At 39.9% G+C, this 144,179-nt stretch overlaps 1 protein-coding gene across 2 annotated transcripts; it reads right to left on the bottom strand.

Moving 5' to 3' along the window:
• Nucleotides 1-29,807: 29,807 nt before the first annotated feature.
• IGDCC3 (immunoglobulin superfamily DCC subclass member 3) lies at nt 29,808-139,550 on the bottom strand. Of its 2 annotated transcripts, none has more exons than XM_063448782.1 (14): nt 139,264-139,550; nt 95,256-95,561; nt 77,762-77,906; nt 75,309-75,439; nt 72,939-73,076; nt 56,627-56,785; nt 51,523-51,688; nt 47,677-47,927; nt 39,403-39,567; nt 38,950-39,138; nt 35,201-35,305; nt 34,239-34,377; nt 32,379-32,586; nt 29,808-30,356 (listed from the first exon to the last, which is right to left on the bottom strand). In XM_063448782.1, exons 1-14 carry the CDS (start codon nt 139,325-139,327, stop codon nt 30,225-30,227), a joined length of 2,298 nt encoding a protein of 765 aa, XP_063304852.1. In that variant the 5' UTR covers nt 139,328-139,550; the 3' UTR covers nt 29,808-30,224. The 2 variants fall into 2 exon arrangements, with proteins under 2 accessions (XP_063304852.1, XP_063304853.1); XM_063448783.1 differs by having other exon boundaries at nt 34,251-34,377.
• Between the last annotated feature and the right edge of the window lie 4,629 nt (nt 139,551-144,179).

Below are 144,179 nucleotides of genomic sequence, written 5' to 3'. Positions count from 1 at the left end.
ATCTGGGTGTCTGTAGTGGTCCTTTAAGTGTGTGTGCATCTGTATGCACTGGCGTACATACCGCGGTCGCAGGGTTCGCAGCCCTGCAACCCCTGCGACCAGGTGCCCGCCGCAATGTGTTGCGGCCCCAGTCCGCCAGAGTAAGCGCGGGGGGTTGGGGGGGCCCACGGATCAATTTTCACACCGGGGCCCCATGGGTCATGTGTACGCCACTGGATATGGACACAGGTCTTCAGGAAGTGAAAGGCCTTTATTCACGTACCGATCGGGTCTCAGATGAACTCCTGTTCCAAAAATATATGAGAGACAAATACATTGTTCACAGGACTTTTGTTAACAGCATATCCCCTCCCATACAGTATAACCCCTCCTATATTCCTCAGACGAATCAGCACACAGGATATTCAGGATCACCTCATATGGGCAGACCACATGGCTTGTTGAAGACAAAGGCATTTTCTATCCACTTCCACACATGCTCAGTATACTGATGATGACTCATCCAACTGTTTGTAACCAGATACTAATTAACATATGCCATGTGGAGATTTTGGCCAACTAAATTTGGACCATACTGGATTCCCATCACACTGGTGGAATGAGACACATATGTAGGGAGCTGGTGGAATGAGACACATATGTAGGGAGCTGGTGGAATGAGACACATTTGAGGGAGCTGGTGGAAAGAGACACATTTGAGGGAGCTGGTGGAATGAGACACATTTGAGGGACTGGGGGAATGAGATACATTTGAGGGAGCTGGTGGAATTAAACGCATTGGGGTGCTGGAAGAATGAGACACATTGGGGGCTGGGGGAATGAGTAACATGGGGGGTGAGAGGAATAAGACACATGGAAGGGCTGGGGGTAGACACAAATAGACATAGAAAGGCTTGGTGAGAAAGAGTAAACGTATTGGAGGGAAAAGACACACAGAGGGGCTGGGAAGAAGAGAAAGGCACACAAAAGGGGCTGGGGAGAGAACGAAACAGAGGGACTAGGAGGTACAAAACACACAGAGAGGAAGGGGCAAAAGAAACAGACATGGGAAGGGGTAAGAAACAGACATAGACACCCAGAGGGGCTTGGGGGGAGAATGAGACATGGTGCTGTGGAAAGAGGTAATACACAGAGGGGCTAGATGTAAACCCCTTAAGGACCGGACTGTTTTTGCGATGTTGTACATTTGCGACCAGGCATCTTTTTACACTTTTGTGGTGTTTGTGTTTAGCTGTAATTTTCCGCTCTCTCATTTACTGTTACCATACAAATTATATATTGGTTTTTTCAGGACAAACGGGGCTTTCTTTACATACCATTATTTATATAATCTCATGTAATTTAATTTTTAAAAAATTAAAAAATATGATGAAAAATTGAAAAAAATACATGTTTTTTTACTTTTATGTGAAAAATCTTTTACTCATCTACAAAAGCGAATGAAAAAAACTGCTAAATAGATTCAAAATTTTGTCCTGAGTTTAACCCCTTATGACCGGAGGGTGTACTATTACGTCCTTTTAAAAGCGGCTCTAAACGCCGCAGGGCGTAATAGTACGCCCTCCGGTTTTTTGTAACTTACCTGGTCGCCGGCGATCGCGGTTGGGGGGACTCCCAGGGAGCCCCCTGCGGCACTTCCGCCCTCCAGGAGCCCTCCCAGCCATGTGAGAGTGAGGTCCTTGCAAGGACCTCACAATCACATGGCTGGGTCACCTGCCTGCTGCATTGCCAGCAGGGGGACCAACTGTAATGACAGTTGGTCCCCCTGCTGGCTGAAAATCAAATAAAAAAATGTTAAAACAGTGTAAAAATAAATAAATCATATACTTAGATCATATATATATATATATTAAATATATATGATTTAAGTATATATATACACATATACATACACACACATACACCGTCTAGGTGTATTTTAATATTAATATATATATAATTATATATATATATTAATATCAAATTACACGTAGACTGATACTGATTAAATATATATATATATAATTATTGTTATATATATATTTATAAATAATATAAAAAAATAAATATGTAAATACGTAAAAAAATAAAATAAAAAAATTATTAAAAATAAAATATTAAAAAATATATAGATGTGTTTTATTTCGTTCTAACTGTATTGGGATATTAATATATATATATTTATATCAAAATACACTTATAACGAAATAATATATATATCTATATACATAAATATATACGTATATATCACTATATATATACCTATATATAAATAAAAATATAAAAAAAAATTATATATATATATATACACGTATATATACACATATGTATATATATATACATATATTAATTCTACACATATATTTATGTAATAATTTTACATAATTAGGTATCCTAATTAATTACAATTAGCGGGACCTGCCTGACAACCCATGCCGAAAGTAAAGGGAATTTAATTTGCTAGCACTATATTTAACCCTATAACTTTCCAAGACACCATAAAACCTGTACATGGGGGGTATTGTTTTACTCGGGAGACTTCGCTGAACACAAATATTAGTGTTTCAAACCAGTAAAATGTATTACAACGATGATATCGCCAGTAAAAGTGACGTTTTTTGCATTTTTCACGCACAAACAGCACTTACACGGACGATATTATTGCTGCAATACTTTTTACTGTTTTGAAACACAAATATTTGTGTTCAGCAAAGTCTCCCGAGTACAACAGTACCCCTCATGTACAGGTTTTATGGTGTTTTCAAAAATTACAGCGTCAAATATAAGGCTTGTGTTTCATTTTTTTCACTTTCAAATTCGCCAGATTGCTTACGTTGCCTTTATGACCCTATGGTAGCCCAAGAATGAAAATTACCCCTATGATGGCATACTATTTGCAATAGTAGACAACCCAAGGTATTGCAAATGGGGTATGTCCAGTCTTTTTTAGTAGCCACTTAGTCACAAACACTGGCCAAAATTGGCGTTTTTTGCATTTTTCACACACAAACAAATACTAACGCTAACTTTGGCCAGTGTTTGTGACCAAATGGCTACTAAAAAAGACTGGACATACCCCATTTGCAATACCTTGGGTCGTTTACTATTGCAAATGGTATGCCATTATGGATGTAAATTTATTTCCTGGGCTACTATACAGTCTCAAAGGCAACGTAATCAATCTGGCGAATTTCAATTTCAAATGTAACGCGCTATATTTGACCCTGTAACTTCCCAAAACACCATAAAACTTGTACATAGGGGGTACTGTTTTACACGTGAGACTTTGCTGAATACAAATATGTGTATTTTATTGCAGTAAAAGCAAACAGTATTATGACATTGACAGTTAAAATGTCACGTAGAACTAAAAAAATGAAAAAAAATCTTATTTTCTCCCATTTTTTTCATATTAAATTATGTTTAATAGCTAAATATTTGATATTAAATGAAAGCCCTGTTTCCCCTGAATAAAATGATATATAATAAGGGGGGGTGCATTTAATATGAAAGAGGTGAATTACGGTTGGACAGACATATAGCGCAAATGCCAGGTTTTGTTTACATTTTGTTTCGTTCACAACTTGTACATTTGGCTGCGGTGTTAAGGGGTTAAAAATACCCAGTGTTTACATGCTTTTTGCTATTTTTTTGCATGTTATAGGGCTATAAGTACAAGTAGGATATTGCGGTTTCAAAACATACATTTTTAAAATGTATCAATAGTGACATTGTAACACTATTATCTGTCATAAATCGCTGAATAACACCCCACATGTACATATTTTTTTTAAAGTAGACAACCCAGGGTATTCAATATGGGGTATGTCCAGACTTTTTTAGTAGCCACTTAGTCGCAAACACTGGCCAAAGTTAGCGTTCATATTTGTTTGTGTGTGAAAAAAGTAAAAAACTAAATTGAACGCTAATTTTGGCCAGTGTTTGTGACTAAGTGGCTACTAAAAAAGACTGGACATACCCCATTTGCAATACCTTGGGTTGTCTTCTTTCGCAAATGGTATGCCATCATGGGGGTAATTCTCATTCCTGGGCTACCATACGCTCTCAAAGGCAACCTAACCAACCTGGCCATTTTCAATGTAAAAATATTTGACCCATATATTTTTTAAAGATTCTTTATTTTTCGTTTTCAAGGTACAAGAAAACAGTTGTACAGAAGGAAGAAAAAACAATTGGGTTAGTGGGAGGGTAATAACATAGTGGTAATGTAACAGTTTGGTTAGGTTGGGTTGTGGCATCATAGCGAATGGGGTTGTTTCTTTTGGTAATGCCTTCTGTTTGCGGGCCGTATTTGGTGGAGGTCTTGTGGCTCTGTTAGGTGTTGTGAGCGTGGTAGGTTGGGCCTTCCTCCAGGTGGGTGGGTCAGGTTGGGGTGTTGTGCCCCATGTCAGGTATGCGGACGGCTTGGCTAGTTTGTTAGTTTATGGTCGTGGCATAGTTGGCGGGTTTTGTGTGCCAGTGGGGAGGGGGGGGGTATGAGGTGGTTTGGTGCTGTTAATTGTTTATAGTGGGTGTGGTGGATTGGGGGATGAGGTTTTCGGGGGGGGGGGGGTTCTTGCTGTCCACCCAGGGTCTCCCCCGGGTCCCGGTTGGGTGATTTGGGTGGGTGGTGGGGTTCGTGTTGGTTATCTTAACGGTGTTTGCTGATCAATGGAGAGAGTGTGAATTGTAATGGTTTTTACCATGGTGGGGCGGTGGGGTTCTCGAGCCATGGGTCCCAGATTTTGTGGAAGGATTTCGGGGTATCATGTATTTGTGCTGTTAGTTTGTCCATGTCTATGTTGTCCATTATTTTATGGAGTATTTGGTTGTGGGTAGGTACGTGTGGGGTGGACCATGTTTCCGCTATTGCTCTGCGGGTGGCTAAGGCTATTCTAGCTATTAATTTGTTTTCGTTGCGGGTGAAGGCGTCGATGGGTTTAGAGAGCAAGAGCGCCCATGGGTCCAGGGGTACAGGTCTGCAGAGGAGTTTGGTTAGGAGGTTTGTGATGGACGTCCATAGGGGGATGAGCTTGGGGCAGGTCCACCAGCAGTGGAGGAAGGTGCCTGTGTCTCCGCATAGTTTCCAGCAGAGGTTTGAGGGCGATCGTTTCATGGCCCTCAGGCGGTGGGGTGTGAGGTACCACCTGAAGAGCATTTTATAAGCCTGCTCCTTGTGGGTGACGCAAATTGAAATGGATTTGGTGGTCGCCCATATGTCAGCCCAATCTGTGGGTTCCTCTGGGGTGACCCATATATTTGACCCTGTAACTTTCAAAAACGCTATAAAACCTGTACATGGGGGGTACTGTTATACTCAGGAGACTTTGCTGAACACAAATATTAGTGTTTCAAAACTGGAAAATGTATCACAACAATTATATCATCAGTAAATGTGCTGTTTGTGTGTGAAAAATGCAAAAAAAGTCACTTTCACTGACAATATCATCGCTGTGATATGTTTTACTGTTTTGAATCACTAATATTTGTGTTCAGCAAAGTCTCCCGAGTAAAACAGTACCCTCCATGTACAGGTTTTAGGGTGTCATAGAACGTTACAGGGTAAAATACAGTGCTAGCAAATTAAATTCTCTGGACTTTCGGCCTGGGTTGGCAGGCAGGTCCCTTAAATTGCAATCAATAAAATAACTTAATTATGTAAAAATATTACATAAATACGCACGTAGAATTTAAATATATATACATATTTATATATTTGAAGTCTACGTGTATATTTATATAATTATTTATGTAATTTTGTATATGGACATATGAATAGTTCGTATTCTTTTTATTTATTTATATATACATAGATATATATACAATTTCATTCTAAGTGTATTTTGATATAAATATATATATATATATTAATATCAAAATACAGTTAGAATAACATTTCGTATAGATATATCATTTTTTTTTAAAAAAATATTATTTTTACATGTTTAATTTAATATAAATTACTTATTATTTGTATTTTATAATAATATATATATACTATATATAGTTATTATATATATTATATATATACGTGTAATTTAATTATAAGTGTATTTTTATATTAATATATGTACATATTAATATAAAAATACACTTAGCATGACATTATATATATGATATATAGACATATATTATATAGGTATAATATATGTCTATATATCATATATATATACACATATATAATAATAATTTTTTTTATTAACATTAACTTTATTTTATTTTTAGGATTTTACACTGGCAGGGAGACTGCCTGTCAGCACAGACAGTCCCCCTGCAGGCAGACGCATGGACACCTATTGTGACCATGTGGTCGCCCTGTTGGGTGATCACATGGCCACAGGGGTCCTAATCCGCCATGGGGAGACTGTCTGGGCTGCAGGCAGTCTCCCCACAACGGGAGCACCGCCGATCGCCGCCGGGGGAACGACGGCGATCGGGTAAGTACATTTTAAATTTAGGACGGTTCAGGACCGTCGTCGGTCTGCAAGGGAAAAATGCCGATGACGGTCCTGAACCGTCTAGCGTCCTCAAGGGGTTAAAGAGACATAGAGTGGATGGGAAAGGGGAGAAAGATTACACAAAAGGAGGTAAGAAATTCAGCAGTGAAATGCATCTTCGCCCATGTACCAAACATTTTTGCACCTGCCCTGACCACATCTGAGGACACCAGGGAAATGCCCCTTGTCAGCATAGTCAGCATAGCATGAGCACCTGCACTGTGAAAAGCATCCTCAGGTCAGGGGCCTAATGGACCACAGAGTTTGCATTTATGTTGTAATAGGAGTGGGAGGTGCTTTATGTAGGTGTTGGCGGCTCCAGGTTGGCTGATTGGGGACACAACAAAAATGCTTTTAATGTGTGTGCCGTTTTTATTTGTGTGCTTACTTATAGCTATCCTTTTGGATAATTATAGACTCATTTATGTAATTTAGTGTATCATTTAATTCTGTTTTGTATATTTAATATTTTCATCTTGTTATTATAGGTACATTGATATACTCGTTTTTCCCATATTTTGCTCTTATATGATATGGCCGACAAGGATTTTATGCCTTGTGGATTCATAATGTACCTTCCAACACACCCACCAGATGTGCACTCCCGATACGTCACATCCTATGATGTAAATTGAGGGGCGGGTCTATATACAAACTGATGCACAGCAACTGAACACGCAGCCTAGCCCAGGAAATATGGTAACTATCTACACAGCATCAACGTCCAGCTTGAGACTACACACCCCTTAAAGGGACACTATAGTCACCAGAACAACTACAGCTTATTGAATTTGTTCTGGTGAGTAGAATCATTACTTTCAGGCTTTTTGCTGTAAACACTGCCTTTTCAGAGAAAAGGCAGTGTTTATATTACAACCTAGTGATAACTTCACTGGCCACTCCTTAGATGGCTGTTAGAGATCCTTCCTGGGTCATGACTGCCTAAAATGCATCCAAACTTTGTCTCCAGTCTCCAGTGTCTCCAGTCTCTACCCTCTGCATGCAGACACTGAACTTTCCTCATAGAGATTCATTGATTCAATTCATCTCTATGATGAGATGCTGATTGGCCAAGGCTGTGTTTGAATTGTGCTGGCTCTGCCCCGATCTGCCTCTTTGTCAGTCTCAGCCAATCCTATGGGGAATCATTGTGATTGGATCAGGCTACCACTTCTGCTGATGTCATACCACAAACAACTTGCATTAACGAATTCCCCCAAATATATATGTATATATATATATATATATATATATATATATACACATATACATATACAAGAAAAAGGGACGTACCGTGGGGATGGCCAGACTGACAAGTGATTTTTGCACCTCTTGGCTTGCGATCCCAGCGACCCCCAGGCTGCATGCGGCTCCATAAGGGAACCGCACGCACTGTACCCTAGGAGGGGGAGCGCCTCTTCCTCCCGCTCTGCGTAGAAGCGCCGGGTGTCATGTGACTACCCAGTGCTCAATGTGACTCACTACGCCCGCCACCGCCAGAGAATGAGAGGCCCCCTCCCCTGCTATGTAAGGTAAAATGGCAGGGAGGGGACCAACAGTGTGTAGGGGGGAGAGCAGAGCTGGCGTTACCATTACCTCAGGCGTCAGCTCTGTGAGAAATAAAGCCAGGAGAGGGAGGGAGGGGGTATTATGAATTGAAGGGATAGAAGGGATTATGAATGAAAGGGGTATGGGGAGGATTTTGAATGAAAGGGCTTGGGGGGGGATTATGAATGAAAGGGGTATAGGGAGGATTTTGAATGAAAGGGGTATGGGAGGATTATGAATAGAAGGAGTAGAGGTGGATTATGAATGGAAAGGGTAGAGGGGGTAAGGATTGTGAAAGGAAGGGGTAGGGGGGATTGTAAATGGAAGGGGTAGAGGGGGGATTATGAATGGAAGGGGTAGATAGGGGGATTATGAATGGAATGGTAGAAGGCGGAATTATGAATGGAAGGGGTAGGGGGGGAAGATTGTGAATGGAAGGGGCAGAGGGTGGATTATGAATGGAAGGGGCAGAGGGGGGTTATGAATGGAAGGGGTAGAAGGGGGGATTATAAATGGAAGGAGTAGAGGTGGGATTGTGAATGGAAGGGGTGGAGGTGGGGATTCTGAAGTGTATAGATCATTCCCCTGCAATTTCACTGCTCAATTCACTGTCATTTAGGAGTTAAATCAGTTTGTTTCTGTTTATGCAGCCCTAGCCACACCTCCCTGATTGACAGAGCCTGCATGAAAAAAAAAGGGTAAATCCGGCCCTGTCTGTCACACACTCTGACACGCCATACAGTGAGTGCCGCTGAAGCCTACTAGCATTGGCTCAATGTCCGGAGATTACTCTCATTATGTGCGTCTACTACACTTTATGTGGACTGGACACCAAACACAAGCGGTGAGAAAGAGCTAAATTTGGGGACTACACCCCCTTTTTCTCAGACTGTTGATAGGTATGGCAAAATGAATCACTGTAACTCCATCATAACAATATTTCATCAAATACATCTTAATTTATTTGCTTCATCAAAGGGGCAAGATGTTCTTTCAGCAATACACGGAAATTGACAATATTAGTCCAAATCAATGGTTCTCTTCCTAAAACATGTTTTGTTGTTTTTTTAAATCTTTCTCTGAGGGTATGGTAGACAACGAGGCTAGCATAGCATTTAAAGGGTGCTGTGTGTGGGAGGGGAGCTTTGTATGAATGGATAGAGAGGGAGGCCTGGTACATCTGCGTCCAGTTAAACATTAATAAGAGGAGACATGAAAGACTTTGATGCTGAACTCTGACATCCCACATGAAATGCCTCTAATCTTGTAAAGACCCAGAGGTTGCATAAGTCAAAAGGCAGCTGTGTCAGAGAAACACCATTCCCAGTTTGCCAGCGTAATGTTTACCCAGAGCATTAACCAATTCAGCATCCCATGCCAGCATATAGAAAAGCAATGTTCACGGCTTTGCACAGGGCCAACTCATTGCTTCTTTTTTATTTAGGGATACTTTTAATATGCATAATTAAAGGGAAACCTTGGGATAAAAAATCCCATGGTTTATTTTTTTTTTTTAATTCTTTATTTTTTGTGTGCAAGAGTTCACAGGTATGCCGTGGTGCCACAATAGCAGTCACGTGCGCTTTTTCAACATACATTACACATATGGCACATAGAAGGTCTGCACATTTTTATATAATGATAATGATAAGGTAGTTAAGCATGTGGTGCTCCCACTATATTCCCCGCTAGTATATTCAGTTTAAGCTATTGTAGCATAAGAGCAGGTTTAGCTTATTTAGCTTATAATTACGATTTGTTTCACAAGAGATTGTATGATACATGGTTAAAGATATACAGGCTGTAGTCATCTGAGTGTGTGATTTCTAGTGTGTCGTTGGGGAAGGTTGTTTAACTCTGGCTTGGTCTGCCTCGGGCGCCATTCTGGAGTGTATGGAGGTCTGTGGGGTTGGTTGCCTTCGCTACCCTGGACGGGTCTGTATAGTGACTAATGGTTGCGGCTTGTGTGCGTTGTAGTTATCTGCAGTAGTGTGTGTCTGCCGTTGGTAGTGACTTGTGTCACATGTATGTGTTGATTTTGCCTACTGATTGTGCTGGTTTGCTGCTATGTATGTCCTAGTGTGTATGTGTCTGCGGGTACCGTCATTTGCAGCGTGTGCAGGGCTGGGACAGTGTTTTAATGTCCATCTTGAGTCCAGGAACAACGTCCATCATGAGCTGGGTCTTAGTCTCGGTAGTAGGCGCCTAGGGCCGCAGAGGACCTGGCAGCAAAGTCCATTTGCGCTTTTCTCAGGGCGGTGGGCACTTCTGGGGGTCTGTTTCTGCCGCTTGTGATGTGGGTGCTTCCTTTGAAAGCCGCTGTCCTCCCCATGTACGGGTAACTGTGCATCTCGATGCGGGGTGTCCCCCTGTGTTGCCGGGTCTGCTGTTTCCCATAATGCAGATTCTGGGCAGCTGCAGTCTGGGAGGGCTCCTGTGGCAAGGTGACGTGGTTGCGCTGGTTCCCCTCGTTTCCCGCCCTTTGCTTTGCAGTTTGCGAGTACTTGCCGGTGTTTGTAGCCGTTTGTGGTAATTTGCTGACCCGTCGTGAGGGCTTGTGTCGTCTACCAACCGGCCCTTTCGCATGGCGGGCCCTGCAGTACCTGGTGGGTCTTTTTTCTCGTGTCCGCGTGGTTGCGGGCTGTCCGCCATTTTGGATTGCCTGTGGGCTGTGCTTTGTGGCCCGGCGTGCATTTGAGCACGGCAAATAGCATTGGTGGTCGCCCGTGGGGACCGGGATAACCCCCACCGGTCCAAAGGGGGGGGGGGGTCGCAGGACGCCGTTCGGAGACCTTGGGGGAGCGGCCGCCTCCCCCCAGCTCAAGCTCGTGTAGGCCCCAGGCCTTGGTCGGGTTACTCCGGTGCCATACCGTGGCATGATTGGCATCACTGTGTGTGTGTCCATCTTGTGGGCAGTTTGGTTGCAGTTTTGGGTCGATGGCTGCTTGTGGCACTGAGTTGGCTCCGATTCTCTGTCCCAGATCCTGGAGCTCAGACAAAACATGTCTGATCTGTTCAGCAGTCAGGCTCCGCCCCCCCATCCCATGTTTTTTAACACAAGATAATGCATTAAAATAATTGAACTTCATGTAGTTATTCTGGTGAGTATAGTATGTTCCTGCAGCCTTTTTGCAGTAAAACACTGTCTTTTCAGAGAAAAGGCAGTGTTTACATTACAGCCTGGGGATATCTCTACTGGCCACTCCTCAGATAGCTACTAGAGGTGCTTCCTGGGGCAGTGCTGCACAGTGTACAGTACTGACATGCAGTGTCTCCACGATGTGCATTGATTCAATACATCTATTAGGAGATGCTGATTGGTGCAGTGTGGCGTATTACTAAGCATGTGGAATAGCCGCCCAATGCTTTCCTACAGGGAAGCATTGGATTGACTGAGATCATCAAGCTTGATGATCTCAGCCACGAAGTTAGGGCCAGGTAGAACCAGCCCTGGCGAGGGAAAAAAGGTGAGATTAAACACCTGTTTATTAAGATGGATGGGAGGGCAGGGACCTAACTTGTTACTGTAACACTAAAGTGTCAGGAATATGTTTATGTTTCTTTAGTGTTCCTTTAAGAAAAAAACAAAAAACAATAAATAAAAAAGTTACAAAGTTACCTGCAAGGTTCCCCTAAGTGCACTGTTTAGTTGGTCGACCAGCAGTAATGGGATACATTTATCATCAAAATCTGTTTAACACAACATTTCGAATGAGTGGAAGAGGAACTTTTCTATTAATGGATGGAGCAATACAGTGGCTGCTTTCAGTTTGGACATAGCCTGGTTCACTACTGGACATGTAGATATGCTGCTCTCAGTAGAGTCATAGTTTGTGTATAGTATGATCAACAGCTCAGCCCTTTCTATTAGATGGAAAGAGAGTTCAGCCCAAGTTGTGAATTCAGCATCTGTTTGGACAAACTTAAAGGATCACTATAGTGTCAGGAAAACAAAGCGGTTTTCCTGACACTATAGTGCCTTGAGGGTGCCCCCACCGTCAGGGTCCCCCTCCCGTGGCGCTGAAGGGATTAAAACCCCTTCAGCAGTTTACCTTAATCCAGCGCCGGGCTCCCTCAGCGCTGGTGACCTCTCCTCCCCGTCCAACGTCAGTGGAGCTGTATGCGCATGCGCAGTAAGTGCCGCGCGCGCATTCAAGGTGTCCATAGGAAAGCATTTCTCAATGCTTTCCTATGGATGCTCTGCGCGATGGAGGAGAAACTCGCCTCCAGCGTCGCAGATGCGCCTCTAGTGGCTGTCCGGAAGACAGCCACTAGAGGCTGGATTACCCCAAATGGAAACATAGCAGTTTCTCTAAAACTGTTATGTTTACATGTGAAGGGTTAAAACCTGAGGGACCTGGCACCCAGACCACTTCATTGAGCTAAAGTGGTCTGGGTGACTATAGTGTCCCTTTAACACAGGAAATCTGCCTGACTGGCAGCTGTACGGGTAGGCTTAGAGTTTTTTTTTTATAAATTGACACTCAGAATTCTCATGATGCTAAGCTTGCCTTTGGTGTACAGAAGCCAGCAAATGCTTTAAAGTGAAGTGGTCATGGTGCCTGGAATGTGTATGTGAAGCATGTCACTTTGAGAGATTAACCCCTTAGCTGCCAGAGGTGTAACTCCACCTCTGACAGCATCATTAGTCAGGTGGCTACTTTAAATTCTATGCAAAATTGGCGTCTCTCTCTCTCCGCCTCAGGAAAAGGGCTTAGCTGTTATCCTCACCTCAGTCCGGCCTCCCTGACCTTCTTCCCTCTCTGACAAAGAGAAGTGACGTCAACCAATGAGCACCGGGCTGCAGGGGAAACTTTTTTTCGTTTTTTTGGGGTTGGTGTAACCCTTTCGAAATAAACTATCATCGTTCTAGCATAGGTATGGTCACGTTTTACTAAACTTTACATTTACATTGGAGTAATTACTTAAATGACATTCTACAGGACCTTATCTTCAAGTTGATTAGTTCCTAGTAACCTCCTCCAGCTTTGCTCACCTAAAAAACTATTTATTGTGTAAAGGAAGCCTTCTATTCTCTGATCATAAATATGCTTTGTTAATTTTTTTACACATGATAATAAAGTGCTACACAGACAGACTCAAGTTATTTGACCGCTGCTGAAGTACAACACATTTCATCAACCAATAAATAGCATTGATAACCTATGTCTTGCAGTCTATTAACAGCTAGAGAGCTACAGTGATCGGCATTTAAGATTAAACATTACATTACATTAAAAAGAACACAGAACATTAGAGGATCTTTATGGACAACTCCACCTTAGCAGAGCTTAGAGGGTCAAAGGTGATTTGACTTGTCCTGAAGGGCTGCAGAGATTCACCAGCCGAATGCTGCTTTTTTAACTTTAAAAAAAAAAAAAAATCATTTTCATTTTGTAAAGGTAATATAGGTGAACATACAATAAGTAACAGTAAATTGGTTTACAATGTAAGCATAGGTAAGGAGTTATACAAATAAATCAGGTCATAACCGCACATTGCAGGACTGTTGTGCGCAGCATGCCTGCGTCACTGCGGGGTGTCAGTGAACCATGTTACTGTAGGTGAAAGATTAGGATCCAGTGTGGTTTAATCCAATTTGTGGTTAAATCCAGTGTGGTTTAATATAACAGTGACTGAGTCACACCACACAAAAACAAAAGTTTTAGACTTTAGAAAAACTGATTTTTCTAAAATTAGAATATGTGTAAAGGAGTCATTATCAGACTGGAGCAATTTAAATGGAGTTTAAGAGAAATGGGATTATTTAAAAGTTGCACTACTGAAGGCAACAGAAAATTGCATTAGGCTTGTCAGTAAAAGCAAAAAATTCAAGAAACCACTGTGGTACTCCGCAGATGTGGCCAAAATAGTAAAAAACAAAAAGTTAGCATTTAGTAATTATAAAAAAAAACAGAGTGAGGAAGACAGAATGATCTATAAGATTAGGCAGAAAGAGGCTAAGCAAGTTATAAGAGCTTCCAAATCACACACAGAAGAGAAAATAGCACAGTCAGTAAAAAAGGGGGACAAAACTTTTTTTAGATACATAAATGAGAAGAGAAAAGTAAAACAAGGATTAGTTAGATTAAAAACAAAAGAAGGAAGGTATGTAGAAGAGGATAAAGGTCTAGCTGACTGCCTCAATGAATATTTTTGTTCGGTATTTACAGATAAAAATAAAGGAAAGGGACCTCAGTTAAGAAAAAGGATAAATGAGTCATTTATTACACGTGAGTTTACAGAGGAAGAGGTTCTATTTCAACTCTCAAAAGTAAAGACAAATAAGTCAATGGGACCTGATGGAATACACCCAAAGCTATTAAAAGAGCTTAGTGGTGTACTAGCAAAACCATTAACAGATTTATTTAACCAATCATTGATAACAGGAGTAGTCCCAGAAGATTGGAAGTTGGCGAATGTTGTGCCCATTCACAAGAAAGGTAATAGAGAGGAGTCGGGCAACTATAGGCCAGTAAGCCTTACTTCAGTAGTGGGGAAAGTGATGGAAACCATGTTAAAGGATAGGATTGTTGAACATCTAAAAACATATGGATTTCAAGATCAGAGACAACATGGGTTTACTTCAGGGAGATCATGCCAAACTAATCTTATTGATTTTTTTGATTGGGTAACTAAAATTATAGATGAGGGTGGTGCAGTAGACATTACTTACCTAGATTTCAGTAAGGCTTTTGACACAGTTGCACATAGAAGGCTTATCAATAAACTGCAATATTTTTTTGTTGTCAATCTTTCTTTTATTGAGGCAGGAGTTAAATGGGGTACAGAATAGAGAATAGGGGATGCACGGTATTTGTACAGGATGGGATCACTTTAACACAATAGTACATCTCCTACGAATGGCAGCCTCATTTTATATTAAGCAAGCTTTCCAAAAAGTTAATAACACGTATAAAGTAGCAGTTATGAAGGTAGCTTTGCAAAGACATACGGTAAATCTTATAACGTGTGTAACTTACATGTTTAGTCATCAAGGTATTTATAGGGCAAACTACGAGTTAATTAGATGGGTGCTCAAAACAGTGGCTAGATGCGTTCCTAATCACGCAGAGTAATAGAGTGGGCACCAGCGTATATAAATGGATATATGACCACCTAGCCTGCCGGATTTCCTTGCCAGCTTGGTGTCAGCCTGGATGCAGTAGCAATCCGAAATATTTACCCCCATTAATGTGTCTATAGTAGTAAGTCAGAGATATAATTTATACAATTATGGCGGCAAGACACTTAAAAATGCCACCTGGTGGTTGCATGGTCTAAATATATATCTTAGAGATTACGTGACTGGCACAGCTAATGCCCCTATGAAATATGGAAATAACTAGTAAGGCTTAAGTGCAGTACTTGGTAATACAAAACATGAGGATATTCATATCACGTAGGAAGGTTGCTTGGGTAACATTGCACCAGGTTGTAAGTGTCCGTCAGCTTGTGGTCTGGCCTTTTATGTCTGGGTCTTGGTTTCATTCAGCCAATCTCTGTCAGCATTATGGTTGATGTTGGTCGGAGGGGTAATCGGTTGTTCAGCAGCGGAGGTGTCAGGTGGGTCAACGTGGAGGAGAATGGAGTGCGGCGCGAAGCTTCTACACAGCTCCAGGCTTTAGATTGGGCCCACACCTCGTGTCCACATACTCGGGTACCTCTCAGGGCCGGGTCTTTCCCATTGTGGGCGCTGTGGAGGGCCCTGATGGTTCTCCACCGCCGGCGGCGGGCGACCCTCCTGCGGTGTGGTCGGTGTTTTGGAGTGAGTCTCCTGTTGGGCCCCTGCCTAGGAGGGCATTCCGCCAGCAAGTGTAAGGCGGCTGTGCCCGGGATCTGCCCTCTCCGTTTCGCGGCCTCCAGCTGCCCCACTGCCTCATGTCGGTTGGGGGATCGTTGAGCCCTCCGCTGCTCCAGTTTCTCCCAAAGACTTTGCAACAGAGCATCCAGGCGTTCTTGAAGAGGCTGAGGGGACGCAGGATTGGCGTTAAGGTTTGTGGTCGCCATTTTGTGGTACTCAGCTTGCTGGTTCAGAACCTGCTGTGGGGTGTCGTCAGCGTTTGCGGCGTTTGTGGGCCGACAATACATGCTAGTGGGGACCGGGATAACCCCTGCCGGTCCTGGGGGAGGGGGAAGGTCCGATACTGCGGGTGCTACATGGATTGGTGAGCTGGGATAGCGGCCGTCTCTCGCCAGCCCTGTGAGATGTAGGCCTCGGTCCTTCGGTCCAGCATCACAGCGGGCATTTAGGCATGCAAGGTGTCCCCCGGTACCCCTTCCTTTGTGTAGCAAGGCAGGGTGAACTGGGGTGCAGGATCTGTTGATTTCCCGCTGATTTTCGCCGAAAACCGGGTTCAGGCTCCGGAACTCACAGTAAGCGTGTCTGTTCAGCTCCCCGGTCAGGCTCCGCCCCCAATAAACTGCAATATTTAAGTTTGGATTCCAATATTGTTGAATGGGTAAGGCAGTGGCTGAGTGACAGGCAACAGAGGTTTGTAGTCAATGGAGTATATTCGAAGCTTGGGCTTGTCACCAGTGGGGTACCTCAGGGATCTGTACTTGGACCCATTCTCTTTAATATTTTTATTAGTGATATTGCAGAAGGTCTTGATGGTAAGGTATGTATTTTTGCTGATGATACTAATATGTAACAGGGTTGATGTTCCAGGAGGGATAAGCCAAATGGCTAATGATTTAGGTAAACTAGAAAAATGGTCAGAGTTGTGGCAACTGACATTTAATGTGGATAAGTGCAAGATAATGCATCTTGGACGTAAAAACCCAAGTGCAGAGTACAGAATATTTGATAGAGTTCTAACCTCAACATCTGAGGAAAGGGATTTAGGGGTGATTATTTCTGATGACTTAAAGGTAGGCAGACAATGTAATAGAGCAGCAGGAAATGCTAGCAGAATGCTTGGTTGTATAGGGAGAGGCATTAGCAGTAGAAAGAGGGAAGTGCTCATGCCATTGTACAGAACACTGGTGAGACCTCACTTGGAGTATTGTACGCAGTACTGGAGACCGTATCTTCAGAAGGATATTGATACCTTAGAGAGTTAGAGAGAGTTCAGAGAAGGGCTACTAAACTGGTTCATGGATTGCAGGATAAAACTTACCAGGAAAGGTTAAAGGATCTTAACATGTATAGCTTGGAGGAAAGACGAGACAGGGGGGATATGATAGAAACATTTAAATACATAAAGGGAATCAACACAGTAAAGGAGGAGACTATATTTAAAAGAAGAAAAACTACCACAACAAGAGGACATAGTCTTAAATTAGAGGGACAAAGGTTTAAAAATAATATCAGGAAGTATTACTTTACTGAGAGAGTAGTGGATGCATGGTATAGCCTTTCAGCTGAAGTGGTAGAGGTTAACACAGTAAAGGAGTTTAAGCATGCGTGGGATAGGCATAAGGCTATCCTAACTATAAGATAAGGCCAAGGACTAATGAAAGTATTTAGAAAATTGGGCAGACTAGATGGGCCGAATGGTTCTTATCTGCCGTCACATTCTATGTTTCTATGTTTCTATATGTTTAAGGTTGCTACTGTAACTTAGATACCCTCATTTATGTCTGATGTTCCATGGCCTTTGCGAGTGGTCAGCCCTGACTGAAAGCTAACTCAATACATACAAATACTTGGATGTGAAATATTTCCATTAAGGGTTCTCAGTGTGATTTGGGGTGATTTGGGTGCAGGAGAATGATAGCGGGGCCACCTTCATCTATAAAGCTAAAACATTATGATAAAAGTAAATGGTGACTATAGTCAGCACAACAACAGTAGCTTAATGAATCAGTTTTGGTGTGTAGATCATGCCTCTGAAGTTGAAAATAAAACCCCTTTATTTACTCACCCGATTCTGCCTCAAATGTCCCTTGTCGCTGGGTTGATGCTCTGCCTCCTCCGCCATCCGACAGAGGGACCTAATGCGCATGCACCTCGAGTGCATTAGGACCTCCCCATAGGAAAGCATTCAATGCTTTCTTATTAGGATTCCTCTGATGCTGAATGTCCTCATGCAGAGCGTGAAGACGTCCAACGTCAGTTAGTCGCTTAGCAAGCAGGAAGCACCTCTAGTGGCTTTCTGGTAGACAGCCACTAGAGGCTGACTTAGTGCTGCTATTTAAACATTTAAATCCGCTATTTGTCTGCACTAGAAAGGAAAGAATGATAAAACATCCCCTTAACACAACCCACACTTAATTATAATAATATGTATATTACTATTTTGTAATGCTGCCACCACCAAAACAATGTATAAATGGAGTGCCTTGGTCCCCCAAGTAAATTAGAATAAAACCCACCACATACAATTAAGCACAGCATCTGTGCAATTTCAAAACAAATTAGTCTCTTTAGGTAATGTGAAGGACTACTTACTGCCTGGCCCAAAAAAAAGTTGCCACCTGGATTTAACTAAGCAAATACGTGAGAGCCTCCTATTGGATAGTTACTGCATGGGCGATTATCTTTCAGCTGGCAACAAGTTATTTAATCCCAACTGATGCAATGAGTAGCCTATCATTTCTTACACACCATGTCGAAAGACACAACCCGTGGTCGTGAAAAAGATGTATGTTAGTCTGTTTGAGAAGGGTCAAATCATTATCATGCATTAAGCAGAGAAAACATCTAAGGAGATTGCAGAGACTACTAAAATTGGGTTAAAATCTGTCCAACACATTACTAAAAACTGGAAGGATAGTAGGGAACCACAAGTGATGGGCACATCAGGGAAAGAAGAGAGGCAGATGAAGTGATGCTCCCATCATGCCTAGTGCCCACTGTACAAGCCATAGGGGGCATTGCTATGATCTGGGGTTGCTGCAGTTGGTCAGGTCTAGGTTCAGCAATTTTATGTGCCCAAAGAATGAGGCCAGTTGACTACCTAAATATATGGATTTCTTCCCTGATGGCACAGGCATATTCCAAGATGACAATGCCAGGATTCATCAGGCTCAAATTGTTAAAGAGTGGTTCAGGGAGCATGAAACATAATTTTCACACATGGATTGGCCACCACAGAGTCCAGACTTTAACCCCATTGAGTATCTTTGGGATGTGCTAGAGAAGGCTTTGGTCAGTGGTCCGACTCTTCCATTATCCATACAAGATCTTGGTGAAAAATTAATGCAACACTGGACGGAAATAAATCTTGTGACATTGCAGAAGCTTATCGAAACAATGCCACAGCGAATGCGTGCCATAATCAAAGCTAAAGTCAGTCCAACTAAATATTACAGTGTGTGGTGGCAACTTTTTTTTGGCCAGGCTGTGTATTATTCAGGTCTTTTCCCTGACAGTAACGTGAGTCTTTACAAGATAAAGGCAGAACTTAATAAAGGAATATTTATTATGAACCAAGACGTCAGATGACAAACAAATTATTTACACCAGCAACAGATAAAAATAAAAAGGAGAAATAACAGAAGTCCTAAATACTCACTTATATTCTAAAAACAACAGTCTTCTGCCCATGGGATCTCCGGCAAGGAAAGATGGCGACTTACACAAAATTAGATCTTGGCCCCTAGTAAGTACACTAAACATTTGCCCATGATTAGATTTATACCTCCTGTATTCATCTCAGGTTTCCAAGCTGGCCCAGAGGTGATATAGGTAGAGTGGAAGGCATAGCTATATAAACAATACTTGACCTACCCCTTGTGTTTCAGACCGACATCAATCCAAATAGAAACTCTTGATTTTATTTACTCTTTTGTGCTTGCCACAGAACTTAAAATTCCCTTTATGACTTTGTTGTAATTTTTCCATTCCATACATGTCACGTTCTTACATATGACCTAATACAATGGACTTCACAATTCGTCCCAAATGGCTTAAAGGATCACTATAGGGTCAGGAACACAAACATGTATTCCTGACCCTATAATGTTAAAACCACCATCTAGTCCCCCTGGGTCCCTCATGCCTCCATAGATATTGCAAAGTCTTAATGTATTCAAGCCAGAAGCTGTAGCTCTGCATGCTGTTTGCCTCAAAAAAAACCAAGCTGTCTGCTGACATCATCAGACGTGGTAGCCTGATCCAATCACAGTGCTTCCCCATAGGATTGGCTGAGACTGACAAAGAGGCAGATCGGGGCAGAGCCAGCATGATTCAAACACAGCCCTGGCATCTCCTCATAGAGATGAATTGAATCAATGAATCTTTATGAGGAAAGTTCGGTGTCTGCATGCAGAGCAGGGCTCGAGTCCTGCAGGAACGCGTGGGAACGGCGTTCCTGCACTTTTTTTTACAGCGGGAACGCCGTTCCCGTTGCTCCTGCAGGAGCCCCCGTGATCCCCATGTTATGGGGTCCAGTGGGGCTAAAGCCCGGCGCGCGGCTGTGGTGGCTGATACACGCGGCGAGGGAGCTGCTGGTCTGTCTCCTCTGCTCCCTCGCGCGCTGTCTACGGAAGCCGGAATATGACGTCATATTCCGGCTCCCGGCATTAATAGACAGCCCGCGAGGGAGCAGAGGAGACAGACCAGCAGCTGCCTCGTCGCGTGTATCAGCCACCACAGCCGCGCGCCGGGCTTTAGCCCCACTGGACCCCAGGGACAAGTCCACGCCAGCTCTCCAGGTAGGGAGGCTGGGTGGACATTTAAGCATTTTGTAAAAATGTATGTTTGTGAGTGTGAGTCTGGGAGTGTATGTGTGTGTTTATGTGTGTGTGTCTGTTAGTGTGTTTGTTTGTCTGTGAGTGTGTGTGTGTCTGAAAGTGTGTGTTTGTGTGTATGTGTCTTTGTCTGTGAGTGTATGTATCTTTGTTTGTGAGTGTGTGTCTGGGAGTGTGTGTGTGTGGCTGTTAGTGTGTTTGTGAGTGTGAGTGTGTGTATGTGTCTTTGTCTGTGAGTGTATGTATCTTTCTCTGGGAGTGTGTGTGTCTGTGAGTATGAGCTTATGTGTGTGTGTGGCTGTTAGTGTGTTTGTCTGTGAGTGTGTGTGTGTCTGGAAGTGTGTGTTTGTGTGTATGTGTCTTTGTCTGTGAGTGTGTGTGTCTGGAAGTGTGTGTGTCTTGAAGTGTTTGTCTGTGAGTGTCTGGAAGTGTGTGTGTGTGTGTATGTGTCTTTGTCTGTGAGTGTATGTATCTTTGTCTGTGAGTGTTTGTTTTTCTGTGAGTGTGTTTGTCTGTGTGTCTGTGAGTGTGTATTTGTCTGTGAGTGTATTTGTGTGTGAGCCTGTCAGAGTGTGTGCGCATGAATGTCATCAGTATGTGTGTGTGCGTGCGTGCGCGCGTGCGTGCGTCTATCCATACAAGTGTATCTTTGGGGAGGATCTCGGGTGAGTTCCCACACTTTTCCACCCAGGACTTGACCCCTGATGCAGAGGGAGGAGATACTGAATGTTTGGATGCATTTTAGGCAGCCAGGACCCAGGAAGGATCTCTAACAACCATCTGAGGAGTGGCCAGTGACGTTATCCCTAGGCTGTAATGTAAACACTGCATTTTCTCTGAAAAGACAGTGTTTACAGCGAAAAGCCTGAAGGTTCTACTCTTTTTCTACTCACCAGAACAAATTCAATAAGCTGCAGTTGTTCTTGTGAGTATAGTGTCCCTTTAATCTGTGCTAGCCATATTTATAGTCTTTTTGTGTACTTCCCCATTATAAATATGCACAAAATGAGGCCAGATTATTTTTCTGTGGGTAATTATTAATGTTTCTTTTGGATATGACACTGGAAAACAATGGTTCTCTCGAATGATCATTAGCATATAAAAAATAACCCACTATCTAAGGCATTATGGTAAATTATAGATTTAGTTTACATTGAACTAGACTCAGAGGCAACTCATGTGTAATATTTCACACCTCGCAGAGGGGCTCTGTAGTCAGAGCTTCAAAACAGTTGTAAACCTTCTGACACCTATTACATCTTATATAATTTAAATTAACCACTTCTGACATCTATCCTCTACAATCAAATTGGCCATACCACTTCTTACAAAGTACACAATTCATGTATACACTAAACAAATCATATTAAAAAGCAATATTATATAGTGCAACAATGATTTCGGCACCTTGGCATGACAGGGGATCTATCTGCTAAACAGCTCACTAATCTGGTAAACTTCAAAAATTGTAGGGATCAAGCCATATAAGGCCCACGGGCCTTAGGTTGCTGATCCCTGCTTCAACTAAAAATAAAACAGGGGCAGATTCTTAGTTACACAAAAAAGCCGTAATCATTATGGAGCTTGGTGTAATGAAATCTTGTGTTTTACCAGTGCTCTATAAAGTTACATTCTACTCCTTATTATCATTTTATTATAGATATATTGTATCATCCAAATACACTATTTCAATATATCAGTAAACTGAGTTTTCACATGAATTATTAAGAAGAAAGGTTGGTTTAATAGTATAAAATCCAGAACAAGCAGTTAGGAGAAGGTGCTACATCTGAGGATTCTTTCCACTTCACACATTGGCCATTGCCATCAGCAATAGTTGCCTCTTAAATCCCTGTACAATATTAATGCACCATAAAAGCACATATGAAAACATTGCAGGTCTCATTTATTTGTCATCGGTTGAGCAGTGTGTTTGTATATTACAGGTTGTAGTTTCTGATTTATTTGATCTGTTTTTCATGATATGTGCAAGACAAGCCAGACCAACTTCATCTTATAGAATACAAATCAATATATATAATTTTCTTGAAACATATTGATTAGACATTTGGAAATGGAAGACACTAGATTACAGAAAGGTAGTGGATCCCTCTTATTTTGTCTTCTAGCAGATAAAATTATCATCAAGTTTGTTAGTATAAAAATATTGCATACCATTTATGAAACATGAGATGCATACTCGCCTTCAAGACTTCTCGAGGGCTGCTCCATTCCTGTGGAACTCTGTTCTCTCCTCCGTTAGATTCTCACCCAGTCTCCATTCCTTCAAAAAATCATTAAAAACCCACTTCTTCATAAAAGCGTATCAATTAAACTGTTAATAGCTCCCAACTGATTCCTCTCTTGCAACTGTCACTAGTCTAATAATATCCTTACCTTTTGTGTCATTTTACCCCACTCCCTCTAGCATGTAAGCTCATTGAGCAGGGCCCTCAACCCCTCTGTTCCTGTGTGTCCAACTTGTCTGGTTACAACTACATGTTTGTTTGTCCACCCACTGTAAAGCGCTGCAGAATTTGTTGGCGCTAAATAAATAATAACATAATAAAAATAATAATACTATATACACATACATATAGGATATAACAGTGGTTTTGTGTTTGGGATGATGATAGTATTTCTGGAAATTCAGCTTCTTAAAATGCCAACAGGTAACGTTCTATGTTTGTGAGGGCATAACATCTATGTATAGTAACTAGAGTCTCACCAAGCATATATATATATATTATACAGGACATTCTAGATAGTTATTTAAGACTGCATAGAACCCATGTAATCTGCACACAATTATCAACGTATCTTCTCACCCCCCACTCCCCCTCAGCATGCAGTTATGAAGACTGACCTGTAAATGTTGTTTAAAGGTCAAAATAGCTGAAATGGAAAAAGTCTCTAATACAGTCATGCTTCCATTTCATCTATTTTGGGCTAACATTTTAAATTTACTTGAATTCCGGAAAATTATCAATTTAGCAAATAACACTGCTAGTTTCTAAAGCAGTATTTTTTTTTACATTGATTCGTTTTTAGGTATTTTTCTTAACAGGTTCTGCTGTACTATACAGTATTAAGGGGTTATAAAGCAAGGAACATCAGGGAACATTATAATAAATAGAAAGAATTCTAAGAGCCTAATTTGACAGAGTACATTCTCCTCCAAGCGACGTTTAGTTACACACTTGTTAATATTTTCACACCAATAAGACCACACATCAGATTTGTAGAACTAGATCTATTTTTATTTTCAATTACATGTAGCCACAGGCTAAAATCTAAGCAGGATACTGTACAAGCTGTATATATTTTATTAACAGGTCAAAAGAGGTTTTGAATACCCAGACAGACATTAACACTTCCACCACCCAAAAGGCAATAACATACCTCAGAGGGAAGGTTGAATTATATAGTACTAAGTCACCAGAACATTCACCTGTGACGTGTGTTTATTAAATTCCCTTTAGTAATAGAGCTGGGGAAAGCAACACACGGCTAATCGATTTTTAATGAACTACAAATCCCATGATGATTTGCTGTCAAAGGCTGCTACAGATACATGGCATATGTAGTTAAAAAACAGATCAGGAGTTGCATATTACCAACTCCTGAGACAGAAGAACAGAGGCATCCCCAGGGATGGGATAAGATGCCTTTCAAGTGCTTTGGTGTTGTGATTACACCACATTGGTCTCTTTCAAAAATTGACATGTTTTATGTTTGTTTCCTCTCAGAAAATGAATTCTATTTGTGTATTTTGCATTATATTTTGGTAAAAGATCACACGTTCTGTACATTGTTTTTTCCCATGATTCTCAATAATTATTCTTGTTTTGTAAATAAAAAGTGCAAAGGCTTAATGGCAAGATGGCTGCCTCTGCACTGCTTCATAACAATATACAATGTTGCTGTGGCATGCAAAAAAAAAGTGTATACAATACACACTATAACCAACTATCTCTGTGACAATCAACAACATTTTTATCACATAGAAATAAGTGGCACCTTCAGAAGGTCATAAAAAATTAGAAAATAATGTTTACCCAGGATATTTTTACATGTTGACTTCCACCTTCTAGAGGCCTTACTACATACATATATAAAATGTTGAGTTGTACAATAGAAATTGTAGTATATTAATAGGAAAAGCACTACAGGTTGTCAATCTCTAGTATGAATTGATTCCAAACTGTTCAGTATAAACACACACACACACACGGCCTTTTTTGAAGCATACATTTCATGCACGGAATAATGGCATTTAAATCAGTTGAACTAGGTCTTATGTTTGTCAAACCTGCCTCCACATAGGTTTACTGTTGCTAATAAATCACAAGCGTAGGTAACAGAGCATTACACGGTAAGAAAAGTTAATACTGAACATTCTTCTTGCGACAGACGCGTGTACAGTTTGGAGGCATCCGCAGGTAGTCGTGTGTGACTTCATTAAATCTTTCTTTAAAAGAAGGGACATTTTAAATACATTCATACCTATTCAACTGTAGAGCAAGCAACTGAGAGGAACAATGGCTGAAGGAGCTTAAAGTGAACCTGTTATGAAAATGTTCACTTACCTAAAATCGCTCCCATACACATTAAATACACCATCTATCAGAAAGATAGATTTACTCACTTTCCTCCACTCCAGTGCCATTTCATGGGTGTTACTCTTTGAAAACTAAAACAGGGTGTTTTCAAAAAGTTAGAATTGTTGCAAATTCAAAGTGAATTTCAAATTTAGAGACCCAAATAGCTGGAACACCCACCTCCGGGACATCCTCTGCCTGATCTCTTCTTTGATTTGCCTTACTTGGGATGCATTCCAAAAAAGGGCAAATCTTGTCAGTGATGTCTGTTTGCCAGCATTGAACAGGAGTGACACCACTTAATTCCATTCCTATACTCCCTAGCCAGAGCTAGAAGTGCTGACTAGAGAGTTTCCATAGCAACCGCCAGCGCATGCACTGTGGTTGCTATGGGTGGAAAGAATAGGGACCTCCTGTGGAAGGTCAGCTGGGAGAAAAAACTATATTTAAATAGGTTATTCTCCTAATCTATATATTTACTAGCAAAACTGCTAGCACAATGAATAGATAGAATCATATCCTCAATTTAATGAGCGCAGGTTGTTTGGGGCATGACAGGTCCCTTTAGAGGGCCTTTCATTAAATAAATGTTAATAAAATAAATTACTATTTTTTAATGTTGGAGTGTTCCTTTATGTTGATTTATAGTTGACTGTACTGAAAAGATACAGTTCAAACACATATTAAATGCCTACCCATGTGCTGAGATTTGAGTGCACGAACGGACGCACGCACTCACACACACTTTGGTGTTGTTTTGCAATGTCCTAAGCTACACACTCAAATTAAAAATGATAAATAATGACAATAATGATTTTCCAGATTTCTCAGGCCACTAAAATGTTTTTTGATGATTAGATGTAACTTCAGAAATGTATTCTGAATAGGCTTATGCAATTGACTAGAGATAGTACATCCTATATCAACCTATTATAAGTAAGGTGTTCTTTGTACAGAACTATTTTACTATTCACTTAAATGTAGAATGCATTCTTGCATTTGACAGGTACAAAACAGGTTGTTGTTTTTTTTTGTGCTATGTATGCAGTGGTATTTGTTGTTGTCTTTTTCTGAAGGTCCCCTATCCATTAGCTTATTTTTGGCTTCAATATGCTTTTCAAATGCTCACAATCTGTTAGAAAATCTTTTTAAAATTATTTCTTTACAAAAATTTCCATAAACTTTTATGATGCCTTCTGTAGATAAATCATTTGAAGTATTTTTGTTCTAACATATTGTGGTCATTTAAAAAGAATTTAATCAAGGCCTATATATAAAAAGGTATATGTAAAAAGGTATTTTGTGTACCTTTATATTTATCATAGAATTGCATTTACTCCTGTACAGCACACGAGATTGGTAATATCTGCACATTTTGCACTGCTTTACAAACACAAGATTACTATCCAAAATATCAGCACAAATATAAAAGAGTACTACTAGATCTACTCACCACTAGGGTCACTGCACTTGTTGCACTATAACATAGCCGATCAGCTTTATTGGTAAATGTATTTTCCCATGTTCTTTTTTTTTTTTTCGATGAGATTCTGCAAACGTTGCACTTTTTATGCAAAGTGGGGTACTGTTTTAGCTGGGCCTATAACTATTCTAAATGTTCCATTATGGTCCACACTAACAAGAACACAAGTTGCCAGGATGTAATCTTCTGTCCAAGTCACCTAACCCACCTAAATCACTACTACAGCAAATCAACCGTAGTTATAGGAAAGGCATCTATGCCATACGATGCAGCAATCTCCAACTAGCTTCCACCAGAGCATCATTGACCACACGGAACATTCCCCGTCTACTGAAAGATAAGCAGTAAGTGGCAGGTAGAATACACAGTGGATAGCGGTAAGTAGCCCACTGTAAACTCATTCTGTTAATGTACTGATGACTCAAGTATTTCCAGATACCATGCCCGTAATATAACACAGCAGATCATTTATGATCTGAGATGTTCTCGATTGCAGTCTTTTTTTCTGTTAGAAATCGCACCCTAGCACCAGTGAGAGAATAGCAGATAAAATAACTCCAGTATTTTTCTCTTCCATATCAAAAGAGAAATATATCAGTCACTATACACATTAACAAAGCTAAATTAGAAATATCCACATTAAAATAAAAAAAAGTAAACAAAAAATGAGGTAGCTGTTTGTGTACAAAGTTTGGAAGTGCATCAAAATGGACTTTAACATAACAAATTAGGGAATGAAAAAAAACTTGCATAAAATATATATTAATTGTGAATAGCCAAATAATGAGGAATCAGGTCATTGCAATCTGTCTTTATCAATTGCACATGTCTTGCATTTACCTCAAGAAGTATAGATAAGGAATATGATGTAAAGGTGTCAATCGATCACATTGTAAGATAACATCAAATCTCAATGTACTATTATTTTAGGATAATTGCTCAATCTCAGACACTCAATAAATTAGTCTCACAGAATTGCACAGAGCAAAGTGATATAATCTGACATTATATAAGTGATGGATATATCCCATTCGCTGGTAACTGTGATAAAAATACAACCTTGATTTATAGACAAAATTAAGTTAATGTAGATTCTATTTTTGTAAGTCGGTATATGAGTCCCGGCTCTATTCACAGCAACTAGTCAATCAGTGCTTAAGTTTTACTAGATCAACAAAAAATTAAATATGGACATTATTTTTAATTATTATTAATTTCTTATACTATACAGGCAAATTCCAGGCATCTTCAAAACCAGATAACTAAAATTAGATAATTGTGTTTAAAAATCCAAACTGTGTTTTTAGGCACATAATGCTGCAGATGTCCATCACACTGTAAATGTATTAATGTGATAAATATTAATTATTGATTCACTGGCAGTGAACTGTAGTGAGTTAAAAAATTGAGTTGGAAAAATTGACAATTCATCTTTTTTTTTCAACTTGATTATTTAGTCTATGTTTTTGTTATTAGGTCCTCAAATTATACCAATTCACTGTTTTCAAATGAAATCCTATTGTGTCTGGTTCATAGGTAGGATGGAGGCAAGACATGGATGGGAATGGGTAAGACTAATGCTTAGCCACACGGAATTACACTATATATCCTCTGCCTATAAAACAAATGGTGCTTTAGGCAACAGCCTAATGGACTTTGGAGAGAGCCAGCCATTGTCAAGCATGATCAAGCTATGTGCTGATTCTGTGCATTCTTTACAATGATAATACACATGTCAAGGGCAGAACTAGAATGGGTGCAGTGCACCAAGGCCTGTGGTCTTTAAGCGGCAGACAATATTAGAGTAACTGTACTTCCCCTACTATTCCCCTGTGATTTGTGCCGGAGAGAGATAAGTGTGTCCCTTCCACTGGCTTGGATAGCTATATCTCTGCCCCCTCCCTCATATTATAAGCCCTGTATTACAGGGTTCATTAACTCACGGATGGGGAATGGGGGAACCAATGTCCTCCTTTTAGTTTATGAATGTGTTATAGATACCACATGGTAACATGTTTGAGCAGACCAATACTTAGTTCATCATGTTGAGAGTTCTAGAATTTAGATTGGGGAATAATAAATGTAAAAGATAAGTGCACCCAAATCACTGGCACTAAAAAACGAAATAACAATTAAATAAAAATGTCCATAATCATTTTACTTTTTCTTTGTTTTTTAAACCATTTCTGCTATGGTATTTTTCCATGTTGACAGCCCTCACTGTGCATGCAAGCTGTCCATTCAGAATGCCTAAAAGCAGAGTGTGGACCTACAGGACATTTCTATGGCCCGATCCTCCCTGAGAACATCATACACTTTATACGTCACATGCTATAATGTCATATGCTATATGACACATTTGGGTTTATAATAGGGTACCTGCCCACCCCTATTATAAGATAATTTTGGACTAGAAGCATTTTTACAGGATGGGATGTTCTGTTTTTTTTTTTTAATGGAGTGGTTATTTTATAAGCATAGCTACTTATATGTGAGCAGATACATAACAGTACATTCATATTGTGTCCCACAAAATCTAGAAGAAAAAAACAAGACATCAAGTTGGTTATTTTTGAAGAGCAATTACTATCTTGGGAACACTGCATTGGTGTCTATTGCAATTGTTCCACTTTTTGATTTCTGTGGTCCTTACAAATAAGCTTCATTATTTCTAGGTGATCTACAATGGTAGGGAGGGCACATTTAAAGTGATTCGTATTTCAGTTTATATGAGGGCGTGAATGATTTGGTGAGTTCATTTTAAAATCATATTTTTGAATCCTTATTCCTCATTAGATGGCTGATTACACACACACATCTTGTTTGCTAAGCCTCCAGCTGTCTCCTTAATAAACACAGGAAAATCTACTGCATATAGCAAATGTTCACAAAGAGGGGGTTCCGTATAGGTCACATATAGAGAAGTCAGGTCAAGGAAAGAGATCATACAAAAAAAAATAACACCGACAAACAAACATTCATCCTGGTGTAGGTAGGTTGGAGGATGACTCAATATGGACTCCTTGTTACAGATTATTTCATTTTATCAACATTAAAACAACAAAAAAATATATATATATTGTTCCACCAAGTTAGGAGAGCAGCAGACTTTTCTGGGACATCCCAGGGGTCTTAACAATCACAAAAATGAAAAACAAATTACCGGTAGATGGATTACCATGTAAAATAAGTGAATTCCCCTATACATATTTATAGCCCTGCAGCCAAAGAGCTTAAAGCAAGTGATATCCATGCAGTTGTCAAAAGTATGGCTGCCAACACTCTCCCAAGAATAGTAGTCTTTAAGTGCCAAGTTCTCACGTACAAAAAAGAAAAAAAGTACAAAATCTATCAAAAGTATGCCAATGAACCACAGAGTTTAAAAAAATTGAGACCTGAGATTATTTAAAATGCTTCTCCAGTAAGGACTGGGATAAGCAGCAAGTATTATATGTCCTATAACAATAAAGGAAGAGGCTAGTCGCTGGTTGTGGGTGGGAGGTTAGTGTTGGGTTGTCCAGGAGGGTCTTCTTCAGCAAAGCTGATCTCATCAGGTGTAATGGTGGAAACCAGTGTCTCATCCAAAGAGTGAGCAGGAACTGCATGACACTGAGAGAAAAGAAAAAGTATTAGGGTACATTTTACACTTACAAAAATCCTTGCCACAAATATTGTATAAAATAGATCCTATGACTTTTTAAATAGTAAAATGCAAGGTGGGCTCACCAAATATTTTATGGGACACTTCCATGATCTAAGGAACAAATCCACAAGTTCCAAACTTAGAGCAAAGTAGAAACAACATTTCGGCCCACAACAGGGCCTTTGTCAAACCCTTGACGAAGGCTCTATTGTGCGCCAAAACGTTGCTTCTACTTTGCTCCAATAAATCTGCCCACTGGATTGAACATGAGTGCCTGGATCATCATTACTTTTTTGCAAAACTAGATTTGGCACAGTCCCATTGTTTCTTCTTGCTTCACAGGGGGGCAACTATATTAAAAAACCTTAAAGCTGAGGCCAAGAGACAGGTCTACAAAATGCCCTAACTGTATTCAATCAGTACAACTGCTTGCATATATGAATAAATAAATAATAGCACCTATCAGTAATTAAATAGTGATTACCGTATTTTTCGCTCCATAAGACGCACTTTTTTTCCCCTCAAAAGTGAGGGGAAATGTCTGTGCGTCTTATGGAGCGAATATGAAGCTTTACTTACCTGTCTTGCAGCGTTGGCCGGCAGCACAGGGCGCACCGCGGTAGTGGAACTTGAATTTCATGTTCCGGTTTCCGGCGGGACTGAAAGGAAGTGTGCACAAGCTGAGTGCGCACTTCCTTTCAGTCCTGCCGGAAACCGGAACATGAAATTCAAGTTCCACTACCGCGGTGCGCCCTGTGCTGCCGGCCAACGCTGCAAGACAGGTAAGTAATTATGGGACAAGGGGAGGACAGTATGGGAGAGAAGAATATGGGGAGGGGGGGGATGAAGTCTATGGGGAGGGGGGGGATGAAGTCTATGGGGAGGGGGGGGGGATGAAGTCTATGGGGGGGAGGGGAAAGGGGGGATGAAGTCTATGGGGGGGGAGGGGATGAAGTCTATGGGGAGGGTGGGGATGAAGTCTATGGGGAGGGGGGGATGAAGTATATGGGGAGGGGGGGATGAAGTCTATGGGGAGGGGGTGGATGAAGTCTATGGGGAGGGGGTGGATGAAGTCTATGGGGAGGGGGGGATGAAGTCTATGGGGAGGGGGGGGATGAAGTCTATGGGGAGGGGGGGGATGAAGTCTATGGGGAGGGGGGGGATGAAGTCTATGGGGAGGGGGGGGATGAAGTCTATGGGGAGTGGGGGGATGAAGTCTATGGGGAGGGGGTGGATGAAGTCTATGGGGAGGGGGTGGATGAAGTCTATGGGGGGGGGGTGGATGAAGTCTATGGGGAGGGGGTGGATGAAGTCTATGGGGAGGGGGTGGATGAAGTCTATGGGGAGGGGGTGGATGAAGTCTATGGGGAGGGGGTGGATGAAGTCTATGGGGAGGGGGTGGATGAAGACTATGGGGAGAGGGTGGATGAAGACTATGGGGAGAGGGTGGATGAAGACTATGGGGAGGGGGTGGGTGAAGACTATGGGGAGGGGGTGGGTGAAGTCTATGGGGAGGGGGTGGGTGAAGACTATGGGAGAGAGGAGAAGACTATGGGAGGGGGGGACACTATGGGACAGGGGAGAAAACAAATATTCTGTACAAACTGTCCCATAGTAAGAAACACTATGGGACAGTTTGTTCAGAATATTTTTTTTCTGGGTTTCTTCCTCTAAAAACTAGGTGCGTCTTATGGTGAGGTGCGTCTTATGGAGCGAAAAATACGGTAACTGAGAACAATATGTGATATGGATCCCAGTTTAATTCTTGTACATTATGGAGCTGTTCGTTTAGCACTCTTACCTGGTGACAACCGAATATAAATTTCATGAATAAAAATATATGATTGCAATCACACAGATCTTTATATCATAGTACATAACCATCACAAATTAATCTATTATTTTCACTAGAATCTAGGTATAAGAGCAAGAGTGAGTAAACATCACATTTATAAAATTTAGCATGAATTAAAAGGAAGAATTCTTACCAGAACTACTCCATCTTGTTGTGGTAGAGGATGATGGAACAGTTGTTCCATTTCATTGAGGTCACTCACTTTTCCTTTTGTTCCTGGTAACTGCCCATCCCTCAGTGTGACAACATTGCGAGTCACTCTATCAGAACCTCTTACCGCAGACCCACTGGGTTCTTGTGCAGCAGATTGTTCATTCTGACCTTTCTTACACTTCATAAGTCTGTGAAGAAAAAGAAAGACAATCAGTTTGTCTGACAGTCTACCACAACATATATGACCATGATCCACAACATATGATCCCTTCCCATATTGTTTAGTGCAAACCATAGCATGAACTTACTAAAGTATGTAACATTTTAATGGCTCATTAGTAAAAAAACATACTGATGTTTTCAAATTACACAACATTATTTAGTCTTTTCTTCTTAATATGGGTGGTTTGCTCTTTATCTTTGGTAAAGTTAGCATCCTATTGACTTCCCAAGTTTATTTTGTTCTCTGACAGCCTTCTATTTTTCCTTACACATCTTTGTTATTCTATTGCCAGACAAGAAAAGGTGTGTTTGGTTTACCATCTAGTTCAAGCATGTGAAACTCGCGGCCCGCGGGTCGCATACGGCCCACAATGGACATCTTTGCGGCCCGGCGAGACGCGAGTACATTCTTGGTGTTATAGCAGAGTAGGCACCTGCTTTCCCCACATTGCAGGTGCCTACTCTGCTAAAACTTACCCGGTCGGTTAGGAGGGCCAGCGGGGGAGCTCAGTGTTCCTGCTCCTCAATGCTCCCTCGTGTGCGCCGTCTGTGGTGAAGCTGGGTGCCGGAATATGACGTCATATTTCAGCACCCGGCATCACTAAACCACGCAAGGGAGCAGTGAGGAGCAAATAGAAGATCCCCACTGGATCCCAGGGAGAGGCCCCACATCGGCTCCCAAAGGTAGGGAGCAATAATGATGTGTGTGCAAGAATGTGTGTGTCTGTCAGTGTGTGTGTATGTATGTCTGTCAGTATGTGTGTCAGTGAGTATGTGTTTTTGTCAGTAAGTGTGTCTGTGTGTGTCTGTCTGTTTGTGTCTGTGAGTGAATGTGTTTGTCTGTGAGTGTGTCTGTCAGTGAGTGTGTGTGTGTCTGTCAGTGAGTGTCTGTGTGTCTGTCTGTGAGTGTCTGTCTGCAAGTGAGTGTGTGTGTGTGTGTCTGTCAGTGAGTGTATGTGTGTGTGTCTGTCAGTGTGTGTGTGTCACTGAGTGTGTGTTGGTCAGTGTTGCATTGGCTGCGACTGAACAGTGGACTACCTGGAGGTGCATGGAGGCATGCAACGCCACGTCACATTCCAACGTGGCGTCGACGTGCTCCACCTTCACAGGGTTTCAAGAAATAGCGGAAGGATCAGATTTGGCACAGGGTGCGGACGGCGCCATTTGGGGTATCCCAGAGGCCGGACTCCGGAGTCGCATACTGGCAGTGGCAATGTGAATGGAGTCTGCTTGTTGGCTAGAGGGGGGTACTGGTATTTAGTATATGGGGGAGGACTGGGATTTAGTAGAGGGGGTGCTGTAGTTTAGTAGAGGGGGGGAACTTGGATTTAGTAGAGGGGGGAGCTGTGGTTTAGTAGAGGGGGATGCTGGGGTTTTATTTATACTGTACTTTTCAAAATAAACTTAAGTTTCTATGAAAATTTAAGGAGTTTTTTTATAGCGGCCCACATAAACTTAAACCTTGTTTATGTGGCCTGTGCTAGACTTTGAGTTTGGCATGCTTGATCTAGGTATTTCCTGTGAATTCATATTTTATTTCTTATTGTACAGACTAATACCTATTCTTTGACTTGTCCTCTGGGTCAATATAGTGATTCCTCCCACCCCTCCTTCCTACCTCCCACGGTACCCAAATATGAGAAAGAGCACGCAGAAGATGATGCAGGTCACTCCAATGTGTATCCCGATGATGATGCCGGTGGTGGAGGATTTAGATCTCTGGTCATCATGCACACAATTACAGGATGTGTTCAGCACTGTGGAGAGCAACAATACACTCCTTTTAGTCTCCCTGTAATTTACTCTGGCACTGAATTTGTCTTCACTTCATTTCCCTGACAGAGCATAGGAGCCCATTATAGCAATAGATAAACTTGATAAAAAAATAAATAAAAATTATTTAATTTCTAAAGTGTCAATACATTCCGCAACACTGTACTGTTTGAAAGCATGTATGGGGATATAGTAAATCTATATTAAATTGTAATCTTATGTTCAATATTTATCAACAAATTAGCAGCTACCAATGATCCATTAACAGTCAGTCCTGCCATTCCGATACTATTCAGCCTCACAGTAACCGTCATTGCATCAATGAATGGTGGTTTGTGTTAGCATTCTAACCTGAATGGTTCCTGTTTATTTAGAATTTTGGTTTGATTCTGTGCTTCCTTTTCTCCATTGATCTTAGCTGATTTCTATCTAATCTGCATGCAGGTTTCTTCATTAACCTCCCTATAGACATCCCACTAAGCTCTGGTATGATGCTTCTGTTCTGTGTTTCCTATTATTATTGAACCCTGGTTGAATTCCTGTGTATTGGGTGAACCCAGCTACATGACAGTAACATTTTATCAATTAGACAAGTTGCTTGCTTTTTATTTATTTTTACCTGTGGATCTCCGTGATTAACGGATTTGCTTTTGGCTTCTATATTTATATTGCATCATTTTATATCAAGTGTCTAAGTGTTGTATATAACGGACCCATTTTACATAGCGCACAACATGGAGATACACAGATGCTTTAATTGCCCCAATAGACTCATTAATAATGTTTTTCTTTCCTATATTCACTCACCTGCCTGGGTAAATGCCTCTTTCAGGGATACAAAGCGAACTGTGGAATTTCCATCCCCATGCTGATTAAATGCTAAGAGCTTCACTTCATAATCCACTGAGGGGTCTAGGCACAGGAAAAACACACTTCATTTTTACCAGATACATTATTTTTTATGTTATTAAGAATTCAAAAGCCATGACTTGTGGAATATCAGGGCCAACCATGGACTCACCATCACTTGAAAGAAATCTCAATGCCCCACACACACACACATATATATATATATATAAACCTCATTAACTATTGAATTGAAAGGGTTAACCCCATAATGGCCGCAAACATTTACTGATTGTTGTTAATAACAGCTTATGGCAGAAAATACTGGAAGCAATCCCTACTTTGGATAGTTTCTCCAACTGTATTATACTTGCATCAATTTTGCAATCCAGCTTTCATTTCATCACAACACACTGTTTAGAGAATAAACACTTTGTGGCTGTAAGAGTCTGAATTCAAATGCATCCATCCATCCATCCATGTATGTATCCATCCATGCATCCATCCATCTATCCAAGTATTCATCCATCCATGTATCCATCCATTCATTCATATTCTTGCTAAATTAATGCAATGTGTTGTTGTCCAGAACACAGATCATGCACGGTTATAGCTTAAGTGACCATGAGTACTTCTGATATCGCATGCACCCTAGGACTTAGTTAAGCCCAGTGATTTAACCCTATAATTCAACGAGAGAAAGATGACCAAATTACAGTCCAGATTTGCAATGCTTTAGTTCAACCCTTCGGTTTGGACAAGGGGAAAACCTGTTAGCTCCCAATCTATAAGTCTATCCGCACTTCTGCCAGCACAGTATATAGATTGTGTTTGACCGCCTGTCAACTGAGTGAAACTGGATTTAGGGTGACAGGTTCATTTGACTAATTACCCTCTTGAACCTGCTGTTCTTTTCTATTAGTGCTTGATTAAACCTTCTGGTGTCATTGAGAAATTCACATATACGGTTATGGTAATTTAGCCATTGCTGTACATGGCTGCAGCTGTACAGAAGTGGTCGTGTTTTATTAGATACTACAAGGTTTCCGAGGCTTTCTGTTTTCAGGTGGAATGATAGTTAAAGCTATGTACAAGACAATTCCATTGTATTAATGTGTGTAGATTGGGAGAATCTGTATTTGCACAGTTTAATCATATATAATCACTTTAGTTGTCATGAATTATTTGACCACTGTTTGTTAGCATTGATTATAAATCATAATAATATGTCTGCAACTTTAAATTCTCAAATATTTTATCTCACTGCATATCATTATATATTATATCATTATATATACTGTGAAGATCTTAGTACATACCATAGCTCTAAAGTGTGAAGCAGCAGTATATATTTACTGTATTATTGTGACATTTTGTAGTATACCATTAAAATGATTTTCTATCACATACATTAAAAGCATGATCCCAAATCTGTATCCCCTGAGTCATGGTATTAAATTGCTGTGTTACATGATGAAAAAAAAACAGAAGTTCATCAAGTTCAACCTGCCAAAAGTCTTGCATTTATCTTTGTTGATCAAGAGGCATGCAGAATGACATAGAAAAAAAACATTGCTTCTACTTCTGTTTTAATCTACAGGGGAAACATTCGCTTATTCCAAGACCTATCATTTTCCCCATAATATTTGAAGTATTATTTTTATTGCTAAAGTCCTACCTATAAGTATGGCTGGAGGTGCAGCGTGAGCCATGTAAATATTGCAAACATTACATACCCACATTGTATAAGCAGCTACACCGTAGTTGGAACAAGGAGTAAACTGTCAGAGTATTTACTGAAGTGAGAACTCAAAGTGAATTTAGAATTTAAGGCCAGAATGACCAAACTGAATGCATAGCTGAATTAGGAAATGTTTCCGATTTGGCTATTTTGACTTTAAATTTAAAATGTAATTTGAATTCATCTTAAATTCTCACTAAGTGAATGATCCTCTCTATGTCATGTTTGTTCATGGCAGCTCTTTTAGGCTTATTCAGAATTCATTTCAAAGTGAATTTCATATTTTTGGCTAAATGAGCCATTGAAAAGTTTTCCAATTCAGCTATTGCCTTATTTCGGCCTCTACTTCAAGTCTTCACCTTTTGGAGAAACCAGTTTTACAAATCTAAGCAAGGTCATGCAGAACTGCGCTCACTGACTGAGAGTGACAAATTAGATTCTCCTACAGGAGAAGACTGAAAGAAGGGTGGATGTGACATAAGTTGTCAAACTATACTAAACGTTTGACTATTTATAGTTGGTTGGCACATGAGCACTTCTGGCACCATAACAACTACACCAAGCTGTAGAGGATACGGTACTAGGGATATTCTGTAAATTTTACATTCACTTTGACAAAATATCCAGTTATTCACTATAGTGTGACTTATCAATAATTCACATACTATACATAAGTCAGGTATGGGAACTCTGCATTTTTTACAGGGCTTTTAGTTCTACAAACCCTTCTTCTGCATACACCAGACAGTATTCTGTTGCCTTGGTATTTGCGATTATGTGCTGTAGTATTTCCCCATTTTTGGAGGGAAATCATAATATTATAAATGACTATTATCTCATTTGTTCTTCCTACTGACTATTGATTTTCAACTCTTGTTGCCAGCTTCAGACCTTAGACTGACTCTTTTTTACATGTACAAATTATTGGCACCTTGGTCAAATATATCTATAGGTTCCGTTAGCTGTTTTGTGGCTTCATGCAGTAACATCACTTTTACACCACCATATGGTCTTGACTGAGACTAACTCCAAGTACCTGTTTAAACTAGAACATAATGCTGAGTTTTTAAACATGGTATGCTATGGTTAATATTCACACTTCACACAATATGTCATCAAATCATTCACTCAAAACCAAGTACTTGTGCTAAACTTCACTTAAAACCATCTATCAAAACTTGCCTTTTCATAAAACGGATTACTCACAATAAGCTTCAGACACAGGCCATTATTTACATAACAACTCACAAAAACTCACAAAAAAATTCACGTAAATATGCACAATTTCACCAACAACCTCATGCGAGTAACACACGTTATCTTTACAGTTTCACACACAATTACGATTATTTACACACAGCTTTGCACAACGACCAGTCTTCCCTAAAAACATCCACAAATAGCTGCACGCAATGACCAGTATTCATATACAATGTTCAGCGTTAAATTAAAAGGTGGTTATGGTTTTAAAGAAACCCTTCCACCAGGACAAGCAAAGATTGTGCCATAATACTTATTTTATCCACCTCAGAATGATAAAAAGTAGAGTTAACCTACTCCGGAATTAAACCTGTTGAACCTGATGGAAATATACTCTATGCAGGCATTTCAGATACCAGACATCAAGATATGAAATTATGTTCTCTGATACAAGGTAACTGTCCTCCACAACTTCAAATGTATGGCTTAAACAACAAGCCTTTTTTTTTAAATAAATTAAGCACTAAATGATAAAACACAAGCTGTCATAGACATTCATTTTTTTAATCGGGTTACAAAGAAATCAGTAGTTATATTTGGGATGGCCAACAGGTCCATACAACACTTAACGCTGCTCGTCTTTCCATGGACTCAGGGTTTAAATGTATTCGGTAAAAAAACTATTCCAAACTACAAGTACCTTTATATTTCCTGAGATTTGCAACATTAGTACCTGTTTGAAGAGACTAATAATAAACATACTTCTTACCAAGTCTGCAGATGTTATAAGAGGTGATGTTGCTAGGCAGAAGCATGGGCCCAGTGTAGTCTGGTAGGGGCACTCTGCGGTAGTACAACTTGAAACCCTCGTTCTGTCCTAGTTTGATTGATGGCTCCCATGCAGCTTGGATGGCTGTGCTGTTCAGAACCTTGATGTATAATGTTGGTACTGCTGGAACTGCAAAAGGAAAATCCAAAACATTATTATCATCATCATCACAAGTACTATGAGGCCTGTAGGATAGCATCAATCACATAATCACAATCCAGGAACCTATAAATTGCAGAAACACTCATACAAAGTTATTTGGAGAACTCTGTAAACTGATGTTAGTAGTGCCAGTAACATGTTGGGGATATTGCCTGTTATAAAAATGGGGTAGGTCTCTCTAAAGGAAATGAATGATGCTCATTTATCACCGGAGTTCCTTTTCTCTCTTACCTTCTACCAGAGTACTCTGCACTACAGTTTCTGACGGTTTGCTCGCACCCTGAGACGAGTACGCTTTAATGTAGAAACTGTACATGGTGGAGGGTTCAAGGTCAGTCACGACCTGCTTTAAAGTGTCCTTGCTCACAGCCTCCTGAAATTCCATTTGTAAAGGGTCTGGAAACAAATAAACAAGGGAGATGACTGACATATACATGTACAAATAAAGGGGGTTAAAAATAAATAACTAGATAAACTTTTAGTTTTTTTCAGGAAATCAAAAAGGCCACAAATTCAGCGTATGTTGGTCAATAGGTGCAGTAGGGCAAGTTTGTGTTGCAAAAAAAAAACTCTTCGTGTAGTAACGATAACTACAATGACGTGTGTGTATCAGAAAGAAAATGTTGTGTCAGCCATTATTCAATCTGCAGTTTTTCCTTGTCCCTTTAATGATGGTTGGAGATGCTACAATGAGGCCAAGCAACCAATTGTGAAAAGATTTTGGGGTATTTTTAAAAAAGTGTCCCATTCTCTGGAAATAGCCCTCTCACATGTTTAGCCTGTTCTAAAAGATTTTGTGACGTTGCCTAATGGCTTTGCATGGAGCCATCAGACCCTGTATACCCAAAGGCAGGCCTGTCTTCTAGGGAGGTCAAACAGCATTAGGAGGTGGAGTCAGACCCCTTTAAAGGAACACTTTAGCATTAGGAATACATTTCTACAGTACACTAGTCGCCATTTAGCTGACTGGGTCCCCCGCTTCCATTGTTGAAAAGCTCCTTCGCAGTGCTGATCTGCAGCTCCGCCTCCTTGGCTGAAATTATTGAGGTTGATGATCTCAGCCAATCCATTGGTTTTCCATAGGAAAGCACTGGGAGGCTAGTGCGCATGTGCGGCCAAAAACTGCACTGCTTATCAGATGACACTATTTCACAAAAGCCACTAGAGGCAAGCTAACCTTGCAATGAAAGCATTGCTGCTCTGGCAGCTGCAGGGTTAAAGCCAGGGGGACATGGCACAAAGTCACTGAGATTAAAGGAACACCATAGGGTCAGGAACACAAATATGTATTCATTACCCTTTAGTTTTAATACCACCATCTAGCCCCCCAATCCTCATTGCATCCCTAAATATAGTAAAATCTTACTTGTATTCCAGTCTCTAGATGCTGCCTCTGCCCCTAATCTGCCTGCTTACAGCTGACATCATCAGAAGTGATTCTGTGAGCCAATCACAATGCTTTCCCAAAGGATTGGTTGGGACTGTCAAGGAGGCAGACCGTGGGGCAGAGCCAGCACAAGTCAAAAACAGCTCTGGCCAATCAGCATCTTCTCATAGAGATGAATTGAATCAATGAATCTCTATGGGTAATGTTCAGTACCTCCATGCAGAAGGTGGAGACACAGAATGGCAGTACTGCACAGTGTGCAGATCTGCCCCAAGAAGCACCTCTAGTAGCCTTCTGAGAAGTGGCCAGTAGAGGTATCCCTAGGCTGTAATATAAACACTGCATTTTCTCTGGAAAGACAGTGTTTACAGCAAAAATCCAGAAGGGAATGATTTTACTCGCCAGAACAATTACAATAAGATGTAGTTCTTCTGGTGACTATAGTGTCCCTTTAAGTGGTCTGTGTGCCTAGAGTGCCTTTAAAATGATTGTTGTTTCCCAAATCCAATTATTTATTCTTTTATGGCGTTGAACAGGGTATGACTTTTCAGTGGGTCAAATATCAATAGGTCAGAGGCAAATTCCTTGAGTTGAGTCTAGTGCCCCAACATCTTTAAACTTCACCAGTCTCCACCTCACATATTTCATATGGATATAGCGGAGCTGGTCAGTTGACTTGCTTTGTGAATAAAACCCTCCAATGTATGTATTATAATAGCAAAAATAAAATCCATTCATAATCTAGGTTATTGCAAAGCGTGTTTATGAATGAATACCTTTTACAGGGAGTGCAGAATTATTAAGCAACTGAGTATTTTGACCGCATCATCCTCTTTATGCATGTTGTCTTACTCCAAGCTGTTTAGGCTCGAAAGCCTACTACCAATTAAGCATATTAGGTGATGTGCATCTCTGTAATGAGAAGGGATGTGGTCTAATGACATCAACACCCTATATCAGGTGTGCATAATTATTAGGCAACTTCCTTTCCTTTGGCAAAATGGGTCAAAAGAAGGACTTGACAGGCTCAGAAAAGTCAAAAATAGTGAGATATCTTGCAGAGGGATGCAGCACTCTTAAAATTGCAAAGCTTCTGAAGCGTGATCATCGAACAATCAAGCGTTTCATTCAAAATAGTCAACAGGGTCGCAAGAAGCGTGTGGAAAAACCAAGGTGCAAAATAACTGCCCATGAACTGAGAAAAGTCAAGCGTGCAGCTGCCAAGATGCCACTTGCCACCAGTTTGCCCAAAAGCACAAGGTGTGCAATACTCAGAGACATGGCCAAGGTAAGAAAGGCTGAAAGACGACCACCACTGAACAAGACACACAAGCTGAAACGTCAAGACTGGGCCAAGAAATATCTCAAGACTGATTTTTCTAAGGTTTTATGGACTGATGAAATGAGAGTGAGTCTTGATGGGCCAGATGGATGGGCCCGTGGCTGGATTGGTAAAGGGCATAGAGCTCCAGTCCGACTCAGACGCCAGCAAGGTGGAGGTGGAGTACTGCTTTGGGCTGGTATCATCAAAGATGAGCTTGTGGGGCCTTTTCGGGTTGAGGATGGAGTCAAGCTCAACTCCCAGTCCTACTGCCAGTTTCTGGAAGACACCTTCTTCAAGCAGTGGTACAGGAAGAATTCTGCATCCTTCAAGAAAAACATGATTTTCATGCAGGACAATGCTCCATCACACGCGTCCAAGTACTCCACAGCCTGGCTGGCAAGAAAGGGTATAAAAGAAGAAAATCTAATGACATGGCCTCCTTGTTAACCTGAACTGAACCCCATTGAGAACCTGTGGTCCATCATCAAATGTGGGATTTACAAGGAGGGAAAACAGTACACCTCTCTGAATAGTGTCTGGGAGGCTGTGGTTGCTGCTGCACGCAATGTTGATGGTGAACAGATCAAAACACTGACAGAATCCATGGATGGCAGGCTTTTGAGTGTCCTTGCAAAGAAAGGTGGCTATATTGGTCACTGATTTGTTTTTGTTTTGTTTTTGAATGTCAGAAATGTATATTTGTGAATGTTGAGATGTTATATTGGTTTCACTGGTAAAAATAAATAATTGAAATGGGTATATATTTGTTTTTTGTTAAGTTGCCTAATGATTATGCACAGTAATAGTCACCTGCACACACAGATATCCCCCTAAAATAGCTACAACTAAAAACAAACTAAAAACTACTTCCAAAAATATTCAGCTTTGATATTAATGAGTTTTTTGGGTTCATTGAGAACATGGTTGTTGTTCAATAATAAAATTAATCCTCAAAAATACAACTTGCCTAATAATTCTGCACTCCCTGTATATCAGTAACAAGGAAAATCAGTCTCAATTATCAAGTTGTTAATTTATTATCTTCAGTAAAACTGTTAATGTGTAATTAAGGTTTTCTACCTTCATTTAGGGTTATTTCATACCCAAACAGAGGGCTAAAATTCCACACACAATAAGCCAAAATGCATAAATTGCTTTATTGGGCAACAAAGCCGTAAAACATTTTTCTTTACTAAATCCTTACTAATGTTTCAAGGAGATCAAAGGGAAACACATGTCAGAGAACTTTATTAACACACTAAATGCCAAGAGCATGTTTTATTGGTAAGTAAAATACCCCCCTCCCTGCCCCCTACCCCCCTTCCCACATAACATAACACAATAAAAATAAAATTGCTTTATTAACTCCAAAGTACTGACAAAACCAAAGCTACTATAGATTCCTCTAGCACAGCCTGACATGTATGAAATTTAAAATTTTATTTTAGTAAAACCCTGCTCCTTCCCCTCAAATGTCTCCTTTTGTGCAAGGGAATATCTGAGCTGCAGACATGTGGCTAGCCCCTTGCACAGTTTGATTTGCTCCTCACCCCCTCATGCATGTGAGTAGGATTGTCACAGACCTTCAGCAAATATGGTGGGTGCAGTATGGGGAGCATGTCTATATTAGAGACTTCTGATGAACGCCAACTTATTATTGATGACTTGCTTTTTACACATCATTTTCAGTGATAAAAACACAGATATCAAATAACTATGAAACAGCTCCTGTAGTTAGCTCTTTTATGTATTAAGATAATTCCAGGAAAGTATGAATGAGAGTAATTGTTTATAAACGTATGACAAGTTAATCTCAGTTTCAGCAATTTTGTGGGGCAAAGGAACAAGCGATTGTGCATCTCCAACTCCCTACATAGCTGAGTAGTTGTTTTCTGTAATTAAAGTGATAGTTGTTGTCCTGCTAACCCAAGATACATCTCAGCGTTCTAGCAGTTTCTGTGCAGTTTTCCTGTAATTAATTAAATATCTTACCAAATTTTATGGAACACTAATCAGAAATCTTACAGCACACTGTGACCACTGAAGCTAGTGGACCAAGGAGTTTATTATAAATTAGTAGAAGAATAAAGATTGGAGTGTCCAGTCACACAATAAATTATGGGTTAATGTCACGCCTCATATTTGGGAAGCTGCTTAATGCAGATTGCCCCAATTTCTATGGTGATTAGTTCAATTACATGTAAATTAGCTACATAAATATGTATTATCTTGAAAGATGATCAGTATGCAAGGTCTGGACTTGCATACGATCTTTCCAGGCCTTAGTGATTACTGATGTCTTATACTAAATCTAATCCCGTATAGTGAAAAGCTAATCCTATATGTGATAAATATAAAAAAAAATTATGTGTTGTACAGGAAAGATTGTGACTTCTATTTGACAATGAAAACTTGCTAAACATATACATATTTTGAATAACATATATTTTTTTTACTCTCAAAGCTTTCATAAATCATTGATAAAATGCCTGAACGATTCATCTAGCTGGTCTGTTGTTTTTTTCTGTTTGTATGTTTTATTTTATTTTATTTAACTTTTTTGGTTTTATTTTAAATTGCTTAAGGGACACTGTAGGCACCCAGACCACTTCAGCTCATTGAAGTGGTCTGGGTGCAGTGTCCCTTATGTACTTAGTGCCGCAATGTTAAACATGCATTGCAGCTTTATGTCTACACACATTGGGTGTCTACCAGACAGCCACTAGAGGGCTTCCTGAATCGAAACGGACCTTTAGTCCGGTATCTGACGCTGGACGTCCTCATGCTTTGCATGAGGGCATCCAGTGTTGGATTTTTCATCATAGGAAAGCATTGATTCAGTGGTTTTCTATGGGGAGATCTAATGCACGCGCAGCATTTGCCGCACATGCACATTAGCACCCGCTCGTCCCAGGTTGTCGGAGGGGGCGGAGCTTTAGACCAGTGCCGAGGGCCATCATCGCTGTATGCGCAGCATTTGCCGCACATACGCATTAGCACCCGCTCGTTCCAGGTTGTCGGACAGGGCGGAGCTTTAGACCAGTGCCGAGGGCCATCATCGCTGGGAAAAGGTGAGTAAATAAAGGGTTTTTAACCCTTCATTTACCAGTGATGGGGGGGTGGGGGTGGTGCACATGGAGGGGGAAGGCAGAGGGAGCTATGGTGCCAGAAATACAGTATTGTATTCCTGACACTTATAGTATCCCTTTAACACCCACAGGTTATTTGGGAAATGTAAAACATCTCATTTCAGCTTTATGGAAGGGCTGGGGCATTGGTAAGTGATCATTACATCCTTTTTATTTCCAAGGATTAATATTTTCTTTCATTATTTGTGCATTAAAGGGACAATATAGTCACCAGAACAACTACAGCTTATTGAATTTGTTCTGGTGAGTAGAATCATTACCTTCAGGCTTTTTGCTGTAAACACTGTCTTTTCAGAGAAAATGCAGTGTTTACATTACCGCTTAGTGAAATCTTCACTGGCCACTCCTCAGAGAGCTGTTAGAGATCCTTCCTGGGTCATGGCTGCCTGAAATGCATCCAAACATTCAGTATCTCCTCCCTCTGCATATAGACACTGAACTTTCCTCATAGAGATTCATTGATTCAATTCAGCTCTATGAGGAAATGCTGATTGGCCAGGGTTGTGAATGAATCATGCTGGCTCTGCCCCTGATCTGCCTCCTTGTCAGTCTCAGCCAATCCTATGGGGAAACATTGTGATTGGATCAGGCTACCACTTCTGAGGATGTCAGCAGACTGCTTGTTTTTCTGAGGCAGACAGGACAGAGCCAGCAGTTTCAGGCTTGAATACAGTAAGATTTTTACTATATTTATGAAGGCATGAGGGGCCCAGGGGGATTAGATGGTGGTTTTAACACTATAGGGTCAGGAATACATGTTCTTTAACACAGCTATTTTCTAAGCTCGTTTTTTGCAATTAAAATGTGGAGAAAATATTTGTGATATTTCAGGGCAATTCAGTGACAACATTTCAGAGGCAATTACAATTTGCCAAAAAAAATATTTTCCAAAATTCACTATAAGGGTTATTTACTAAACTCTAAATTTCCATAAATTAAATCCGACTCAAAAACCTTGGGCAAATCTAAACTCCAATGCAACCATAGTCACAACTTGGCTATTTTTGCCTTAATTCTGCCATTCAGATTTAGTATCTCAATTTTTAGTATATCAACATTTGCATAAGCTGTGCAAATGATTAATATGTCTTGTTAAACTCTTAAAATGATTTAATACTCAGAAAAATATTTTATATATTTTGAAAAAATCATTTTAAAAGTTTATCTAAAAAGATGAAATTATTTGAAAAGCGTGTTCTAAAATATTGAGGCCTTAATCTGTGAAAATGCGCTCTGAATCGGAATCCCATCTGAACGACAACTTTTCCTTAGACCTCTGAATAACTAGTGAAATTATCAGGAGTGCATTTACTAATAATGCATGAGCTATTTACCAAATAACAATTGTCAGTAGTTAAAAGAATAAATAAAAACAACAATATTTTTAAACAAAAAATAAAAATAACCATATTTTTTTATACTGTACAATTGGGGCAGCACATCATCTTGTACCATGAAGTGTCCATTATAATTTTAGGGACAAGGCAGCCTTGGCATAATATTCAAAGCACAGGGAGGGGGTTGGATGGCACATTCATGCTGAATGACTGGGAATACCCAACCATTGTAATTGAAGGGTGTGTGGGGTTTTGCATATTATTCATGCTGGGAAATGAGCACTTCCCCTGCATACTATAGGGAGGGGGAGTTCACCCTATTATTTCCGCTTTAGGAGACAGCATTCTCTGGCATGAAATATTCATGCCACAGACTCCCTACTTGTGTATAAAAGGCCCATTGGAGTTCCATAATTATATATTAACCTATCGCCAGATGTGCATGTGTTAGGGAAATAGGGGACTATTGAATATATCCTCCCGTTAGACATAAAGAGTTATATTAATACTTTTTTATCCCCTTATCAAAGACTAGGGGATGAAGAAGCGAGCTATATTATTAAACCCTTTAACCATCTCACCATCTCAGATGAATACTTACGCCCTCATCCAACAGCCGGCAGAGCTTAAAAAAATGACTCTGTAAGATTTAACTACCAATAGATGTTTCATATCCATCAATTAAAGTATTTTTAAAAAAATTGTAAATTTCATACATATAAAAGAAGGTCTAAAATAAATAGAATTTTTTCATGTGACTGATCTTACGGAGTGGCCCAGGGGCAAGCTATATACTGCAGAGACTACCTATTCTTTTGGAATTAAATTGGAGCCATTTCCACATCTTGAAACATACAAATTACATTTTTAAATATAACTTAAAAAAAAAACAACAACAATATTTAATTGTTTATTTTTAAATTAACTATTGTTTCGTATTTTTACCCTTTTTGTCATGCAGTTACAAGATGGTCTTGTTCACAAAGTTACAGCAATTAAGATTATGAATAGCAAGGATAACTGATCTAGCTCTCGTTATTTAATTAATACTTCATTACGTTTGGTTAACTTCTGTTGGGAAGCTATACAACTTTACCAACATCTTGGAAGACTGCAGGTTACCTAAATCTGTACTAGCTTGCTGTAGTTAACAGAGGGTGCTACTTAATTATATTCAACTGCAAATATTCCCAAATTAGATTCATCAGCTACTTTCTCACATTAGTGATCAAGTTTAGATGCCTAGTATTTAAAACACCCAGCAGGTTTCAATCCTCCATTTAGCTACAATTCATTTAAGCACAGTACCTGATGTGATTTTCTTGACGTGTATCACATATCCTATAATCTCCTGCGTATTCTCCAAAGGCTCGCTCCAGGATAATTGGATGGAAGTGGATGACACAGTAGTGGCTACAACATCCTGCGGTGGCCCTGGCAGGCCTACTGACCACAGCACAGAGAGGCGCGCACTGGCCTGGCTCGATCCGGCACTGTTTTGAGCTACACACTGGTATATTGCCTCATCTTCTTGAGAGATTACAGAGACGATTAGAGTGCTGAGGAGAACAAATGGAATACTTTGAAAACATAGTAATTACATATTTGAGCTTCACTGATCGTTTGACATTTTTCTTTTTTTTTTACATTTATAAAATACTTCATGTCACCTTTAAAGATAATCAGAGCACGATTTATGTTAATTATATAATGCAATACTGTTATCCATTTTAGGCTAATACTGTCCAGATTAATTAGTGGTAGTGATAAATAATTAGTGGTGAGCAGGTTTGTGATGGGAGAGTATACATGTATAGCAATGCTATGTGTATGCAAAGTGTTATTCTACATATCATAGATGTCTAAGAATCGTACTTATAATCTGTTGCTCCATTGTATTATCCTTAATCCTAAATATATTTGACATATTTCCTCTGTGTGCAGATTGTATCATTCCCACCGCACAATGGCCTTTCTTCATTAAATGTACATTAACTACTTACATGCCAGAGTTATCAATGCACAAGACCCTGTACACCATCTGCATGTGGGCAGAAATCAAGATTTGTCTGATAAATATTTTCTGTTCATCTGTATATCTATGTTGGTCATTACTTATATTAACAAATTTACTGCCAGAAATATATGGTTGTACAAAAACGTTTTCCTTGATGTTCCATCTAGTAGCCAAAGGGTTAACAATTTAAAAGTTGAAGTCAGAATCCCTTCTGGTTTGAGGCCCCTTTCTATTGAAATGGGAGACTTTAATTACCATGGTGGTGGTGGTGGGGGGGAATCAATATAGCACGGTACCATAGTTACTGGTCACCATGGTGACATCTCCTAGATACCTTTACCGCCTCCCTTCTGCCGAGATTATCCCCATCTCTCAGTCTGGATGTGACCCCTTAAATTCGCACTTCTTAGGAAGTCACATACTAGATTTAGGACTGGGGAGACATTGTTTAATAATATGAGCCCCATATAAAGTAAAATATTAGGAATGAACAGAACACGGGACAAGGATTCTTAGGTAGGTACAGATTTAGCCCCTTTGCTGTAGGTGATGTACCAGGACTTTCATGATATTATGGGATATTATATGACTAGCTGCGTATCATGAAGGGGTTAAGCCCATAATAAGGCCAGACTGAGCAGAAGAAGAGAAGTTTTCGTGGTGCATTGAGAAGATTATATAATAATGTTGTTTAGCAGTATTTCCATTTCATAATGATGCCATTTTCTGATTCAGTTGGCCAATTTTCATGGTAGTTTGATAAACATTTGTGGGTGGAATAATGTGAAATCTAGATTGAAATTGAAAGATCAATTCACTGAGAAAAAGCATGTTTTTTTTTTTTTTTTTAAATGAATATACCCATTGTAAGTTTACCGCTGGTACTGTCACACCTATGGTGTCATTTAGTGACAGGTTTGGATCCCACTTAGGGATTTATATTTTCTTTTTTATGGAACTGTTTACAGATGGCAGGAGGTTTTGCACTACATTCAAATTTCTCCTTAGTTTTACTTTCTCCCCCATCTCACGGACGGATTATTGTGCCCTGTATTCCCGTTATATTATTTTGTAATGTAATTTGTTAATACAATATTAATAAGTTATGTTATAAAATTCAAGTGACTTAAGTTGGCATGTTAATAAATGTATTACAGATTAAAACTACAAAAGGAATGCAAAACAAACACAAAATGCAGATAAAATATAGTGTGTGTATTTTTTACCAAACGCCCTCAAATCTCACCATTGTTTGTGAACCATGTCTGCAAAAGGTTTTTGCTCATATTTTAAGCTTTTCATATGTCCTTACTGCATTTTTGCTGTTTTTAAACTGCATATCTGAAGGAATGCAGGATGAAGTCGGAAATGCAATGAATGTTTGTGCTTATTTGCATGTCAAGCTGGGATCTCTGGGATATTTGTGGAAGCATGATTTCTCACGTCTCTGTGCCCAAGGGGGACTTTCCAAAGTATAACTTGAGATACGCAGGTGATTTTTATTTGTTCAGGACGGCACAATCAGGGTTATTTGCTACAGCGTGAATTTTCGGGAATTTAAATTTCAGACCAAAATACATGAGCTGAAAACAAAGCCGTCCTGGAGAATTTTTATGGTTGAGTTATTGTGACCTTATTTTTCAATGAAGTCATACTTTAGTGAATAGCTCTGTAAATGTATTCAGTCTGTTATGTTTTGTACTGTGTACATGTAATTAATTTCTTTTTTCTGTGTCTTTTTCCAGTTGATTGGAATAATTATTTTACGTATATTTTTGGGGTTAAAGGCTCGTCACATTAATATACGTCTATATTAATGAAAAGTAGTAATACGCAATCTGACTTCCGGTTTCTTACGGTTTATTCTTAGCTACTGATATATAATAAAACAACAAAGGATGTTACATGATCATGGATGTTCAACAGCAGATGGTAATTGCTGGACCTCTGAAGGGAGAGTTACATCTTTACATAGCTGTACAGGAAGAAGAGCCGAGAGAGACAGCTTGTGTCCCTTTGTTCAGTTACTATATAGATGTGACCATACTGATGTCAGACTATAACTCTAGCCATATAAGGACAAGACCCCCAATCCGCATTCCAGAGTTCTCAGACAAGTTAAGCCTTGTGAATTATTGATACCATTTGTTACTTATGTCAATCCAGTCACCCATACATAATCAATAGAAACATAGAATAATCTATATTCTACAGTACAATTATTCTTTCTGTTGGTCAGCTTATGAAAGCACAATGGAGGTCTGAAATAGTCGTGGTATGTAGACAATTAAGTCTTGACAATTTTATTTTATGTTAATAGCTGCAATATTTTGCAAGACTTTCTATAAGGCAACTCAAATGCAGAATTGTGTACACACACTACTTGGCCCTTCAGTGTTTTTCTTTTGGCTTTCCTTTCTTTATTTAATCTGTATCTTAATGATTACACCCTCCCCCCACCACCTGCCTTTATTTATATTTATTATATATTCTTCCTAGTACCAGATCTAAATATCTGGGGGCCATCATTTTGTTCTCTTATGCCAGTTATGTCTGTTTTCCTTCTATGGGATTGATTTTACTGGTGGATTGTGGGTAAATATGAATAGCAGTCTGAAACAGAACCTTGCTTTGACAAACTGTCAAATGTGTAAAGACTGCTAAACACAAAGAATAGTAATAGCTTTTCTTTATGTATTTTTTTTTTTTTTTTTTTTAAACTTGAGCGCTCAGAAAAAAAAAAAAAAGAGTCAGACTTGGGGACTTTTTACATCAGCACACCCAAGACCCAACTGACATCACCTCCGGCACATTGTCTGGTTCATGTAGCATCTTTCTATTGGGCTCCTTTGAGTTCTATGATGGACAATACCAATTGTTCACATGTGGGGTACAGTAATTTTTAGGGCTGTGCTCCCTGGAAGTCATTACCAGTTCTTGTAACATGCTATATATACTTATTAAGCACGTTTTACATGTAACCCACAGTTTGAGTCGTTTCCAGAAGGAAGTTTTAGCTAAATTGAACAGCTTTATATGTAATGCACGCCTGAACAGTGAATCCGGCATTGAAACCGGTACGTCATTACTGCAATATCTCAATTATATCACTGTGTCACTGGCTATAGTCTTCTCACCTGTTGTTGTTTCTCAACTTTATATGCCCACTAGGCTCCAGTTTCATTCCATTCTTTAACCAAGTGATTTGAGGAGGTGGTTCACCCTGTGCCATACATGTAAAGATTGCTGTGCTGCCTATAGGCCTGGATATGGACTGAGGATGTTGAACAAATTCAGCAGGAGCTGTGCAGAGAGACAATGTAGAATTAGAATTTAGAAAAACATGGAGACAGAAATGGAAAAAAAAATTGAACAATTACATAGCAGGTTTGTAGGACTTACAGATTAAATCAAGCCTACAGAACATGCCTCGGAATTGTTTTTAGAATAGAATAACAGTGTATTCCAATGTGACTGCAGATAAGAACAATTAGGCCTATATAGTCTGCACATTCTAAACACTTCTTTCTTCATCCTTCATTATGTCTTCCCCTTCGGATGGCAACATATGTATTACTAGTTCCTTCAACCTACTAGTCCCTATTGGCAATACTAAACGTTCTAAAGGAGTATTTGTTAGTTATTTTTACATATTTATGAAATGAGATGAGAGTTACATATTGCTTGAGAAATATTGATCTTTCCAGTTTTCTCTGCATTTGCTGTGTCAGAAACCGGCAGGTGCTGGATTCATAGGGCGTCTTTGTTAAGCTGGCAAGAAGCACTTCATGTAGTCATTCTGCTGCTTCTTGCAAGGTTCACTCTTACCAGCTGCCTATTTGAAAACAGAACCTCAGCAGACACTAATCAAGACTTCGTACTCTAAAGAACCTTGTGCAAACCTTTTTAATAAGACACCTAGTGAATTTATGTATGTAATCACACATTCCATATATAGACACAAATTGAATTGGACGTTCTTTTTGGGATATTTTATTCTTTTTTATTTGTATTTGACTATTTCTGTTAAGGGTGGTAATTTTAATTTTTAGTCGTAAAATTGCTCTCCGTGATATGGACCTCAAAACGGCTGAATCCAGTAAAAGTGCAAACAGCAGTAAAAAGAAATGCTAAAAAGGTCAGGTAAAAAACATAAAGGAGAGGGAAAATTTAAGAATAGCAAAGATGAGGAATCGATAGCTACAGTTGCAACCCAAAGGTACATTTTCTGCCACGTCTTGTCAGCTCTCTATTACTAAATGCAATTATTGCTGTAAAAAAAAACAGAGTTTAACAAAATCGAATAGCCTTTACTTAGCCTTTACTTAGGATCTGAATCATGTACAAGGATGGTATTAAAATGAAACTGTCACCACTTACGTGACACTCTGCTTCCCCACTGTGATCTCTTACAGAGGTAGGTGTTACATGCCTGTAATACCTACCTCTGGTCCGCCCGAGCTCCTTCTCAGTTCTTCACTGAATTGCCCTGCATGACGTTGACATACTGGCTTCGTTGCCAACAAAACTGCAATCACGATGTATAGATGGAATGAGAGGCTCTTTTTGAAGAGTATAAGTAAAAATAGCACGGCGGTTTCACTTTAAAACCAAAATATAATGGGCAAAACAGCAGAACACCTCTTTGGAACAGAACAATTTATTCATGAATTTCAGGAGAGTACTGTCAATGTACATAACATATGCCTGCATGCATATTCCATGTTTTATAAATATATCTTTTTTTGTATCACTTTTGTTAGTGATGGCCATCTTGCCTGCAAGGCCGTCTGACCATTATGAAACTGAAGATGAGTAAATATTTCTGTGCTAACTAGACTCTAATAATAGACTGGCAAATGCCATGCTGGCTAGTAGTACTGACAAGTGGTGACTGAGTACAGAGTGTTGATCTATATGTACATCAAGTAAAATAGTTGTGAAGAGAGCCATTCTACTGTGTGTTGATATTATGTATGGATATAAATGTGTTTCTACCACAAATAATTAAACAAGATCCATTTTAGTGGCAATAGATCACATTGTATTCCTTCATCATATCTTGCTTGTTTTATCCAGCAGTATTTTGAGTCATACTTTGTGTTTCTTATGAAGTCTTTCAAAGTACTAGCTTTCTGGTTTGTTTCTCTTGCCATATGTTCCCTGAATGATACTAGTCAGTAATAAATCAAGGTCAGGGCACACACCGGCACATGGAATCCAAGTGTGCATGAGAGTGCTCCAAAAGTACTCTCAATTACAACAAACAAACAGGTAGAGACCCCAAGGGACAATCACGCCCCTCCTGTTTGTGTCAAGGGAGCACACTGCAGTGCGAGGGAGGGAGACACATTGAGCCCTATTAAACACTAAATAATAGTAATTTGGGTTTTAAGAAATGTAGACTAACAAATAAAGGCGATAGCAAGTAATTTTATACGGCAGTGTGAAGAGCAATTTAAACAGCAAGGTAAAAAGACATTATGTTACTCATATCAATACCTCGCAAAGGGTTGTGACACGCTGTGGTCTCATTGCTTTGTAAAGCCCTAAAGTAAAACTCTGTAATACATCTTTAAAAAACCACTGCAAACAATAGTTGGGCTGGGCCCATTTCTGTCAGCACCCACAGCCCCCTATCCCAGCATGCACTGCTCCTGAGTCAGGGTATGTCATGATACTCACACATGACTCGCTTGTTAAATGGGGATATTCTCTATACAATGTGTCAGGGGCGGGTGTCAGGGAATGATGGTGAGAGGGGAGATCATAGGGGGCGGGTGCAGATTCAATGCACAGATTTCTCCCTTTGTGTGCGTCTCTCTCTTGCTTTCTTTCAAGGAAGGAGGTGCTGCTGGGAAAATTCCGAGACATTCAATAAAACGAGTGAGGAGGACAATATTATTAACACGTTCGCTGCAATAGGGACCAGCGACATATCAATCCGTTCAATAATGGCATAATGTGGCGAGGAGCTATTTAATGTATTTTACTGAGGAAAAAAAATCTATTTTGTTATCAAATACGTATATGATTTTGTAATTTCTAAGCATTAGCATTCCAAGCATGCAGCATTTATATAGCGCCAACATTTTCTGCACCACTTTAGGAGTATGGAATAGAGATATTTGACAAGGATCTGACATAAAAGATAATACTGACAGAGACAAGAGGTGACGAAGACCTTACAATCTAGGAATGTAAGTTCTACACAGAGATGATACTACTCGAGTATTCTTTCTGAACATAAAAACACAAGAGGAGTAGGAAAGTCTTCTTTGTACCTTTTGGAACCTGCATTTTAAATAGCCTGCAATTTTTCCTGTAATACTACAATACAGTATAATAAACAAAGCCAGCATAGTAAATAGCTCAGCTGAGAGAGCCACCTGCCTGCACTTTGAAAACACCCTCCCCACTGCGTCATGGCACACATTTAAAATATTGCTGTTGCTGTTGTTGTAGCCGCACACTAATGTTGGTGCATTCATAAAAATTGAGTAAATAAATGAGGGTGATGGAAATACAACCCTGCTAAGAGGGAGACTAGGGAAAAAAACAAAAAAACTTCTAATGGGGGGATGATTTAATGATGTAAAACATTTCTTGAATCACAATTTTTTTTTTTGGAGGGGGGGGAGGGGGGTGCGCACAAATAGGCCAATAGGAAAACCTTACCAACACAACTAGTAAAACTGATGTTGCTGAGAAGCAGAAAGGAATGATGAGTTGTGCCATTCTTTTTAATGTATTTCTTCAATAAAATTAAGTTTTACTCATGGAATATGGCTAATGTTGCTTAATGTGCAGCTGTGAATTTGGAACATTGTGTTGCTAAGTAATCCCCATAAGAATGTGTATGAATTTTACAGTAATACATTGTAATTAGTTTGTCATCCAAATTATACCATGCAGTAGGGGACCCTCCATTTCGCATGTGAGAGAATGAAATCATTCCTGGAAGAAAGTGAAAAGCGGTCCGGCGCTAATAACAAAAAAACAACATCAAACTAAATTGACCTCAGTCTGATATGCTTATGGCATAGGTCATCTTTGTAATGGCACAAGTGAGCAAAAACATTTGAGACTGTTATCAGCTCAGGGTTATCAGCAACACCTTGCTGACGAGGCCCAAACAAGGCCAAAATGATCATGCAAAGAGGACTTGCTGGCATTTCAGTTATGAACTACCCTTGTGGGTAGGATCAGTCTGATATGCAAATTGTATAGGTTCTCTTTGTAATGGCCCAAGTGAGCAATAACATTTTTGAGACCTAAGTGGGGAATAAATCAAGGGCAAGCTACTGAGTTTTTCTAACCTTTTGCCCATTCCCAGATGTCTCATATTCTCTGTGCTGCAATGCATTTGCTTAGGCTCTCCTTACGCTAAAAGGGTAATCCAAGCACGAACCCTATGCTCATGATATAATGATATATACCAGTGTCAAAATTCCGTCTGGATAAAATCAGGTAAAAATTCCATCTGGATAAAATCAGAAATTTCGCCACTGGTATATATCATTATTGCACCTGAGGAAGACCAAGAGAGTGGTCGAAAAGCGTTGTGCCTGTTCAGCTTTTATTTCCAATAAAGTATTTTACTTATATTTTATTTTGGTTCCTGATTTTATCCAGATGGAATTTTGACATCTGTTCCTGGGGGACCATCTTTAATACAGAATCGCTTTTGGAGTATTCTACATGCCATTACAGTAGAGAGCCGACTTATATGGCTCTCTAAAGTGTGAGTGCTCCAAGTTACTTCTTTATTATACACTGGTTTTATGCATATTGCCCTATGATAGTTGTTTATATTACAGATCATATCATCATTTATCCATTGTGTGTGCAAAACCTCCTCTTCTTTTATCCAATTGTATAGATGTAAGTGTTTTAAGGGTGACTAAAACACTGGTTTGGTTTTAAGACGCACTGGGATCTATTTATTTTTAAATTGTATATTGTTTAGCGCCACATACCCATTTTTTGTGTGTTTGTACAATTCTCTGTTATTGTTGGATGGTAGTATTTACAAATAGGAGCTAGATGGTGAAATGGGAAATAGTGTAAAGAAAGAACGCAATGAGATAAAATGTGATCTATATCATTTAGGTGAAATGCATAGGGTTGTGATAGAGGACGATATAGGCACAGCTGCAAGATGTTAAATTTATTGACTACATTTTTTGTTACTTTATTAGCTTGGCAAACTGATACAAGATACAGATATTCATTCCTCACCCTGAACCACCAGTCGTCCTTGTGCAGTCCGACGCACTCTAGTTCCAGGCTTGTTGGCAGCACAAACATAGACCCCAGAGTGGTGCACAGTCAAGTCTGAAATCATAAGATTCCCTGTCCCAAGAACCTGGATCCCCTCCACACCGATTGGACGGCCATCTGCAAGAGAACCAAATGCATATGTGTTAAACATAATAAAACATAAAAGCTTCTCCTAGTACCCAAAACACAAAACAGTAGACTTATTAAATGTATCACATGATAATGACAAACTGATTTACACAGAAACCAAAAAGAATAAATAAATCTTCTTACACATCAGATAGATTATAAAATATAATCTTTATCACGTTAAAACAAATACTTTTTTTTACACTCACAAACAATAGTCACATCATAAGTCAGTATAGCTTATGGCTAAACAAAAAGTTGCATGTTTATAGATACTTGTCAGAAATGCAAAAAACCTAGCAATGGAATAACAATATAATCATATAAAAACAGCATAACAATAAGCTTCTTGCTTTATGTTATTTTTTTCCTGACTCAATAAAATAGCAACAACTCTAGATTGTAAGCAGAGTCCACATGAACCTATTGTTCCTGTAACATTTTGTTATTGTCTCCTTTGTTGTTAAATGTCCCCTTTTATAATATTGTAAAGCGCTGTGGAATAAGTTGGCGCTATATAAATGCCAATAATAATAATAATAATAACAATAATCTCATTATAACATTAAAGAGACACTAAAGTCACCAGAACAACTACAGTTTAATGTAGTTGTTCTGGTGAGTATAGTCAGTCCCTACAGGCTTTAACCCCTTAAGGACACATGACATGAGAGACATGTCATGATTCCCTTTTATTCCAGAAGTTTGGTCCTTAAGGGGTTAAGCAGCAAGCACTGTATTTTTAGAGGAAAGGCAGTGTGTACATTACAGCCTAGGGATACCTCAACTGGCCACTCCTCAGATGGCTACTAGAGGTGCTTCCTGGGGAAGTGCTGCACACTGTGCAGCACTGACATTTGATGTCTCCACCCTCTTCATGGAGACACTGAACTTTCCTCATAGAGATGCATTGATTTCAATGCATCTCTATGAGGAGATGCTGCCCTAGCCAGCCTCCTTGGCTATCCTATGGGAAAGCATTGTGATTGGCTGAGATCATCACTTCTGACGTTAGCCAAGGAAGCAGGGGCAGAGTCAGCACCATCACCAGCAAACTGGAATAAACATAACATTTTAAGTAAAATAAGCTTTTAGTTCTGGGCCATGTACTCTCAGATCCATTCCTCTCCTGGTTTCTCATTAAACCATGTCGATTGTCCAATTAAATGCTTCTCCTAGAAAAGCATTGTTGGTCCTAGTGTGCATTTGTGGTGAGTGTCTACCCACTAACCATTTTATTCTGATAGAGAAGCATTAATACAAATGCTTCTATTTCAGAAACATTAAAACATCACTGTAGGGTCAGGAACACAAACATGTATATGCAAATAGGATAGGGGACAATCTGCTAAATACAAATAAAACAAAACAACATAGCGTATAACTGTGTGGAGACTGGCACTGTTATGTATTCATAATTGGTCACTCACAAATTTGTGGAGATAAAACAGCCTTGAGTGATATATTTTTCTTTCAGTGTCCAGAGTGTTGTCCCTCCTCACAATTTCATCAATCCATAGATGTATATATCTCAAGAAAGGGAAAATATATACAAAAAATGTAGTGCACTTCCAGAGTATGAATAAAAAAGGTATTTAATAACTTACATTCAAGTTTAAAACAAACAGCATGTCACCATAAAGCGTCCTACGCGTTTCGTCCTTAGCTTGGACTTCCTCAGGGACTTGGTGTCAATAAAGTGCAGTAAAATACAATAGCAGCAATAAATATATCCCTCCCACAGTCCTTTTATACATCCCCATTCAGTGTTGAAGTTCTTTCAGCTGGTGTTCGATTTTCATTTTCGCGGCATGGGGCCGGATGACGTCATCGCGTACGTTGCGTGCGTTCCACTTGCGTTTCACGGAACCGGATGACGTCATCGCGTGCATTGCGTGCGTTCCACTTTGCGTTTCACAGACCCGGAAGTGGGTCGTGATCGTTGGTCACTCGTTCTATTACACTGACTCAAAGTATATACAAGTGGGTGGACAAAACGGGGAGGGGGAAAGGGAAACAGTTAAAAAAGAGTTCTCTGGAAGGCACTATCTTTACAAGGTAGATGTGAAGTAAAAAACGAAGAAAATATATATTTACATTACAATCTGAGTTTATAAATCTCTTAGTATGTAACCCATTTTCACAAATGCAGAATGCAAATCTATATAAAGACATATGTTTTTTTTCCTTGTTTTACATCTATGTACAATTTATATAACTCATACCAAAAAATATATATTTTTTGTATACCTAAGACTATATACAGGAATCTTTAACTAGACATCTCATACAATTACAGTGTAATATACATTATACATATGATGTACAGATGATACTGTAGTTGGTGAAACCCATTTTCATTGCACCTTTGTCTCATTCTTCTTATAGGGAAGAGGTATATATATCTCTAAATCGAAAGAATGTTAAGTATATTAGAAAAAATACAAATACAAAAAGAGAAGTCCTGCGCTAAAGCAGCATGGACTACAACACACATCAGCCCCAATATGTAGTAAAAACCAAAGAAAAGAAAATGTTACCTGCGCTTTTTCCTTAATCCCTATGTATATTTAGACAAATGGAGGTCATTTAGTTGCTCCAATGGCCATTGGAGGGATGCCCGCCTGCCAACGTCAAGGCAGACCCCCCCTAAGCGGGTCCTAACACTGACCCTTCAGCCTGCTTCCTTGAGCTTCTGGCAAAGATATCTCTAATGAGACAGAAAGGGGTATTTTTTATATACACCCCTTTACTTATTAACCCTTAATAGGGAACACATGGGATGGGTAGCAGCATTGTAACCAGGCTGTGTGATACAAAGTAAATACAAATACAAAAAGAGAAGTCCTGCGCTAAAGCAGCATGGACTACAACACACATCAGCCCCAATATGTAGTAAAAACCAAAGAAAAGAAAATGTTACCTGCGCTTTTTCCTTAATCCCTATGTATATTTAGACAAATGGAGGTCATTTAGTTGCTCCAATGGCCATTGGAGGGATGCCCGCCTGCCAACGTCAAGGCAGACCCCCCCTAAGCGGGTCCTAACACTGACCCTTCAGCCTGCTTCCTTGAGCTTCTGGCAAAGATATCTCTAATGAGACAGAAAGGGGTATTTTTTATATACACCCCTTTACTTATTAACCCTTAATAGGGAACACATGGGATGGGTAGCAGCATTGTAACCAGGCTGTGTGATACAAAGTAAATACAAATACAAAAAGAGAAGTCCTGCGCTAAAGCAGCATGGACTACAACACACATCAGCCCCAATATGTAGTAAAAACCAAAGAAAAGAAAATGTTACCTGCGCTTTTTCCTTAATCCCTATGTATATTTAGACAAATGGAGGTCATTTAGTTGCTCCAATGGCCATTGGAGGGATGCCCGCCTGCCAACGTCAAGGCAGACCCCCCCTAAGCGGGTCCTAACACTGACCCTTCAGCCTGCTTCCTTGAGCTTCTGGCAAAGATATCTCTAATGAGACAGAAAGGGGTATTTTTTATATACACCCCTTTACTTATTAACCCTTAATAGGGAACACATGGGATGGGTAGCAGCATTGTAACCAGGCTGTGTGATACAAAGTAAATACAAATACAAAAAGAGAAGTCCTGCGCTAAAGCAGCATGGACTACAACACACATCAGCCCCAATATGTAGTAAAAACCAAAGAAAAGAAAATGTTACCTGCGCTTTTTCCTTAATCCCTATGTATATTTAGACAAATGGAGGTCATTTAGTTGCTCCAATGGCCATTGGAGGGATGCCCGCCTGCCAACGTCAAGGCAGACCCCCCCTAAGCGGGTCCTAACACTGACCCTTCAGCCTGCTTCCTTGAGCTTCTGGCAAAGATATCTCTAATGAGACAGAAAGGGGTATTTTTTATATACACCCCTTTACTTATTAACCCTTAATAGGGAACACATGGGATGGGTAGCAGCATTGTAACCAGGCTGTGTGATACAAAGTAAATACAAATACAAAAAGAGAAGTCCTGCGCTAAAGCAGCATGGACTACAACACACATCAGCCCCAATATGTAGTAAAAACCAAAGAAAAGAAAATGTTACCTGCGCTTTTTCCTTAATCCCTATGTATATTTAGACAAATGGAGGTCATTTAGTTGCTCCAATGGCCATTGGAGGGATGCCCGCCTGCCAACGTCAAGGCAGACCCCCCCTAAGCGGGTCCTAACACTGACCCTTCAGCCTGCTTCCTTGAGCTTCTGGCAAAGATATCTCTAATGAGACAGAAAGGGGTATTTTTTATATACACCCCTTTACTTATTAACCCTTAATAGGGAACACATGGGATGGGTAGCAGCATTGTAACCAGGCTGTGTGATACAAAGTAAATACAAATACAAAAAGAGAAGTCCTGCGCTAAAGCAGCATGGACTACAACACACATCAGCCCCAATATGTAGTAAAAACCAAAGAAAAGAAAATGTTACCTGCGCTTTTTCCTTAATCCCTATGTATATTTAGACAAATGGAGGTCATTTAGTTGCTCCAATGGCCATTGGAGGGATGCCCGCCTGCCAACGTCAAGGCAGACCCCCCCTAAGCGGGTCCTAACACTGACCCTTCAGCCTGCTTCCTTGAGCTTCTGGCAAAGATATCTCTAATGAGACAGAAAGGGGTATTTTTTATATACACCCCTTTACTTATTAACCCTTAATAGGGAACACATGGGATGGGTAGCAGCATTGTAACCAGGCTGTGTGATACAAAGTAAATACAAATACAAAAAGAGAAGTCCTGCGCTAAAGCAGCATGGACTACAACACACATCAGCCCCAATATGTAGTAAAAACCAAAGAAAAGAAAATGTTACCTGCGCTTTTTCCTTAATCCCTATGTATATTTAGACAAATGGAGGTCATTTAGTTGCTCCAATGGCCATTGGAGGGATGCCCGCCTGCCAACGTCAAGGCAGACCCCCCCTAAGCGGGTCCTAACACTGACCCTTCAGCCTGCTTCCTTGAGCTTCTGGCAAAGATATCTCTAATGAGACAGAAAGGGGTATTTTTTATATACACCCCTTTACTTATTAACCCTTAATAGGGAACACATGGGATGGGTAGCAGCATTGTAACCAGGCTGTGTGATACAAAGTAAATACAAATACAAAAAGAGAAGTCCTGCGCTAAAGCAGCATGGACTACAACACACATCAGCCCCAATATGTAGTAAAAACCAAAGAAAAGAAAATGTTACCTGCGCTTTTTCCTTAATCCCTATGTATATTTAGACAAATGGAGGTCATTTAGTTGCTCCAATGGCCATTGGAGGGATGCCCGCCTGCCAACGTCAAGGCAGACCCCCCCTAAGCGGGTCCTAACACTGACCCTTCAGCCTGCTTCCTTGAGCTTCTGGCAAAGATATCTCTAATGAGACAGAAAGGGGTATTTTTTATATACACCCCTTTACTTATTAACCCTTAATAGGGAACACATGGGATGGGTAGCAGCATTGTAACCAGGCTGTGTGATACAAAGTAAATACAAATACAAAAAGAGAAGTCCTGCGCTAAAGCAGCATGGACTACAACACACATCAGCCCCAATATGTAGTAAAAACCAAAGAAAAGAAAATGTTACCTGCGCTTTTTCCTTAATCCCTATGTATATTTAGACAAATGGAGGTCTGCCTTGACGTTGGCAGGCGGGCATCCCTCCAATGGCCATTGGAGCAACTAAATGACCTCCATTTGTCTAAATATACATAGGGATTAAGGAAAAAGCGCAGGTAACATTTTCTTTTCTTTGGTTTTTACTACATATTGGGGCTGATGTGTGTTGTAGTCCATGCTGCTTTAGCGCAGGACTTCTCTTTTTGTATTTGTATTTACTTTGTATCACACAGCCTGGTTACAATGCTGCTACCCATCCCATGTGTTCCCTATTAAGGGTTAATAAGTAAAGGGGTGTATATAAAAAATACCCCTTTCTGTCTCATTAGAGATATCTTTGCCAGAAGCTCAAGGAAGCAGGCTGAAGGGTCAGTGTTAGGACCCGCTTAGGGGGGGTCTGCCTTGACGTTGGCAGGCGGGCATCCCTCCAATGGCCATTGGAGCAACTAAATGACCTCCATTTGTCTAAATATACATAGGGATTAAGGAAAAAGCGCAGGTAACATTTTCTTTTCTTTGGTTTTTACTACATATTGGGGCTGATGTGTGTTGTAGTCCATGCTGCTTTAGCGCAGGACTTCTCTTTTTGTATTTGTATTTACTTTGTATCACACAGCCTGGTTACAATGCTGCTACCCATCCCATGTGTTCCCTATTAAGGGTTAATAAGTAAAGGGGTGTATATAAAAAATACCCCTTTCTGTCTCATTAGAGATATCTTTGCCAGAAGCTCAAGGAAGCAGGCTGAAGGGTCAGTGTTAGGACCCGCTTAGGGGGGGTCTGCCTTGACGTTGGCAGGCGGGCATCCCTCCAATGGCCATTGGAGCAACTAAATGACCTCCATTTGTCTAAATATACATAGGGATTAAGGAAAAAGCGCAGGTAACATTTTCTTTTCTTTGGTTTTTACTACATATTGGGGCTGATGTGTGTTGTAGTCCATGCTGCTTTAGCGCAGGACTTCTCTTTTTGTATTTGTATTTACTTTGTATCACACAGCCTGGTTACAATGCTGCTACCCATCCCATGTGTTCCCTATTAAGGGTTAATAAGTAAAGGGGTGTATATAAAAAATACCCCTTTCTGTCTCATTAGAGATATCTTTGCCAGAAGCTCAAGGAAGCAGGCTGAAGGGTCAGTGTTAGGACCCGCTTAGGGGGGGTCTGCCTTGACGTTGGCAGGCGGGCATCCCTCCAATGGCCATTGGAGCAACTAAATGACCTCCATTTGTCTAAATATACATAGGGATTAAGGAAAAAGCGCAGGTAACATTTTCTTTTCTTTGGTTTTTACTACATATTGGGGCTGATGTGTGTTGTAGTCCATGCTGCTTTAGCGCAGGACTTCTCTTTTTGTATTTGTATTTACTTTGTATCACACAGCCTGGTTACAATGCTGCTACCCATCCCATGTGTTCCCTATTAAGGGTTAATAAGTAAAGGGGTGTATATAAAAAATACCCCTTTCTGTCTCATTAGAGATATCTTTGCCAGAAGCTCAAGGAAGCAGGCTGAAGGGTCAGTGTTAGGACCCGCTTAGGGGGGGTCTGCCTTGACGTTGGCAGGCGGGCATCCCTCCAATGGCCATTGGAGCAACTAAATGACCTCCATTTGTCTAAATATACATAGGGATTAAGGAAAAAGCGCAGGTAACATTTTCTTTTCTTTGGTTTTTACTACATATTGGGGCTGATGTGTGTTGTAGTCCATGCTGCTTTAGCGCAGGACTTCTCTTTTTGTATTTGTATTTACTTTGTATCACACAGCCTGGTTACAATGCTGCTACCCATCCCATGTGTTCCCTATTAAGGGTTAATAAGTAAAGGGGTGTATATAAAAAATACCCCTTTCTGTCTCATTAGAGATATCTTTGCCAGAAGCTCAAGGAAGCAGGCTGAAGGGTCAGTGTTAGGACCCGCTTAGGGGGGGTCTGCCTTGACGTTGGCAGGCGGGCATCCCTCCAATGGCCATTGGAGCAACTAAATGACCTCCATTTGTCTAAATATACATAGGGATTAAGGAAAAAGCGCAGGTAACATTTTCTTTTCTTTGGTTTTTACTACATATTGGGGCTGATGTGTGTTGTAGTCCATGCTGCTTTAGCGCAGGACTTCTCTTTTTGTATTTGTATTTACTTTGTATCACACAGCCTGGTTACAATGCTGCTACCCATCCCATGTGTTCCCTATTAAGGGTTAATAAGTAAAGGGGTGTATATAAAAAATACCCCTTTCTGTCTCATTAGAGATATCTTTGCCAGAAGCTCAAGGAAGCAGGCTGAAGGGTCAGTGTTAGGACCCGCTTAGGGGGGGTCTGCCTTGACGTTGGCAGGCGGGCATCCCTCCAATGGCCATTGGAGCAACTAAATGACCTCCATTTGTCTAAATATACATAGGGATTAAGGAAAAAGCGCAGGTAACATTTTCTTTTCTTTGGTTTTTACTACATATTGGGGCTGATGTGTGTTGTAGTCCATGCTGCTTTAGCGCAGGACTTCTCTTTTTGTATTTGTATTTACTTTGTATCACACAGCCTGGTTACAATGCTGCTACCCATCCCATGTGTTCCCTATTAAGGGTTAATAAGTAAAGGGGTGTATATAAAAAATACCCCTTTCTGTCTCATTAGAGATATCTTTGCCAGAAGCTCAAGGAAGCAGGCTGAAGGGTCAGTGTTAGGACCCGCTTAGGGGGGGTCTGCCTTGACGTTGGCAGGCGGGCATCCCTCCAATGGCCATTGGAGCAACTAAATGACCTCCATTTGTCTAAATATACATAGGGATTAAGGAAAAAGCGCAGGTAACATTTTCTTTTCTTTGGTTTTTACTACATATTGGGGCTGATGTGTGTTGTAGTCCATGCTGCTTTAGCGCAGGACTTCTCTTTTTGTATTTGTATTTACTTTGTATCACACAGCCTGGTTACAATGCTGCTACCCATCCCATGTGTTCCCTATTAAGGGTTAATAAGTAAAGGGGTGTATATAAAAAATACCCCTTTCTGTCTCATTAGAGATATCTTTGCCAGAAGCTCAAGGAAGCAGGCTGAAGGGTCAGTGTTAGGACCCGCTTAGGGGGGGTCTGCCTTGACGTTGGCAGGCGGGCATCCCTCCAATGGCCATTGGAGCAACTAAATGACCTCCATTTGTCTAAATATACATAGGGATTAAGGAAAAAGCGCAGGTAACATTTTCTTTTCTTTGGTTTTTACTACATATTGGGGCTGATGTGTGTTGTAGTCCATGCTGCTTTAGCGCAGGACTTCTCTTTTTGTATTTGTATTTACTTTGTATCACACAGCCTGGTTACAATGCTGCTACCCATCCCATGTGTTCCCTATTAAGGGTTAATAAGTAAAGGGGTGTATATAAAAAATACCCCTTTCTGTCTCATTAGAGATATCTTTGCCAGAAGCTCAAGGAAGCAGGCTGAAGGGTCAGTGTTAGGACCCGCTTAGGGGGGGTCTGCCTTGACGTTGGCAGACGGGCATCCCTCCAATGGCCATTGGAGCAACTAAATGACCTCCATTTGTCTAAATATACATAGGGATTAAGGAAAAAGCGCAGGTAACATTTTCTTTTCTTTGATATTAGAAAAAATGTTGAGTTATATGAATAAAAATAAAAATAAAAATAAAAATAAAAAGATAAAAATAAAAATAAAAATAAAGATAAAAATAAAATTAAAAAAATATAATTAAAAAAATAAATAAAATGAAAATGAAAATAAAAATAAATAAAAATAGAATTAAATGTAAAAATAAAAATGAAAATAAAAATAAAAATAAAAATAATAATAATAATAAAAATATTGTGGGAGGGATATATTTATTGCTGCTATTGTATTTTACTGCACTTTATTGACACCAAGTCCCTGAGGAAGTCCAAGCTAAGGACGAAACGCGTAGGACGCTTTATGGTGACATGCTGTTTGTTTTAAACTTGAATGTAAGTTATTAAATACCTTTTTTATTCATACTCTGGAAGTGCACTACATTTTTTGTATATATTTTCCCTTTCTTGAGATATATACATCTATGGATTGATGAAATTGTGAGGAGGGACAACACTCTGGACACTGAAAGAAAAATATATCACTCAAGGCTGTTTTATCTCCACAAATTTGTGAGTGACCAATTATGAATACATAACAGTGCCAGTCTCCACACAGTTATACGCTATGTTGTTTTGTTTTATTTGTATTTAGCAGATTGTCCCCTATCCTATTTGCATATACCTATTGAAGACAAGAGGAAGTCTTCGGGGATCTACCTGGATACTCCACCTATGATATAGGGGAAGTCCTGGTTTGCTTTCATTTATATTTTCTTTTCACTGGGTTGTGTTCACACATCTTGTTGTTTTTGTTTGTATATTATTATCCTCACTATTGTGACACAACCGTTATGGCAACTTACTCATTTGCAAATATACAAAGGGGTAGAAATGTTAGATTTGAAAAAATGTTTCACCAAAATATAGATAATATCCCTTTAAGAGATTCTGATAATTATTACTTCACCAAATTAGAACGCTTAATGGTAAAAGAAACAAAAAAATGGTGGGAAGTGTCCTATCTGGAAAGCTACCTTAAAGAGGGATTAATCCCTAGGGGATTGAGAGTGGAAAAAATCCCTGCATGTGGTATAGATAATGAGGAATTCCTAAAAAAATGGGACTTAATCTTAGACACATGCTCACAAAACCTTATGAAATTAATAATTGAATTTGAAAAGCAAGGTAGAGAACAAATAGAGACAGATATCAAAACCTTAGAATCTGAGGGAAGTCAGAATATAGAGCCTAATAAATATAAAGAAAAGGAACAAGAAATCTGTAATGTAATTAACAATCTGGAAGAAAGAATATCAGAAACTAAAAATAATAAAATGAAGAGAGATAGAAGAGATAAAACTTTCAACACTTTTTCCACTAGTAACAAAATTAAGAATAAACACAAACGAAATTTTGATAGAGACACCAGAAACTTTGAGGGATCACAAAAAAATACCTCCTTTAGAAGACTAGATACATATAAAAGAAACATTTCACCCACTCGAATAAGAAATCCTTTAATTAATCAGACACAAAATTCACCCTTTAAAATTAGAAGGTATTCTAACAATTACACACGAAGCCCACCTATCACGAGACGCAAAACATTTACTACAAACAATGTCTCACAGACCCAAAATTCCTCTAAACAAAGGGGAAGGAGGGAATCAATTTCCCCAAATCGACGTGACTCCCCCCCAAAGAGATCTTATGCCCAGGCAACAAGAACTAATCTGGAACATACAGATGAGAGGGAAAACCTTTTTTTAGAGGGAGGATCCCATCACAGGGATGGGAGAATAACTCAATTCTTCAAACCACGTTACAATCACCAGGGAATTACATCAGACATCCACTCAATTTCCCCGAAAAGAAAAAGAGTAGAGGAGAATCCACGAAGAGAGGACTCTCTAAGACAAAGACAATAGAGAAGCAATACGGAATTTATAATTTAACTGATATAGAGCTGAGTGATACTGATTTAAAAGCTTTAAGCAAAGGCTTAAAATTTGCCCCTAACCAAAAAATGAATTTCTTTAACACATATATTGATGTCCAAAAATACATTCGTAAAATGACACTAAAAAGATTTTTTCTAAAAAGAGAGATAGAAGAAAGTACAAAAGAAATCACCACAGAACAGAAACAATTCAAAAAGAAATCACATTTCTATCCAGTAGGGGACAGAGGCCCTTTTCTAGAAACATTCAATAATATGGTATGCCATGACCTAGAAAAATTGGAAAAAGAAAAAAATTTAGGAGTGAATAAATATAATATGAGTAAAGAAGAATCAGCAAGCATAATTAAATTACAAAAAATGGACACCATAGTAATAAAGGAAGCTGACAAAGGGGGGGCTATAGTCATCATGACCAGAGAATACTATATGAATGAGGCACATAGAATTTTGGGAGACATAGAAACTTACATTAAACTCACAGGAGATCCAACAAAAAGATTTAACACCATCTTGGGATCTTTATTGGAACAAGCATATAAAAATGATATAATTTCTAAAAACAATAAGGAATATCTCTTCAATAATTTTCCAATAATACCCATTTTTTATTTTCTCCCCAAACTACACAAAAACCCCACAACCCCCCCAGGTAGGCCAATTATCAGTGGCATTAACTCCGTATCTGCCCATCTATCAGAATTTGTAGATCACCACCTTCAGAAATACGCACAAGAAGCACCTTCTTACTTAAAAGACACTGCTCATGTTTTAAGAATTTTGGAGAATGTAATTTGGGAACCCGATTATGTCTGGGTGACCATAGATGTCACGTCACTATACACAATAATAAAACACAACAAAGGTATAGTTGCAGTGGAACGAATTATGGAAAAAGATGAAAATATATCACCAAACTTTCGAAATTTCATTTTAAATAGTATCCACTATATTCTTAAACATAATTATTTTTTCTTTGATGATTCATTTTACCTTCAAACCACCGGTACAGCCATGGGGACCAGGTTCGCCCCCAGCTATGCAAACATATATATGAGGGATTGGGAATCCAACCACGTATGGAGTGGGCATAGCTGGGTAGCGAACCTGGTCCTATGGAAACGTTTTATTGATGACATAATACTAATCTGGCGAGGTTCACACGAAGATTTGTCATCATTCATACACTACATCCATCAAAATGACTATGGTTTAAAATTTACACATGAAACCAATACCACTAGCATCAACTTTCTGGATCTAAATCTCTTTATAGAAGATAATCAGATTCAATCAAAATGTTTTTTTTAAAAAACGGAGGGTAATAGCTTTATTCACAGAAAAAGTTGTCACAAAGATAAATGGCTGGAGACCATACCAAGAAGCCAGCTAATACGAGTGAGAAGGAATTGTACAAAGAATTCAGACTTTAGGGAACAAGCCAAACATTTAAAAAATAAATTTGTGGCAAAAAAATATGAAACAACTTTGCTAGACAAAGAAATTAAGGAAATAGGAGAAAAAAACAGAAGAGACTTGATAGTATCTAATCCCCAAAAACATTCTAAGGACAACTATAATTTTTCTTTTACGACCCAATATAACACACAACATTGGAAAATAAAAAAGATTCTCAACAAACATTGGGATATCTTACGTCAGGATCCCATTTTGGGTAAAGTGCTACCAAAAAAAACACCAGTCATTTTCAGAAGAACAAAAAACTTAAAAAATCTATTGGCACCAAGTTATGCTCTAAAAATTCCACGCAAAAGTACGACTCTAAACATCAGTGGTTTTAACCCCTGCAATTCTTGCAAAGCATGCAAAAACCAAAAATTTACCCAAAAAAAAGAATTTATAAGCTTCACTACAAAAGAGAGATTTAAAATAAAATCGAATATAAATTGTAATACGAAAAATGTGGTATACATGCTACAATGCCCTTGCGGGAAACAGTACGTGGGGAGAACATGTAGAAAACTAAAAGAGAGGATATTAGAACATCAAAATAATATCAGGAAAAATTCAACGAAACATATAGTACCACTACATTGCAACACTTGCAATAAATTTGATTGGCGGAGTTTCAGTTTTTTGGGTATAGAACATGTGGACCCATATTGGAGAGGAGGGGATTTGACCAAAAAGCTCTCTCAAAGAGAGACTTTTTGGATCAATAAATTAAAAACACTCCAACCCCTTGGTCTAAATTTAGATATAGATTTATGGAGTTTTTTTGAAGACTAAATGCACCATCTATTTCATATTCTGTTTTTGTGGAATGTTTGGGAATCATTGCACTTTTCTCTCATTCAAAAATTAAAGATTATTATTATGTATATACATTTTTTCATTTTATTCTCATTTCTAATTTAACTTAATTTTTATCCCCATTTTCATCTTTATTTCTATTTTCATTTTTTCATTTTTTAAATTTTTTTATTTTTTTATTTTTATTTTTATTTTTATTTTTATTTTTATTATTATTATTTTTATTTTTATTTTTATTTTCATTTTTATTTTTACATTTAATTCTATTTTTATTTATTTTTATTTTCATTTTCATTTTATTTATTTTTTTAATTATATTTTTTTAATTTTATTTTTATCTTTATTTTTATTTTTATTTTTATCTTTTTATTTTTATTTTTATTTTTATTTTTATTCATATAACTCAACATTTTTTCTAATATACTTAACATTCTTTCGATTTAGAGATATATATACCTCTTCCCTATAAGAAGAATGAGACAAAGGTGCAATGAAAATGGGTTTCACCAACTACAGTATCATCTGTACATCATATGTATAATGTATATTACACTGTAATTGTATGAGATGTCTAGTTAAAGATTCCTGTATATAGTCTTAGGTATACAAAAAATATATATTTTTTGGTATGAGTTATATAAATTGTACATAGATGTAAAACAAGGAAAAAAAACATATGTCTTTATATAGATTTGCATTCTGCATTTGTGAAAATGGGTTACATACTAAGAGATTTATAAACTCAGATTGTAATGTAAATATATATTTTCTTCGTTTTTTACTTCACATCTACCTTGTAAAGATAGTGCCTTCCAGAGAACTCTTTTAACTGTTTCCCTTTCCCCCTCCCCGTTTTGTCCACCCACTTGTATATACTTTGAGTCAGTGTAATAGAACGAGTGACCAACGATCACGACCCACTTCCGGGTCTGTGAAACGCAAAGTGGAACGCACGCAATGCACGCGATGATGTCATCCGGTTCCGTGAAACGCAAGTGGAACGCACGCAACGTACGCGATGACGTCATCCGGCCCCATGCCGCGAAAATGAAAATCGAACACCAGCTGAAAGAACTTCAACACTGAATGGGGATGTATAAAAGGACTGTGGGAGGGATATATTTATTGCTGCTATTGTATTTTACTGCACTTTATTGACACCAAGTCCCTGAGGAAGTCCAAGCTAAGGACGAAACGCGTAGGACGCTTTATGGTGACATGCTGTTTGTTTTAAACTTGAATGTAAGTTATTAAATACCTTTTTTATTCATACTCTGGAAGTGCACTACATTTTTTGTATATATTTTCCCTTTCTTGAGATATATACATCTATGGATTGATGAAATTGTGAGGAGGGACAACACTCTGGACACTGAAAGAAAAATATATCACTCAAGGCTGTTTTATCTCCACAAATTTGTGAGTGACCAATTATGAATACATAACAGTGCCAGTCTCCACACAGTTATACGCTATGTTGTTTTGTTTTATTTGTATTTAGCAGATTGTCCCCTATCCTATTTGCATATACCTATTGAAGACAAGAGGAAGTCTTCGGGGATCTACCTGGATACTCCACCTATGATATAGGGGAAGTCCTGGTTTGCTTTCATTTATATTTTCTTTTCACTGGGTTGTGTTCACACATCTTGTTGTTTTTGTTTGTACACAAACATGTATTCCTGATCCTATAGTGTTAAAATCACCATCTAGCCCCCCTGGTTCCCTTATGCCTCCATAAATATAGCAAGATCTTACTGTATTCAAGCCTGAAGCTGTAGATTTTAATGCTGTTTGTCTCAGAAAAACGAGCTGTCTGCTGACATCATCAGAAGTGGTGGCGTGATTCAATCACAGTGCTTCCCCATAGGATTGGCTGAGACTGACAAGGAGGCAGATCAGGGGCAGAGCCAGCATGATTCAAACACAGCCCTGGCCAATCAGCATCTCCTCATAGAGATGAATTGAATCAATGGATCTCTATGAGGAAAATTCAGTCTCTGCATGCAGAGTGAGGAGACACTGAATGTTTGGATGCATTTTAGGCAGCCATGACCCAGGAACGCTCTTTAACAGCCATCTGAGGAGTGGCCAGTGAAGTTATCACTAGGCTGTAATGTAAACAATGCATTTTCTCTGAAAAGACAGTGCTTACAGCAAAAAGCCTGAAGGTAATGATTCTACTCACCAGAACAAATGCAATAAGCTGTAGTTGTTCTGGTGACTATAGTGTCCCTTTAAAAGCTACAGCATGAAGACACGTAGTGTCAGCTAATCTCGACATTAAACCCAGCCCACCTCCTGCCACAAAGGCAGAGCAAACTGGAGAAAGAAGGGTCAAGTTTCATTTAAGCCATAAAGCTGGACTGTGCATGAGTTGCTCACACACAGTCCTAAATGCTTCTCCTTGCAGGCATGCACACAGCGCAATCAGCGTGCTGACAATGAACGTTTGCACTTTTTTGCACAAGACTTACTTTAGTCGTCCTCAGCTTTATAAGTTCTCAGCTGACTTAAGTCAAGTTTGCTGGGGGTGTAACTAGACCCTGACAGAAACTCACAGGTTTATCTTTATAGACTGCGTTTTAAGCTCAAACACTGCACAAATAGATTGCCTGCACCATGACCACTTTCAAAAGCAGTAACTCTATGAGCCCTTAACACTATTTTCTCTTATGGAAGATGCGATTTGAATGTAAACCAAACCAATGACAACTTACCGAGCCGGCTCCATGAAACTATAGGCCTAGGGTTGCCTGTAGCCATACACTCCAAAATTGCTGTCTGGTGAACGGTCTTTGTGAGATTTTCAGGGCCAACTAGGATTATTGGGTCCTTGTAACCTGTGTAATGGGAGCCTGAGACACAGAATTGCTATTATTGATATCATGTAGCATCAATGCATTGTAATACAACAGCAATCAAAATAATCCTCAGCACTCCGCAATATAGTTTCACGGTGGTTTATTGTGCCATCAAACGTGAGCAAGGCAATGTTTCGACACAAATGTGTCTTTCTCATGCTATAATTCAAATTGCATAATACAATGTGTTATATAAGTAATGGCAACCAATCAAATAGCTGTGTCCATATCACATATTAATTACAATTAAAGAATGACAATTATAATAATTAAAAAGATTAACCTTTGCGTGTTACAAATAAGATCTACTGAAGAATATAAAACAATGTATCTAAATTTACATTTTGCTGTGTATCCTTTGAGGCACTACCGGCAAACTGAGCTATATAGAGAGAAGCTGAGCCCACCAGAGGAGTATACAGCACAGCATTACCCATCACGATAATTTACTAATTGTATTACTTCTGGCAAGAATGGGATAAGTGGATTGACAGCTACGCAACACGCTGTGAGTTTTTTTCATTGTAACAGTAGTTGCAGCGAAGTAAGAACCGAGTTGTAAAATTTAGGCCATAATAGCCAAGCTAAGACAATTCTCTAACTTGCCTACCCTGGCCTACATTTTTCAAGTCAACTACCTTGGCCTACATTTTTCAAGTCAGTTGTCATCTCAGCACAGTTGAACGGCATCATGTTTGTCATCAGCTGTCAACTCCTATAAGCACAATTTCCCTCACATGCTATTTCAGGAAGTCTAAACCACGTGCATGTTGTATTTTGTCATTGCAGAGCTCTGTCAGAAACGTTGGGATAAAAGGAGAAACAGTAATCATTTGCATGAATATTATGTATTACTGGAAAACCTGCAGTCTACCAGTTATTTTTTTTCTATTAGTGCCTGAGGATGATCAGAACTGTCAGCCAATTCAATTGTCAGTCAGTCATTACTGAGCATGCATTCACTACATTAGATATTCTTGAGTTTTTCAGCTCTTAAGAAAACACTGTGGAAGCTGTAAGGCCAATGCCATGTTTACAAAACCAGTCGAATATTTTGAAAATGTCCTATTTATTTCTTTAAATTACCTCACTTTATAATGTACATAAATCCCTATGTGATCAATTTCGGGTGAATTCAATATGTCTAAAATATTAAAAGCAAATTAGGTATCAGTTGGGTACAACTTGAGAAAACTTTGCAAGTTTAGTGCTGGCTGAGTAGCTTTAAATGGACGTTATAGACACCCACACCACTTCATCTCATCTTGATGTTCTCAGCCAATCTGTCTATTGCACATGTACTGCAAAACGCTGCTCCAAGTGAATCCATGCATCTCTATGGGTAGTGTTTAGCGTCTCCATGCAGAGTACGGAGATGCTGAATGTAGGACCTATCCAAAAAGTCCCTGTAGTAGCTGCACCTAGAGATGTTACTAGGCAGCAATGTAAACCCTGCCTTTTCTGTGAAAAGGCGATGTTTACATGGCTGAGCCTGCAGGGACAGGTATAGACACCAGAACAACTACATTAAACTGTTGTGGTTCTAGTGACTATAGTGTCGCTTATTAGTATTATTTATATAGCACTAGCTACATCAATTAAAGATACAAAAAATGCAAACATGTAAAAATAGACAGATTAAAACAAACAAATGAAAGATATGGCATTTAGTCAAATACAATATACATGGATTCAAATTTGAGAATATAGTAATATGACTAACTGTGAAGAAAAAATATGAGTAGAAAGAGGAAATAGGTGATTCGTTTTAGAGAAGCTGTAGGGACATTATAAGTGCCATAACCATTATAGCTTTTGGTAGTGGTTATAATGCTATAATTCTGTTGTTGCCATCCATATTTTTTCTGAAGTCATTTGCCAGCTGTTTGACAAAAGTAGGGGGTCACCTTGGAGCTGACAACCCACGACAACTGAGCTACACAGATAAAAGCAATGGAAAAGCAGCCTTTGGATTTAGCACCCAGCAGATCAATGGAGATGTATGCTATAACCTATAACATGGGTAGACAGCCTACAGGACTCCAGATTTTGTGGACATCATCTGCCATAATGATCTTACAGCCATAATGCTGGCAAAGCATCAGGGAAGATGTTGTTCACAACATCTTGAGTGCCACAGGAGGCCAATAATAAAACTTAGTAATTGTAATGTTTGGAAGTTCAGTAGAATTGAATCCAGCACAGCCATTAGATATGAACTCTTACCTGTAACAGTCAAAGCCCCTGAAGGACTGTACTTAACGCCTGCTGCATTAGTAGCCATGCAGCGGTATGTGCCAGCATCGTCTGCACGCAGGGCAGTTACTTGTAAAACTCCAGTGGGTAGCAAGGTATATCTGTAAAACAAAGACATTACACGTTGGAATAGTTAGCACCCTACTGGTAAAGGTCTGCTTTCTAGTAAAATATTTAGTGAATCAATGCAGCTTATACAGAGTAGCCGTTTTATAAAGCTACTATTTCATTGGTAAACCAAGTAACATTTAGTTATTTAATCTGGTCACAATCTTCACTATTTCCATAACGACAAAAATAATGTTTTTCTTTTTATTATTTAGTAGCTACAGTTTTTACACTCTGATTTAACCCCTTAAGGACACATGACATGTGTGACATCTTATGATTCCCTTTTATTCCAGAAGTTTGGTCCTTAAGGGGTTAAAGGGACACTATAGTCACCAAAACAACTTTAGCTTAACCCCTTAAGGACCAAACTTCTGGAATAAAAGGGAATCGTGATATGTCACACATGTCATGTGTCCTTAAGGGGTTAATGAAGCAGTTTTGGTGTATAGATCATGTCCCTGCAGTCTCACTGCTCAATTATCTGCCACTTATGAGTTAAATCACTTTGTTTATGAACTCTAGTCACACCTCATTGCATGTGACTTGCTCAGCCTTCCTAAACACTTCCTGTAAAGAGTCATCTAAAGTTTATCTTTCCTTTATTGCAAATTCTGTTTAATTTAGATTTTCTTATCCCTTGCTATGTTAATAGCTTGCTAGACCTTGCAAGAGTCTCATGTATGTGATTAAAGTTCGATTTACAGAGAAAGAGATACAATTGTTTAAGGTAAATTACATCTGATTGAAAGTGAAACCAGTTTTTTTCATGCAGGCTGTGTCAATCAGAGTCAGGTGAGGTGTGACATGGGCTGCATAAACAGAAACAAAGTGATTTAACTCCTAAATGGCAGTGAATTGAGCAGTAAAATCAGAGAAGCATGATCCATACATTAAAACTGCTTCATTAAGCTAAAGTTGTTTAGGTGACTATAGTGTTCCTTTAACCCCTTAAGGACCAAACTTCTGGAATAAAATGGAATCATGACATGTCACACATGTCATGTGTCCTTAAGGGGTTAAGGGATTAAGTATGATTCTTTGTGATTGTTAGGAAAGAAGGGGAGAACAATCAAATCCCTTTTTGCTGTTTCTGAGTGCCTACATGTGCTCCCATAACTCCCAACAGCCATGGGTGTCTGAAAATATTCTCATACATCCCAACAGTCCCAGACTTGGCAGAACAGTTCTGATTTTACTCTTGTCCAGCTGCCCGGAGTTGTTAGTGGAATCCTGCTTCTGTACACAGAGGGAATAGTTGGCATATAATCAAGTTTAGGAGTGAGTATGTTATATAATATATTCATGCAATCACAAACGGAAGTTCCAGGCACTTACAGCTTCTTAATACATGTAGATTTTAAAAGGGACCAAAAGCACAAAAGTTGACAATGTTGCAGCTGAAATGGCCTTTGCAAATCATTTTGTCAACCTTTGTGTTTATAGTCCCTAATAAAGTGTGCACGTATTAAACAGCTTTGCATGCTCACAACTTCTGTTTGTGATGGCAAGAGTTATTATTGTGGGCTTTCCAGCCTATGGCTCTGCAGCATTAACCTTGAGGAGAGATCTGTAATTGCTATAGAGTGATAACCAAGAGTGCAAACCCCTTTCTGTTTAATGGAATATAATGCATTTATGTCTGAAAGAGAATGTGGATATGTAAATGTATGCCAGCAGCATACAGGTCTAAGCAGAGGACAGAGTAACAGGGGGAGCAGGAGTACTACTCCCCCAGCAATCATTTCTCACAACTGCAGGAGGGCTCTCAGGTGCTGATGTGCAGGCAGTGAAGCCAGGATGTCAGTGTTACCGGAAGAGCCCTGCATGATAATGTCTCCAAGCAGGGCCAATCGCAGCAAAAAAAGGGGTAGCTCAGGCTCGGTGGGCGTTACAATAGTATTAAAACCAAGGTCCTCCAAGAATGGCAGTGCTGGAGGGAGGGGCATAGGGTGAGCGCTAATACTATGATAAGTTATATATTTACTACCATGAGAGGATTCTGGCAGGGCAGGCTCACTTTAAGCCTTTAGTTTGCCACGTACAGGCATAAATATGCACGTGTAAGGCTGTGTTTATGAGAACGTTCCTGGAAAACGATTAAAAAAAATGTTTAATTCCACCCATCTATTTTTTTTTTTCATCCCTCATGATCATTTGAAAAAACTAGCAGTCCTAGCAACTAAGCACAAACATAGTGACAGTAAAGGACACACAGGTCATAAGATATATATAATATAACCATGCAGGATTTGTTGTAATAGGAGAAGTACAATGACATGCAGAGTAAGCACATGTTCACCTTCTTGCATTACCTGGGATCCTCGGTATCAATGATTTCACCATCTCGTTGCCAAACAATGTTTGGCTCTGGCAGGCCACGAATCTGACACTGAAACCTGGCTACACCTCCTTCCTCTAGCGTGGCATCCCGTGGAAAGATGTGGAAATCATAAATTGCTGAGTGGGTAGAAAAAGAAGGAGATGCTTAAATATAATCAGCAGACTAAAATTGTTATTCTCCAACAATAAAGCTAATGTTGGCTACAAGTCTGAACATGCACAACGACATAAATAGAGGTTGTTCTCCATCAGTTTCATATTGTAGCAATGTGCTGTTCTGTGGACTGTTTTTCAGTTAGTTATGTTTTATGTTTAGTAAGACAAACACATGTTGTGTCCTGGATGTGCCCAGGCTACCCCCATACCCACCAGTAAGTGCCCTTAGTGTATGCTTCTCTGCCAATAAAAGGTGAACTATTCTACCACTTTTCTGAGAGAGGCAAGTTTAATTCTCTTTCAAACATTGATTTTCAATACTATATTTGCAGCATATTCTGCTGGAATAGGTATTGTTAATGTTCAATAATAACTACTTTCTTATAACAAAATCTTGAAACTGCCATATTAAATATTACTGAATAACCCTAAAACAAACTCCAACTCCATCTTTACAACTTGGTTCTGTTGGTCAAAATGTAGTAATTATGTTTCCAATTCACCACAATTATATATATATATATTTTTTATTTATTTTTAACCCTGGGACACCATCTCCTTGTGATGCTCAGGCAGCGTACAAGTTGAGCATCTTGGGAAAAGTAGTTTATAAAAGTCAGGTGTACCACGGCAAGCTAGCCGTCACTACTATATCCTTGCCTGTTATCAGAGTGCTGCAAATGGCACAATGATATATCCTATTTCTTTTGTGGTCTCACAATAATAACAACATAACAACATATAATAATAAATATAAAAAGGTTGGATGATTGTACTCCTTAACCAAATTGAAGTGCTTATGTTAGCGGTACAGTGAAAAACTAAATAAGGGATAGATTATAGTGTTTGCCTGATGACACAGTCTCTAAGCGGTAAGACAGATGTTGGTCCTTACCTAGTAACAACATAGGCAAGAATTAATAGGCCATGCACTGGTCCATAACTAGGGATACTCTATCCAAATGGCAATAAACCAGATTCCAGAACCTGCCTGGTAACACTGAATCCAAGTGGTACGAGGATAGGTCATGATCCCTGCCTGGTGACAGTGACCTCATGAAATTACTGCCAAGTTGATGAGTTTGAAGCATCACTGGGCAGCATTCTCCGCATCTGACCTACATTCAGTAGGGGCAGGCTGAGCAGGATTAGTGCAGCTTGTGCATGACATCCCAAGTAACCAATGTCACTCACAAACCTCTCCCCAATGAACAAGCAGATTAACCCATTCACTATCTTATTAATCATGCATTGAATGTCTTAATAACGTATAGAGAAGACAAATTAATTACAATTTGATGTTTGACACTTGAGATTATTCACTAAGCGGTAAATTGCAGAGCTCGGACAATTGAATTGCAATTTCCCTGATAAAGCTTCCATGCTGGTAAAATAGCCGAGTTGCTTGGGGAAATGGGGTGGGGGGTGGGGGGGGGAGACGAGAGAGTGGAGGGAGGGCTGTTCAGTCTTAGATAGCCCTGAGGCGACTCTGAGCAAAGGGTAGGGCTTCATGGTAGAATAGTCATTTACGTGCAACCAGAAAGAGAACAAGACAGGTGCAGTAATCTATTTATTACAACTGAATTTCTAACCTCTATGCACAAAAACTAGGGGGAAGAATATTCCCTTTTTTCCACCCTTTCTATCTTACTTTTTGATTAGGTGGCCAAGCCACAAGGTTGTTACATATAATTTGGTTTACCATTCAACTACCATTACGCAGGGACCTGCATGTCCCATACTGTTCAGTGACAAATTCCTGCATTAGGTCTTGCAAGACCAAATTAATTTCTGAGAACTAGGGACCTGTCCCATAGTGTTAGATCTTGACAACTTCTTAAACAAAGAAAAATACAAACTGGTATTTACATTTCAGCTGCTTTGATCAAAAATTGCAAGTTTCCCTGTTTCTATTGTACTGAATAACCATATTGTACTAGCTTACTAATAATTTGGAACACAGTAAATATAATAAATCACAAGTGCTGAAAGCTCTTAGCATATCTTGATATGAACTTAATAAAGGTTTTATTAACATACTGCCCCGGATCCTATACCTCTACCAAACGATACCTCTGGCCCTACCGACGGCGTACTTTCAATCGCTCCGGACCGCTACGATATGATTTGTGTGGAGTGGGGGGACAGGCGAGGCTCAGACAGGAGATCCTATGCCTGCCACGAGCGTGGGGTGGAACAGCACTCCCGGATCTCCGCAAATACCATCATGCTACAGTGCTACAACGGGTCTTGGAATGTCATACTCATCCAGCACACAAACAATGGATGGAACTAGATAAGAACCACATGGGGTCGTCACTTCTCACTACAGTATGGAACTCGAAGAGACCTCCGACGTTGCCCCAAGACTGCACCTCCACTGTGGCACAAACGCTAAAAACGTGGGACAGCATCAGAAGAATTCCACAGCTGTCTCCAACACCGAGCCCGTTGATACAGCTGTCATATAACCCTCAAATAGGAGGTGGGCTACCGCCGACATCTTGGAGTATCCTAGGTGGGGGAGAATCCCTCTCCATCTATAAGTTGCTGAATAACACAGGCATAATACCACTACGGGAATTGAATGACAACGACCAACCGTCCGCAATGCAAATCTTCCGCTACACACAAATTACACACTTCTACCAAACCCTACCGCACAGAGAAACCCTACATAGAGACCTGACGTGGTTTGAGACACTCTGTGACCAAAGGACCAACCAAGCCAAGTCCACATCCCTCATTTACCAGCACCTCCTTATAGGTCACCTGGAGAACGCGGACACCTTTCACCGACGCTGGGAACGCATCCTGGGTACATCATTCACTGCGACTCAATGGGAAAAGATCCTACAGCACAAATGCTCCTCTAGCTCCAACTATCAGGAAACCAATTATAAGCGTCTATCGTTCTTGTACAGAACGCCCGACAGCCTGCACAGGATCTTCCCGGCGGTACCCGACACATGCTGGAGATGCGGGGAGGGGCGCGGAACAATCCTACATATCTGGTGGGAATGCCCACGCATCACGCCATTTTGGGACGAGGTCAAACGACGAACTGAGGAAATACTGGGATCGGACGGCAGGTTCAATAGAGAGGCGGCTCTCCTACACTCTACAACAGACACCATCGGGGTGTATAGAAGATCTATACTCCGACACCTGTTGAACGCCGCCAAGGCTCTGATCCCACTGCACTGGAAGCAAGATGTAACCCTGACGATTGGACTATGGATGGAACGGGTGGAGGAGATATACAGGGCAGAATCAATCCACGCTTCATTGATAGGTATGGAGGAGAAGCATGTTGAGAGGTGGTGGCCGTGACTGGCTTACGTGGCGGGGCAGGGTGTGGGGGACGGGCGGGGGCGTAGCCCGTGAGGCGTGCCCCTCTACACCCCCCCACATCCACCCACGCCCCAGGGCGGGTGACGCCTCACTGCAGGGAACACCTCGGTCCCGAATCTACCACGGGCACGACGAGGGTGCTCCTCTAGATCCCCCCCCTTTTTTTTTCACTCTCTCTTCCCTCTCTCTTCCCTATCTCCTTCTGTTTTTGTGTTCTCCTTTCTACACCACTTGCTCTCTTTCCCTGACCCCACGCAAGAGTCTGACCTCATTGCTCGTGCACACTAGTCTCAACAACAGTCAAACAGGAGGGTATGGCAGGCTTGGGCCTCAGGTGCTATGCGGATGCTCTGCTAATTCGTTAATGCCCACTACTATAGACTAAACCAACAGATTTTACCGCCCGGACAACAAAACAGGACCTGCGCGAGGCAATGAGACCCAATGGAAACCCACTATTTATCAGTAATATTTGGCACGACGAGTCCTCTCTATGATATACCACAGACGTTATAATGGCCCCTATCCGCCTAGAAGATACTCCTAGGCTATATGCAACCGTTATGATGACAGGCGAATCTTGACCATGTACTACCATGTACTACACAGTCACTACCTGGAAGTTAATGATACTGCTACTGTACTACCTTCTAATTGTTAATATTGTTTAGGTTTTCATTTCTTTATAATCATATGGCTGCTCCTGATGTTGCGAGACCTGCGTGTCTCCCATTTTACTATCCTATCGCACTGTTATACATTTTCGGTGACACAAATAAAAGCGGTTTGAACAATAAAGGGTTTATTCAATTAACAGAAAATGGTGGGGAACTGAAGACCAAATTGCTAACGTTTGGTGAAAAATAGCGAAACAGTAATTACAGCTGAGTTCCAAATCAATTATTTTGACCTAAATGTAGATTTTAATTCACCCCATTTGATGTTTAGTGAATAAAACCTAAAGACTGAATACATACAGCTCTACATTCCCTTAAGGGAATCGCACAGTTAAAGCCACCAATGGCTGGCATGGACCCAGGAGAAACTGAATTGCTTCTTTAGAATGTAGGCCAGATTCCCACGTGACAGCTGCCACTTTCCAACAATTCCTGTTCATTTATAGAGAAAGAGCCGAAAATAGCTCCGGTGGGAACTGTGACCACTGTCAAGCACTGCCAGGGGATACCCCTGTGTGCCACCCATATCAAATGCGCTGAGATGATGCAATGTGACAGATCTAGACTACCATATAATTATATGCTGTTTAGGACCACTTACTGTCCTGAATGTGGAGGTCAGCTGGCAACCACACAAAACATATGTAATCTCATTTAGAAGGCACCCACAGTGCTGAATTTGGGGATCTTCGTACTCAAACATCCTGTGTTCTCTGGTATATGAATATGTCACTAAGACTGAGAAGCATTGGAAGGGGTAGAATTTATGACACTCTATTTAGAGCTACAATCAACATATAAAATACATTTTTACAACACAGATATAATAAACACCATTATACAATAAACTTACTGCCCTTTAAACAGCTAGACGGCTAGCCCAGCAACAGCCGGATCTCCAAATAAAAATACATTTAATGAGGGTGAGAATAAGCATGAGCTCTCAAACACTGCTTGCCTAGAAGAACAACAAAGGTTTAACAAACACAGTAAACAGAGACCTATCTGGCTCACAGAGTAGTACTGAAAGGGTTACACTGACCTCCTACCTTTTAATTAGAAGGAGATCATAAGGTAATAGGAACATTTACCAACAACTTGATGCTTTTTTTTAAAGGTCCATAGTCCCCCACCCCACATAATTGAACTAATGTACTATTAGACGGGTATTTGTGTTCCTTATATATTTAACCAATCTGGTTGATTAAGGCTGCAAGACTAAAACTGATTAGTTTGCCTCATTAAAAATATTTATAGAAAGTGCCTATATCTTGATTGGGTATATGCTAAAGTGTAATATTGTTCACAATTGTTGAATTATGAGATGTCATTTTCGTAATCCTTGTCTCTTTTTACTCCAGGGGATCCTCACTGAGTTCCTCATCTTCATTTTCCGATCCTACACAGTACCAGTGTCCTCACTTTACAAAGTATATCAACGAATAGGCAAACAGACTAATATACAGATAGAAAATATGGCACCTGTCACGGGGAGTGATATATTAGTGAACAGTCAGTTCTTGAATTTGAGTGCCAGTAGGGCACATTGCCCAGAAAAGGCCCTCCCCCTCAAAAGGATTGGAGTAACAATTTAAAGGACCACTAAAGTCACCCAGACCACTTCATCTCAAGGAAGTGATCTGTATATAGAGGTCCTGTCATTTTAAACATGCAATTTAAAATACAAACTGCAATATTTACACTGCAGGGTTAAACACACCCCTAGTGGTTGTCTTCCTGATAGCCACTACAGGTGATTCCTCTGTGACAACCGAGTAAAACTTGGTCATGTGAGATAGCAGCTTGAATTCAATGATTTTCTGTTACAAGTATTTGGATGTGAGTGGCACTCGCCGCGCATGCGCATCAGTCCCCAATCCTCCTGTATGAGGAGCATTGGACTGGACTATCTGCAAGAAAACCGGATGATGTCGCGGGAGGCAGAGTGGTGCCAAGGGGCGTTGGAAGAAGGTAAGTGAAAACCTTTTTTTTCCAGGTTTTTACTGAACACGCTAAACTATTTAGCAATTAGAACACTATAGCGTTAGGAATACAGCTTTGTATTCTTTATGCTAGAGTGTTCTTTTAATAAAATAAATGCAAATGGAGATCGACAGGCAGAAAGGCATAGATGAGTGGACAGATATTTTTTTACTTTTTAAAGTTACCTATCTATTGCAAATATGAAAGTTAAAAAAAAGATATAAACACACTGTGGATTAACAGAAAGGTTAGGCATGTAACAAAACATCACTGTTACAAAATGACCTAATAATATATGTTGCAAAACAGACTCAAGCCCTTAAGGTCAGCATTTCAGTTTCTGTTGTTGATCTAAAAGAGGGCAAAAAAAAAATAATAATTTTGAAACAATTTTAAATGTTGCCAAAAATGGGGAAATACATTCTTGTTGAAAAAGAATCTCTCTAAAAGGCAGTGTACAGCAGTGTAGCTGCACATTACCAGGTGCTAGTGTGAACCCAGCCTTTTCCCCCTCTGTAGAGTCTGGCAGCTTTTGCACTGTGGCAGGATATAAATCTTGTATAGCATTTATATTGTTTCTTTACAGGCCGCACTGTGCTCAGAGGAGCCAGTAAAGGCAGCTCATAACCTTATATAAAAGAATCCAGCTATGATATGGAGGCTGAAAATGAGCCAGTAAAATATTTAAAAACCTTGTAAAACAGTTTGTTTTTTACAGCCATTGTGAATGAATAGATGACACATTGGCTCCTGTTCTGAACGAAGAAAGACTGAGATTCCTGTTAGCATTGTGTAATTATAATGGATACAACAATGTTAATGTTTTATAGTGCATCTGTATATGCACCGTTTTTCGTTAAATAATCTAGTACAATACATTATTGTGAATAACACTGATGCCTTATAAAGCCAGTCTAATAAAATGTTAAATTACAAGTGAGATATAAGAAAGTTTTTATATCTTACAATTTCATATACATTACTTTTAAATATTGTAATATATACAACAATTTATCAATTCACCACTTTTGTACAGTACCAAATACGTTGCGTAATATTCATTTTATTATTTACTGCGCATTTTGTGAAGAGAAACACCAGTATGATACTTAGCCAACATGCTATAAAATAATACATATGATGTAAATAAAATAATACATAGGAGGTATTATTGGCCAGATTACAAGAGTTTACATGTTTATATGTTCCATGTGATATAGTAGATGTCTGCAATAAATATGGCAAGACATTTAATACGTATTTCACTTAGTTTAAATAACGGTACACAGTATTGTCCTCTCTATCTTAGTAGTTGATAAATATGCACATGAACACTTCATGAGTCTAGGTCATTTTTTTTTTTTTGAAGCGCTTGATTATTACTGTACAAGAGATAACATTCCGAAAAGCCAAATACAAAAATTAATATTGTACACATTTTGTTAAATTCAGACCCCATTTAGTGGTCTAAGAGATGGAAAAGATGACTCCATGTAATTTACTATGCTATGCATGTCAGTGTGTCACTAAGGATTACCAAACCTTTCCTCTGGTACTGTAAATCTTGGTGACCTTCCTCCCTTCCTACAAAAAGATATCAGGTATTTGGTGGTATTAGACATGTATCTTAATCAGTCCCATATAACCTCAAGTCTATCTTTACTCCAAACAAATTGATTACCAGTTTCAATTCCTCATTAGTGATTAGAAAAAAAACCAATATTGAATTCAACAGGAATTAAAGCCATCTCTCCACAACACTCTGCCCCACAGAAATGCAACTAGAATTAATTTCAAGTCTTACATTATGAACACTTTATTGTATTATTCACCTCAATTACATAATACCCTTATAAGTCAAAGATTCACAGGCACTGTACTGACACCCCTACATCCTCCAATCACCTCTCTACCTAAATAACCCGAAAAACCCGCACACTTTGGAATGTATTATTGGTAGAATGGTACCAGTACCACTCTTTATTTAGTTTATTCTATTGAAATCTAAGTTACCACTTTAAAACGTACTAACAATATACCTTATTTGAACGACTCCTTGGCATCCTACTTTCATTCAGTAGTATCCCAGGGTATTCATGCTGCTGCAAGCAAGTTCCTCATCACAAACAACATAACCCCTAGCTTACAGAAGACCTACTGTGTACCCCCATCATGAAAGGTATGTACTGACTCCATTATACCCAACTATAGGATACCCATTATCCACTACAAGGCTGATACCGATGTTCTCCATTACAGCCTACATAACAAATATTGCCTTCATTGAGAAGCAAGCAGAGATCTGTCTGTATGTCTTAGCATACACGATTCTACTGCTTAATCCATAACATAAAATGCTACACAGAGGATGTTAGTACCTTCATCATATAGCCAACATCATTTTCCTACTTATATTCTCTAACATAAATGATGCTACTGCCTCAATATTAAGTATTCACAAAGCTACGTGCATTCATCTTCTAGTATACAGAATGTTACTAATCTCATCTGGTAATATATATATAGTGCTAATGTCTTCATCTCCTAAAATACAAGATGTTGCTGCGTTCACTAACTAGAATACAGGATGAGAATGCCTTCTGTCAGCTCCTCTAAATATCCAGAAGCTCGCTTGAGCAACGCCTTCACCTTTTGTCTCTGCTAATGTCTGTCAATCACTTGTTGTCAAATATCCCCATTCTATAATATGGTGGCACTGTATAAATGCTAGTAATAATAATATCCAGCAATGCATATGTAGTGATGAACAAAAGTAAATTTGTAGAGTAAATGTTTTGCTCTCATCAAAACTTTTTTTTTAAATAAATGGATAGCAGACAGGTAGACATGAGTGTAAAAGATGCCAAGTTTTAATCTGGAATTTAGTAGAAGGACAATTCTATATACATCATATGCTTTTCTCTTCAGATTTTGAAGGCTTATTTGAGAATAGTTTCATTTACGAATTTTGCTTGTCGTTTTTTTCTTTGTGTCTCTGTATTTCATTAACAGAGCTTTCCCCTAGGGGGGGCGGGGGGAAGAGAGAGGCGAGCCAGCCTATACAAGGTCATTGATTCCTCTCACTCCCCCATGACCCTTGAACTTAACAGTGATGTATGGAGACAGAGAGAAGGGGAATGGAGAAGAGGGGCGGGGTGAGTGCAGGAAGGTCAGGGTAACTGAGGGGTTGACTTGGGTTCCGTTTATACTTTGAAAACAAGGCAATGACCCCAGGCATTCCTTCTACTGTGCAATACGTGCCTTTGCACCTTCACTGCAATCAGGGTGCTGTAACGGTTCAATTAATTTACATATGTTCTTGCAAAGATAACTATGTAAAATAAACAAACAAGAATAATCTTGTAACCCGTTTTGTGAACTATTAGTTTATGCCAAAATAAGAGCAGTGCCAGTGCTGCTTTCAGAAAAAGAAATATAATTGTAATTGATTAGCTTTCCCTGATCCCATCAGAGTAATACCTGATAAAATATTGAATGACTCAGTATGATATTCACTTTATAGTCCAATAAACATTAAAAAACACTGCCTACAAAATATCACAAGCACAGGCTTTGTAATCCAGCTGTCAACTATCACAGTCAGGTGTATATGTCCCAGGACATACTTGAAAACGAGAGACATCTCAATGTATCCTTCCTGGTAAAATATTTTATAAATAAATAATAATTAATGTCCGAGGGGGAAGCACCAGGCAAGTCCCCCAACACCGAGACATTATGCCTAACTGGTACCCATGTTGAGCTTATGTACAGTATGTGATATTAAATCTTTAAAGGAACATGTCAGGAAGACAAACATGTATTCCTTACACTGCAGTAGTAAAATCACTATTGTCTAGCCTCCCTTTGAAAAAGTATTATACTCACCTTTTTTCAGGCGCAGGGCCAGTCTCACTGTAGTTGGCCCTGCCTCTGTGGCTGAGATAATCCATTTTGACAATTTCCGCCAATCTAATCCTTTCACAAAGCAAAGCATTGGGAGGCTATTGTACATGCGCGGCAGAACGCCTTGCTGCGCCGATCAGCATCTCCTCATAAAGATGCATTTATATATTGCATCTCTATATGGAAAGTTCAGCATCTCCATGCACTGAACGTCTGTGCTGCACACTGTGCAGCACTGACGTAGGAAGCACCTCTAAAGGCCATCTGAGTGACTACCACGAGATGTGTTACTAGGCAGCAATGTAAACACTGGCTTTTCTCTAGTTGTTCTGGAACCTAAAGTGTTCCTTTAATTATGTTTTTCCCTCAGAGCTGAGCTGGGGTGCACAGTCATATTAGTTCATCAATATATCATGGCCGAGCAACAAGTTGGCACTAGATTTGGAGTCCTGACAGCAATCAGAACACTTCGGTAATGTGTATGGGATATTATCTTATATCACTGCACTAGCACACAGAACCTGGAGCCAGACAAACCATATTCAAAGAAGCGAGTGAGTTGCAGTGTTCCAAGCAGGAACAATTATTTATGTGAGTAGACTGAGGGAGGTAGAAGGAACCATTAGTGATTGTTACATTAGTGTCTGTAGTCATGGAGGTACAAAGGGTGCTGATGCTGAAAATGGAGTAAGCTGCACTTTGCTGCTCTTAAGGCAATAAAATATATCTATCTTTATAATAAATTAGATTTTCTTTGATTAAAGACCTGTTATTCACAGAGTCTTCCTGGAGAGAGATCTAAGACTGTTTTCTGCTCCTAAGGGATTTGGATGAAATCTGTATGCATCCTTGCCCTGAATGCCGCTAGCTGTAGTAATCTAACAATTTATTATTGAGGGACAATTAAGATCCACATTGCTGTGGATATTTTGCTCCTTTGACACCGCGATTACGCTGTCTCAGGATTAAATCTTCCATTACTGCCTGTTGCAGATAATGACATTATAGTGAGTGAAAATCCTGATCCATTTTCAACAGGGAATGAATGCAACAATTTTATAAACATGCAAGATTTTTGAAATTATAGAGGTACAATTTTCAAACTATTTTGAAAGAATTAAAAGGAATATAAATACTTTCATTCTATGGTTGTCAACCTCAGAACCCACAGGTCTTTATTTCCAAAATGTCCACCACCATTGCCGTGACTCCATGGGCACCCCCTCTTACTGGCTATACAAGACATGGCCACCCTTACTGGATGACCCAGCTGTACCTGCACCAAAGGTGAATGTTCTGAAACCCCCAGTTTCAGTGCCATGCTGAGCTACTCATTGTTAATGAGAATGTACAGCCACTTTCATTGGCTAAAACTATTACCAACCACTGACAGGGCTATTTTACCACTGAAAGCTGCTATGCTTATCTGGACACCAAAAAAGGCTGATATATCTCACAAAGATTGCAGCAAATGCAGGTAAAATGACTAACTTATGCAAGGCCCTCCAGTTTCTTTATTAGCCTACGGCATTTTCTTACTTTTAGATCATTCCATTTTTTGCGGGGGTATGAACCTACTATTTTCCAAGGCTATGCCCTCACAAATGGGAATGTACCGAGAGACACTGCTATCACCCACTTACTGGACCGCTCTATTTGATCCTGGAAAAAGACACAGATTCCTCCCACATACTCCTACTCGGATAATACTGCACTTGTATTCATGTTTTTTGCGCCCTCTTCATAGTGGTATTTGGGGGTCATGGTGGCACTCAGAATATTGGCTTCTTATTAAGTGAAGTGACTTCTTTGCAACCCTTATGATGCAAATTTATTTGCAGTAAATGTGCTGGCCGACAGTCTTTGGCCCACAGGCCTACTTTACCCTAATTGATTCTCTGGAGAAATTACTCTCTCATGTCAAAGATGTTTGCTAATCCATGTACGTGACCACAAAACCTCTAATCCACATGGTAGGCAGGTTCACTTTAATCTTTAATCTCTAATCCAATTTCTGGAGCAGCGGACATCTATACTTTTGCAACTCAAATAGCACTCCAAAACAGCTCTCTTTTCCTGATCTTTTGCACAATTTTGCAGATTTTTTTGACTGAAAACACCAGGCTATGACATCACATACAGGTGCCTTTAGCCTGCATTGATCTGACATTGGAACCCCATGAAAAGTGGCTGCTGGTGGTGTTTAAATATGGAGGATACTGGAATCGATCCTGTTGACATTTTGGGCACTGCTTAATTGACATCCATGTGCTGAGAGGTCATGCTTTGTCCAACATCAGTAATTCAGGAAACAACAACCACTTTAAAGAAATTCACCTCCATCCACTGATGCGGTAACCCAAAGACAAACCTCCGACAGGACAATATGAAAGCCTGTCTGTCGTACATGTGCTTTTTACAATATGTAAGCACATGTACCATTGGAGCAGGGAATGTACAATTTAACTGCTATCTAAGCACTGACAGAAGTCTTATCTGAGCTAAGAAAACGGTCATGTTTTGGGAATAAGAAACATGTATTTTAAATTTAAATTGATCACAAAGCAGTCTTTAGAATGTGACAAGATCACTGACTGCAGAGCAGAAATGCATGTCTCCTAATTTCTTATTATACGAGCGACTGAACCCCTCTCACTGCATGTATTTGATGTTCCAGGGCCAGTCTCCTATACTTGTATTATTCTTAGTTCCTGCACCCATTTGAGCAACATTTCGCTACAAAGAAAAATAAAACAGATATATGATTTATTCACCGGTAATGAAAATACTATATTTTCTGTTTCTAATTAGGAAGGTGCCTGAGTGGCTCCATGTGACTGGATAAGTTTGGGATAAAAGACATTTGTTAGGTACTAAAGAATGCAGAATTAAAGAATCAAACTCTGGCAGTGGAACAGGCTATAATTCACGTGTCACCCTGGGCAAGAGTGAGGCCCGTGCTAAAATCAAACCGGATGTAAACTCTGAGCCACACAAATCCAGGTCAGAGGACCAGATGGAAAGAGCCCTGAATAAGTGACATGCTTTTTTATAAACCCACCAAACTATACGGCAAAGACCTGAGTCTGACACTTTTCAATGGAAAATAAAGATTGACTTTTTTTTGATGTGGTCTTAAAACATTTTAATACACGGCTATCTTCAATCAATAATTCTAACTAGATCTGACCCAAATATAATAAATCTGGAGATTACAATAAAATGTGTTTACAAATGTTCACCTTTTTTCACTGGTCATAAACCTTAAGAGACAACATGCATCAGATTCATTTTACGTTTCAAAAACGGCCCCTATCTTTTGTCACTTAATAGCAAAGAAGGTCTTTTTTTCCTATTGCTTTTGTTTCCATGGTGCAAAAAGCATGTTATATGCGTGCTAAATATATTAGTGGGTAGCTCTGAATGCTAAAATTACCTGTAATTTGGATGTTGTAGGTTTTATTTTTAGCAGCAGAAACATGGAAACCAGCCTCAGATTTCTCAGGCTTACCCTTCCACATGCAGCAAAGAGTGTTTCAGCTCAAAATACAAACACATGAGCTCACATCAACTTTGTCAGGGTTATTCACAAGATCAGAGACTCAGGGTGAATTTAATACTTTAATGACCATACACATAACACAATCACAATCACAATCCCTAGAGACCCTGTGCTAATATAGAAGATCATGTTTATTTTGCATTTGCATCATTTGTTAAATAAGTGGGGCATTTCTTTTTGATAGAGGATCTTTCAAGACTCGTTTGTTATCACAGAAATATTGGTTCACTTGAAATGACTGATATTCACATTTTAATATACAACCTGACAATCTGGTTTAGCTGTCATTACATCTGTAGCTTGTAAGATGTATGCGTCACTCAGAGCAGCATGCAAAGGGTTAGAAACATGGGAATTCTCATCTTAATTGGCTCTCTCCACTGCACCAAAATATAATTTGTTCATCCTAAAGGCAGCCTCTTCTATCATTGTCCATCTCCTATGACCTGTGAAAATGAGGCAGTGAGCTCAGCCAAGGGTGGGTCGGTGCATGGTCTTGCTTCAAAGACACATTAAGGGGACTCAGGCTCAGGCAGGAAGGGGCCCCATTACTCTTAAACTCCTAAAACGCAGTGAGCAAACAAGTGGGGGCGGGGGGGGGGGGGGGGGAGTTCTGTGAGGCTGCTGATCTGCAAAATCAACATCAATGCCCCGAAACCAGTAATATAAAACAGTGCACTACAAATTAGTCTTGTCTACCGAGTTAGAAGGAATTTGAATGGGCATGACTTGTTTTTTAAATTAACAACACTTACTATATTATCTTTTCCTATAAAGCTTTGGATAACTTTAGGTTTGTCAGTTATGCCAGATAACATTTAGCAGCTACTACACACCTGTCAAGTCCACAGGCACATGATTTTTACTCAGTCTTCCCAACTACCAGCAGATGCTAGCCAGGATACTGTGCCTTTTTGTAGGCAAGACCCCAAGCTGTAACACTGACTGTGTCACGAACATGAAAACTCATGCCCCAGCCCGATATATGAGATTTGGTAGGTATGAAATTAGACTTGTTGTACTTCAACAGTTTGCACAATAATTATTTAGGTTGGATAACTGATGGAAGTCCCTATGTGACCCTGCCTTCTCTCTGAGCAGTGGGGTTTCAGAGATATGAAGAAGTGATAAAGTGACAGGACTTAGTAAAGAAAGAAAGAGAGCATGTTCTCCCCTTCACCTGTTGGAAGGCTTGAAAGTAGGAAAAATGTATGAGTTTAGGAGGTATGTGCCAATTGGAAGCATCCATCTAAGGCAAAATGGAAACATAACCCACTATCAAAGTCATAGTGGTACACAGTGTAATGCTCTGTGTATATATAGGCTTGGAGAGGTTATTCAGAAAGATATGTGGTTTATTATCTAAACTAGTGCTCCTCAACCCTCTCATTAAGGCACACCTAACAGTCCAGGATTTAGGGATGACCTGGATGTATCTAAGGTGTTAAAAAAAAAAAAACTAGAAATACCCTGGCCTCTATTTTTTTTTCTTTTTCTAATCACCTTAGACACACCCGTGTAAGCCCTACATCCTGGACTGTTAGGTGTGCATTGAAGAGAGGGTTGAGGAGCACTGCTATAAGCAATGAATCTGAAAAACAACTTTAGAAAATCTATACCATATTGAAAAAATTGAAAAACAAAATAATGTTGGCAGAAACCAGATGTGAAAAGGACCCTGATGAAATGAGCTTACGATCTCATATATTCATAAAAAATGTATTTTGCTCATATTCATATTTTAATGCAACACAAATTGCTGTTTAGTAAATTTGACCACATGGTCAAATACTCTTTTGTTATTCTATATTATTACCCAAGCCAAGGTTTGTGCATTACAGATTTTTATGGATTCTGAATGCTGTAATATCCAAAGGAGCCACAAGACAGCCCAGACTTCTCTTATGGCATGACGACTGATTGCTGCTTCAGGCCGTCTGTAGCTGAATGCACAGCATCTTCGTTAGTTGTGGAACAGTTAATATATTTCTGTAGTGTGTACTGGATATTAGTGCACCCTTTGGATGCTGAAAAAACATATACAATATGCTAGAAATTTGCCTTCAGAGACCAATATCATCATACAGTGGATGCCAAGACGAAAATGGTTAAATGGCCTGGTTTTTTTTACAGTCTACAGAGGGTTACTTTGCTGCCAGACACAATAACCTGTTTCACAGGTAATGGAGGTTACACAATTCCCACATCTATGATTCTTCCATCAGAAACAAATGTAACTGAGTTGCAATTTGAACCACTTACAATAAGAGTAATTTCTAGTGAGTCTCCAGATAATGGTGAGATAACTTCTAGCTGGAAGCCAGCATGATCCTGAAGTCCTTTCTCCTTTAATTACTTGCCTTTGTTAGAGAGGCCCAATAATACCTTGCATGGTGACCCATAAAATCCTGTATCCTCTTTATCCTGCTCTAATCCGTTTACATTTCCTCCTGACTATAAATGCAGCTATTATTTGATGTCAGTGGGTCATGCTCAAGACCTTGAGGATTAAATCTACTCAAAGTCCCCCAGCCGATGGATTTATGTAAACAGAAAATACAGAAGTTACTGACTCCGATTTTGGGAGTTATCACAGCCAGTGTTCAGTGTGGAAAAACAATTGAATACTGTCCTAGCTTTCCAGGGACAGTCCCAGAATTGTGTTCCAATGGACTGTAACTTTAACTCTCAATTTTTTTTATTTTTTTTTGAGCATTTACAAGTGCACAGAATGTACATAAACCAGCTTTAATGGAGGTCAGGTCAGGTAGAACTGACCGTTCTCAGGTACAGAGTACAGTATAAGAAATATATGAAAAGTGCAGACATCTGTGTATAGTCGATAAAGTAGCCCTGGCCCAGGCCTCATCCGCATGTGATGCTCAATTTACAGGAATGTCTAGTGTAGTGTAAAACCTACTACGTGTTCTGTATCTGTGCAGCGATTGGCCACAGGAGGTGGGGCGGAAAAAGATCAGAGACACTATGGAATTTGTTGAATGGCTCCATGGGGGTTGCAAAAAGGTCCTTTGATGTCTAGGCCTTAGGCGACAGACCGGAGCCACACTGGGGTCATCTGTCCACTGAAAGGATCATGTCAGTTAAGCTAACCAATCCCCAAGTGGTCACTCAAATGTAAGTGAATGTTGTTCTATTTATCATTGAACTAAAAATCACAAATTAAATGTTTCATATGCTTGCCCTTTTCTTCATGCATATAACCCAGTGTTTAGAAGAAAGTCTAGTTCATATTACACTTTGAACAGTAATTCTGACTTGGTTCATGGGGGGGATTTCCTAGAGGATTCTACAGAAACAGTAGTGGAAATAAACCTTATAGCATACAAGGCCAGCAGCTTACATTCTTGAGTTTTGGGAGTGAGTGACTCTATAGGTATTGACCCTCTCCTTTCGGTAGCGATGTGAGTGATTACCCATGGCAAAAATTTGGTGGTATATGTGATATTAATGGTTTTCAATTTGGCTACACATTCTCCTTTTAGACAGTCAGCTACCATGTTGTTGAAGGTGGTCTAGAACAACAGTTTCCAACTTTACAAAGGTTTAGTGTTTTGGGATTTCTCAAATCTGCTACAATGAGACATTTATTAAAATGACATTGAGGCGCATGAGAAATGTCTAAATATTCAGTAGTCTAGTATACAAAAGAAGCCCAAATTGAAAATTTCAAACCTCAATAGAGAAAAGGCAATTTTAGCAAAGCAAAATATGTGTTTTATGCACGCCTACTCTTAATAATTTGTCTCTGCAAACATTTTATTTTACAACTTTATAATAAACATTGTTCAGCAATCAAACCCTTCCCACCTGCAGCTTGCAATTGCGCCTTCCTGCTCACCACGGACCCAAAACGATTTTGTGCCACACAATCATACTCGCCCTCATCAGAAAATCTGTCTGCAGTTTTAGGATGAAAAACTGAAAAGTAAAGGGAGCCATTGGACAACTGGAAAATATGTTCCTCAAACCAGAGGGAAGTTCCATTCTTCCTCCAGGTTACGGTGATAGGCTGGATACCATCTGCAGAGCACATCAGCATCACTGGCTGCCCGGGTACTGCTACCTCATCACTGGGTTCTACTGCCAAAATTAGCTCCACTGAAAGACCGCAATCTGCCAGAGAGAAAAACCAAAAAAACATGAGACCACACGAGTTATCACCCACAAACAGTTTCTATAAAATTTTACAATGAAACTTAAAAAATAAAAAAAATAAAAAAGTATGTATTAATGGCAAAATGTGATTAAAATAACACCAAATTTCAAGTGAACGTGCAAATTTCATATTTACTGAAGACCAGTATGGACATCTCATTTGATTTCATCCAGTATTTGCTTTAAAATTTGTAATTCTCACATTCATATCGCGTATATATATTATAGAAGTCACATATTTACCAAATACTTCATTTAAACCAGATTCACTCTAAACAAATCCATGGAATTATTCACTAAATCCGGTCAATGTTCAAATTAAATTGAAGGCTATATTGCAAGTCTGGACACTGATAATTACTGTAATCAATATCCAGATTTTGTCCCCTCCAGACCGGTTTGGATTATTTCTGTGAATCTGAACTGGGAGCATAGAGACTTACGAATAACCCTGCTAGTACTGGCTGTAAACATGTAAGGTAATTAATATGTAGAAATGTGCAAACTCTCCACAAAAGGTTCATCTGGGTTGTCTTCTGCAAGGGTCCTGTTTCACTACATAAAATGCAACGCTAGAGGTGTGAAAACAGAACTCTTCCAGATGATACTTGAATGCTCAAAAATGGTAATTATCACGTATGGATAATGGCTGTGTTTCTGAACTGTAAATAAAAATCATGGTATCACAATATTTGGACATCCAGTCAGAGAGAGGATAAACACACATGGAACTGTTACAGAAATTTCAATAGCGGAATAACGGCATAGCACATTGGAGTATCAACAATACAGATACATGTACTGCCAACACAGATTTTTTAAATGTTCCTACAAAATCCCAGGAGTAAAATGGGAACTGCAAAAAGGATTTGTGAAGACATGTATTATTATTATTATTATTATTATTATTATTATTATTATTATTATTATTATTATTATTTTATATTAACAAAAAGAGAAACATTTTATTTTCAAGAAGAGAAATGTATTAGATATTAAAAGGATTAAGATGCTTACTTTATGATTGTTCCAGATGTAGAAAGAAAGAGCTACCCACAATCCCAAGATAGAATTCAGTGCTCTGCTCTGTGTCGCCGCATGGTTGCTGAGAGGAGAGCCGGCATGGGAGAGAGCCCAGCACAGCCTCCGGTCTGCAGCTCTGCCAGGTGCAGAGCTGCAGATTGTGAAGTAGCTGTCAGCAAGCTCCAGCCAATCAGAATATTGGCTACTATGGCAACACGCTGACATTTCCAATGCCAAAGCTTGCAAGACAACAAATACATGGTCTTCCACTCTGCACCTGGTAGACCACAAGGGAATAGATTACTGCAGAAAACAACGAAATTTGTCATACCCTCCCCACCAACCATGCCGCACTAACCGTATCACATTAAACCCCTTAATCCAGTCACACTTCCTCCCCCCAAACACGCCACACTCACCCAGTCACATTATCCCCCTAATCCGCCCCTCACCCTGTCACACTCCCTCCTCGAACCATGTCACACTCACTCTTAACATTGTTACACTCACCCTCCCTCAGTCACACTCAACCCCCCAAACCTGTCTAATTCACCCCTCTTCCCCTGTCACACTCAACCTGCCACAGTTACTCCTTTACCCAGTCATGGTCACCCCCTGAAGACAGTCATCATACACACACAGTCATGAAAAATAACTTTGCCATAAACACAATGCACAAAAGCCACAGGCAGCTGACACAAAACACAGTGCACCTAGCCCACACACATATGGCCCCAGACACAATCATACACATGCTCACAAAAAATGTACAATCACACACAAGCTCTTTTAGACACACACTCTCAGGCCCATAGACAGGTAGACAACGCCAGACGTACTCAGAAATATACACAGCCCAATACACATTGCGACTCCATGTCTGTATTTGTCAGTGTGTGTCTCTGGGCACACTGACTGTGGTATTTACTAAGTTGAAACTTATTGTGATATTTGTTAATGGGCACACTGACTGTGGTATTTTTTAATGGGCACTGCAGTCCACTGTGGTGCCAACTCTTTGGCAATAGCTGGATAGAGCAGAGGACATTAAGTCCATGAAGGTAATGATGGCTTCAATACATCAGAAAGGTGAAAAGTTCACCCTTAAGTGGGCTCTATTATATTAATATATAGATAGAATTCAGAAGAACTTTACATGACTTAGTAAGTGCAACTATTCTAGAGGTTTGGAATCATTATTGGTTCTTCTCCTGTGAATGACCATTCACTATCATTTACGTGATTCTTCCCTCATCTTTTCCGCAACACAAAGTTTGTCTACCTTCTTTTACTTAATCCATTTTCCCTTTTTTTCTCATTTTTTTTCTTCTTAATACTGATCTGATGTTTTTAAAGCAATTCATACAGCTCGTTTTTATTTTAAACCTGGCTTCATTTGAGGCTGCATCAAAATGCTGTAGGGACTACGTTTTGGATTTGATTATGTTATTCATTTTCACAACAACAGGTTCTATAATTGCACTGCTAAGATTATTTGTGAAACCTATTTGGGAGTTTTTTGTCTATCGTAAAAAGTAAATATTTGTCATTTAAATTATGAATATTAAAAAAGTCCTCTCTGTTCTCCATGACTCACTTTACAGTGTATAGTTTCTAACTTCTTATTAGAAAGTATTACTAGAAGATAACAAGTTGTGATTGATGAGTTATACACACACACACACACAAACAATAAGAGACTCATGCTCACCCTGACATGCCATACAGGTACATGGGTCAAGACATGAATACAGAACTGTATTGTTCTGGCTATTATTATGTCCATTTGTATGACAATATGGTGCTGGTAGAAATTAATTAAACTTACACATGTAAATCAGATTTAAAATTAACTTCAGGGTCTATCTGTCACTTCTCAAGAGTGTATAAGGCCCAGTATTTTGTTTGTTGCATATAAACAATAGTGGCACCATATAAGCAGTCTGTATTAAAGTCAAGACAAGTTTGCAATAGGTCTGATCTGGAGCAGTTTCACATCTATTTATTATACAAATTACATACAATGTTTCACACAATGTGTAAGGCATCCACTTATTTCCTGAGTAGTCACGAGTGTAATGCTATTGGAAGAACTGCTTGACTCATGGACAATTACAACTAAACCTAAATTACTTATTTCGCACAATTTAGCAATTACAAACAAAGCTAACTAGGCCTGTAAATGTTCCCTCTTAAAAACTCTTTCCTGCATCCGACTTTAAAAATGCTTGAATGTTGGAAGCATGTTAGCATTTTTTAGACTAAACTCATGTTTAAAGCTGGGATATTATTATCTCAAGGACATGGAGGGTGTGGCTAATCGCCGAATGGAGAAGTTGCAGGTAGTGATCGCTTCGTACTCCACCAGGCCCAAAGCGATGATTAATCAGCCAGACGGGACCAAAATCCCGCAAAGAGACGAAGTGCCAACACATGACATTAAGATGGCACCATCGAAGCAATTAAAAATCACCGACCCGATACACCAGTGTTAAAAAGACCACCTGAAACAGATTCAAGATGGCGATGACCACATGGCAAACTCACCTTCCTCGGAGGGCCCTACAGAATCTAACCACGAGCCGCTGGCACCCGACAACATCCCGGTCACCAACAAAAGCCTGCACTCCATGCTTCAAGAGCTGAAGGTGTCTCTCGGGCCTGATTTCTGCTAAATCACCAACGAATTGCGGAAAGATATCGCAGACATTGGAGGACGCACAAGGCACTTGGAAACTAAAGCGGAGGAGCTCTGCACAGCCCACAACGAAGTGGTAGACAAACTGTAGAAGCTGGAAGAAGAACAGACAACCCTGAAACATAAAATGGCGGATATGGAAGACAAGTCGCAGCACAACAACTTACGCTTCTGCGGCATCAGTGACTCCATCACCAATGAGGCCCTGCCACAATATTTTAAGGCCCTATGCAGGTTCCTCGTACCACAGCTCGAAGACTCCACCTGGGAGTTTGACCGCGTGCACCGCCTACCCCGACCGGCACGCTACACTGTGGATACACCAAAAGACACCATAGCCCACTTCCACTATTACAACACCAAGGAACAGCTGCTAAACGCCGCGAGGAAACTCACCAACCTCCCTGGACCAGAGCAAGATATCCACATCTACGCTGATCTATCTGTGGCCACGATGGCAAGAAGATGGGAATTTATTGATGTCACCAAAACGCTACGCAATAATAACATCCCCTACAGATGGGGTTACCCCACAAAGTTGCTGGTGTGGTATAGGGGGAAATCAGTGATGATTCTGGAGCTGGGTCTAGCAAAGCTGAAAGAATGGGGCCTACATCATGCACAGGGACAAGCTTTGCCTAAACGCTCCTCTCCAATGAAGATGAGGTCAGAGTGGAGAATGGCGGGAGCCATCCCAGGACCCTACCTGCAGGCCTAATGAGAAAGAATACTTGGGACTCCCTGCTGTCCAGCACTTGAGTATCACAACTGTATTGCACTGTGTAGCAGATGGTATTGGGCTGTCCTCAAAAGTTCATTTTAAAAATGCATTTCTTGTAATTATTCCCATGTATAGCTGTATTTTATGTAGCCTTCATCTGATTGTTCGGTAGTTTTCATTCCGTGTTCCATACGAATGAAAATACCAAACCATCAGACCACCCCAGAGAGAAGTGTGTACCTCGTTAAGCTTTTCACACTCTGTAACCACAAACTAATTGACCATGCAATCGTTACTTTGTATATATCTGGGTGGTCGCCGTTCGGCATACGAGCCACTTGGCGGCGGCCATCATACACAAGAAAATCTCAGCGGTGTTTGGTCGTCGAGTGTCTGGAACTCAAATCGGACACTCAATTACCCGAACACCGCTGAGACTTCCAGAGCTCCATAACTCCCAAACGGAGGGGCCAACCAGCCCCTCGTTCGATAAGATAAATGTCCTGAACAAGGGAATTAATACGAATACAGATTTATCTTTGGATGGCAAGTATTTCTATGCATTTTATCTCACGAAAAGAGACCGACTGCAAGGTCAAAACACATGGAGCCTTTTTCGGATACTACCTCGTGTGCGGTCGGTCAAATTGCCTCTTCCACCTAACTCCCGAACCCCTGGTCCGATCTGGGTGAATTTTGAATATGTTAGTCCCCCAGATTATATAATTCTATCTGACTGTTTTGGGGTACATCCAGAAATCGGGTAAAACTGCAGTATGTATAAGTGGATTATGTGTTACACTGAGGGAAGGAGATGTGTGGGAGGTAACAGTTACACTACAGGATATTGTACTAATTAATGTGGATCCCTTCCTTTGTATGGGAGAATGCTTTAAAAGAAGGTTATTGGGAATAAAAGTTTAGTTCTGCTCCTGATGCTGTGTGTCGTCCAGTCATTGGGATCCGTATTGGGATATTCGTGGATTACCTGGCTTGCTGTGACTATTGTTATATGGAATTTTATTACTTGTTCCTGAGCCTCACTGGGATCTTTAGTGGAGATAACCTGTGAAAGATCAGCTCTCCGCTACACACTGTTTATAATTTAGCCACGAAGTAATGTAGGAAGCTAATGCATGGTCCTAAATTTAGAGCTGATAGGTATCACTTAATCTACCGTAAGGATATGGCGTTACTTACAGGGTTTCTCACTGTCCAGCTTTTAGGTGCCTCAGGTGCCTCGCATCATATATTATTTAACCATGCAGTTCGTGTTTGAAGTTAATGCATGTTCGTAACATATGTGTTGATAAGTCTCTCGTAATTTACCATAAGGTTATGACATGCCCTGTAGGGCCACTAGCTGTCCGGCAATTAAGCAGCGCAATGTCGTAACTCACCTAAACTCTAGCAGTGAAGTTCACGTAGGAAGTTAAAACATGCCCCTGACATACGGTTGATAAACCTCCCATGAAATGCCGTACGGATACGGGGTACCTTGTGGGGTCTTCCACTGTCCAGCAATAACGTATCATGACCTTCCTACGTTACCCATGACTTACCCATGCAGTTTACATCTGAAAATAATGCAGGTCCTTAAAATTTGGGTCGATAGGCTCCCCGAAACTTATCGCAAGGAGAAGTAGTGACATACAGGACTTCTTAAATGTCCAGCACTTAAATGCCACAACTGTTTTTTCATTATTTCCAATTTAGCCATGCAGTTTAAATATGATGTCAAGGTTTTTGTATGTAATTAAGACAGGTCCCTAAAACTGGCGCTGATAAGCCTCCCATAGCTTAACGTGAGAAACTGCAGGAACTTTTAGTACAGCTCTTGACTATTGTAACTGTCTTGCATTATTTCTGTTTTGTGTTTTAGCTATGCAATTCACGTATGAAGTTAATGCAATGTTTCTACACATTGGTTGACATGTCCCTCACAGCTAGATGTAGGATGATGTAGGGAGGGATACCTTCCCGATGCCTCACGGGGTTTCCCTCCCTGGTGTATCACTGGGACTGCAACACCGAAAACAGGAGACCTCTGGGCCCCAGGCCATGCACACTGATAACATACTCAACAACATACTGCATGCATAGAGAAAAGGCTGGTGGGGCGGGCAAACACACTGAACCTAGCCTTAGCACACTATAGCTGGGTGCTCCATTTCACTACTCTCCTCCTGACAGCATCTCAAAGACCCATCCCCCATCCCCTGCAGCCCTCAAGCACTGCGGCCAGCTGCAAAACCTGCCGTCTAAGGTCTACCCCCGGCCAGTGAGGTTAAACCCCCAATGCCGACGCACACCCCAATATACCCACACAGCCTTCATACACACAAAAAAAAATATTATTTGTAATAATAAGTGACAGACACAGCTACCACAACTGTCATAAGAACTGCATTTCTATATACACATAGGCAAAAAATAAAAATAAAGGCTGAAAGACGATACCCACGCAAATGCATAGAACACACTCTACGTCCTACCTTAATGTGTATTGACCCAGACACGTAAGACTTCCACTGTGCTGACCTGAGAGCAGAGGCGAAAGTATACCTTGGGAACACTGCTATACCGCTGAGGAACACAAACCCCTTTCGCCTTACGCCCAGAAAGGACGGTGGGGAGACTCACACAAATTGTGCCCTAGGCAATGACTGCTGGAGGTGCAGCTAACTACTAAGTAGATCCCCAAGACAGTGGATACTCCTCCATATCTGTTTGACGTTTTGTTTGGCTTAGTACCAAAAACTAACAGGCTTCACACTGGTGGAAGACACTCCACCCCTCCTGACCGAACAATGAGTGGAGACATGCCCCGCCATCCTCTCTGTCTTTTTCTTTGCACAACACGCAGAGGTTTTATGGATATACATTATTTTTTCTGTAGACCCCAGTTCCCCCCCCCCCCCCGCTTCCTCCCACCCCTCTTCTCTGCATCCATAACGGGCTCAGGTTCCACACAATGTAAAGGTCATGGACTGAGAACAGTCAAAGCTCTCTTCTCAAAATCCCTAGCCGACTCAAAGTTCACATTGCAGCTGGTTTCTTCTGAATGGAACGGTAGACAAGATCCCACATGGCCTAAACCACCTCCTACTACACACATATGCAGGACTACTCTGGTTAGAAAGCACCCAAGTGGATTGGGATTTCCTTATATCCATGGCTACTCCTAATTTAAGATATACTCCTTAAATGTCAAAGGTTTAAACGCACAAATGTAGATTAGCAATTCAAGACATGCACAAATCCCAGGCCGTGGTAGTCTGTTTCCAATAAACCCACCTATGCACCCGCAAGTCATCACACACATCCACACAAAACAATATCCCCAAGCCTTCCATGCTTACTCTACGCACAAATCAAAAGGGGTTTCTATACTCTTTCACTCAGACTGGGTATTTCAAGCAAGTTCACAATACACGGACACGTCGGGATGCCTCCTAGTCCTGGTGGGGACGCTGAACGGTATACAGGTCACTATAGCGACCTTATACGCACCTAATAAGGCTCAGATGTCCTTCCTACGTAAAGCACTAAAAAAAATAGAATAAATGAAACTGGGCCACACCATTATATGCGGGGACTTCTACTGCACACTGGACCCTAAGCTAGATATTAGACGAGAACACAACAAGTGCCCCACGGCCATAGCTTGCGCGAACAGTAAACTTTTGTCCACACTGCTATTCGATCTCAACCTGTACGACGCATGGCGCAACAAGTACCCATCTGAGAAAGACTAAACCTTTTTCTCCCCGGTCCACTTGACATACTCACGCATAGACCTTTTCATGGTGGACAAAAATACTCTCACAAATATAGCAGGGGTCAACATAGGATTGAGGACCTGAGGTCAGACCATGCCACGGTTACAGTCACATTCCATACTCTATATCCAGCACGAGGGAGAGGGAAGTGGAGATTGAATGAGGGGCGTTTAGATGAAACCACCACCCTACAAACTATTTCCAAAATGGCCACTGACTATTTTAAGGAAAACGCTTCGGAAGACGTGCCCCTACAAACCCAATGGGCAGCCCACAAAGCAGTTGTTCGGGGGGGTGCTAATCCAAATAGGCTCCCGTAAAAAGAGGGAAAAAAATGAAGAGGTAGCTCGTCTAACATGGGAACTGATGGAGTTGGAAACAAAAAATAAAGCTAATCCAAGACTCTAGGCAACAACATAGCCCGTACACAAAGATAAGTACACTCTCATACGCTACGGAGAGGAGGATGAGAGCCCTTAGATTAACATAGTCCTACCGCAAATAACGCAACGACAAAGAGATGATCTAGACAGCCTGTATATATGAACACGTATAACACATATATATGACAACAAGAGCGGGCGACCGCTAAGGTTGCAACGGGTCCCCGGGCTACGGAACAGCGACACAGTGTAACACTAATCACTGCTGTTGTGCATCAGGAGGGCTCTTCCTTTTCTTACTATGCCAAACCAAGGTACAGGAGCATAATTTCTGTATGAAGCAGACCTATGTAAGGCAAAATGGGTAACCCAACCTCAACCACACCCCCAGAACCGTTCACACACACACAGGTAATACCATGCTGATGACACGTTGTATAATGTACGATCTTTATATGATTTATGCCAACTGCGATTTATCCTTTGCTTGCCCTATGTGACGGCTCTGCACATGACGATTTACTTTCACCTAAATGTTCATTGGTGATACAATGCACCCCCCCTCTTTTCTGTACCCCCTTTTGATGTCATATAATATATTATAATCTCCATAAAAACAAGATATTGGGAAAAAAATATCTCAAGGACACCTAAAGGAAATACAAACACAAATAGAACTTCACATAGGACATAACAAATTTACATCTGTAGGATGGACTGCAAGTGATAGGGCTTATTGCTCAATAACACCCTACGAGTTGAAAGATTTCCAATTCTGCAAGAAATATGTCCAAGAACAATAAGATGTGTGCAAGCATACCTACCTTATGTAATGAGCTGTTAAAGGAGGATAAGATACTGTAGTACTGATTAGAAACTATTTCAGCCCTGTGGGACTTATCTTTTTATGTAAAAAGAAAGAGGTATAAGTAGATTTGATTGTTTGTTAATGTCTATTTCATTTGGTAGTATTTAGAAGTAGGTAGTATTACATCTCTATGCTCTTGAGGGCCCACTTTTCACCATATAATTAGGAGCAAAGACCATCTGACATCACGCATTCTTTGATTCCCAGTAGCTGACACAGTTGCAAGTTATAGAGTTACACTTATAATTTATTGACTGGAATTCCAAGCCTCTTCTCATCAATATTAATATATTTTGCAGCTGTGGGGATCACAAGCAAAAAGAAAAACCAAAAACAATCTGACTTAGTAAATGAGCGAGTTTCAAAGTTTTCTGCTCCCTTATGGAAAAATCTTTAAAATAGCTGGAGGAATTTATATGAACATTTTTTATCAAAGCAGCCATTGTCTGATTTTAAAAAAAACATAGTTTTGCATGCCCCCTTAAAACACACATGAAAAGTACAGGAGTGTCAATGTGTGTGAATGCAGAGGTATATTGAATTATACTAAGTATCTTAGCTGTTCCTAGAAGTGCACGCTTGTAGAGGACCCGAGAATAAGTAATAAATATATACCACCCAAGAGGGTGAGAAAAGGCAGGACGGAAAGACAGCCTTGAAGCACTAATCCTAGCAGCACAAAAACAAGCACTTAGCACCAGATTAATAGAAGCCGGAGTCACCACACCAGGCAAGACCCAAGGTGCAGACTGTGCAGAGAGGCCTTTTAGACAGTCCAGCACCTAGTAGCCGGATGTTAACAAGAACAGCATACATGGAGAGACACAACCAAGTTGCTGGGATTTTGTACCGAAACATCTGCACAGAATATGGATTGGACCTGCCTAAATCCAGATGGGAGATACCAGAAAGGTAGTTGAGAATGACAGGGCTAAGATTTTGTGTGATTTCAAGATCCAGGCAGACAAGCGAGTGCTGGCCAACCAAGCCGACATCGTGGTGGTAAACAAGGAACGAAAGACTGCAGTCTTGGTGGATGAGGCAATACTCAATGATTATAACATCAGGTAGAAGGAACATGACATGGTGGAGAAATACAAAGGACTGAAAAAAGAGCTAGAACGGTTGTGGGGAGTGGCTTCAACAGATTCCAGGTGGGATATCTAAGATCGCTGTCCAGAAGAGTGCAGTTCTAGAAACAACTAAGATACTGCACAGAACCCTCAGACACCACAGAATATGGAGGGGCAGTGGCGTACTAAGGGGAGGGCGGAGGGGGCGGTCCGCCCCGGGTGGCACCAGGGTGGGGGGTGTCATGACCCTGGTCTGGGGGCTGTGTGAGCTGTACGGCCGCACAGTACATCCCCCCCCCCCATGGTAGTTAGGGTGCCATGCGCCCAGAACAGCTCACACGCTAAGAGCAGCTGAACTGGCCGCACAGAGGTAAAGTGGGGGTGGAGCTAAGCAAAATTGGGGTGGAGCCAAACCGGCAGCGGGGGAGGAGCTTAATATGGCCATTACCCGCTGCTGTTAGGAGGTGCAGCAAAATGGAATGTCTGCTTCTCCACAGGCTTCAGGGAATCCAGTCCTCCTCCATCCCACTGTCTGTAAGTAAGAGTGTGTGCCTGTGTGTGTGACTGTGTCTGTGTGACTGTGTGTGTGTAAAATTGTCTGCCTGTAACTGTGTGTGTAACTGTCTGCCTGTAACTGTGTGTGTGTGTGAGACTGTCTGTGTGTAACTGTCTGCCTGTAACTTTGTGTGTGTGTAACTGTCTGCCTGTAACTGTGTGTGTATGTGTGTGTGAGACTGTCTGTGTGTAACTGTCTGCCTGTAACTTTGTGTGTGTGTGTAACCGTATGCCTGTACCTGTGTGTGTATGTGTGTGTGTGAGACTATCTGCCTGTAACTGTGTGTGTAACTGTCTGGCTATGACTGTGTGTGACTACCTGTAACTGACTGTGTGCCTGACTGTCTGCGACTGTTTGATGTTGCCTGTAACCGTGTGTGAATATCTGTCTGTGACTGTGTATATGTGACTGTCTGCTGCTGTCGTGTGTGTGTGTCAATGTATATGTGAGTGTCTGCCAGTAACTGTGTGCATGACTGTCTGTGACTGAATGTGTGACTGTCTTCCTGTAACTGTGTAACTCTCTGCCTGTGACTGTGTGTGTGTGTGTGTGTGACTGTCTGTCTGTAACTGTGTGCGTGACTGTCTGGCTATGACTGTGTGTGACTACCTGCAACTGACTGTGTGTGTAACTGTCTGCCTATAACTGTGTGTGTGACTGCCTGTGACTATGTATGTGTGACTGTCTGCCTGTGACTCTTTGATGTTGCCGGTAACCCTGTATGACTGTCTGTGACTATATGTGTGACTGTCTGCATGTGACTGTGTGCCTGTAACTGTGTGTGTGTGTGTGTCTGCCTGTATGTGTGTGTGTAACTCTCTGCCGGTGACTGTGTGTGTGAGTGACTGTATATGTGACTGTCTGTCTGTAACTGTGTGCGTGACTGTCTGGCTACGACTGTGTGTTACTGTCAGCCTGTAACTGTGTGTGACTGTATGCCTGTAACTGAGTGTGTGACTGTCTGCCTGTAAATGTGTGTGTGGGGCTGCCGGGGTTTTGTATAAGGGGGCAGGACAGGGGTTTTGTAGGAGGGGGCATGGCAGGGCAGGGCAGGACAAGGGTTTTGTAGGAGGTGCTGACAGCGGTTTTGCAAAGTTTATAAATTGTAAAAAAAAAAAACATTTAACATTTTTTACAAGTTTTTTTATTTTGGGGGAGGGAGGGGAGGGGACGAGGGGGTGCAAAGCACAGGATCCGCCCCGGGTGCCAAATGCTCTAGGTAAGCCCCTGAGGAGGGGTGAGAAAATAAATTTTTTAAACACTAGTGGAAATATATAAGTATATACATATATATATTTTTTTTTATTTCCACTAGTTTTCCGAGAGGGTGAATGGGCATTTTGAGCACTGAAGTAGGAGATTATCACTCATGAATCACTATAAAACTTAACTTTTGCATTTGGAAAAAGCATATAATGAACATTGCAGTAACTTGTAGTCTTGTATTGACAGTGTTATTGGTTACTTTTTTTAAAATTCATTACAGCGCATCAAATCTATGTCATTATAAAGGCCTTTTTAAAATTCTCACTCACTAATTGTATTTCTAAACTGTGTGTGTTCGGTTTGTTGGGCATGTTGTGAGATGGAATGCTAAGGATGAACATGAATAAAGCAGGGCCCTATAAAGTAGAAAGATAATGAGGATAGAATGCACCCACAACGGTCCAAAGAATTTCCCAAAGCTTGTGCTTTGACAATATTTACAAAATGTGTTGTTTGTGGGGCAATAAAAACGGTTTGCCAGATTCGATGTGCAAAAAGCTGGAACTATAAAAGCATATATATTTTTTTTTTTACAGGTTGCAATAATATAATGAACATTTAATATCATTTAGCCATTCAAATGATCATATATATTAAAATTTTCTAAAAACAAAAAGCAAAAAAAACTAAACCGATGAAAATTTTATTTATTTCACAAAATAAAAGTTATCCTTACGCCATCTGTATTGTCCTCATTTCTTTTATGTATTAGTTTTTTCCTCTAATGCCCTTTGATAGTTTTTTTTTTTTATGTTTCCCTACTCTAGAATTAACCATGGTAGTATACAAACAAACAAGCACAAATTATAGATACACATTTAAATATTATATTATTTAATATATAATAACAAACAAAAATATATACATGTGTAATATACAGGGCTCAACATTTACACTGTGTTAATTGGGCCTAGGGAGAATTTAGTAATTAAAACACCCATGGCTACACAACTCTCACAGCCACAACAGGTGAACAAAGGCATTTAGGGGCCCTAGATGCCCAAGACAGAGTTACTGGCTTCCAATGGCTCGTACTGTAGTGATGAGTGATGTCATTACAGAGCGAGCCGCTTGTGGCTCCCTCAAGCCACCAGGAATGCGGCCTTTCTTTTCCAGTGGGCAAGTAGGAATTAGAATAAATAAGTAAAGGACATATGAAAAAGAGAGAAGGGCTCTAGAAAGTGGAGGAGGCACAATAAGGACTGAATAAGTGCACTGAAAGAGAAAAGGGACATTGCTAGAGAGATCAAGAGAATGGCAGGTAGAGAAGGGAAGCAAAGAAAGTGAAGGAGGGCACTGTTACTAATTGGGGTTACTGCTAGTGGATGGGGGCACTGATAATGAGAGAATGAAGACAGATAACGGGGAGAAAATGGGAAGGGTGATAGAAAAGAAGAATGCTGTCAGGGACAGGTGACATGGATGAGGACACGGGAAAAGGTGGATGGACAAGGGTGCATATACCCTCTGTGTTCTCACACACATGAAGTCCAGCCTTCATTCACTAGTACTTCATAGAAGTACACCCCTGCATGCACACATCTCATTTTTTTTTTATAAATACACCCTTGAAATCATATACATATAATAAACACATGTTTGCATACACCCTTGCATATGGAAACACACTCACACTGTAAAAAATGCACCCCAGCAATTAAACATTTTTAAATGGCTTAATACTTAGAATTGTGAACCTTATCTAAGTTACATAGGAATCAATGCTTATGAAAATAGACTGAAGGCCATCAATTTCACCTTTTCATACACCGGTTTCTGATGGTGATCCAAAGGAAGGAGAAATACTAAAGTGAATTCCATCTGGGCCACAAAACTGGGGGAAAAAAATCCAAATTGACTTTATATTGTCAGTCAGGTTTCTTCCATTACCACACATAACTATTATATCACTGCATTTTCTGTTTTTTTGTTTTTTTAAGTTATGTGCACACACAGACCTCTTAAAAAACACTATTCAATTTAGCAAAGCATCCTCTTCAGACAGATGACTCTGTATTCCTACTGTAAATAACCTTTTCAGATGCTCTAGGCAAAATCTCCTTTTGTCAAGTCTCAGTGGTTGAATTCCAAGAACGATGGATGAAGTTAGGAATGAAAACTAAAGAATAAATCATTATTAAATCCATGATAAACTTAATACTCCCTGACTCCTGCCTGTAAAACAATCTATGGACATCCTAGTCATTTATCTTTTAGATGCCTCTAAATTAATTTAGCGCTGTCATCGTGTTTTTATGAAATAACTGAGCTAGATTCATGCACTTGACTGTGATAAGCAGACCCAGAGCCAAGAGATGGAACAAAGCTAGATTACAATTCACTATATGTTAGACAGAACTCTGGACTGTAAGACTATAATGTGGTTCAGTGGCCTGGAACTCATTACAGTCTTCTGATGTACAATAACTGTACATTCCATTCAGCCAAAAACACCATTAGAAAATTGCTAAGAAAAACTAATATTCCTGTGTTAGCAAATGCTCATTTAGTTCTTTCTTTATAACATGATTCCATGGCATGGCGTAATTGCAATGGTGTCAAGAGTACCTGAACAGCTGTTTAATTTCAGATGTTTATGACATTTGATAGGAGTATGTATCTGTTATGGGTATTTCCTGGCAAATCCTTCTACTGAAAGTACACATTTTGTTCTAGGAGAGGGACATCAGATGATGGTCCTTTCATATTGCTTGAGGGAAAATGGACCTCACCTCTACTCTATTTTCAATATCTATATTATTAGTAATATTATATTTAATAAATAATATTATTTATGAGCATTTATTTAATTTCCACTGTTCCGTTGCAACATGCTAAAAGGCTTTGTTTTAACAGTTTTTAAAAGTAATCTGATCATATAGGTAAGGGAAATATATACATACTTAAAGTCATGGGGGTGTCTGTCTCTAGAAAGTATCCTTTAAAATGCTTTATTAGCATGATTCACCTAAAAAGAAGGCCTGCGATGAACCAATTTCACTATTGCAGCATGTGAATGCTACATACTGCTGGAAGTACAGTTCATGCACAGCCTTAAAGGGATATCAGTGCTGGTATCAGGTAAGTAAATAAAGGGGGGGAGGGAGGCAAAGTGGGCTACAGTGCCAGGAATACAGCTTTGTATTCCAGGCACTATAGTATACCTTTAGCAATGTACATTTTGGAATAAAACAGTGAGGAGAAGATTTTAAGTGCAGCACCTACTTTGTTTTATTATTTCTATTCTGTTTAATTTTATCCCACGCTGGACCTCGGTTCAGCATAGAGTATTGAAATATTTCCTTTTTCCCATAAAAAGTATCATAATCTCATCACTGGCAGATTTTTCGTTCCTGATAACAATACAAAATTCCCTGCTGATGATATGCAAAGAGGACCCAAGCACATAGCTTTCCCTTGTTAGTCAAATTAACAGGATGATGTTCGGCCAATTAAACAAATCCTTGTCTGGAGGCAGCTGGCGGAGGAATGCCAAAGTCTTACTGTGGGAGCGTCTTAACCCTTTCTCTAAATTTATGAAAAGACAAAACAGAACAGGGTTGAACTTGATGGACTTAGGCCTTTTTTTTTCCAACCTAGAAAACTATGTAACTATTTCTTAGTTTAGATTTTCTCTGAAGGCAAAGCTCTACTTGTCTTTCCTAGACATCATTTGCTAAGCTCAAAAAAGTTGCCTGAGCTAATATCATACATCCAAGCAGTGAAATAATTACAGGTGTTTGACAAAGATATAGTATCAGGTTACCTACTGACTGCTATACGTGCCTGATACATGTGTGATGGTAGTCTAATTACTTTGTCACAATATAATCATGCCATTATAAGCTGGAGTTCCCACACATCTTACATTTTACACGGTTGTCCCACATTTTAGTATTTGTTCTTGTTTCCACCTTATCAACAAAGATTACCACACAGTGACAGTAAGGTGAAAGTGAATTAAAAAAAATAATCTACACGTTGTCTTAAAATCTACTTAAAGTTATAAAATGATATCGCAAGCAAGGAGACTCCAATTCTATTTATTGTGAAATCTCCTGAAACAAATAGTTATACAAAAATAAAAAAAAAATTTTAAAAAAAAGAGGAGCAGTATTGCATGTATAATCTTCTGTTACCATAGCCTTTAGAATATGTTATAGTTCTTGGAATGTCCCTTTAATATAGAGAAAGACCACATTGTCCTGTTAGATGGTGTATATAATATAAATAGCAACGATTAGCACAGGGTAAAAGTGTATTTTAGCGTATTTTATTATTTGCCGTTTTGTTCAGTTGTGATTTAAGCAAAATAACTAACTTGTACAATATTTGTCTTACCTAGAATGTGGTAGTAAAAGTGTATTTTAACGTATTTTATTAATTGGAGTTAGTTATTTTGCTTATTGTGCCACTTAATCACACCTGAACGGAACGACAAATAATAAAATACGCTAAAATACACTTTTACCTAGCACAGTATATGTTATTAAGTGTTCTTGCATAGCAAGACCACTTAATGTTATCTCACATATATATTATTAAGTGTTCTTGCACAGCAAGACCACTTACTGTTATCTCACATATATATTATTAAGTGTTCTTGCATAGCAAGACCACTTAATGTTATCTCACATATATATTATTATTATTAAGTGTTCTTGCATAGCAAGACCACTTAATGTTATCGCACATATATATTATTATTATTATTAAGTGTTCTTGCATAGCAAGACCACTTAATGTTATCTCACATATATATTATTATTATTAAGTGTTCTTGCATAGCAAGACCACTTAATGTTCTCACATATATATTATTATTATTATTTTTATTATTCTTATTATAGCCAAATTTGCCACCCTAACTCCTCCCACAGTTTTTACACTACATAGACAAAAATATACCAAAACGTGCAGATTGTTCCCGATCGGATTGCTATTACTTTGTGGAACGTTTCGCCGAATGGTTCACGGAATATCGTCGTTCTTGTGGCGAAATTTGTCCCTTAGGAATGAATGGCAAAGCTAGAGTGGGAGCTGGCAAAAGCTGAAAAATCAGGACATGATTTCTAAACTGCCACCACTCCCTCATTTTCAGGCCCACCTACACAAATCTAATATCAAAACGTTCAGCTATCCCTGCTGTCACTAGAAATGTCCACGGCTAAGCCATAGTCCTGATAGTTTTCACAATATGACCATTTGTTTGCAACTCACGCCTTCCATTGACATTCATTGAAACTCCACTCTGCAAGGCTCACATTTGAAGGGCAATTTCTAAACTGCGACTGTGCCTTCATTGTTAATATCTCAGAGACATACTATACATCAAAATGTAGGTCTGGGTCTTGTGATTCTCACAATATAAAGCTCTTCACTGTAGGATTTATAGTTTTAAAAATACGACCGTTTGAAGATGGCAACCGCAAAAATATTCTGACCTGTGCAAGGCTGCAGCAGCACGTGATGTCATAGACAGGGACTTTTGCACCTGCTAATGTTTTTATAACTGTATGTTTTAATGTAACTGTGAAGCACTTTGGGCAACAACATTGCAATTAAATGTGATATATAAATAAATACTAACAGTAACTCCGCCCACTCTAGTTGTAGACTACTGATGGAGGCAAGAACACTTCACACAATTTCCCCAGAAATTGTAGCTTTTCTAGTTATTAAGTGTTCTTGCATAGCAAGACCACTTAATGTTATCTCACATATATATTATTATTAAGTGTTCTTGCATAGCAAAACCACTTAATGTTATCTCACATATATATTATTATTATTATTCTTATTATTCTTATTATAGCCAAATTTGCCACCCTAACTCCTCCCACAGTTTTTACACTACATAGACAAAAATATACCAAAACATGCAGATTGTTCCCGATCGGATTGCTATTACTTTGTGGAACGTTTCGCCGAATGGTTCACGGAATATCGTCGTTCTTGTGGCGAAATTTGTCCCATAGGAATGAATGGCAAAGCTAGAGTGGGAGCTGGCAAAAGCTGAAAAATCAGGACATGATTTCTAAACTGCCACCACTCCCTCATTTTCAGGCCCACCTACACAAATCTTATATCAAAACGTTCAGCTATCCCTGCTGCCACTAGAAATGTCCACGGCTAAGCCATAGTCCTGATAGTTTTCACAATATGACCATTTGTTTGCAACTCACGCCTTCCATTGACATTCATTGAAACTCCACTCTGCAAAGCTCACATTTGAAGGGCAATTTCTAAACTGCGACTGTGCCTTCATTGTTAATATCTCAGAGACATACTATACATCAAAATGTAGGTCTGGGTCTTGTGATTCTCACAATATAAAGCTCTTCACTGTAGGATTTATAGTTTTTAAAATGCGACCGTTTGAAGATGGCAACCGCAAAAATACTCTGACCTGTGCAAGGCTGCAGCAGCAAGTGATGTCATAGACAGGGCCATTTGCACCTGCTAATGTTTTTATAACTGTATGTTTTAATGTAACTGCAACAACGTTGCAATTAAATGTGCTATATAAATAAATAACAGTTACTCCGCCCACTCCAGTTGTATACTACTGGTGGAGGCAAGAACACTTCACAATTTCCCCAGAAATTGTAGCTTTTCTAGTTAAGTGTTCTTGCATAGCAAGACCACTTAACCCCTTAACACCGCAGCCAAATGTACAAGTTGTGAACGAAACAAAACGTAAACAAAACCTGGCATTTGCGCTATATGTCTGTCCAACCGTAATTCACCTCTTTCATATTAAATGCACCCCCCCTTATTATATATCATTTTATTCAGGGGAAACAGGGCTTTCATTTAATATCAAATATTTAGCTATGAAACATAATTTAATATGAAAAAAATGGGAGAAAATAAGATTTTTTTTTATTTTTTTCGTTCTACATGACATTTTAACTGTTAATGTCATAATACTGTTTGCTTTTACTGCAATAAAATACACATATTTGTATTCAGCAAAGTCTCACGTGTAAAACAGTACCCCCTATGTACAGGTTTTATGGTGTTTTGGGAAGTTACAGGGTCAAATATAGCGTGTTACATTTGAAATTGAAATTCGCCAGATTGGTTACGTTGCCTTTGAGACTGTATAGTAGCCCAGGAAATAAATTTACACCCATAATGGCATACCATTTGCAATAGTAGACGACCCAAGGTATTGCAAATAAGCGATGTCCAGTCTTTTTTAGTAGCCATTTGGTCACAAACACTGGCCAAAATTAGCGTTCGTATTTGTTTGTGTGTGAAAAATGCAAAAAACGCCAATTTTGGCCAGTGTTTGTGACTAAGTGGCTACTAAAAAAGACTGGACATACCCCATTTGCAATACCTTTGGTTGTCTACTATTGCAAATGGTATGCCATCATAGGGGTAATTTTCATTCTTGGGCTACCATAGGGTCATAAAGGCAACGTAAGCAATCTGGCGAATTTTAATGTGAAAAAAATTAAACACAAGCATTATATTTGACGCTGTAATTTTTGAAAACACCATAAAACCTGTACATGAGGGGTACTGTTGTACTCAGGAGACTTCGCTGAACACAAATATTTGTGTTTCAAAACAGTAAAAAGTATTGCAGCAATAATATCGTCCCTGTATGTGCTGTTTGTGCGTGAAAAATGCAAAAAACTTCACTTTTACTGGCGATATCATGGTTGTAATACATTTTACTGTTTTGAAACACTAATATTTGTGTTCAGCAAAGTCTCCCGAGTAAAACAGTACCCCCCATGTACAGGTTTTATGGTGTCTTGGAAAGTTATAGGGTTAAATATAGTGCTAGCAAATTAAATTCCCTATACTTTCGGCATGGGTGGTCAGGCAGGTCCCGCTAATTGTAATTAATTAGGATACCTAATTATGTAAAATTATTACATAAATATATGTGTAGAATTAATATATGTATATATATATATACATATGTGTATATATACGTATATATATATATATATATATATATATATATTTTTTTAAATATTTTTATTTATATATAGGTATATATATATAGTGATATATACGTATATATTTATGTATATAGATATATATATTATTTCGTTCTACGTGTATTTTGATATAAATATATATATATTAATATCACAATACAGTTAGAACGAAATAAAACACATCTATATATTTTTTAATATTTTATTTTTAATTATTTATTTTATTTTATTTTTTTACGTATTTACATATTTATTTTTTTTATATTATTTATAAATATATATATAACAATAATTATATATATATTTAATCAGTATCAGTCTACGTGTAATTTGATATTAATATATATATATATATATATATATATATATATATTAATATTTAAATACACGTCGTGTATTTGTAAATGTGTGTGTATGTGTATATATATATATATATACTTAGATCATATATATATATAATATATATGATCTAAGTATATTTTATTTGTAACTGTCATTTTTTTTATTTCTTTTTTTAACTAATATTTTATTTTTATTACAGGACAGGGGGCAGAGACAGTGTCAGCCAGTGATTTCACATCACTGGCTGACACACAGGATCAGTGATCACAGTGACTGCCTGTCACTGTGATCACCTCCTGCAGATTGGGTAATTGACCACAGGGGGGAGTGCCTGGGTGGTACAAGCACTCCCCCCTTCCAATCTGCAGGGCGATCACTGTGCCAGTTACATGTGTCAGCCAATAGGCTGACACATGTAACACTGATCGCAGTGACAGGCTGTCACTACGATCAGAGAGCTCTGAGATCGCAGTGACAGCCTGTCACTGCGATCTCAGACCTAGCAGATCGCGGTCACTGACCCCAGGGGGACTGCCTGGGGGGCCAGGTAAGTCCCCCGACCGCGATCTGCAGAAGGGGAAAGCCGCCGGCCGCATGTGTCAGCCGATTTGAAATCGGCTGACACATGCTGAATACTGGTCGCAGTGACAGCCTGTCACTGCGATCAGAGACTGCAGATCGCGGTCACCGGCCACAGGGGGGGATGCCTGGGGGGGCAGGCATCCCCCCCGACCGCGATCTGCAGCGGGCGATTAGCGCCGGCCACGTGGGCGGCCATTATGGCGAGGACGTACTATTACGCCCGCCGGCGTTTAGAGCCGGTTCCTGCAGGGCGTAATAGTACGTCCTCCGGATTTAAGGGGTTAATGTTATCTCACATATATATTATTATTATTCTTATTATAGCCAAATTTGCCACCCTAACTCCTCCCACAGTTTTTACACTACATAGACAAAAATTTACCAAAACGTGCAGATTGTTCCCGATCGGATTGCTATTACTTTGTGGAACATTTCGCTGAATGGTTCTCGGAATATCGTCGTTCTTGTGGCGAAATTTGTCCCATAGGAATGAATGGCAAAGCTAGAGTGGGAGCTGGCAAAAGCTGAAAAATCAGGACATGATTTCTAAACTGCCACTACTCCCTCATTTTCAAGCCCACCTACACAAATCTTATATCAAAACGTTCAGCTATCCCTGCTGCCACTAGAAATGTCCACGGCTAAGCCATAGTCCTGATAGTTTTCACAATATGACCATTTGTTTGCAACTCACGCAGTCCATTGACATTCATTGAAACGCCACTCTGCAAAGCTCACATTTGAAGGGCAATTTCTAAACTGCGACTGTGCCTTCCTTGTTAATATCTCAGAGACATACTATACATCAAAATGTAGGTCTGGGTCTTGTGCTTCTCACATTATAAAGCTCTTCACTGTAGGATTTATAGTTTTTAAAATACGACCATTTGAAGATGGCAACCGCAAAAATACTCTGACCTGTGCAAGGCTGCAGCAGCAAGTGATGTCATAGACAGGGCCATTTGCACCTGCTAATGTTTTTATAACTGTATGTTTTAATGTAACTGTGCAACAACGTTGCAATTAAATGTGCTATATAAATAAATAATAACAGTTACTCCGCCCACTCCAGTTGTATACTACTGGTGGAGGCAAGAACACTTCACAATTTCCCCAGAAATTGTAGCTTTTCTAGTTATTATTATTCTTATTATAGCCAAATTTGCCACCCTAACTCCTCCCACAGTTTTTACACTACATAGCCGAAAATTTACCAAAACGTGCAGATTGTTCCCGATCGGATTGCTATTACTTTGTAGAACATTTCGCCGAATGGTTCACGGAATATCGTCGTTCTTGTGGCAAAATTTGTCCCATAGGAATGAATGGCAAAGCTAGAGTGGGAGCTGGCAAAAGCTGAAAAATCAGGACATGATTTCTAAACTGCCACCACTCCCTCATTTTCAGGCCCACCTACACAAATCTTATATCAAAACGTTCAGCTATCCCTGCTGCCACTAAAAATGTCCACGGCTAAGCCATAGTCCTGATTGTTTTCACAATATGACCATTTGTTTGCAACTCATGCAGTCCATTGACATTCGTTGTAACTCCACTCTGCAAAGCTCACATTTGAAGGGCAATTTCTAAACTGCGACTGTGCCTTCATTGTTAATATTGCAGAGACATACTATACATCAAAATGTAGGTCTGGGTCTTGTGATTCTCACAATATAAAGCACTTCGCTGTAGGATTTATAGTTTTTAAAATACGACCATTTGAAGATGGCAACCGCAAAAATACTCTGACCTGTGCAAGGCTGCAGCAGCAAGTGATGTCATAGACAGGGCCTTTTGCACCTGCTAATGGTTTCTATAACTGTATGTTTGTCAGGGCTTACCTTGGTGGGAGTCCAGTTTGCAGAGATATGCTTACCCTTGCAATTAAACACAGGCCGAGGTGGTCAGGGAAGAACTCACCTGGCCTGTGAGTCTGTGCACGGGGGCTGTTTCAGGATAACCAGGTCGAAGTACAGACAAGGACAAGAACAGGAGAATCGTCGTGGAAAAGCCGGAGGTCAGAGGATGCCAGAATACAGGATCAACAGGAACAAAGCCAAGGTCAGAAGCCGAAAACCAACAGGACAACAGGAACTCGAAATAGCAGGAACCAGAGTCAATGAACTGACCCTGCCTTCTGGGAGAGGCAGGGTTATATACCTGGCTAACGGCCATCAGCTTCAGGTGTGCGAGAGTATTGGAGCAGCCACAGATAACGGCCAGCCCCCAGTGCTGGATACAAGGCAAGATGTACTTCTGGCTATCTCTAGAGCTGATATGGTGGCTCAGAGGCAAAATAGCAGGTTCAGGATAGCAAGGTACCTGGGTTCAAATCCCTCATCGGGTATTTCTGGGGCGACCTCGTCTTGCAGTCTGGATGTCGCGGCGAGAACCGTGACAGTACCCTCCTGTCAAGAACGCCCTCCGGGCGTGAACAGGCTCTCCTTGGAAATCGTACTCCTCATCTTCGGTCTCAATCTCACTCAGGTAGTCTTTATAATTCAGGTATCCAGAGCAGAGTCCTTTTACATCCTGGGATTTTATGGTACCAGACTTGGAGCAGGCTGTAAGTACCTTGATCCCAGGAGTCAGTATCTCTGTACCTTTTTCCTTAGGTGCATTGCTAGGTAATTCTCCTTTGGGCAGGTAGGAAGTGGTGCTTGCTTGAACAGCAGTTTCCTCAAGAAGAGGTACAGATGTTTCCGGAGCAGGAGGCAGAGATTCTTCAGGGGTACTGGTAGCTGATTCTAGAGAAACACAGGTTGTATTAACTACTGTGGTCTGAGTACTCTTATGTGTCACGGAGCGTGGACCAGACTGACAGCGACTTTGGCGTTTCTCAGGCAGAGGTGCAGACTTGGCCGGATGGGTATGCATAACCCCAACTTTAACGGTTTCTGGCCGATGTGGGCGAATTGGGCAGAGTGAGATAAAGTGCCCTCTTTCACCACAGTAAAAACAAAGGCCATGATTTCTCCGCCGGTCTCTTTCTTCACTAGTCACCTTGAGCTGGGCCAATCCTATTTCCATAGGTTCATCTGAGTCAAGAGGAAGGTAGGATTGCTCTGGGGCCTTCCTAGGAACAGGAGCATAATGAGGCAGCACGGGGTTGTGGTATTGGTACAGGTTCCCTTTGTTTCTGGGAATCTGGGATCCTCTGGGACGTGGTGCTGGTTTAGGCACAGTGGTCTTGCTAGGAGTCTTGCACTGTGCTTCCATGGCAGTCATGAAAGCATCCCATCCAGCAAGGACAGGACTCTGAGACTGCAACATTTCATGTGCCCATTGTTTAATTTTTCCAGACAGCAGGTTAATAGCTGCTCGGACCTTTATGAAGTCATTAGCATAAGTCCGAGACTTCAGGGAAAACACCAATTCACAATCCACTTTAAAGCATAGGAAGGAAGCACGGTTACCATCAAATTTCTCCGGCATAACTGTAAACGGTTCAGGATAACCAGGTTCCAGGGCTGGGCGTACCGTGCCTTTAAGAAAACGAACTTCTCGCTGCAGCTCCAAGACAGTCTGGGCCAGGCTGGATACTTGCTGGGTAAGCAATTGAGACATCTCTGCAGACTCCATTATGGTCAGTTAATTCTGTCAGGGCTTACCTTGGTGGGAGTCCAGTTTGCAGAGATATGCTTACCCTTGCAATTAAACACAGGCCGAGGTGGTCAGGGAAGAACTCACCTGGCCTGTGAGTCTGTGCACGGGGGCTGTTTCAGGATAACCAGGTCGAAGTACAGACAAGGACAAGAACAGGAGAATCGTCGTGGAAAAGCCGGAGGTCAGAGGATGCCAGAATACAGGATCAACAGGAACAAAGCCAAGGTCAGAAGCCGAAAACCAACAGGACAACAGGAACTCGAAATAGCAGGAACCAGAGTCAATGAACTGACCCTGCCTTCTGGGAGAGGCAGGGTTATATACCTGGCTAACGGCCATCAGCTTCAGGTGTGCGAGAGTATTGGAGCAGCCACAGATAACGGCCAGCCCCCAGTGCTGGATACAAGGCAAGATGTACTTCTGGCTATCTCTAGAGCTGATATGGTGGCTCAGAGGCAAAATAGCAGGTTCAGGATAGCAAGGTACCTGGGTTCAAATCCCTCATCGGGTATATCTGGGGCGACCTCGTCTTGCAGTCTGGATGTCGCGGCGAGAACCGTGACAATGTTTTAATGTAACTGTGATGCACTTTGGGCAACAACGTTGCAATTAAATGTGCTATATAAATAAATAATAACAGTTACTCCGCCCACTCCAGATGTAGACTACTGGTGGAGGCAAGAACACTTCACAATTTCCCCAGAAATTGTAGCTTTTCTAGTTATTATTATTATAGCCAAATGCCACCCTAACTCCTCCCACAGTTTTTACACTACATAGACAAAAATATACCAAAACGTGCAGATTGTTCCCGATCGGATTGCTATTACTTTGTGGAACGTTTCGCCGAATGGTTCTCGGAATATCGTCGTGCTTGTGGCGAAATTTGTCCCATAGGAATGAATGGCAAAGCTAGAGCAGCCATTTGTTTGCAACTCACGCCATCCATTGGCATTCATTGAAACTCCACTCTGCAAAGCTCACATTTGAAGGGCAATTTCTAAACTGCGACTGTGCCTTCATTGTTAATATCTCAGAGACATACTATATATCAAAATGTAGGTCTGGGTCTTGTGATTCTCACAATATAACGCTCTTCACTGTAGGATTTATAGTTTTTAAAATACGACTGTTTGAAGATGGCAACCGCCAAAATACTCTGACCTGTGCCAGGCTGCAGCAGCAAGTGATGTCATAGACAAAGCCTTTTACACCTGCTAATGTTTTTATAACTGTATGTTTTAATGTAACTGTGAAGCACTTTGGGCAACAACATTTCAATTAAATGTGCTATATAAATAAATACTAACAAGTTCTCCACCCACTCTAGTTGGAGACTACTGATGGAGGCAAGAACACTTCACACAATTTCCCCAGAAATTGTAGCTTTTCTAGTTATTCTTATTATAGCCAAATTTGCCACCCTAACTCCTCCCACAGTTTTTACACTACATAGACAAAAATATACCAAAACGTGCAGATTGTTCCCGATCGGATTGCTATTACTTTGTGGAACGTTTCGCCGAATGGTTCACGGAATATCGTCGTTCTTGTGGCGAAATTTGTCCCATAGGAATGAATGGCAAAGCTAGAGTGGGAGCTGGCAAAAGCTGAAAAATCAGGACATGATTTCTAAACTGCCACCACTCCCTCATTTTCAGGCCCACCTACACAAATCTTATATCAAAACATTCAGCTATCCCTTCTGCCACTAGAAATGTCCACGGCTAAGCCATAGTCCTGATAGTTTTCACAATATGACCATTTGTTTGCAACTCACGCCTTCCATTGACATTCATTGAAACTCCACTCTGCAAAGCTCACATTTGAAGGGCAATTTCGAAACTGCGACTGTGCCTTCATTGTTAATATCTCAGAGACATACTATACATCAAAATGTAGGTCTGGGTCTTGTGATTCTCACAATATAAAGCTCTTCACTGTAGGATTTATAGTTTTTAAAATACGACCGTTTGAATATGGCAACCGCCAAAATACTCTGACCTGTGCAAGGCTGCAGCAGCAAGTGATGTCATAGACAAAGCCTTTTACACCTGCTAATTTTTTATAACTGTATGTTTTAATGTAACTGTGAAGCACTTTGGGCAACAACATTGCAATTAAATGTGCTATATAAATAAATACTAACAGTTACTCCGCCCACTTAGTTGTAGACTACTGATGGAGGCAAGAACACTTCACACAATTTCCCCAGAAATTGTAGCTTTTCTAGTTATTATTATTATTCTTATTATAGCCAAATTTGCCACCCTAACTCCTCCCACAGTTTTTACACTACATAGACAAAAATTTACCAAAACGTGCAGATTGTTCCCGATCGCGTTGCTATTACTTTGTGGAACGTTTCGCTGAATGGTTCTCGGAATATCGTCGTTCTTGTGGCGAAATTTGTCCCATAGGAATGAATGGCAAAGCTAGAGTGGGAGCTGGCAAAAGCTGAAAAATCAGGACATGATTTCTAAACTGCCACTACTCCCTCATTTTCAAGCCCACCTACACAAATCTTATATCAAAACGTTCAGCTATCCCTGCTGCCACTAAAAATGTCCACGTCTAAGCCATAGTCCTGATTGTTTTCACAATATGACCATTTGTTTGCAACTCACGCAGTCCATTGACATTCATTGAAACGCCACTCTGCAAAGCTCACATTTGAAGGGCAATTTCTAAACTGCGACTGTGCCTTCCTTGTTAATATCTCAGAGACATACTATACATCAAAATGTAGGTCTGGGTCTTGTGATTCTCACAATATAAAGCTCTTCACTGTAGGATTTATAGTTTTTAAAATACGACCGTTTGAAGATGGCAACCGCAAAAATACTCTGACCTGTGCAAGGCTGCAGCAGCAAGTGATGTCATAGACAAAGCCTTTTACACCTGCTAATTTTTTATAACTGTATGTTTTAATGTAACTGTGAAGCACTTTGGGCAACAACATTGCAATTAAATGTGCTATATAAATAAATACTAACAGTTACTCCGCCCACTCTAGTTGTAGACTACTGATGGAGGCAAGAACACTTCACACAATTTCCCCAGAAATTGTAGCTTTTCTAGTTATTATTATTAAGTGTTCTTGCATAGCAAGACCACTTAATGTTATCTCACATATATATTATTAAGTGTTCTTGCATAGCAAGACCACTTAATGTTATCTCACATATATATTATTATTATTATTATTCTTATTATAGCCAAATTTGCCACCCTAACTCCTCCCACAGTTTTTACACTACATAGCCGAAAATTTACCAAAACGTGCAGATTGTTCCCGATCGGATTGCTATTACTTTGTAGAACATTTCGCCAAATGGTTCACGGAATATCGTCGTTCTTGTGGCAAAATTTGTCCCATAGGAATGAATGGCAAAGCTAGAGTGGGAGCTGGCAAAAGCTGAAAAATCAGGACATGATTTCTAAACTGCCACCACTCCCTCATTTTCAGGCCCACCTACACAAATCTTATATCAAAACGTTCAGCTATCCCTGCTGCCACTAATAATTTCAACGGCTAAGCCATAGTCCTGATTGTTTTCACAATATGACCATTTGTTTGCAACTCACGCAGTCCATTGACATTCATTGAAACTCCACTCTGCAAAGCTCACATTTGAAGGGCAATTTCTAAACTGCGACTGTGCCTTCATTGTTAATATTGCAGAGACATACTATACATCAAAATGTAGGTCTGGGTCTTGTGATTCTCACAATATAAAGCTCTTCACTGTAGGATTTATAGTTTTTAAAATACGACCATTTGAAGATGGCAACCGCAAAAATACTCTGACCTGTGCAAGGCTGCAGCAGCAAGTGATGTCATAGACAGGGCCATTTGCACCTGCTAATGGTTTGTATAACTGTATGTTTTAATGTAACTGTGAAGCACTTTGGGCAACAACGTTGTAATTAAATGTGCTATATAAATAAATAATAACAGTTACTTCGCCCACTCCAGTTGTAGACTACTGGTGGAGGCAAGAACACTTCACACAATTTCTCCAGAAATTGTAGCTTTTCTAGTTATTCTTATTCTTATTATAGCCAAATTTGCCACCCTAACTCCTCCCACAGTTTTTACACTACATAGCCGAAAATTTACCAAAACGTGCAGATTGTTCCCGATCGGATTGCAATTACTTTGTAGAACATTTCGCCGAATGGTTCACGGAATATCGTCGTTCTTGTGGCAAAATTTGTCCCATAGGAATGAATGGCAAAGCTAGAGTGGGAGCTGGCAAAAGCTGAAAAATCAGGACATGATTTCTAAACTGCCACCACTCCCTCATTTTCAGGCCCACCTACACAAATCTTATATCAAAACGTTCAGCTATCCCTGCTGCCACTAAAAATGTCCACAGCTAAGTCGTATTCCTTATAGTTTTCACAATATGACCATTTGTTTGCAACTCACGCAGTCCATTGACATTCATTGAAACTCCACTCTGCAAAGCTCACATTTGAAGGGCAATTTCTAAACTGCGACTGTGCCTTCATTGTTAATATCTCAGAGACATACTATACATCAAAATGTAGGCCTGGGTCTTGCGATTCTCACAATATAAAGCTCTTCACTGTAGGATTTATAGTTTTTAAAATACGACCGTTTGAAGATGGCAACCGCAAAAATACTCTGACCTGTGCAAGGCTGCAGCAGCAAGTGATGTCATAGACAGGGCCTTTTGCACCTGCTAATGGTTTCTATAACTGTATGTTTTAATGTAACTGTGATGCACTTTGGGCAACAACGTTGCAATTAAATGTGCTATATAAATAAATAATAACAGTTACTCCGCCCACTCCAGTTGTAGACTACTGGTGGAGGCAAGAACACTTCACAATTTCCCCAGAAATTGTAGCTTTTCTAGTTATTATTATTATAGCCAAATGCCACCCTAACTCCTCCCACAGTTTTTACACTACATAGACAAAAATATACCAAAACGTGCAGATTGTTCCCGATCGGATTGCTATTACTTTGTGGAACGTTTCGCCGAATGGTTCTCGGAATATCGTCGTTCTTGTGGCGAAATTTGTCCCATAGGAATGAATGGCAAAGCTAGAGCAGCCATTTGTTTGCAACTCACGCCATCCATTGGCATTCATTGAAACTCCACTCTGCAAAGCTCACATTTGAAGGGCAATTTCTAAACTGCGACTGTGCCTTCATTGTTAATATCTCAGAGACATACTATATATCAAAATGTAGGTCTGGGTCTTGTGATTCTCACAATATAAAGCTCTTCACTGTAGGATTTATAGTTTTTAAAATACGACTGTTTGAAGATGGCAACCGCCAAAATACTCTGACCTGTGCCAGGCTGCAGCAGCAAGTGATGTCATAGACAAAGCCTTTTACACCTGCTAATGTTTTTATAACTGTATGTTTTAATGTAACTGTGAAGCACTTTGGGCAACAACATTTCAATTAAATGTGCTATATAAATAAATACTAACAAGTTCTCCACCCACTCTAGTTGGAGACTACTGATGGAGGCAAGAACACTTCACACAATTTCCCCAGAAATTGTAGCTTTTCTAGTTATTCTTATTATAGCCAAATTTGCCACCCTAACTCCTCCCACAGTTTTTACACTACATAGACAAAAATATACCAAAACGTGCAGATTGTTCCCAATCGGATTGCTTTTACTTTGTGGAACGTTTCGCCGAATGGTTCACGGAATATCGTCGTTCTTGTGGCGAAATTTGTCCCATAGGAATGAATGGCAAAGCTAGAGTGGGAGCTGGCAAAAGCTGAAAAATCAGGACATGATTTCTAAACTGCCACCACTCCCTCATTTTCAGGCCCACCTACACAAATCTTATATCAAAACGTTCAGCTATCCCTGCTGCCACTAGAAATGTCCACGGCTAAACCATAGTCCTGATAGTTTTCACAATATGACCATTTGTTTGCAACTCACGCCTTCCATTGACATTCATTGAAACTCCACTCTGCAAAGCTCACATTTGAAGGGCAATTTCTAAACTGCGACTGTGCCTTCATTGTTAATATCTCAGAGACATACTATACATCAAAATGTAGGTCTGGGTCTTGTGATTCTCACAATATAAAGCTCTTCACTGTAGGATTTATAGTTTTTAAAATACGACTGTTTGAAGATGGCAACCGCCAAAATACTCTGACCTGTGCAAGGCTGCAGCAGCAAGTGATGTCATAGACAAAGCCTTTTACACCTGCTAATTTTTTATAACTGTATGTTTTAATGTAACTGTGAAGCACTTTGGCCAACAACATTGCAATTAAATGTGCTATATAAATAAATACTAACAGTTACTCCGCCCACTCTAGTTGTAGACTACTGATGGAGGCAAGAACACTTCACACAATTTCCCCAGAAATTGTAGCTTTTCTAGTTATATATAACATACATGTTCTCCTTAAAAAAGAATACTTGTAATGTGCACATTTAATTGTTTATTAGTGTTATGTTTGTCTTGACCGTTGACCTAGTCACTTTTTGAGCTAAAGGTTTGAATTGATCAATATTTAGTGTATCTTTAGACAGGAGTAACAGGGTATATTTTCAATTAATGCATTGAGCTTTCTCCTATCTTCTTATGCTGGCCCTGTATACATCACAGGGGAGTATTTTGAAGGCTTTGTCCCTGCAGTCAGGGTATTTCCAGGATGAAATTCAGTTTCCTCTTATTTAAAGAGCAGCTTAACATAGCCTCACAAAGCAAACCAATGCAGGGACAATGGCACACAGGAAATTACTGAGCAGAGGAGGCAAGAACTAGCAGAGCAGTCACATAATCTACTGCATGAGAGGGGGCTTTTATATCATGGGGCCATCCGAGGGAGCAAATCCTCTTCCTATGTCTCCCTACTTGTCATCTGTTAATAAACATGATCTGTCCATGAATGCATAGGTAGCCATGAATGTTCTGCTGATCTACATTTGCTTATGGTAAGCACTCTATGAGAGATATAATGGATGCAATAAGTGCAGCAAACTATTCGATGATAAATGAGAATCCATATTTCAAAACAATAATCAGCACTTTAGCATGTCTGAAATGACTGCATGAAATCTACACCAGGCATCATCCAGCAAAGAATTATGGTTTGCAGTAAAACAGGTGTCCATTACTGGCCCTCCAGCATTTGTTGAACTAAAGCTCTCACATATTTCTGCTAGGCAATAGGATTTATTCACTAAACATCAAATTGTAGTGAATTGGAAAATGAACTGCAAAATGTAGACAAAAATTGAAGCTGTGACAATAGTGGAATTGGAGAATGTTTCCAAATCCGCAGATTTTGCTAAATGGTTTAATTTGATTTACACTTCACTTCCATTCCATATTTAGTGCATAAACCCCAATGAGATGTTCAGTCTGCTTGCACTTAAAGTATCATATGCCGACTTAAGCACTTAACCAGTTAAGCATTTTATAACACTGAATATGACACATGCTTACACTTTATAAATGAACAGATATGGTCCTTTCATGTTAATGTGGGCCCTTTTAGCAAACATTAATGGTAGAAAACACATCTATGAAACTTTTTGGTCAGTGAAGTTAGTCTACTTTTACTAACATACATATGTGGTCCTTGCTTGCAGTTTCGTGGTTTTTCCTCAAATCTAACAATACACATGAACTCAAAAGGAGTGCTATAATACTGTGGAAAATTGACTTAAAATTTATTTCTTTGTGAGTTAAGAACCGACCTGCAAAAATATTTTACAAAACAGGTTTTTGAAAAACTCTTTTGAACTGGATATTTTATTCCTATAGCTTGGCTAATTTAACCCAACGTTTAACCATAGTTCTAAGCTTACTACAATTCAATTTTATAGGAAAGTATTGGGAGGTTAAAAAGCAAAGCGGCGCCAATCAGCATCTGTTCAGAGAGATATTGAATCAATACATCTATATGGAGCATTTAGCATCTACATGCAGAGCGTGGAGACACTGAACATAGGTGCTGCACACTGTGCACACTGGACTAGGAAGCAATTCTAGTGGCTGTCTGAGTGACACAAGAGGTGTTAGTAGGCAACACTGCTGTAGACACTGGAACCACTACATTAAGCTGTAGTGGTTCTGCTGACTATAGTGTTCTTCTCAACATTTAAGATGAATAAATAAAAAGAAAGGTGCCTAAAATATTTAATTTTACAATTTTGTTTGTAATTTTAACACACTTGGGCATCACGATGTAGTGCATCAGGCAGGGGTTTATTGGATTACAAGGACAGAACAAATATATCATGTATACAAACAAAAGAATATAATGCACATACAAATAACTGCGGGAACGGAGAAAACCCATCAAAACATCTGCCTCAATCTGAATCTATGACATCAGGATGTGTGTGAAACGCCAGGGGGCAGTGTCAGTCACCAAAACTGGTTGTCATGGAAACCAGACGAACACAGCAGACCGCTCTGAATCTGAGCGCAAATACAACAAAAATGAGAGCTTTTATATTCTTGTGTTTTTATACATGATTAAGCCCTGACGACACTTTCACTTAAAGCCAAAGTGTTATTTTCCCTTTTTCTTTTACTGTTTACATTTATAACATTTATTTTTGTATATATTTCAAGTAGGGATGCATGGTGCTATTATTTACCTCTACTGACTACTACCCTGGGGACTATGGGTCCTTTCCATGGAGGTCTGATGTTTTAGCTTTATTTCCTGTTACTTTGTGTGTAGCATATTCCCTCTTTTGCATGTACCATGCCTGGTTCAAAGACAAACCACTCAATACAGATAAAATTGTTTGTTCTGATTTGGTTAATAACTCAAATGCATTGGATTTACTTATATTTTTTTCTAGTTCCAGGTTACATAAACTAAGCAGTACAACTTTGTCTTAAATCAGGTTTTGTTTTTAATATTTGGTCTTACTAGCTGTTATGAAATCCATTTAGGCAACACAGGACCATATATCTTTAAAATGTTTTTGATAACTCATTTATGTTAATGTTAAAGAAACACTATACGGTCAGGAATACAAACATGTATTCCTGACTCTGTAGTGTTAAAAACACTATCTAGACGCCCTACATATAGTAAAATCTTAACTTTATTCCAATCTGCTGGGGCTGCCTCTGACCCTGACCTGCCTCCTTGGCTGACATCATCAGAAGTGATGATCTCATCCAATCACAATGTTTTCCCATAGGAAAGCATTTGAGTGGCTAAAATGGTCAATTCTGATGATCTCAGCCAAGGAGGCAAGTCGGGGGGCGAAGCCAAACACCATCTCGGCCAATCAGCATCTCCTCATAGAGATGCATTGAATCACTGTATCTCTACAGGGAAAGTTAAGTGTCTTCATGCAGATGGTGCGTTTGAGGAGTGGCCACTGGAGGTGTCCCTAGGCTGTAATGTAAACACTGCCTTTTCTCTGAAAAGGCAGTGTTTACTGCAAAAGGCCTGCAGGGACATGCAATACTCACCAGAATTACTACATTGAGCTTTAGTTGTTCTGGTGACTATAGTTTCCCTTTAACAAGGGTTATGTTGTTACATATCATGCTACTATTTTATAACTCATTAAGCAATTGTGGTACTTTACTATTTCTCAAACACACACAGTATTTGATGTTCGACATTTTGTAACCGTGACTTATGCTGCAGGAAACCAGATCACTTGAGTTCAGTTACATTTACCAAGAGCAGCAAAGCCTCTTTTACATGAGGCTGCCCTTTTGAAATTACAGTGCCAAACGTAGAAAGAGATTGTATTAATTTTCAAGTATACATTGACTGTTTACTCTTCAGTTGCATGGCCCATAAAGGATGTTATATGTGGTCATTTTGACTCCTTCCAATAGGCTATTTTACTATAAATTTCTGAAAAACCTCTTATAACTTATTTATTTATTTTTGCATTTTACACACACACTCTGCCCCCACACAGTATTTATACCAATACAGAAACATTTCTAAACTTCTGTTCAGATAGATCCTTTAAGTACATGCATATTACAGTTTTCAAACTTTACTTTTACATTAAGAGGTTACCCCAATCATCATAACCAGTACAGCCCACTATTAAGATTAAGATGTTTAGTGTACCCTTGAGCTGTCTCCTGGTAATGGGGCAAAACTTTTTACAAGACTTTGTCATCTTGCCTTGCAGAGTGCTGAATTTCCTGTGCAGCTCATTCATTGGATGAAAGCTTCAGTTGATTGCTCTTAGCAAATCAATGACATTCTGTGCATAGAAATATGCACATAATTGACTTTAGGCACAAACAAGAGTTCCGGGCTGGCTAATAACGTCCCCCAACTTACTTCTTCGCTGGCCGTTGGTTTAAACTATGTATGTGCTGTGCTTCATAGTGACATTTTGCATATACAGTCTCCAGCCCCCATGACCACTTCAAATCACTGCTTACCTAGATTTCAGTAAGGCTTTTGACACTGTTGCACATAGAAGGCTTATCAATAAATTGCAATCTTTAAGTTTGGATTCCAATATTGTTGAATGGGTAAGGCAGTGGCTGAGTGACAGGCAAGAGAGGGTCATGGACCGAAGATCCGACAGTTCAGTCTGCCCTAAGGCGATTTAGGCGGCCACGAGGCCCTAGCAAGCGAGAGGCCTTAGGCGGCCGCCTAAATCACCTAATTAAAGAGCCGCCTCTGCCTAGATTTCAGTAAGGCTTTTGACACTGTTCCACATAGAAGGCGTATCAATAAACTGCAATCTTTAAGTTTGTATTCCAATATTGTTGAATGGGTAAGGCAGTGGCTGAGTGACAGGCAAGAGAGGGTTGTAGTCAATGGAGTATATTCGAAGCTTGGGCTTGTCACCAGTGGGGTACCTCAGGGATCTGTACTTGGACCCATTCTCTTTAATATTTTTATTAGTGATATTGCAGAAGGTCTTCATGGTAAGGTATGCCTTTTTGCTGATAATACTAAAATATGTAACAGAGTTGATGTTCCAGGAGGGATAAGCCAAATGGCAAATGATTTAGGTAAACTAGAAAAATGGTCAGAGTTGTGGCAACTGACATTTAATGTGGATTCATGCCGCCCTATGAAGTCCTGAGCGCACTACCGTGCATGCGCACGGTCGCGAACTGAGCTGACTGACAGCTCAGTACGCGGCGTGCCATCGAAGGGCGAACAAGGATTATTTTTCTTTTTGCGCTCGTTTTTTTTTTTTTTAAAGTGCGACGGGTATGATGGATTTTTATTTGGCCTTTTTGGGGGCTGAAGAAAGAAGATTTTAGAAAAAAGAAGATGTCAAACTGTAAGTTTAATTATTTTTTTTACAGGTTAGTTATTTTATTCCCCCCTCACTATTTTTAGGGTGAGGGGGGTAGGTAGGGAATAGTTTGTTTTGGGTGCTGGGGGGGGGGTGACTAGGGGTTTGGGACCCCTATTCACCTTGATTGGGGGGGGTGGTTTCATTTAGGGCCCCCACCCACCGCTCAGGGGTGGGGGCCGGGTGGAGGACAGTAGGTCCCCCCTTATTGTTTTATTAGGGCCCCCACCCACCGCCCAGGGGTGGGGGCCAGGGGGGAGGACAGTAGGTCCCCCCATCTTTATTTAGGGCCCCCACCCACCGCTCAGGGGTGGGGGCCCGGGGGGGAGGACAGTAGGTCCCCCCCTATCTTTATTTAGGGCCCCCACCCACCGCTCAGGGGTGGGGGCCAGGGGGGAGGACAGTAGGTCCCCCCCTTATTGTTTTATTAGGGCCCCAACCCACCGCGCAGGGGTGGGGGCCAGGGGGGGAGGACAGTAGGTCCCCCCTTATTGTTTTTTTTTTTTTTTTAATTCTTTATTTTTGCACACGATAGGTAAGGCATTAACAGTACAACTTGTAGGCTTGCGCAGAAGCCAGTATACAAAAATTTTTGCCATGTAGATACAATAATTGACATAAGCCATCATCACCTGTCCCAGTTTGAGTTCTACATTACTCGCCCCCCATCGTGGATTATGTGTACCTTTAAAATTCTAATCTTAAACACATGATAGGCGTAGCGAGAGCAAGACAGCTGTGGGGCTTACGCAGAAGACAAATTGCAAGAGTCCAATTTCGTAAGCCCAACATTCAACATTGGCCTATTTGCCACGCCTCGTTATAAAATCTGCATCACTTGCCTCCCACCGAGGATTTTTATTCTCTATAGTTGCTCATGATAAGTAAGGCAAGAAAAATACAACTGTGAGGCTTGCTCAGTAGTCCACATACCGAGAAACAATTGTGCCTACATAATACATGCCATCATCCCCTATGACAAGCCACTTCCTTGTATCTGAGACAGATGCCTCCTATCGAGGATTTTGTTTTTTCTGACCAGGCCGAGCGACCTAAGAGGGGGCCCAAATTCTTACGCCATAAGCTTTTAATCAAGGCTCCCCCAATTCTCCTCTATTATGATCAGGCCTGGTTAAGTAAAGAAATAATTTGAGAGAAAATAAAGAAAACCAAGGAAAAAATAAGAAAGAAGAACCGGAGACCTCCAATTCACCTGAATGTCAGTGCCTCAGCTCATAGCGGGTATGACTGAAAAGAAGGCAGACAATGCAGGGAAAGGAGGGAGGAGGGGGAAAGACAGGCGGGATGCAAGAAGATAGGCAAGACAAGCAGGGGAGAAGGGGAAGGTGGGGGTGGGGGGGGGGACGCGGGCGAGGCGAACTTAAACCACCCGGGACCACCCTACTCAGTGCCAATACACCGGCCAGACCATATATCCGGCTCCTCAGCCTCTACCGGAACCCACTATGCTCAAATCCCATGGTTCCCAGACCTTCTGGAAATTAGCTATTGTTCCCCTTATTCTTGCTGTCAGGTCTTCCATGATTCTTCCCTCCCTCACTCTAGAGAGCACTCCCCTGAACTCCGGGCCTTCAGGAGAGAGCCACGCCGCTGCCCCCTTATTGTTTTATTAGGGCCCCAACCCACCGCGTAGGGGTGAGGGCCAGGGGGGAGGACAGTAGGTCCCCCCTTATTGTTTTATTAGAGCCCCCACCCACCGCGCAGTGGTGGGGGCCAGGGTGGGAGGAGAGTAGGCCCCCCCTTATTGTTTTATTAGGGCCCCCACCCACCGTGCAGGAGTGGGGGCCAGGGGGGGAGGACAGTAGGTCCCCCCCATCTTTATTTAGGGCCCCCACCCACCGCGCAGGGGTGGGGGCAGGACACCAGCCGCGCGGGGGGGGGGGGGAGTTATTAGGTTTTTTGTTTTTTACAGTGAGCAGCTATAGGCTGCTCACTGCTTACTAGACATGCCCCTACTCGCGGTATAGCGAGTAGGGGCATATTATTTACTAATACTAAGTAATCTTTACTTAGTATTAGTAAATTTGGCTGAAAGACCAATTTAGGTCTTTCAGCCTTTTAGTAGATAGCTCCCTGATACCGTGGGAATTAGGGAGTTATCTACTAAGCGGCTGCAAGATGCAGCCGCGGCAATGAATAGGATCGGAGTTTCATTCATTAGAATGAAATTCCGATACGAACAAAGTACCGAATTGCATCCTAACACGAATGGAGAAACTCTTCTCATTCTGTTAGGATGCAATTCGGCAGTTTTGCCGGCGTTCTGTCTAAGTGACAGGACGTTCGGCAATACTGACAGGAAGCATTGTGGGAACAGGGAGGAAAGCTAGGGATCATGGGAAAATTGCTCTGACCAGCGGAAATGAAGCACACTTTGCTCCTCCGCTGGTCATAGCTGGTCAAGCGGAGAAATCCTCCATAAGGCAAAGAGTCCCTACTTTGTCTTATGATTTTAAAGAAAACTAAAGAAGACAGGAAGAAAAGAATAATGGGTGGCTTGGGGTAGAAGTGTATGTAGGGGAGCTGGGGTAGAAGTGCATGAAGGGGAGTTTGGCATAGAAGGTATGTAGGGGCGTTTGGTGTAAAATGGTGTGACGGGGGCTTGGGTAGAAGTGTATGGAGGTGGGCTTGGGGTACAAGGGTATGTAAGGGAGTTTTGGCTGGAAGAGTATGATGGGGAGCTTGGGGTATAAGGTTATAATGGGGGGCTTGGGGTAGTAGGCTATGATTGGGGGCTTGGGATAGAAGGGTAAAACGGGGAGGCTTGGGCTGGAAGTGTATGATGGGTGGCTTGGAGTAGAAGTGTATGTAGGGGAGTTTGGCATTGAATGGTATTTAGGGGAGTTTGTTGTGATGGAGGCTTGGCTAGAAGGTTGTGATGGGGGCTTGGGGTAGAGGTGTATGTAGGGGAGCATGGGGTAGAAGGGTATGACAGGGAGAACTCCTGGAGTGGAATGGTAAGGCGGGGGAGCATGGAGGAAGGATAGGGTAGAGATACAAGGCCTGTAAAAAAGAGTTGAACATGTGACGGGGGAAACAGACGGGTGGTTGCAAAAATATAGACCTAACTTATATAGACCACAACTAATGCAATGCTTTGCCAACCTTCCATTCTGCCAAAACATCAGTAGTGTTTTGAGGAAATTACATTGTGGACTCTAACTGGCATAATATATATAACAATGAATGGATTTTAACATGTGGGGAATGAATTTGAGGAAGTTAATATGGGGGGAAATATCGTGGGACAAATTAATTGGGGCTATAATAAAGGGGATACAAATCTGAAGACTAGTACTAGAGATGTAGGAAGAACTGTAATGTTACATATGCACCAAAGTACAGTCACAGTAGGGTGGAAATGAACAGGGTAATGAGTGGAATCAGAATTAAGAAAATTAAATTAAATATGGAAGTTTCCTTTTAGGTGGAGTTTAGGTGTATATAGCAGGGAGTTAGCATTTCATTATTGGACCTCGGTAGCACAATGTCTTGGGCCTGCGCTGCATACAAGTCCCAAACATTTTACATACGTGAATAAAAAAGAATACTCTGAAATTTAAAAGATATTTATTTTAGGTTTTATTGTCAGTAATAGTGCTTAATATAGTGTGTCATGCACTACCAATGTAGTTCTCCAAAAGGAAGTGTCTAGGACAATTTCTTCTATTCCAGAGTAGTATACGCTTTTAAACATTATTATGTCAGTATAATGTACTGCAAAACATTAACAGGTGATACGTTCATTTAAAATTATAGAACATAGACATATTTCTGCATTATGGATTACCTTTAATTTTTAATATTTTCAGTTTTAAAGATTCACAACCGTGCTTTCCTTAATAAATATTTTAGCTTTTCTAAAGGGGTTTAAATTATCTGAAAAGCCCCAGTCCCTGTATTCTTGAAAACTCCCTGATCTAATAAAGATAATCTAAATATCCCAGACCCATAGTGGCATCATTTTTGTCAGCCTCCTAAAATATACACAGAGCACATTATTAGGTAGTGTGAATGAAGGTAAGACAGGGCTGCATTGCAATTAAACTCAATAGTGTGTGTTGTGAATGAGGGTTTCACAGGACTATAGAAAAAAAAAAAAAAAAACATTACTTTTTATTGCTGATGAGTCCCATGATATCCTTCTTTTACTCTTATTCACATCTAACATTATTGCGAGTTTTATTTCCACATAGTTCTTTCAAACACTGATCCACACTGCACCTTACTTTAAGTTGTTTTGCTGTGGAGCTTTGTTGACATTTCCAACACTGCACCTTAGATTAAGTTTCGTTGCTGTGGAACTCTGTTGAACACTCATACAAACTCCAGCTTGTGTGTTGTATTTTTCTCGTGCAGCAGTAGTCAAACACTCCTGCACACTGCACTTTGCTGTAAGTTATACTGATGTGGAATTTCTTCAAACATTTGTACAAACTGCATCTTACTTTAAGTTTTAATGTTGTAGAGCTTCAGCAAACATTCCTACACACTGCATGATGCTGTGAGTTTTAGAGCTATTAAAGGAACACTATAGTCACCATAACAACTTTAGCTTAATGAAGCCTTTTTGGTGTATAGATCATGACGCTCTATATCCTCTTGTTTATACAACTCTAGTAACACCTCCCTGCAAGTGACTTACACAGGCTTCCTAAATACTTCCTGCAAAGAATCATCTAATGTTTATACTTATTTTATTGCACAGTCTGTTTCATTTAGAATTTCTTATCTCCTGCTATATTAATAGCTTGCCTTCTGTGTGTGATTAATGTTCACTTTACAGAGTAGGAGATAAAACATCTGGATTAAGTTAACACCTGATTGAAAATGAAACCATGTTTTTTTTTTCATGAAGGCCGTGTCATTCACAGCCAGGGGAAGTGTGGTTTGGGCAGCATAAAGAAAAAACAAAGAGATTTAACTCCTAAATGGCAGCGAATTGAGCAGTGAAATTTAAGAGGCATGATCTACACACACAAAAAATGCTTCTTTAAGCTAAAGTTGTTTTGATGACTATATTGCCCCTTTAAGTTCTGTGAACTATTAGTTTTATTGATGTAGAGCACTGCAGTAACACGAACACAGTACACATTACTCTGATTTTAACGGTGGTTTAAATTGTAAAGTACCTGTTACATCTCTAGGAAATACATAGTTGGAAAAATAAAACAGTAAAAATGCCTTTAACTTTAAATTTAAAACAAAATTACATTTTACAATTTATTATAAATATTTAGCAAACAGCATCACACACCAGTTCACTCCATGGCATTCATTGCAAATGAGGAGGAGAAATAGAGATGTTAATTAATTTCTCCTCTTTTCTATATGTTTTTCTCTGTGCAGATTACCGTACCATGGACAGTGCTTATAACAATGATTGAGAGGACTAAGATGGAGGCATCCAGTCACAGGACATAAACCTCTGAATTTCTTAATTTATTTATTTTTCACACCTCCCAAGCATGTTTGTTAAATATAGAGGATAGCTAAATTTAGTATCAAATATCCTGAAAATCCTTAGAAATGTTCCTTTAATTACATGGAGCTCTGGGATTTTCTCATACACACTGCATATTGCTGTGAATTTTACTCCGGAGGAGCTCTATTGTACACTCTACCACATACATAGCATATTACCATGAAGTTTTTTGGTCAAAATATTCTGTGATAAATGCATGCACCACTCACTCCAATGAAATGCATCGCACTGTTATATATGAGAGATATAATACACATTAGAATTTTTTACTTTACATTCCATCCCTCAGTTTTACTGACCTAAAAAAAAGTTGGCCCTGCTTAGCAAAACTGTTTGACACCCATGATAGACTTTATCATTACTCCTCTATTCCTTCAAGGTTACGCCCACATCTGGTCCCTGTCTCGCAATAACAATCAAGATCAATGCCAAAGCAGGTGTGCTTCACTGACCAAGGGCAACATTAAGCTTTTGTGTTCTTGCAATTCAAGACCTGAGCACTAGGGGAAGCAGAAAGGCTGGATCTGACATTAGCTTGAAATAAATCCAGCGCAACTCTGACTGATTTAACTGTTTCTCTGCCAAAGTGACCAGCCCACCAGCACCTAGGAGACAAATTGAAATGCTTTAACTACTTAATTCTTAACAAGTCTATTGCTCATCTCAAAGTATACAATGGCTTGTCTTGGCAATGCATAGGTTCCACTGACCTACGCAATGAGTGGTCATTCTAGTGCGATAACGTGTAGACCATTAAGACATGGAGATGGATTGTGTATGTATCAAATTACAATAATAAGCAGACATGAGGTCATAACTCCTATTTATTAATTATAGCATTAAAATAAAATTCCTAATACTGCTGTCCCATCTAATATTAATAATAATAATCACATTGATCAGCAATCATAGAGGCACAATTATAATCATTCTGTCTAATTATTCTGTCATCTGTGTAATACTGTGTTTATGTAGTTTTATTTCACAACAGACCTCGATTTCATGCCACTATACAGTGCATCAAATTTACGCAGTGTACACACGTGTGTGTTGATACTGTCATCACATAAAATATAGACACTACAGACCTGTACATAGAGGAACCGCCTTCTACACACTGAGAGCTCTGTACTGCAATATACTACTGGCTCAGCTAAACAATAACAATATGATTTCATTGCAATCCATGTAATATCCATGCACATTTCGCTGCAAATTAAAGTATGCATTGAATATCAAGCGACTGTATTGCTAGTGTCTGTGGAACTGTAAGGGTTAAAGTCGCATGTAATGTGCTGATAGATGGGTTAATACAGCAGAAGCCCATGCAGCCTGTCCTGTGTCCCATTTTTTTAGATAATTTATTGCCGTTTGGCACAATTCCTCGCTGCTGGGAGACTTGTTGACACAGCCATGTGCTCTTGTACTAGACAGTATTACACACCCGGATGGAAGACAATGCTCAACCCTTTCCAGTATTACTACAAAGAGATGTTATGATGAGGCTGTCATGGCAACAGAATACTCAAGCCAGTGCAGGCTAAGGGATACTTTCACTGCAAGATACTGCAGAGCATCGTGCTGCACATGTCAGAAAGACACACTTGGGGCATGCAATGACACCACATTTGTCATGGTATGTGAGCGAGACAATGCAGGATTAATTTAAATATACACTATGGGGTGTCAGACTTAGATTTTGAGAGTGTTCCCCTACGCAACTTTCCCTCTAGAATTATGAGAACATTGTTCTGTAATGTCTTATGCCACGAATACCCCCAATACAGTAACAGCACTTTGGGAAAGTGGTTATGATGACCACCGAGTCTTCTCTGTCTGTGTTCCCAAGCATCGGTTGCAAGCATGCTTTTGGAAACACAACTAATCTCCCATGTGAAGGGTGACTGTGCTAGCTATAGAGAATGATGTAAGGTGCTGTAACATTATTAAAATCACAAGAGTATGAGTTTAGAGAGGGATCAGAGGACCATTTACTTACCCATGATGGCCATGACAAGCCCCAGTGCCAATCCAAGGCACCACCCGCTGCTTCCCTGAGCCATGGGATCACTATACGGAGTTCCAAAAAAAAACCAAATCAGCCGAATTGCTGCAAGACGAGAAGCAGTCTGGAGAGTGCAGTCGCACAAAGAAAGATAGCCAGACAGGGGGGCTCAGTCACTCCTCACTGGGACAATTGGGAACATTTTTGCACCATATTTGCACATGCATTACAAAATGTCAGCATCCCCTTTGCTTCTACAGACCCATCCGAGTGAGTGAGTGTGTGTGTGTTCACTGAACCAGCAGCTCCCAGGTCCCCCCCACCACCCTCCTCCCTCTCAACACAGTTCTCCTGAGGCCCTTTCTGGGGAACAAAAGACCAGCCAGTGCTTTCTGCCAGTGGACTTTTTAAGCAAGTGATCCCCACGCTTTTAAACTGCGGGCGTGTGGATTTCATTGGGGAGGGACTCAAAATAAACCCTCTACCTCCGTTTTCCCTTAAATCTTGTCAGATCATCTCAACCTTTTCTCTCCTCTTTATTGACATCGAGCAACTGCTCCTGTAATTAATATCTAAGGCGATGCTCTCCAAATAATACCTAGGCACAATATAGGCTGGAGAAGTCAGTGCGGAGATGATGCCCAGACACTTTAGCGCAGGAAAAGGTTGGAGCTAGTTTGACTTCTTTCAAATGGACAGAACAAAGGGATAGTTTTTTGTTCTAGAGAGGGTAACATGAACAGACACAGAATGCAAGAGAGAAAATAAACACAGAACCTATCAGAGATAGCAAGAGAAAAAATAAAAACAGGACAGGGAATAGAAAGAAAAGTATGAAATGGTAAAATAAAGAGAGATTTGGAGAGTAAAAGATGGGGTTGTAGATTCTCGGAGATTGGGAAGAGATAGGAAAGAAGATTGGGAATATAATGATTGTAACATTGGTTAATACAAGCACAAAGGGAGGGAAAAGATAGAAAACAGGACAGGGGAAGACAGTAAGGTATTTATAGAACAGAAAACGTAATATAAGACTCACAAAACAGAAAACAGGACAGGGGAATGGAAGAATCTAGTGATTAATATGTGGCCAAACAGAAATACAAGAGGAAATATATGAAACTGTGTGTGAAGTACAGAACAAGGGGATGAGAAAAACCGACAAATAAAACAGTGAGGTTGATTATCTAAGGTACAGATTTGCAGGAACAAATCCTCGGAAAGTAGTTCACGTGTAATTTAGAAGATTCTTGTACAGTAGACAGAGGAAATTCATAAAAAGGAACATTATTGGCACACAGACCACTTCATCTCAATGCCTTGCCTCCTTCCCCTTTCCGTTTTTACCCTGGAAGAATGGCAGTGTTTGCATTGCAGGGTTAATTGCCTCTAGTGGCAGTCATACTGATAGCCACTAGAGGCGCTTCTGCCAAAATAGTGTAATAGAGTAATACCCAAATACAGTAATACCCAACTATTCAAACCTTCTACACCACATGTAAATAAGTACAAAACAAAATGTATATATATATATACATATATATATATACAAAAAAGAAAAATCTCTTGCACTCATGCTTAAATGTCCCTTAGTTGCCGGGTGTTAAATAGCCAGGGCTCCAGTATCCATATATCCAAAGAGGTAGTTGCACTCACGGGGTTAAAAAGGTCCAATCTTTATTTTAAATCTTTAAAATCGCGATCAACGTTTCAGTCCTACATCCAGGACTTTCATCAGGATCAATACATGCCATTATATACACCCATGCATATATATATAATGCCATTCTTATAAATGATTGGTATTATGCTGCAGCTACAGAGGAAACGGACCACTGGCTCAATGCTTCCAAGGAAAAGGGTCAGTAAAGCTGATGAAGCTGAAATTTTGGAAAGCTGAAAGATGGGCTCCTGTATGTTCTTTGGGCAGACACTGAATGAATGTTTGATATGTATGCACTAGATCAGAAGTATACAAATCATTATTTCAGTGTGACCAGACCAGAGCTGCAAAAGCAGCCGTGTATGCGGAAGTCATTGATGACTTTCAATTGTAGCTGCTCTACCCACTGTCCATCGATTCCAGATAACGTATGGGGAAAATATAACAACCCGGATTCTGCAGGTAAAGAAAATCTATGTTTTGTTATTAATGTGGCAGTATTCTATTTCTCGCCTCATTGTACCAAATAAACCATTAAATATACCAGTCATGGTGCACACAAATTAAAATAAACTCAATGTACAACACATTGCAATTATACACCCTGTTCCAAATTATTATGCAAATTCTATTTAAGTGTCACAAAGATTAAATATTTTGTTTTTCAGTTTAACTCATGGATGGCATTGTGTCTCAGGGCTCTTTCGATCACTGAAAACAGTCTCGGACACCTGTGATAATTAGATTGCCAGGTGAGCCCAATTTAAGGAAAAACTACTAAAGGAGGGTGTTCCACATTATTAAGCAGAGCACCATTTTCATGCAATATGGGGAAGAAAAGGGATCTCTCTGCTGCTGAAAAGAGTGAAATAGTTCAATGCCTTGGACGAGGTATGAAAACATTAGATATTTCATGAAAACTTAAGCGTGATCATCGCACTATTAAGAGATTTGTCGCTCATTCAGAGCACAGACGGGTTAGTGCAGATAAAGGCACATTGAGGAAGATTTCTGCCAGATCCATGCATCGGCTCAAGAGAGCAGCTGCTAAAATACCATTATATAGCAGCAAACAGATATTTGAAGCTGCTGGTGCCTCTGAAGTCCTACGGACATCAAGGTGTAGAGTCCTCCAGAGTTTTGCAACTGTGCATAAACCTTCTATTCGGCCACCACTAACTAATGCTCACAAGCAGAAACAGCTGCATTGGGCAGAAAAATACATAAAGACTAATTTTCAAACAGTCCTGTTCACTGATGAGTGCCATGCAACCCTGGATGGTCCAGATGGATAAAGTGGTGGATGGTTGGTGGACAGCCGCCCTGTTCCAACAAGGCTGTGACGTCAGAAAGGCGGTGGTGGAGTCATGTTTTGGACCTGAATCATGGTAAGAGAGCTGGTCGGCCCCTTTAGGTTCCCCGAAGGTGTAAAGATGACCTCTGCAAAGTATGTGGAGTTTCTGACTTACCACTTTCTTCCCTGGTAAGGAAGAAAGAACTATGCTTTCCGTAATAAAATCATCTTCATGCATGACAATGCACCATCTCATGCTGCAAATAATACCTCTGCATCAATGGTTGCTATGGGGATAAAAGGAGAGCAAGTCATGGTGTGGCCTCCATCCTCCCCTGTCCTCAATCCTATTGAGAACCTTTGGAGCATCCTCAAGCAAAAGATCTATGAGGGTGGGAGGCAGTTTACATCCAAACAGCAGCTCTGGGAGGTTATTCTGACATCTTGCAAACAAATTCAAGCAGAAACTGCCCAAAAACTCACAAGTTAAATGGATGCAAGACGTGTGAAGCTGCTATCAAATAAGGGGTCCTATGTTAAAATGTAACGTGACCTGTTAAAATGTTAACAAAGTTAAAATGTTGTTATAAGTTTGATTTAAATGGCTTTTGATTTCAGTAAATATGCTGCAAACACAACAAATTACAATTTTCAGTACTTTACAACCAATAAAGTGTTTTGAAACTTACTGTGCATAATAATTTGGAACAGTGCATTGTAAGTTTTTTATGTTTAAAAAAAAAAATACTGTTATCATTAGGAGGTTTGTTTAATAAAATTTGAATTGTACTCTTAATAGTTGATAACATGAGAATTATGCTGACTGTTATTTACATCAATTATTTTGGTAAATGAGAAAATATAATTTGCATAATAATTTGGAACAGGGTGTACATTGTGCTGGAAGAATTGTTAGCAAATCTATAGATGTTGTAGTATGTATATATATATATAACATGCACGATCCAACTTGAACACTCACGAAATTTATAGTTTTTATAAAACCATCTGACTTTTACAAAATTAATGGGGATTTAGTTAACATAGATGATCATACATTGCATAAGCCTGCCACAGCGTCAATGTATCCATGTTTCTGCAGGTTCTATTCTAGCAATATAAAGCCTGTTATGAGAGCCCAAGAGGAATGTACTAAACTAAAAAGCACCACCCATATAATGTATGCATGTTCAGGTGAATGCTGCCCTCTTGTTTTCATACATAAATATTTATGGAAGTTCAGGCCAACTCCCTCTATTTGCACTCCTCTCTGTCGCAGGTGCCTCACTCCAGGGCACTTTTTAACCTTGCACTGCAGAGAGTGCCAGGAGGAAGGATTTCCCAAGTAAGTGGATTAATCTCATAAAAGCAGGCATTAGGCTGCTAGAGTAGGACCTGCCAAGAATGGGGTACATTGACGTTATGGCAGGCTTATGCAATGTATGATCATATACTGTAACTAAACCCCCATTATTGCCTTTCTGCAAGGTTTAAATCTTTCTATTGGCTGTTACTCAGACAACCACTAGCAGTGCTTCCTCACAGAGACCATCTGAATAGCATGGCATTTTGCTCTGCATGTGCACTAGCCTCCCAATGGTTTCCTATGGGAATCTCGATGATCTCCGGGATGGCAGCACAGATTCAGGTGCTGCGAGGAAGAAAAGGTAAATAAACTACCTTTTTACTTCCTAAATGGCCACCAGGGCACTAATGCGTTAGGAATTCACATTTGTATTTCTAACGCTATAGTGTTCATTTAAGTAGCATAATATACAATTTATCACTGGAATAAAGGGTATGTTCATTCCATTAGGTGATGATATCTCTTAAAAGTAACTCTTCATGACAGGTTCTTTTTAATAATGCATCCAATCTGTACCTGCTTCATTATCTGAATTTAGTTTCTTCTGGAATTCTTAAAGAAGAATGTTCCTGATGTGCGAGCAGCAA

The sequence above is a fragment of the Pelobates fuscus genome, chromosome 3 (assembly GCF_036172605.1).
Source record: "Pelobates fuscus isolate aPelFus1 chromosome 3, aPelFus1.pri, whole genome shotgun sequence".
NCBI classification, from domain to species: Eukaryota; Metazoa; Chordata; class Amphibia; order Anura; family Pelobatidae; genus Pelobates; species Pelobates fuscus.
The sequence above is the reverse complement of the archived record's forward strand: the minus strand, read 5'-3'. Positions and strand labels throughout refer to the sequence as shown.

Excerpts from the sequence above, each read along its gene's own strand:
- IGDCC3 (XM_063448782.1), bottom strand. The coding sequence starts at position 139,327 with ATGGCTCAGGGAAGCAGCGGGTGGTGCCTTGGATTGGCACTGGGGCTT. Across the intron at positions 75,440-77,761 it reads ATTGATACCGAGGATCCCAG|ATATACCTTGCTACCCACTG; the intron begins GTAATGCAAGAA and ends TTTGTTTTACAG. Across the intron at positions 56,786-72,938 it reads AGTTTCATGGAGCCGGCTCG|ATGGCCGTCCAATCGGTGTG; the intron begins GTAAGTTGTCAT and ends GTTCTCTTGCAG.